This window comes from Oreochromis niloticus, linkage group LG7 (assembly GCF_001858045.2).
Source record: "Oreochromis niloticus isolate F11D_XX linkage group LG7, O_niloticus_UMD_NMBU, whole genome shotgun sequence".
Lineage (NCBI taxonomy): Eukaryota > Metazoa > Chordata > Actinopteri > Cichliformes > Cichlidae > Oreochromis > Oreochromis niloticus.
The window spans coordinates 23,326,684-23,462,782 of record NC_031972.2 but is presented as its reverse complement, the minus strand read 5'-3'; the positions used below and the strand labels follow the sequence as shown (position 1 = coordinate 23,462,782).

Below are 136,099 nucleotides of genomic sequence, written 5' to 3'. Positions count from 1 at the left end.
GCTGCGCTTCACTACCAGAAGGAGGCATTTGGCAGTCTTGTCCATCCAAGGTGGCTGAGAGCATTAGGCAGCTAAGCGCTGCAGATCTCTCCAGGAAAGCTACTCAGTTTAGTATTGCCCTTTAGAGAGTGGTAAGTGGGACTCTTGCGTTATCATAATGTGGCATGTAGTAGGGTGGACTTTGACAACTGTTTCCCTCTTTTGTTGCAGGTGTGCATTATACTGCTGCTGTCTTGTCATATGCTGTTTTGTTTGTTATGCAATGCTTTTATAACGAACAGTAATTTGGGGTGTATTTGTTTTATGTAGATCTTTTACTAATTTGTTTAATGTTTTATTCTTTCTTTTATTGCTTTAGTGGAGGTGCGGCCGCTTGTTGAGGGGCTAGGCACGTGAGGTGGAATCCCCTCCCCGATGCATGCGAGTGTACACACCGGGCATAGGTAGATTGCACCATTTAGAGTTTAGTGTGAGTGAGGTCTGCAGTGAAATCACACCGGTGAGTAATTGGTGGCACCCTTGGGCCACTCCTCCCTGTAGGTTGCCTCCTCCCTGTAGGTTGCCTCCTCAAGTGGCAGGTCTCCACCATTTTAGTTCTTTTAACATGTTGTGATTGTTTTTAGGGTAGCATCGTGGTAGGGAGTCTGGTCGTTTTGTTAATAAAGTGTTTTAATTATCTATTTTGCTGTCTCAACCCTGCCACCTTAGGTGTCTTTTTGATTTTATAATTCTATGTTTTTAGTAGTAGTTCTTAATAAACTTTGATTTGAGAAATTCATCTGTCTCACCTCTGCCGTTAATAACGAGTCTGTGGGCTTTGGTAGCCAGTGTAATACTTACTTTGGCTAGAGAAATCTTTCCTGGGGTGTAACTCCCTCCCCCAGGTGGCGTTGTCAACATCTTAGTTACCGTCCCCGGTTATTCCTCAATCGCGCCACCACACAGGCAACCAAGAACACAGAGCTTTATAATGCAGTATTTTAATGCAACAATCTTTTTGAAACCCAATCAATCAGCTGGTAGAAATGTAAGTACAGAAGTAATATGAGAGAAAATGCAAAGATAGTCAGCCTGCAGGGGATTTAAAGTAAAAGTCCTCACTAGTTAGTTGGTCTCGGTCCATAGTGACATGGCAACACATTCAAAGTTGCTGCTTGTTTTTAAGTTGCACATCCATGATCTGAATCTGTTCCACCACAACCAAATGTGCTCTATTGGATTCAAATCTCTTGACTCTCAGGGTCATTTGAGTACAGTGAACTCATCGTCAAGTTCAAACATTACCATGTTGGAAGCAGCCATCAGAAGATGGGTACACTGTGGTTATAATAGGATGGACATAGCTGTGGCATTTAAACAATGCTCAGTTGAACTAAGCGGCTTAAAGCATGCCAAGAATATATCCCCACACCATGCAGGATAGCCACCATCCAAACTTTCTTGGTGTTCATGCCAAATTCCATCCCAACCATCCAAATATCACAGCAGAAACTGAGACTCATCACAAAAGGCAAGAACTGGGCTTTTTAATTTTTCTGTTGTCTGATTTTGGTGAGCCCATGTGAATTTTAGCCTTTTTTTTTTTTTTTTTTTTTTTCCCCTGTTTTCAGCCGACATGACCAGCATCCAATACAGGTCTGCAGCTGTAGGCCATCTGCTCCAAAGTTCAAAGTGTTATGCATTCAGAGATGCTCTTCTGCATACCTTGGTTGTAAAGAGTTGTTGAGTTGCTGCTGCTCAGCTCAATGCAGTCTGGTTGTTTACTGCTGACCACTGGCATCAGCAAAATACAATACAACTTTTTTAGACCATTCTCTGTAATCCCTAGAGATATTAACCTGTTAACCCTCAAACCTACCGGTCTACCACAACCATGCCACATTCAAAGTTACTTCAGTCCCTTTCTGATGATGCACAGTTTGAACTTTAGCAAGTCAATTTGGGGGGTTTTCGGTGGGGGCGGGGTAGAGGATTTTCAAGCAGTGCCTCTAATCTGATTAAAACAAATCTACCTGCCTCTTTTGGTCATTTTCGCAAGATTTGTCAAACATGCATCGTTTAACTTCATCTCTCCTGTTATGATGTTTGAGCAACGTCCAGTGGCGGGTGATGGGTCTTCACTAAAATATTAATGCAGGGACAGGGAATGTTGGTTCTGGGTGAATAATGCAACAGGTGGATTAGTTCTGGTTTCAGAGAAAGCGAGTGGGGGGATAAATTAATAATTATAGATGCTTCCATCAAGGTTTTTAAAATTAAATTCATTAAATTAGATTATGATGGTAAAAAGGCTTTTTACTCGCCCCTTTAAGCATTTTAGTTGTAACTCTGAGGAAAGTAACTGGTTTTGTTATCCTGTTCCTAAATGTAAGCTATTCCTTTTAAACTTTAGGGATATGTCGTTTATTTGAAACAAGTTAACAGAGCACTTTTTATGTAACTGTAATGAAGTTTGACATTTACCATAAACTAGCACATCTGTCACAGTCCAGACACATATGTAGTTAAAGAGAAACGACAGGAAAGAGGCTTACAAGAGTGAGAAGGAGAGAAGGTTTAGGGACACTGGGAAGTGGAACGTGTAGAGTGGGGGGAGAGGGAGGTAATTGTCTTTGATGACTGATGATTCTCATGGCTTTTTGTTTATTTCACCAGCCAGGAAGTTCAAAACAGAGTAGCCCTGTGGCCAATCAGTGGTTACCATTAAAAGGCGTGATGAGTGCCAGAACCAATCAAATGCCACGTGAAGGAGAAACAAGTACAAGATAAAATCCAGTGTATCATTATTCATTACTGCTTAAAAGCTTGGGCTCCTTAAAAAATGTCATTCTTTCCAAGGAAACATATTTTTTTTTTTTTGGTACTGCAAAGGAAAGTAAAACAGAGACATTAGTAAGGTTTAAGAGAATTATTTTTCCTTGAAATAATTATTTTATTTCTTAAGCTTATTCATCACATCCCTGCAGACCACAAATGACAATACTGATATTGTTCACATATGGACACGACAGTCATGAAAATTACACTACACTACATTAGGGCAATTATTGTGACAGGTGGAATGTAGGTTTCCACCTAGAAACAATTTATAAGCAACAGCAGTTGAAAGGTCCTTGGTTACCACTTAAACATTTTGGAAGGGCAACCGTCTCTATAGGGAGGATTCTGGTGGTTCCATTTAAGAATAATGGATGCTAACGTGGTCCTGGTCATTGTTTGCCTAGACAAACCTTAGGCTACAGTCCCACACACCAACACGAATCTGAATCCTAATGAGGACACATTTACAGGATTTCTTCTAGTATTTATGTAGCAAAACAAGCAAAGATGAAAACCAGCTCAAAGAGACTTCACAGTGATCGCCAAGGTGATTTTAAGGTAGAAATGTTAACGTAAAAAGGAAAAGACTATCTCTGAAGTGCAGAGGGGGCCTAAGGGTACATCTTTCAGCATCAGCTGAGACTGAAGAAGAAGTCACATGTATGAGTGATGAAACAGCCAGATGAACAGAATCAACTTTTTGGGATTTCCTTATCTGGACGATTGAACATGCATCAAGACATACTTTATGTAACTTTTTCTTCTTTTTCTTTTTTTCCTGATGATCAAATAGTTCCAAGTGAATATTGAGTAATATGTTTGCTGGAAATGTCTGCCACTAAAACACACAGTCAAACACATCCAGTTCCACAATTGTTTTTTTCCTTCTTGGCCACCACCAAAGTTCACACGAGAAATCCTCTGTAGGGGACATCTGAGTAACTCCCATGACATGCAGGATTCTATCAGGCAGGAGGTAAAATGGAGGCCAGGTGTGTGTGTGTGTGTGCGTGCATGAGCAAGCACTCAGGGTTTATTTGGCCAAAATGCTCCCAGACCTTTCAAACATGAACACTCCTGCGTTTGACAGAACAGCACAACACCTTTTCTTCATTTTAAGGAACACCCTCTGTGTTCTCCTGACCTAGTTGCTTCCGCAAATGCACCCACCTACAAGCTTGCACACTTACTGACACATAAACACACACACGGAAACGGTATTATATACACAAACTTTTGTATAAAGGTCAGATGAGGGTGAGTCATCAAGGGAAAAAGTTCATCATCTCTTTCCTAATGTTACACTGGATTTTTGTAACCTCCGACACCACACAGTAACAAACACACACCAACACACTTGCCCATTACGTTGGTCATTTGGAAGAGGACACCTGTCTTGTTCCATGTACTAAGGTAGGATTTCAGGTGTCGGTTTCAAGTGAGCCATCAGCACCTCCACCCACCTGCACACACTCAGTCAGCACACGACCAGCATACAACTTTAGCTTTATCTTCTACGTATGTGAACGTATGGCAGGTGGAGACATCCCACCTCCCCCACAAAACACACTAGTGAGGGGAGAGAGAGGGTGACACCAGTTGAAAGGATGAAATTATGTCTGGTCTCAGATGAGAGAACAAACTGAGGCAGACAAAGCACTGTGATGTGGTGAAGCCATCCAGCTATCCCCGGGTACACAGGTAGACAAAAGAGAGTCAATTCAAAGCCCTGCAAAATGTATTCTGTCTAGACATGCGAACAAACCAAAGCAAAAAAAAAAAAGTCCATACAGAGCAGAGGACATTCCTTAGTAGGTAAGATGAGAACAAAAAACTATAAAGCTCAAAATGTTTTGAAAGCACTTTGAGCACTTGAATTAACCTGTTAAGTATTTGTCTCTGTAGTGGGCACTTTAAAGATCAAACATGTGGGATTTTTTTTACAGTTTTTTCTATGATTTGAGGTATTTAAACGTGTAGCTCCTGTTTTTCGAAGACATCTTAAAGGTTTTTTTTCTTTTCACTTAATTTGGCTAAGATATTGCATATGTGTAGGTCTTAAAAATTCTTTCATAGGTCCAAAGAATATATTAGGGTCTAATTTATAATTGTTCGTGCCAGAGATAGTGGTTGCTATCTGTCAAATTACAGTCACATATTGTTAGCTAGATTTACAAGTAAATCATGAACTGCTCCCTAGAATATGTTTTCAAGTATAATATAGTCATTTTCTTGCCTTTTTGTTATGTTAGTGTTGCTACTGTAAGCATTTTTTTCTTACAGTGAAATTTATTTTTTAAAGAATATGTAGACCAATATGTTTTAAAGCCGCTTGATTTGTCACACCCTTTTGTAACCCCAACATATCTTATCACAGCAGTGCAAGAGTTTTGGGGTGTTGTCTGGGCTCAGTTCCTGATTGACTGAACCTGAAAAGGTCTGCATTTAAGCACGTTTGATGTTTGCCTTTAATGAGAACTACTTCTTGCTTGACCTCATTATGCTCCCCTTGCTGTTGTTTTAGCTTAGGTTCAAGTGAGAAAGGTCCAGAGTCCAATCACTAACCCCCTGGCAACCAACAGTCACATTTCCCAGCCAGTTTGCAAGTGGTTGTTGGAGGTTGCTGGCATTTGCTAATCGGTCATGAAGAGGATGTTGCAGCAAAAAAAACCTCGCTTTGGCAACTAGCAGATGGCCATCATCGTCTGTATTTTGCATAGAAGATGCCACCTTGTCTGCAGACACTCACCAACTACTCACTGAGCTGTAGTAAAATTATGAAACGTGATGCAAACCAAGAAAAATTGGAAAATACACATTTTTCACTAGTGATCAGAGGTTGACAAGGGGTTGCCAAGTAATGTCTAGGCCAATGTAACTAAAGTTGCTCAGTAATTTTAAAAAAAGCCTAAAGTCTTGGCATAGGATAAATGGGGGTTTATCCGGGATCTTTTGGACTCTCTGGACTTTTTTGATAGGGTAAACGATAGTTGACCTAAGATGTTCGCTATTAATGAGAAAACACTCTTAGCATTTACTTAGAAGTGATCACCTGGCCTGTGCCTCTCTGATACTCACTATTTTCTGCAGATTTTCCCAGCAAATTTCAGCAAAATATAAGCAAATGTTTCACAGGGCTGATTTCAACCCTAGACTATAAGTCTAGTTTAAAACATAATCTGATCAGCATCACTGCACTGAATTTAAATTCATGTCTTCTATTCTTGATATAACTTGACGTTGTCAATGAACACCACAGTCTGCTTTGCGCCAATATAATGCTAACAAGTTTAGCCTTCCAAGTTTTTTCATGCAGTAATTTAAATGATAAAATACTTTAAGTTGTTTAGCAAGAAATTACATAAAAAGCACAACTTCAGAAATCAAAGATCCAATAGTCTGTCTGATTAAAACTTAAATTAAGATATTACATGTAAGCTTTAATTTTCACGTATATTAAATGTCACCTAATGAAAAGTTTTTACCTTGAAAATAATCTCTTATCTTCCTCTCTTGTCTTGTCTTTCTTTGTTCTCCATCACTATGTTGCACATTAATTTTCTTCCTCACCTCTCTGAAAAACAGTGACTGTATGTTTAGCTAACTAGACACACTGATACAAACTACAGGATGAAGATGAAGGAGTTTTTGTTTGTTGCACTGTTTGAAAAGTTGTATTTGAAATTACCTACCACTTTAAAAAGTGTTATTCCATTGATATTAACCCTTCTTGCAACTTTATTTACATCTGCAACATGAACACATCACAGAGATGAGGAGAAATAGCAGATGTTTAGAGGGTGCAAGCAAGTCTGCAGAGTATAATTATTTTCTTATTACTGAAAACTAATCTTCAGGCAGTCATTGGAAGCAACACCAGGCAATAGAGCACAAAAATGTAACTCATTCAGCAGTAATATGCATTAACCTGCCAATCAGATTTAATTCTCATTAAATAAAGGTGCCAGAATGCTATTCTGGATCAGTCCAATTCCCTTTAACCTTGTTTGTTTGTTATTTGTCTTTGTTTTTTTAGTTTATGGTGTTTCATAAACTAAAAATGAAACACCATACGGGCGATCGTGGCTCAAGAGTTGGGAGCTCGCCTTACAATCGGAAGATTGCCGGTTCGAGCCCTGGCTTGGACAGTCTCAGTCGTTGTGTCCTTGGGCAAGACACTTCACCCGTTGCCTACTGGTGGTGGTCAGAGGGCCCGGTGGCACCAGTGTCCGGCAGCCTCGCCTCTGTCAGTGCGCCCCAGGGTGGCTGTGGCTACAACGTAGCTTGCCATCACCAGTGTGTGAATGTGTGCGTGAATGGGTAGATGACTGGATGTGTAAAGCGCTTTGGGGTCCTTAGGGACTAGTAAAGCGCTATACAAATACAGGCCATTTACCATTTACCATTTCATTGTTATTCTGTATATTTCAAAGTTTGGCAATGGACTACATTTCTGGACTACTGCCTGCTCACATGTTTAGCCTTTAAAGCTGCCTTTGTGTTACAACTCGGCTTGTAAGTTGGAACATTAAGTGACGACTCACTCGAGAATTGTTGGACACAGGTTTTAATTTTTAAAAAAGAAAAACATCAAAAAACCAAGACTAACAAGAAGGCGTGTCCCTTGCAAGCCAAGCTCTGGTATGCTTTTATCCACACTTCGTCAGGTGCAGAAAATAAGCAGTTAAGACCAGACAACACCCTAAAACTAGCACTGCTATCCCAAGGCAACTAGGGCTTAGATGAATATGACAGCGGTCCATTGTTGATCTAATAGGTAATTGTTAACATAGTACTCACACATGCAAAAACTGGAAACCAGATCACGACAACATATAAACAAAAATAACTAAAATAACCATCACAGAACTACTAAATTAACTATTTGAATGATGAACATTTATATTCCAAGGAGTCTTTAATATTTGATCCCTTTCTTTGTGCTTACTGCTTTTTTTATCATAAAGGTATCACCATTCACACTGTTCAACAATCAGTTGAACAGTGTAATTGTAGCTATAATTGAAGCACTGCCAATAGCCACAGCTGCTACTAATAGGAAGTTGATAACATCAAATTAAGAGAATATTTTCACATAGAATTTTTTTTAAAATGTCAATCTAATAAACACACATTGTACGGTGAAGTTGCAGAGCCGTTTCTTTCCCGATCATATCATGAATCAAATCACAAAGTTAAAATACAGAGATTCGGGTGTCCTAGTAATCCTGTGTATTTTTATAGTGTCTTCGCCCCCTTTTTTCCTGCTTACCTGTATGTTCTATACTGTCACTATCAAATAAGGACTGAAATAGCTCAACATGCTTCAAAAAGTAGAGAAACTCCTTCCAGGGCTTCATATGTTGAGTGGATACTGAAGATTCGCAGGAGTGTATTAATTCCAGTATTATGTTCTCACATTTTGAAGTTTTACAGCATGTTATAAACTTACAAAGTTTGTAACACTGGTTACCAAACTGCTGTTGCAGTGTGCTTGTGGCAGTGTGCAAAATGTCTACAACAAGCTCTACACTTTTCTCTCTTTTGTCGAGAAATGATGTTTTGACATTTATATGCAAACATCATGCGGCATTCTCCTTCTAGTCCTAATTTGTTTGTGACGGTTGATTGATGATGTAAGTTGTCACTTTACAATAATAACAGACTTGCGAGCTTTTACAAGGCTAACACGAACACCTTTGATCATGTTCTGTGAGCCACTTTGATTCCATGCTGGGCCTCACAACAACAAATGCATCTGCAGCATCAGAAGAAGCGCTGCTACCAGAGATAGCACACACTTCCAGACGCACGGGAACCTGCGGCTTTCAAAACCACAACAAACACTTACTCCACAACTAATCCCATGTCTGTATGCAGTGTTTTCTCCTGTTTACACTCAGTAATGATAGGGCCATTAGACATGAGACTTGGTCTCACATAAAAGGAGTCATCACGCTTCATCATCACAGTGGTCTGTTGCGTGTAATGAACACAGTGAGGCTGGGCTTCCCCTCCTCTGCTAATATCTTGAGTCACGGATTCCCTCTACTGTTGCTCCTCACGTATCCTGGTTGCAGGTGAATCCACATATGTAGATGCTTCAGTCCTCAGTGGACCCCTGCAAAGAGGAAAATCATGAATTAAGTTTGCAAAACAGAAGAAACATGTTATGCAAACCATCAAGGATATGCAGGCAGTCTATACTGACAGATAGATAAAACAACATCAGTGCTGCCTGGTATTGATGATGATAGAGTTCATCTCCCAGAGCTACTCTATGTTGATTGGAGTGGGCAGGAAAAAGTGGAGTGTGGAAATCACAGGGCTAAGCATTTGACTTGATTTCAACATCCAAAGAGATGTTTTACTAAGTAGAAAGTGGAATGTTATTGCGCTGTTTGCCAGAGTGGATTACATCAGTGCCCCACTCGTCATAGCAACGTAATTGCACTTCAGTTTCAGTCTGTGTGCTGAAAAAGAAAAATAAGGAAACTCATCAGTCACAGAACACAACATATGCTTTGCAATCCATAGATGCTTGGCTAGAATTAGTTGCTTCTAACCCAGCCTGTCCCACAGGTAGGAAATGCCTGCTGGTTGGGGTATGCTGCAGACCTCCATCTGCAGTACAGAGACAGAAATTTAGAGGTATAGCTTATAAAGTTTAACCAATATGCTCAGCCTTTTAGCACTGTGGGGACTTTGCTACTGAGTGGGCATGCCCTTTTAGACTTAACACTACTCAAAGAGTAACATAACAGTACTATTCCCTCTTGTCAGGGGCCGAGAGGCCTGTACATAGGAGTGGATCCAAAAGCAGGCCCCAGGGACAGTTAGATTGTGAATTTAAGAAAGCTGATTGAACACAGTGACATGAATTGTAGGCGTGGGAATGTAGCGAGAGTCTCTGGTGTGAAGGCAACTGAAACAGAGGGAGAGGGTGGTTAGTTCCAGGTTGGTTTGGAGGATGAAATCTTACTTGCAGGTGGAAGATGAAAAGCTCTGGGGACAGTGACTAAGGGAGCGTCCAGCTGAATGGTGAGGTGAGTGAATTAGAGGTTCCGCCCTTGTATTTCCAGAGTTCCAGAGGAGAACAGTGGGAAGGAGGGCAAGCGGGTGAGAGTGGTGAGTAGTTGAGTTTCTAATGAAGGAGCTTACAGGCATACACACAGACTTTAGCACGGGTGACCAGCATCTAGGGGATTGCACTGCAGGTAAGTCCAATCGGAGTCTTGGAGAAAGGAAAATGGAGGCACAAAGAGACATAAATAAGTAATTCAATTCAATTTTATTTATATAGCACCAAATCACAACAACAGTCGCCTCAAGGCACTTTATATTGTAAGGTAGACCCTACAATAATACATTCAGAGAAAAAACCCAACAATCATATGACCCCCTATGAGCAAGCACTTTGGCGACAGTGGGAAGGAAAAACTCCCTTTTAACAGGGAGAAACCTCCAGCAGAACCAGGCTCAGAGAGGGGCGGCCATCTGCTGCGACCGGTTGGGATGAGAGAAGGAAGACAGGATGAAGTACATGCTCTGAAAGAGAGCCAGAGATTAATAACAAGTGTGATTCGATGCAGAGAGGTCTATTAACACATGTTGAATGAGAAAGGTGACTGAAAAGGAAATACTCAATGCATCATGGGAATCCCCCAGCAGTATACACCTATTGCAGCATAACTAAGGGAGGATTCAGGGTCACCTGATCCAGCCCTAACTATATGCTTTAGCAAAAAGGAAAGTTTTAAGCCTAATCTTAAAAGTAGAGATAGTGTCTGTCTCCCGAATCCAAACTGGAAGCTGGTTCCACAGAAGAGGGGCCTGAAAACTGAAGGCTCTCCCTCCCATTCTACTTTGAAATACTCTAGGAACAACAAGTAAGCCTGCAGTGCGAGAGCAAACTACTCTAATGTGGTTATATGGTACTACAAGGTCATTAAGATAAGATGGGGTCTGATTATTTAAGACCTTGTATGTGAGGAGCAGGATTTTGAATTCAACTCTGGATTTAACAGGAAGCCAATGAAGGGAAGCCAAAACAGGAGAAATATGCTCTCTCTTTCTAGTCCCTGTCAGGACTCTTGCTGCAGCATTTTGGATTAACTGAAGGCTTTTCAGGGAGTTTTTAGGACATCCTGATAATATTGAAATTCCGGTAGTCCAGCCTAGAAGTAATAAATGCATGAACTAGTTTTTCAGCGTCACTCTGAGACAGGATATTTCTAATTCTGGAGATGTTGCACAAATGGAAGAAAGCTGTTGTTTAATATGTGTGTTAAAGGACATATCCTGGTCAAAAATGACTCCAAGGTTCCTCACAGTGTTACTGGAGGCCAAGGTAATGCCATCCAGAGTAAGAATCTGGTTAGATACCATATTTCTAAGATTTTCAGGGCCGAATACAATAACCTCAGTTTTATCTGAATAAAGAAGCAGAAAGTTAGCGGCCATCCAGGTCTTTATGGCTTTTAGGCATTCCTGCAGTTTAACTAAATGGTGTGTGTTACCTGGCTTCATGGACAGATAGAGCTGGGTGTCATCTGCATAGGAGTGAAAATGTATACTATGTCTTCTAATGATACTGCCTATAGGAAGCATGTATAATGTAAAGAGAATTGGTCCTAGCACTGAACCCTGTGGATGCATAAGGCAAAACGTGAATAAAGAGAGACATGAAGGCTTAGTTAGCACCATGAGGTAGCTGATAAACTCGTGATGAATGGAAGGCTGAGCCTGTCTTAAATGTCATCCTCCTGATTGCTGTTGATGGATTACAGGTGGAAGAATCAGATGTGGAACCAGGGCTCCACCTCCATGGGGGGACACAGGAAAAACAGAACCCAAACAGAAAAACACCAGACACTCACTGGGATCATAGTTATGCTTGCAAGAGGTCTAGGCTGCTGGGAAATTCCCTTAAGTGTTTCTTCTTCAGTCACCTTTTTCACTCGCTGTGTGTTTATACACCTCTCTCCATTTAACTATTAGTTATTATTCATCTCTGGCTCTCTTCCACAGCATGTCTTTGTTCTGTCTTCCTCCCCTTACCGATATCCATTTTTGGCTGATGGACTCACCTCCCTGAGCCTGGTTCTGCTGGAGGTTTCTTCCTGTTAATAGGGAGTTTTTCCTTCCCACTGTCACCAAAGTGCTTGGCCATAGGGGGTCATATGATTGCTGGGGTTTCCCCTGTTTTCTTTGTGTTATTGTAGGGTCTTACAGTATAAAGCGCATTGTGGCAACTGTTGTTCTTGTATGCTGCTATATAAATAAAATTGAACTGAATATAACTATGAAAAATATTGTTTTTTCTGAGAGAATTTAGCATTAGCAAATTATCAATAGTAGATACAGTGACAGAGGCACCAAGTCCCCTCACTGACTGGATCAAGGCTTTTGGTTTTTGTTATCATTTTAATCACTGGTCTGTACAGTACTTTGCAAAAGTGGTTTATAGAAATGTGCAAACATACATGGACATCAGTTTTAAACACACTGGTTCAGATTTTCAAGATAACTTTTCACCCATGATAATGATAGTAGGCAACACCTACCTCCAGACATATGTTTTGTTTTTTGTTTTTTAATAATTTATGATCAACAGTGTCAAAGGCCTTTTTTAACTCTAACAATAGCCCCGTTGCTTATCCTATATTACTGTTGTTTTTTATCAGCAAACTCTATTAGTGCATATGTTGCAGTTCTGATGGGTCTAAACTCATATTGTTGTTAGTGTAGCACATTATTATTTGTGACAAATACATTATACAGTCTCCTGCAGAATATTTTTTAATTATCTAGGGGGTGATAAAATAGATCTCTAGCCTTATAAATTGGTACAATCTGTGTAGCTGTTTTAATGTTTTTAGGAAAAACACCACTATCTAAAAATGTGTTACAGATGTAAGTAAATTCAAACCAAATCCATATCATTGCCATCATAGTCCAATTATTTCTTGGCCTTAAATAAGTTTACTATATCGATGATTTCCTTTTCATCGGTATCCCTCATAAAAGCAACCCAATTACTTATTAGTGTTATTCCTTTTTTTTCTTTTTTGCTTCAGTGATCTTCCCCCTCAGTTTTTGCAACTTCTCTGGCCAAACCGGGACCAACACTGACAATGGAGTCATTAAAACGATTTATAATTGCATGTGTCATTGGTAGCTGTGTCTTTTATTAGGAAATTATTTTCACATTCTAGTTTTGTTTTTTGTTTTTTTGGTTCTGTTGTTAAAAGTGTCATTTAATACTTCCCATGTGTTCATATTATTTTGTTGTCTTTTAGTAGTAGTAAAATAAATTGATAGTAATCTAATTTATAATTTTTCACCAAGTTTTTCAATTTATTTTTTACTCACTGTCATTGGTCAGAAGTGAGTTTCTCTGACTCACTGACTTGTATCAGACTCTTTTCATAAAGTTTTACAGCCTCTTCCACAATAAGTAGACATGGATGGTTCTCACCGTGCATTGACAGCTGAGGTAAACAGTAAACTGACAGCCTTCAACAGATAGGGAAAAACTCTGGGACACATCCATTTATCTCTCATGGCTGACTAAAACATGTTTTTCCTACAGCAGTCACTGTAGAGGATCGTGCATTTAAATTTGGAGGTCTAAGAAAGCAGATCTCAGCTGACTGCAATCTGCAATCTACATCTAACAGTGAAAATTTTACACTGTGACTTTAAATATTAAAAACATATGCATTTGTTGAGTAAAAAGTTCATTGTTCCGTGTCACTTTGGTTCCAGTCCACATAAATGCACAGTGCTGCTGCTTTAAGTCTTACTAGAGTGACAGCTGTCAAAGTGTGGCCCACAGCTTTTTCATATCTACAGAACGGAAGGAAATGCATCTGCAAGACAACCATATTGTGTCATTTACTGCAAATAATGTTATTTTGGGTCCATGAGAAACTCTTATTATTATAGCAGATCACACTGCAGTAATCTATTAGTACTATAAGGGGAACTTTTGCTCTCCCTAAAGCAGATTTGGGTAATTAATTTTCCCAAGGGGCCACATGAAAAACTAGTACTGTTGTGGAGGACCTGCATATATTAATTTTATCACTTTATGGGCTTATTGGTGTGGCCCTTCACAACAGTCTCAGTTTCTTATGTGACACACTTGGGAAAATTAATTGGCCACCCCCACTCTAAAGGATACACGGCTTTAAAATGTTTAAACTCTTTCACTGGAGTACCAAATCAGCTGGGATTGTGCTGATTTGGTGTGTAATCTTTCTGTTGACTTTACTTTATGTAGGCTTAAAATGCAACTGACTATAGTTTATAGTTTTCTGCTTCACACTGTACAGCAGCTATAATCTATTCTGCACTATACAAGATAATGGTATAAAAAATATTTCTTGAAAAATACTATAAGTATGCCATAAGCTGTTTCATATCTGGATGCTCTTTTACAAATATGACAGTGACATACAGTATTTGGAGCTCTGACATATCTGTGTAAATATCAAAGGGGGCTCTTCATATGGCAGCCAGTGCAACTGGCAAGTTGACTTCTCAGTCCTCAACATCAGTATGTGTCAAGTTTGTCCAAGTCACTCATATGGAGGCAACAAAACATAAATGACGGCATGAGGTGGACTGCCAGTTTCTGTCCGTCTCTCATACACACTGAGTGAGTCGGCAATATCCTTTTGCAGCTTGTAAAAAAAAAGTGTCCAATGAAGCCAAATCCCTCATATGGAGGCAACGACACACAAGAGACAAGATCTTTGATGTCTTAGATGCAGACCCAACTGAGGCCACGTTTCCCAAAGAGATGATTAATGTCTAATAGAACCAAAGAAGGATTAACACAAATGACTGCAGTACTTGTCGTGAACTTTCTGCACAACAAACAAACATGTCGTGTGACATTTGTTTGCATAGTGGTTTATTTGTTGGTCTCGTCTGAGCTGCTGATGAGTGATGAGGTAACAGGAGCATGTACAGGGAGAAATGTTGTAGTGATTGTCTGTGGTTGTGTGTTACTGCAGAATTAGCTAAGTAATGCACTACCTCTAGTCTAAAATACATACAGAAATCCTTGTTTGGTAAAAACCAGAGAGGTTATATAATAAATAATCAGGTTCTGGTTGTTTCCTTGCCTGTTTTTTGGTGCACTACAGTGGTGCCATTACAGATAAAATATTTAAACTCCACCCATATTATTTTCTAGTTGCAGTTTTTACACCTAACAGTGAGTAAATATGACTTAATTTTACGCCAAGTCCATCGATGTTTGCAGATTTTGTCCATTTGTTTATAGCTTGCTATGCTCTCTTTAGCTTTGTATGTGAGCAGCAAAACACAAAGTACTTTCCAGACCTCACAAACGCAGATAGTTTCCTACATCAGCTCAACACATTCTCTAAAAACGTGGCATGATGATAATAAAACAACAAAAAGACTGGATGCTGTCAGCACTGTGTCTTTGATGTGATCTGTCAAGCATCTGTAGTAAGTAAGGCACATCATCAGCAGACCAATAAGCCAGCGTTAGCATTGTGTCTTTTTTAGCCCTGTGGGCTGAATGACTGAGACAGCTGAGTAAGCTACTAAGTTAAACCTCTCTTGTCATTAACCACCTGCTGCTCTTATGGGCTGGGCTTTTCTTCAGAAACAATCTCTGCAGAGGTTGTATCCTTCATTTCATGCTGTAAGTGTAAGCAATTTTCCCTCAGCTCAGTTGACTCACCGGGAACACATGCATTACTGCTGCCTGGAGACATTTTCACACTTACAGCAGGCCTCGAGGGAAACAAGTTTATCCTGCAAATGTACAGGCAAGCTGTAGACTGGTGGAAAATATTCATTGAGGGTAGAATGGTGTGTGCATTTTTTAACAGTTTACTGACAGTATAAAAATTAGAAAATGACTAGTTTTCCCTTGTATGTTGAATATGGATCTGCGAGGCAAGACCACAGAGATTATTTACAGATCTAGTGACAGAAGAGATATAGAGGGTTGGTGAGACAGAGTAAGCAAGGGATAGGGTAATGGGGTCCAAAAGAAGAAGGGGAAGATGTAATTGCCATTGTTAACTTTTAAATGATAGTTACATACAGAAGTTCAAACACTGATGTCAGCTGGAAAGATGTTATGTAATGTGTCATAACTGTACACTCAGATTTCTAAAAATAACTAGTGTTAAGACAGTGTGAGCTTGTGTACTTAAAGCAATGAATTTAATTGTCGGCAGCATTACTGGGAGAGTTAATTGACTCATCCAATGTCAAGTCAGCAATTTACATTGAATTAAGTAACACTGAAGACTTAATTTGGAGTAGATGACATATTATGAATATACAGTTAGCAGACACTTCATTAGTTGCATCTTCCTATGCCGAGTTGGACAGTTTTTTGCCTTCATGGCTGATTTAATTGTTCATGGCATAGATTCAACAAAGTGCTGGAAACATTCCTTTGAGATTTTGCTTCATATTGAGATAACATTGCAGCTGTTGTTGCAGCTTTGTGACATTGTGCATTCTCCTACTCAAAGCAACCAAAAGAAGATGGGTACACTGTGGTCATAAATGGTCACTAACAATACTCAGGTGTTCTCAGGTGTTCCCTGTTAGCTCGTAGCTGTCTGGCCATTCTCCTCTGACCTCTGACCAAGGCGTTACTGTGCAATTGAACGCGTCCTGATGAATTTGTGCCTCAAGTAATCTTAGGTTTTGTCCTTACATCAACCTAAAGGCATGAGCTTTCAAGCCATGGGCATTGCAGACAACTCCCATGCGCCAACACTACTTCAGGATAGTGGCTATCTGAAACAGTTGTGTTTTTACATATAGCACCTTGAACTGACAGCCTGACAACCACTCAGCCATTCTCCAATTGTCTATTCACATAAAGAGAGCACATCAGACACACTCGCCATATTTGTTTACACATCAGCAGTAAGTGACTTTAGCAACTTTGGATTTTTTTACATATTTGACATATACATGTGAGATTTGCTTGTTTAAAGGGCAACAGGGTAATCATAGAAAAAACATTATTGGAGTCCTTAGTCGCTCTCCCACTGAGCCTAAAACAAACACACGTGATTTGATGACTACTCAACCTTTCGGTGGTGGGGATTACAGTGCTCTGTCCCAGTGGGCTGCTGGTTTGAAACCTCATTATATCGTGTCTGGTTATGGATTTAATCTCAGACCTGACATTGACTGGTCCACTGCACCGAGACAAGACTTCCGCTGTCTCAACAGGAGGGGTATGAATATTAGTCTCACATTCAGACATTTTTTCCACCTCTTTCCACCAGATGATAGGCAGCTGTTCTTCTGATTTGTCAACGTAACACTTTTACCGAACAAGGACACGTAAAATTCTTTAATAGCATAGTTTTTAAAAAAATCTAATTTATTATAAAAACGATGCCCATGTCTGTTTAGAAAGTCAAATGCCAAGGAGGTTTGCAGTGAACCCAAGTGTGGCATAGGTAAATCAGGCATTCATGGAAGGAGGTTAAAGCAGAACAGTAGAGTCAGTGGAGGAGGAGAAAATGTTCTACAGCTTTTCTTCTGCGGAAAAAACATTCACGTAAACTCAAAAAAGTAACAAAATTGGGCGGTGCATCTAAAAGCCTTGATGGGCATCTCTTGGTGTCTTAAAGAATACAGCCATCCTGTGTTTTCTCCTGAGTCTAAGCTGTGTAATGCTCTTAAAGCAAGGATTGATACTGAAAGTTTGACTGCTAATCCTGAAAAGTCACCTGAGCTCTCAATGGCAGCATCAGTTGTGAATTTTTTGTTTCCACCCAAAGGACTCAGCCTACTAATGCCTGCATCACATGTCATACATCATCTCTCTACTGACTAAGTGCAAAAAAAGGAAAGACTGAGAAAATACTGTATTTTGCAAGAAAGATATGCAACACAATCAAAGTCATGGACAAATCATTTTGTCTTGCTGACATGAACATGAAGTCATATGGGTCCTCTTTGGTTAGCTAACGAACAGTGCAGGTGTTTTTTTGCTTGGATCGAATGCATACACACAATTTCACATAACCAAACTTGTATTCTGAGTCTAACCAGAATCTCATAGAAGTGAAACAGCAATCGAGAAATTTCACCATGACTTGTGACATTTTTTAGTTTTTATGACTGAGACCGACTGAGCTTTTTTTCATCTTACTGTCACTCTCCAGTTTTCCATCCTCCCTAAAAGGCTCAGTTTTTCCACTCTTAGGAAGTTTTTGCTTTCTTTGCTGGCAGTGAATTTTATCCATTTTTCTGTGTTACTCTAGCAGACAAATTGAAAAAGAGATGCTTGTCAGAGGCAAGTCATGAATTATGTTCCCCTCTGGTGAGTGGTTGAGGTAAATTTCTGTCTTTGTGCATGTGTTTACCAATCAGGATTGTTGTGGGTCTTCAGTGATTTGGTCACGTCTCTGCAACCTGCAGACAGAGGGAGCCCGGACCCTTTGATTTGTGGACATCTGTGGCACAGGGCTGGAAATGCTCATTTGGAAAAATGCAAAAGAAGTTAGATAACGCTCTTTGACTGAAATCAGACTTATCGCTCAGATGCATTGTTATACAGCTGCTCCCCATTTATTTTGATGCTAAAATGTAAAACAGCAAGTGCATATTTGAAATGAGCTTCAAAGTTATCTGGATTAATAATAGTGTAACAGCTTTGTTTGGCTGTGTGCAGCCTATTAAAGGCTTCTAAGAGCCGCTGTCACTTCAGCATGTGAGGACCAGCAGGTCATGCCAGTTAACTCGGTAGGAAAGAATGACCCAAACTCTTTTTACATTGCCTGGATTTCAGGCCCTCTACAGCCTTGTAGGTTGCTTTTGTCTCTTTTCTATATATACATATTTTTCATGTCCCTAAAAGGTTACAACAGCATTGTTTTGGAAGTGCTGTCATACTGCCAGCCTTAGTGAATTCAAAGCTACTGGCGTATACACCTGTTCCACTGTAAACCCAGCAGATGCGGTGGCCAGTGTGGGGGTAAATCTGTCAGTGCATCTGGCATCATATACGTCTGTCTGAAACTTCTAGCATATCCAGCCACTAGCGTGAAATCAAATGGTGTCTGCTCGATTTGGGGAGGTGGGAAAATGGTGCAGATGATAGAGAATTTGCAATCTTGTGAATTTTTTTTAATCTACAAAGTTACCATTAGTGAACTCAGATCCGAAAGTAGGAAGCAACTGTTTGATCTCAGGTGTAAGTGAATACAATGGTTTATTCATGCTGAAACATGGCATTATTATTATAATCATTATTATTATTTCTCATTTAATCACTTGATCGACACTGCAACTTTTATACAGTGTTTACAGATGCATTTATAAGCATATAAGGATCTACAGGCATTTTTTTATGGAGTTCCCCATTTTCAGAGGTTGAAATTGACAGTTGTCCGACAAACCAAATGCAGCCTGGTGAGGCTAGTTCCCCAATGACTGTGGGGAAATAATTGTTTGACCCATGTTGAATTTGTAAGTTTGCTGACTTACAAAAAAAATAAACTAGACTAAGTCTGTTATTCTTAGGGTAGTTTCATTTTAATGGCGAGAGACAGCAAAAAAAACATTACATAAAAGTTATAAATTGGTTCATTTCTTTGTAAGTGAGGAAACTTTGAAATTCAGTGGGAGATCAAATACTTTATCCGTCCACTGTATTCCATGACAAATTAAGAAGATAAAAAGATCTGGAGCCGAATCCAAGTACTGAACTTGCATTTGGTTTCTGTTCACTGGAAATCTCAGTATGAGGTCCACAGAGATGTTGATGCAAGTGAAGGAGGCCATCATTAGGCTGAAAAAATAAACGTATCTAAGAGATAACAAAAATGTTAAGAGTGGCCAAATCAACAATCTGGTACATTCTTAAAAAGAAGGAATGCACTGGCCAGCTCAACAGCACCAAAAAGATCTGCAAGTGCGATCACAGAGTGCAGTTTATAACAAGATGTGAAGACACTACTGAGAGCTGTACTCTCTGGTCAGATTTAGTCAAATGCTCCAAAACTGATCTCACAGTGAAAATGAGTAGCGAGCCAAAAGCAACCCAAGGGTTTCTCAAGTTAAGTCAGTCACAACTCAACAGAGCATGCTTTTGAGTTACTGAGGAAAAATGACCAGTCACAGTCACATTTACACCTATGGGTAATTTACCATCTCAAATTAATCTAACCCCACTAACTGCATGTCTCTGGAAGTCAGAGTACTCGCACTCAGAAGTACAGGGTCAAAACTATGAAAACTGCACATAACACATGTGCACATCTGGCTTGCCCTTTTCTGTGCCAGATCATTGTATTTGACACCACACACAGAGAATGTCATTTGAAAACAATTTCAGCACTTATTTGTGTAATAATACTGTAATTGTCTCTTTTCTTATTTGAAAGGTAGAGGCTGAATATTGTTTTGGCAATATGTGGCATTTGATGTTAGGCAGTGATGTCACATTTCACCACATACTGACCATAAATACAGGTGTATGGTCCCTTCCTTACCTGCTAGGAAGATGAAGTCACCCTACTGCTATTTTTCTTTCTTTCATCTTTTACTTTAGTCACTCAACAAGATACTTTTGTGCTCAGGTAGTTATTTGATGAGTGCTTTTTAGTTGTGACTGCGCACTTATTTAACAAGGATGAGAAGTGATGCTGGGCAATGAGCTGAAGCTTTGGGGATGTCAGCTCTCAGGGCTATTTGTGCTAAGAGGGGGAGTATCGAGATGAGTGGGTGGGCTGTGATATATGAAACAGCGAATGATGTCATGACAGCAATTTGTCTGGGAGATAAAGACAAGTGGTGAAGCTGTTACCAAAGAAAGATATGGGGGGGGAGAGAGAGAGGTTAAATGACAAATACATCACCACTGAGATACATTGTAAGATAACCTCACGTCAATACTTTATGGGCCGAGAGGGAAAAGCCATGTTTTAGAAAAGCCGATACAAAGAGGGTTTTAGCTTTCTGGTTTTATTTTTCTGCTTATAATCCGTGTGTTTGTTAATAACGTCATCACTATTAATAACTTTTAGCCTCCAGTGTTGTGTATCGAGACATGTCATCAGTGCTCTGCGGATAATGCCGCTGTCCAAGTGGTTTTCAAACTGTTGCAACACTGCAGCACGCTCCTGCATTTCTTTCGTTTGCAGAGCAGAGAGTTCTTGTAAAAGTCCAGCTGTGAAGACAAATTCCAAAGCTTCCAGGAAAAATGCTATCAGACAGCATAAGCCCAAATAACACTGCTGATTAATCATTTACTAACAGGCTCTGACGTCGCCTCATAAGAGAGACATCCAAAGGCTAAGGCATTACTCACACCGCCTGGTGTTTCTGGTAACACACACATACACGCACACATACATGCATGACATCCGTGAAGGAGCGCACAGAGCAACAATAACACCGCTTTCGAGCTTGTACGTGTGTGCGCGCCGCTCTCAGGCTCTTTTGGCCTGTTACTTATGTGCAGCTCGCACACCAAGTTTGGTTTGTAATTCAAGCCTAAGCAAATCTCCAGCAGGTGACAGAGACAGAGAGCGCAACGTGGACAAGACGCTGATTTGAGGTGGGCTTTTGTTTTTTTCCCCCGCTGAGAAATAAACTTCAGCCAGATAAACGGTGATTAATTTAACTGATCAGAAACACATGCTTAAGGTGCTGTAAGCCTCTGATGAGAAGCGAAACTAAGGGCCAGATACTCTAGATCTAATTGATTACTGTATGTAGATCTAAATTCATTCCCTCAATGACATGAGCAGATGAAAGCAGCGCCGTATCGGCAGATTGGATTACCTGACTTACATTAATGATGATTGTTTTTTACAGCAAGACAAAGGGAAAAAGGTAGGAGATAATAAACAGCAGAATTTGATATCTCTGCCTCGGTAATCCTTTGTCTGATGACATTATTTTCATGCTGGTGTTTCCCACATTACAGTAAACCAGAACATATGTACGTGGTGTCGTTTGTTTGTGCTTGTAATTAAAGACCTGTCATTTAGCGACTTATAGGCCAAGACACACACAAAGGGAGATGTCTGTTCTATAATAAAACTAAATGAATCATTGTAATTATTGTCAGACGGGGACTGGAAGGAAGCACCTCAGAGGCCAAGACTGTACTGTCATAAAGCCATTGGCACTGCTTTAGTATCAAAGCTCACTCCAGTAGAGGAGTGTGCATGTGTGTGTGGAGAAGTGCAGGTACCAAGCAAATACAATCGAGTTTTGAAATCCTTGTATAAAATAAAGACATAGTGCAAAAAACTCAATATTTAGGTTAATAAAAATAGTTTGGCATGAAAAGAAAATCTGAGACAAGATGAGGAAACAGATCAGCACACTCAGGAAAACAGCAGTGGAGACCATGGTGTGACCAAAAGTGTACAATGAGCATGTGATCTTGTTGCCTTTGCAATGGTTGCTTTGGAGATGGGGACAAGGTTTGCTACCACTCGCAGCCGTCTTCAAAGCAACTTTGGTATGCCATGACGGTAATAAAACAGCAATAAGAGGAAGTCATCTGCTCTCTGCTTGCAGTTGAATGGGGTCAGACTGGCAATTGCATCCAATCTATTTACAGTAATACAGTAATTAACGGATAAACCGGCAAAAACCGCAAATCTGTTTTCATGTAGATACACAGAAATTCACATTAACTACTTAAATCCAGAGTCCAGCCACAACTTCATAAATCTGAATTCCTCCGTGAACAGTAATGTAGTTACAACCTTGCTTTTATATCGAAAGATAACAGAATACAACCAGCTGAGTCGAGTCTTCTACCGCAAAGAGATGCCTCACAGATGAGTTTCACTCACCAGCACAAACTGACTCAGACTCATTCCCAGTCTGTGTTGATAATTCAGATGGCAGTTACTCGCAAACCTTCACCAGTCTGACTGACTCAGACAGGTTGCAGGTTGAAAAGTGGTTGAGTTTGTTGTGCACTTAACCTCTGTGTTGATAGTCTGGTCAGTGGAACTACTTGCTATTGGACCAAAAATAAAAAAAATTAAAATTCTGTCCAGTCACCCCGAAACCACCAGTTTTTCCTAGTAACACAGAGATTGCTGTCCTATTTTCACTCTGATGTGACTGAGCGATTAAGGAGTGTGTGGGCAAAACTGTAAACAGTTGGAGGTTTTGATTATCTACATGAAAACATAATCAACGATTACAGTCAGTAATAAAATAAACAATGGGAATGGCCTAAGCAAAAAGCCATGATTAAATGGCAGTGATCTTCAGTGCCTCGGGTTGCACTGCATAAAGCAGATTAAACTATCTAACTGTCTATCATGCAAATAAAAAACACAACAAGAAACCCGCTGCCCTATCTGGACCTGAGCTTTATTAAGGTTTGACTAAAGTGAAGCGGTGTGGTGTGTGAGCGCCTTATTGCACATGACATGGATAAATTACAAGTCTCTGAATACCTTATTAATGATCGATGATATACATATGCAGGTTCTAGACCAAGCTCCATTAGCTTTCATTTCAGCAAGACAATACCAAAGCACATTCTGCTCATATCCCAACAGCATGGCTTCATAGTGGTGAACTGGCCTACCTATAGTCCAGTTCTACTACCCATTAGAAATATTTTGAGCATTATGTAACAGGAAACAAGGAATGGGGGGGGTGATGCAACATGGTTGTAAAGATTTATGTCTATCCTCACATTTCTTGTGATTGTGGCACTTTCACTTAAAAGTAGTTTTTTTTTAAAATATCCTACATTCTTTATTTATTAACATTTTAAAATAATTCGCAAATCATTTGGAAAAGCGTTTTCAGCTGAATATTTTGAACTCCGTGCTCTGTGTTGTCTTCACATACCCTGCTAGCATATCATTACACAAGACAAATAGTTTAAAGAGCACTGAAATACTTTTTTAACTGTGGGGAAAAAGACACGCAAGTGCCGTGGGCCAAGTTGATTCAGCTACAAATTATATTTTCATTTTCATTTTCATTTTTTGGTGCTGCGGTTGGGTAAAATCCTCAGTGCAACTGCTGCAAAGCCATCTGTCCAACAGGAGTGTAATCAGTGTCAGGTGAAATAACATGGATGGACTATGAATCAGTGGAAAATTTCTAAAGCTGATTAAGAATCTGTTTGGGAAGTATAAGCAATGTTTTGGACTTTCTTCTTGGACGAGTGTTTTATTTTTTTCCAGGGTTCTAACATCGCTTTTCTGTGTGATCTGACTCCAGCTATCGTCCACCTGTCGCTGTGTGCAGCTTTCTGCATGTGGCTTAAACACCGGGAGTTATCTGAGGTCATGCTTTTGCCGTCACAAGGTTTTCCATTCACATACAGCACATTTATTCTTGGATATAAACTACACATTTACACTGTTATAGTTGACTTTAGGTAGTGCAAACGTCCAGTGCTTTATTACTGCCAGCAGCTTGATCTGTAACTAACACTGGAGACCAAAAAGGGTTTTTTACCCGAGAGCAGCAATATCAGAAAATGTGAATCTGTCTCCTCTGGGTCTGGAGTGTTTAGTCTGAGAGCTGCAATCTGCCATCTGCTTTACAGCTGCCTGTCAGAAGACCTAATTGCAACCATGATAATGTCCAATCGTCTATGTTATATTAAATTAACATCTAACACAACCAATCAGAAGGTCAGTCCAAAACTCACCAGAGAATCAATTACTGTCATGTTTTAAATGAACAGTTTTGGATACTGATATAAACTTCTGAAAACTTTTTCTTTCCTTTTAGTCATTTTATTGGCGACTAAGTATTATTTTTACTTTTGATAATGACTAGGGATTATGAATGTCACATTTCATGCCAGTCCACCTATTAGTTGTTGGGACAGTTCTCTAAACTGATGTTCATCCGTCAAATATTTATCAAATATTCATCAAATATTTTTTAGCAATCCCATTACCCAAAGAATAGACCAGGATCAGCTACAATGCGTTACCGCTTTTACGCAGCCATTGGAGCTGATAGCAGCTACCTACAACAATGCTGTACTACAATGCAGTTCCACCAAATGAGCTGCTATATGTCCGCATCACTCAAAAAAAGCACCGGGTCTACTTTTGAAAAAAGCCATGTTGGTCCAGGGCTCTGTTTGAATTACCCATCCATCCATTTTCTTCGCCACCTGTGACTCTGAACTGGAGAAGCTGTCACGATCCTGTCTTTGAAGGTTCTCAGTCATCCAGGTCATCGTAGTCTAAGGAGCTTGGAAAGAGAAGCGTCTGGACTTCTTTAAGTTGCTTGAAGACGTTTCACCTCTCATCCAAGAAGCTTCTTCAGTTCTAGGGTCAAATGGTGGACAGTCCCAGATTTAAGCCCTATGGGAGTATCCCCCCAAGAGGGACATGGACCCCCTGTTGATCCTCTACCTGATCACACGAGACAAGGTGTGAAAACGGGTGTGGGTCACAATCAGCCAAGGTTTCGGGTGAACCCGCTGTGAAACCTAGCCCCACCCTATCATGTGATTTCCTGAGGTCAGATGGCCCAGGATGTGAGTGGATGTTAAGGCGCCTGCGAAGGGATCTCAAAACTGGATTTTAGATGGCAGGTAGTTGGTGTTGTAAGCCACCGCCTCTGTTCAAAGATGGCGGTTCACAGTGGACATAAATGGCTTCTTTCACTCCTCTTTCAAACAATCTGTCTTCTCTGTCCAAAATGTGAACAATGGCATCCTCGAAAGAGTGACCTTTGTCCTTTAGATGCAGATGGACAGCCGAATCTTGACCCATCGAGGTGGCTCTTCTGTGTTGTGCCATGTGTTTATGAAGTGGCTGTTTGGTCTCTCCAATGTAGAGGTCTGAGCATTCCTAGCTACACTGTACAGCATATACTACATTGTTAAGTTTGTGTTTAGGAGTTCTGTCTTTGGGATGAACCAGTTTTTGTCTGAGTGTGTGGCTGGGTCTGAAGTACACTGGGATGTCGTGCTTGGAGAAGACTCTCCTGAAGAAGCTTCTCAGATGAGAGCTGAAATGTCTTCAAGCAACTTAAAGAAGTCCAGACACTTTTCTTTCCAAGCTCCTTAGACTGTCATGATCCTGGGTCATTTTACCCATGTCATGTCTGCGTCTCCTGTTTCCTGTTTCCTGTTTTATTTTGAAGAGGTCTGGTGTACCATGTTCATCGTTTTTAGTTTCAGTTCCCCTGTGGCGTCATTATGTTCATTCATATCAGCTGTTTCCCCATGTGTTTCCACTTCCCCAGATCACCTCCTGTGTGTATTTAGTCGGTGTGTTTTCATTCATTCCTCGTCCGATTGTCTGTTATCCTACCTTGTTTCCACGTCATGCCATGTCTCCAGGGGTATGAGTTCACGTCAGGTTTCTATGTCCATGTTCTTATTCTAGGGTTTTGTTATGTTTAGCTCACCCAGTTTAGGTTATGGTTTAGTTTTGCCTTTGCCTTTTGTTTTATACTGTTTCACCGGCCTTGAATAAACGGCTCCTTTTGTTACGCTCAGGTTTTGTCTATTTTATGTGTCTGCACTTGGGTTCACCTCCTCACTCCACACAGCCAGACTGTGACAGAAGAAGAACAACATGGATAGATGGATGAATTATACTTGAATTGTGACACACCAACGAGCAGTGTACAGAAGCTATAAACTACATCCATCAACAAAGCCCATCATGCATTACAGCCCGTCTTTCTGTCTTCTGTAGAATGGCAGCTAGATATGGAGCTAATGGGATTTTCTTACTGGTGAGCATCAGACTCCTCGGAAGTCTCAGTCGGACACTGGCTCATCTTTTAAAAAGAAAAAAAAATACAAATAATTAGTTGTTCAGTCAGATTTGACTGAACAACTAATTCAGTATTTGGTGTATTTAGTGTTAAGTCAAAGAAATTTCAGATACAGATCTTGGGCACTTTTAAGTTGCATATGGGAAACAAAAGTTGAACATAACACCTGAAAGACACTTAACTGGAGAAGATAACAAATGTGCAAATGTGCCAAATGTGCTTTAACCATTAATCTGACATGTTTTTTAAAACAAAAAACAAAAAAAACCCCATATAATCACTGTATGTGTGATGATGTTTTGTGCAAAGTTTTGCTCAGATTGGCCCACCCATTAAGGAGGAGGAGGTAGGGTACATACATAGTGACAGCTGCAGTCAGAATTAAAAATCAGTTCTGACATATAGTTTTACAAAAATGGCAAATATGGCCATAAATGTGTCACAGCCATCAGTTTTAGTGGCAGACACAGTTTCGAACAGCCAGAAATAACTGTGCAGGAGTGGCACATCCCAGTAGATGTATCAGTGGTTCGTACTTGTTTTGGACTTGCAGAAACTATTAGGTGAGTGAGGGAACAAGAAGACACAGCCCTAGTCTTCAACAAGTGATGAAAGCACTGCAAGCCCTCCATCTGAGCAGTGGGTCTCTACATTTTTCTAACATGCAAATTGATGATATAGATTCAAAAGAAAATCAGCATTTTGAACTTAAAAAGGTTAGCATAAATATTCAACTCTATGTTTTTACCTAAACATTCACACCCACCTGCAGTGGCTCTTTCCCCGAGTTTAAGAACCAGTAGACTTAAGAATTATATCTCAAAACTACTGTCAACCTTTTATTGACTGTATATAAATGACAGAAGTAGCAGCCATGATGTCACATTTTTGGTCAACTAGAATCCTGAAGTATGGCACTTTGGCTTTTCCATCTTGCTTTTTCGGTTTATTAATCAGAACGTATTTGAATGGGTGGGCAGCTAATGAGTTATCAGCTAAATGTAGATCTGGGTGTTAATCTGTGCTAATTTTTGCTAGTAAAAAAACAGCTTTAAATGAAACGTACTTACTAGAGAAACTGAGCAGCTGAGTGAGTTTCTATCATATCAAAATGCTGAAGAAGCCCTGCTGCACCTTGTCTTCAACCAAACAACAGGTTACTTCAAAGCATTGCTAATTTTTCTTCTCATTGCGTCTGTTTCTTGATGGAAACATCTCCTCTTGTGCATTCTTTCCTCTGATTTTCCAAAGAGCCTCTCCTTCTGAAAATTGTGTCTAAAAACATCTAAGAGAGGTAACACTGAGCAGAGACTGGGGGGGGGGTTCCGTTTTTTAATTAACTGTGACTTTAAGATTTTTTTTCTCCTCAGGGCATTTCAAAATGATTGTTATAACCTCTGTCCTACGAGTTCCCCTAAACCTCCAACATCAGTTACTCTTTTTCTTTTTCCTTCCTCCTCTTCATCTTCATCCTCTCTCACTCCTCTGCCCCTCAGCTCTGACACCAGCCTCGCTTTGAAGTCCTCTTTTAAGAGCACAATTAACCCCCTCCTCCAGACACCGAACTCACTTCTCACCTTCTTAATAAGGCACTCATAGACAAGTGTCGGACCTTTTTATTCTTCCTCGCTCTCTCAGACGCTGTCACACACACACACGTGCACATTTACAGCCACAGGTTCGTACAACGCGCCTGTAAATTCTTGGTCACTTGGCCGCAAACTCAGAGACCCCTTCCTGTGTGCATGCAGTGGTACTGTAAGTGTGTGAGTGTGTTTGTGAGAGAGTAGGCAAATGAAAGAGAGACAGAGGTGGTTCCTGGAGGTTTGACTCAGCGTTAATGTAGTTTCCGGTACTTTGATACAAAGTGAATCAGAAGTGACCGGGGGTGAAATAAGTCATTAAGGCAGTGGACCACCTAATTGTCTCTCAGCATGTGCCCTTTATTTTTGTGCATAATTTGTGTGGAGCTCTGTTCAAGACAGATCATTTGTCTGTTTATTGCACAAACATACACAAAAGTATGTGGATACCCAAACATTATTCCAAATCGAAATTAAGCTGCCCCCACTCTCCCAATTTGCCCCCCACACCACCACCACCACCATGATCTGTACTTGCTCAGTGTTTCCTGCTCTGGTGAGACACACAGCCTTGGGCTGCTCGAGTAATTTGGTGCAGGTGAATCTGGACTGTGTGACTCAGCTTGTAACAGAGGGATATTTCCTTTGTAATCCAAAATCAGGCCACTGAAGTGATGCACTGCATTTCAGCCACTTCTTCTCGATTGTGCAGAACTAACAGTGAAAAGTGTGACCATGTAGGTTTTTCAATTTTCTTTCAATTTACAGTTTTGCCTTATGTTTGAAAGCTTCCTCTGTTTATTTGTGGTTCCTCCATTTTTCCCACAGTAATATGCATCACCTGATAGTTTGAGACGTAGTCAAACAATATCAAAATGACCTATGCTTTATCCTCTTTTTGTTTTTTGGCTTTCATTGTTGTGTCTCCAGTTTGTTCAGGAAACTGAATGGACTCTGAAAGATAGGGATGCATCAAAAACCACCAGCACTGGGAAACAGCACTTTTGTTCCAGCACTTTTGTTCCTTGGGCATACAGTCCGGAGGCAGTTTCACAGAGATCCAAGCTAATCTCTGTGAAACTGCCCTTTAGCCACACAATGTTAATATTAATATTGTTCTTTAAATGTGTTTTTTTTTTCTTTTTTTTGTAAGGCTATAGTGGCTAAATGTGCTCACCTCAATAAACTAAACACCTGACTCCTTTAATGGCTCAGTCACAATTGAGGAAACCTCTTTGTGACTGAAAAATGTGCAGTTGCTCAGTGATTGCACTGATTTATTTTGCATTGCAGCTAGTTGTAGCAACAAAGTGGTGATCCGGAAGTCAAGCCAACAACACCGTCAACCTCTGTTTGACCATTCACCAGGTGACTGCAAGGTGATTTGCAGAGTTCCCCTGGTGGGAGGCAAACAATTGCTGTCTATCTTGGACTAATTGCAATCACTCTCAGACAGATTGGTGAATTTTTGCAAATAACTGTCATCTAATTTGTAAGTCTCCTTGCAATGAGGGACTCAACTAATTATTTTATAAAAGCAGGGTTGCTGAGCAAGGTCTGCAGTATAATTGCCATCCTGTAGCAACTACATCACTATTTATTGAGGAATTTTTTGAATTTCTGCTGCAAATCTATCAAACACTGGCTGTTAATGTGAATTTCTGTATATGTAAACAGCAAGAGATTAGAGATTTTCACCAGTTTGTCACTAGCAGATTGCATGTAATTGCCTACCCATTTAGACTCAAACTGATAGCAGCATGACTCCATCTTATTGTTGTTTTATTGCTGCCCTACCACATTGATTCACTTTGAAGACGGCTGCAAGCGGTTGCCGACTTGATTCCTGTCTTTGAAGCAACCATATCAGAGGCAACAAGACTGGGAAGTCATTATACTGCTGTCTCCATTTACCAAGTTCTCCAGTGCGACTGCAGAATGATTGCTTTTGAGTGCAACCAGAAGGCGAACAAGACAAAGGTTTGGCCACTTTCACTCAAAGTGGCCAAACCTCTAATTATGCATAAAATAACAAATTTTTGTTTTGTTTTGTTTTTGCTGTTTTGGTGTTTCTTCTTAAAATTTGGATATTGTAATACTGGAGTCTGAGAAATAGCCCTTTTTGGAGCCAAATTCAAGTGGCCAATCGAGGAACTGCAGGTTTTAAAAGTTTCTTGTCTTTGATTTGCAGCACAGAAAGTTGTCACTGATAGTCCTTTTATTGAATCCTTCCAAAGTCACTCTCTGAAGCATCAGCTAAAAGATGTCCATGTTACGGGCCAATAGAGCATGTGCATTAGCTGCCTCCTCTAGCTAAGCCATCTGACAGCATCCGTGTGCTCTGCTGGCCGTGTGTGCTCACTTTCTGTTGATTTCCTCTCCCACTTGAAAGAGATCAAATAAAGTGACCCTTTGAATTTACAAAGTGGAAACAAACAGAACGATTCATATTCAAGTGTCATTTCTCTCAGGCACACACGTAATTTCACTGAAAAATAGATGAGCTCTACAACAAGTTCAAAGAAGTCTACATATATTTGAAACACACACAGGGTCCATCCAGAGTTCAGCTGCTTTAAAATGAGTGACACGGGGCTAAGCCTGGTGAGCACTGAGTTAAATTGAGAAGATATTCCATATGAAAACACAGAGGTGCTCTTTTCCTATAATAACTTCCTCAGAAGCGTCAGCAGCTCCGCGTTGAGCTATTTAAGACCAGTAAGCCTTTGAGGAGGGTGGATTTTCCTTCTCCACTCCCCCCACCCCAAACACCACCCCACCCCACCTCTCTTCCTCTCTCTCTCTCTCTCTCTCTCTCTTTCTCTCGCTTTCTCTGTGTCATTAATAATATGATATTGTCCCATCTGTCGGGGGAGCCAGCGTGGAGCACGTGTTTCCAGTTAGACTCATCAGAACCTGATGTGTGGAGGCTGGAGTGAGCGAGAGGACCTGAAACTAGGAAGCCTGGTCTAGAGTGAGAATGGTGGGGCAGAGCATGACAATTAAATCACCAGGCATCCAGAATTTCAGTGCATAGGTGAACACTGAAGTGACACGTACAAGCTGACAGTCCCGTTGGATAAAAGCAGCCGATGGGCTTCAAAAGGTGATTCTCCTGCTTTCAATTAATAGTTGTTACAGAAATGTTGTAATTGTGTCCTCTTTTACAATTTGAAACAGGATGCTGCACTTTTTTTCCTTTTTTTTTTTAGCTGTTTTTGTGGCTCCTTACCAAAGTTTATTTGCACACATTTTTCATGACATACACACGATCATGTGATACTCTTGTAGGATTTGTTTGGTTTTAAAGTGTAGGTGCCCTGGGACACACTCACTATTAACATATTTGTAAGATGCTTTAATGTAAAACATAAACATGAAAATGATCTGATCAAAGGCCTTGTTCTGCCCGCTGCTATTACCCCACCTCCAGACTGTATTGCTGCAATCATTCTGTGCTAAATCAGATGCAGAAATAAATATCTCGAGGGGTTGCATCTGTAGCCAAAGCTTGCTCAGATCGGGGAACTCATCCAACTATCCCACATCTATTTCAGAGGAAAACAACATGTTTAATCTGTGATGCAGCACAACGATTATGGCTTAAATACTATCAATATTTGAATATTTACTGTGTATACACAAACTGGTAGCTGGCTTATGTTTTCCTGAAATATAGCGTAGTAAATGGTATCTTCTTCCTTCTCATGTAACTTCAGTGCTAAATCAGAACAGGCACCTTATCAGTGGCTCTTCTTGTGTTTGCAGTAACTTAACCATGGCTTCTATAACCACTCGCAATGCACTGCTTGCAGTGTTTCCGTGGCGGACCCTCCTGGTGAACTTCTCTGTCTGCTGTGTTGCGGTCTCCCATAGTGGTGAGTGTAATTGTACCTCAGTGACCTGGGTTGCCACCGCAGTGAGCGCTATGATGTCAGGGAACATCATCGACGTGCCCAGAGATGGTGTAGCATTGTCAAATCCCCTTTTAAGGGACCTAAATTGCTTTTCTCCGAAAGCAAGAAACCAGAGTCAAGGACGTAATTTGTGATGTCATTCTAGCGTGCGACCTGGAGCGACAATCGAGATGATGTTTTTCAAGTCTTCAAATGTACGTTTTTGTTTGGGGTTTTTTCTCCTGCTCATAGGAAATGTTCCAGTAAACAGCTTTGCCAACTTTCCCAATTGATTCTTTATGGAACTACATGCTGGTCACACATTCTTTATCATGTTTCATCAGCGTGGGACAGCACTAAATGTTCACATGCTGCACCGTATCACCTGTCCTGGAAATGTTATATTGTAATGGCTTAATTTAGAGGGGATCCCTGCGGTTTTTAAGACTGCTAAAGATCAAATCAGGCCTCTTTCCTGCCTCAATCCCCTCCCATACTGGTCATCGTTTCTACTCAGTAATGCTTTGTGGGCTTTTATCAAGAGCCAAAAGGAGACTACTCCAAAGAATCTTTGCATTAATATCATCTTTTATCTATTAAACATGGCTGTAAGGAAATGCAGGACGTAGATTTTGGATGCGTTTGGTTTGGTTTGGTTTCAGAGAGAAGTGCTTTTGAGTGTTCCCCATCAAAGGATGGCCTCTTGTTGAATTAAAACCTTGCTTTTCCACCAAAAAAAAAAAAAAAAAAATGCATGTGAACCCCCTCCTCCGTTGCCATGCTGTCACTTGGTAACACACTTAGACCAGTTTGTGTTTCCTTCAGTGTGTTTTCTACTTGCACACATGCTTGTGTGTTTGTGCTGGCTTTCACAAGCATAAATGTGTGCGAGTGTGTTTGTAGGCCGCGGGCTGCAGGCGAGGTTACATCTTGCAGCAATTAAGCTGCATGCGTCTCTTACGCCCCTCCATTCGTCTACTGCGGGGTCTTATTTCAAGGCCAGCCTGTGTTAGACAAACTGAGAACATTTGATGGCTTGGTGGCTGAACACAGCAAACATGTTCCACACATCACTTAATTATATGACAATAAAATGCGGTTGTATTAGATGGAATGCAAGTTGGCGCACAGCGGTGACAAACCGTGGAGATGTACAGTGGGGCTCAGGGGTGCAAATGTGAAAAATGAGGAGGTTAGAGATAAATGAGATAAATAATTAGGTGAAGGATGTAAAGTGAAGACAGAAAAATTGGGACAGGAACCAAAAAAGCAGATTGAAATGCATAAAAATGTCAGAGATGTTTTATTTCACTACCATCAGACCTCCCATTAAAATACACATGTAAACACCCCTGTGGTCTCCATGTTCTTCCAAAAAAAGAGAGAGAGAGAGAGAGAGAGAGAGAGAGAGAGAGAGAGAGAGAGAGAGAGCTACGGATCAGTGAGAATTACTCTGGGGTTTTTTTCACCGAGTCCGCTGATGACTTGAAAACATGCAAGTAGTTATCATGGCCAAAATTACTGACATACCGAAACCTTTAACTGTTGATAACAGGCCGGATGCCAAAAGCCAATTGTGCCTAGCATTTCTGAGAGGCACTTAACACAACTACATGTCACAATAGAATGGCTGGTCACTGAACTCAGCAGATGAACAACAGATAAACAATCTGTTGGAGGTGTAGAGTCACATAAGTTGTTTACGGAGACAGTGCATCCACCAAGAAGATAGCTCTATTTTTTCCCCCGGAAACTAGTATATTTAGCAAGCTCTGCAAGGCCTGTAGAAGATGGATGTAAGATATTCAGTCAGGAGATTCTAATAAAAGTAAATGTAGCGAATCGTAAACTACATCTTTATGTGGTTATTGAAATCTTCATTTAAAACACCAGTATTAATATGCTGATATAACAGCCTCTATCTGGTTGCAGGGATTAGCTCCATCCAGCCAACACACAGTCCAGGAATATTAAGTTACTATAACATATCCTTCAACTAATTTTCAACTTTTATTTTGGAAGTTCAGTTATTGTTAACCGGTCTACCATGGGTCTTCCTGTGTCTTTTTTCACCTCTGGCACCATAGCCAAATCAGTGTTGTGGTGGTCCTTGATGTCCAGCAGCTGCTTTCTCGAGACTTGCTCTGCAGTCTGACAGACTGCCACTTTAACTAGAACCTGGTATAGGTGGACAACAGTACCACATGTATATTCTGTGTTATGAGTAAAATAATCTGTCCATGGAGACTGCAGTCAATGAGAAATTGTAAGGGCTATTGGGGCCTGTTAACGGGCCAAATACAGTGAATATACAGTACTATACTATACAGTACATGCTGATAAATATGTACCAAGCTAAACATAAGAGCCTGGTTAATCCCATTTAATCACCCTTAATTGTTCACATTGTCTTAAATGTCCACAATATAGCAGCTGCCATGTTGTTTATATTTACCCTCACATCCATCTATTTTCCTCTGCTTTCAGGGTCACAGGAAGGCTGGAGCCTATCAAAGCTGCCATAGGGCAAGAGGCAGGATACACCCTGAACAGTTCTCCAGTCTGTCAAAGGGCTAACACAGAGCAACAGCGAACCATTCACATTCACACCTACGGGCAATTTAGAATCACCAGTTAACCTAACCCCACTAACTGCATGTCTTTGAACTGTGGGAGGAAGTCGGAGTACCGACAGAGAGCCCATGTAAACACGAGGAGAGCATGAAGACACAGAAAGGCCTCAGCCAGATGATGGATTCAAACCCAGACCTTCTTGCTGTGAGGCAACCGTGCTGCTTACATAGACATTACTGTCCAAAATATTTTGAGCCCTGTAAAATTACAGATATATAGAGAGAAATATGTTGCTCTGCACACACCTTTACATGTACAGATGACAAACTGTGTGCATTCTGTCTCTTTAACACTGCATTTTCACAAAGCAGAGAGGTTGATAGCAGACAGAAGAACCTCTAAGCACTCTTGGTATCAGATTTGATTAGGGCAGACTCTGTTTTGCACCTGGCGAGCAGACACAACAATGCCTGTAAATAAATCTTTCTGTAAACTCACAGCAGTTCAAAGACAGGCAAAAAGAGTCCCGGTCCAGATGTCATTATTACCAGCCGAAAATATTCGGAAATAATTAAGTAGGAGAACAACAGAAACAAATACACGACACTTACGCTGACATTACAGGCCAGCTCTCTTAGAGCAAGCACGCGGGTTATGACGCACGTTAGCAAAAAGCCATTCAACAATATTTACTAAGAACACAAATCCTGATTAGCCGGAAATACAGAGTTTAAACAAACAGCAAAAAAAAATCAACAAAAAAACAGAGAACATTTTAAAAAATGTGACAAGGTGGAAGATCAAAATACACGACTTTATTGCTGCCATTTTTAATCACTAGTAAGTTATGGTTGTCAAGAAAACTAACAAGAGGGCTGACCTCTTCATCAGCAGCTTCCTCTCCTTAGCCTGCTCCTCTCATGCCTTTGGCAGCTGAGTCAAGTTTGTACGCTACTTCAGAAGAGAGTCTCAGTGGTGGATTAGTCATCCTCCTGGTGATTCAACATATACACTTGTCCCCCTTGATCTGCTACTCTTGCTTCTCCTTGGGTTTTTTTGGTATTTTTTTGGCCACAAACTCGCCTCATTTCCTCCCTGAATGGGCTCCTTCAGCAACGGCCTTCCTCTCCTGGGCTTTGACCTTCTGGTATGCTTTCTTCCCTTTGGCTTAACTCTGTCTCCTCACTTCTGAACTCTTTTTCACAAAACAGAATTGTTATTTATTTGTTTGTTTTAGGAAATCTAGATAGTTAGGAACACTATGTTGTAAACACGTGCTCAAAATATATCCAGGCTGTGGTTTGGAGTTCCCCACGGTTCACCCCTGGGTCCCCAGAGATTTACTGTGTCATTGCTGAATCTTTTAACCTCTTAAATTTTAGTATGACAGTGGTGTGTTTTTATTATCAAAGAGTCGGTTTTAGGCATGGAAACATAACTGACAAAATTAACATCCATGATCACACTTTGATATCTTCTTTTTTCATAAAAATAAAGGTTCTGGTTTTAAATATTTTAATAAAGAGAGAATTGCATTTCCTAAATAAACCACCTGTCTATTAAAAAGGATGAAACTCAAAGTTCTTTTTAGTTTTAGCCAATGAGATAAGAAATAATAAAGCGGCAATTTTCACACTTCACCAGCTGCAACCAGGGAAATATTAGCAGCAATAACATTAGCAGGATTTCACATTTAGCAGTAAATGACCTGAAATATATCCAATTATTTCATGTTTTATTTCATGCTTTACCTACACTCGAGTCTTTAGAATAAGCAGATAAAGAAAAATCTACCTTTGTGGAGTCTTTATTCAAAGTTAAAGCTTCAGGAAAACTGTGAAAAATCTGTCGAACTTTAGTCAAGTAACCAAACACAAACTCCTAAAAGTTGGGCTCTACTCGTCATAAATCATAGCCCCGAACTTTTAGCCAAGTTCATCCTGCCACTCACAGACTCCAGACTTGGAGAGTTTTCTGCAGCCGGGATGCTTGACAAATATGGGTCCTAACTGGATTAGGGCCCACTAACACCCGAGGCCTGAGGGCAGAACGTGTGTGAATGCAAGATTGACAGGAAGTTGTCGTGTAAAGGCAGAGGGGTGTGTGTGTTTTTGCATGCTTATGTGGAAGTGTGTCTTTGCCTAGCGGGCAGAACACAGGGCCAGGGCAGGAAACGAAGTAGTTGTGCCACCGGTTAGAGGAAACAGAATGGCAGATACATTACTCAAGAGTCAGACTGGCAGGACTTCTGAGAGCCAAAGCTGAGTGGACATTGAAGGAGGACAGAGTGTTGACATGGAGGCTGGTGTGCCTAAACCAACAGAAAAACAAACAATATATCCTAGATTATTTTTTTTAATTCCCTTGATATATTAAACACTGAAGTGGAGATTTTTAAGAAAAAACAATCTAATGTTAAGTCAAAATGGCCTCATTGTATCACATACATACATTAGATGCTCTTTAAAACTCTACTGAAGTTATATAACACCAACAGATATTCCCTTGTTTTGTTTCTTGATGGTGCTGTTTGAAAGTCTTTTCCATGGAAAGCGGAAAGTTTGGTTGAGATCTCAGCCTGCTTTAGCAGGGATCATTGTAAATTTTATCTCAGTTGCTTGTCCCCTGTTAGATAAAGATATCTTTGTAAAAACCGCCAAGTGAGATATGAAAGATCTATTGTTAGTAATGGCTGCCATCTGGTGGTCATACATTACCAGTCCAGTATTTGTTGGCAGCTGATGTTTGCCAAGCACGTGTGTGAGTACATGTTTTAATGACTCTGAGATGAATGAAGAAACCTTGTGGCTGATTCTGTCAAAGTTGGATCCAAAACGTGTGTTAAATCTAATTTTTCTAGAATGACTTGGTGTTTGCGAAGCAGTATTTTGGCCTGCGAATTTTGAACTTGGTCAATACTGGTAAATACTTCTGAGGCCAGCACATTCTGTTAGTCGAGTCACATATACAGAGTTTTTTGTTGTTGTTGTTGTTGTTTTCTACCAGAGCTGCTGCTGACTAAAGTGCCAGATCCCTAAAGTGTTCTGGTGTACAAGTTCAATAGTTGGTTAGCGTAGAAGAAGTAGCATAAAAGGTACAGCTCAACAACCACTTCATTAGGTACACCTTGCTAATAGATCTAACAAGGTGCTGGAAACATATTCACATGATAGAATCACACAGTAGCAGTACTGTGGCGTGGTGGTTAGCATTGTTGTCTCACACTAAGAAGGCCCTGAGTTTGAGACCTTTCTGTGCAGAGCTTGCACGTTCTCCCCGTGCCTGCATGGGTTCTCGGAGTATGTAGTGGGGTTAGATAAACAGGTGATCCCCCACACCATTTAACCACCACCAGCACCCTGAATTATTGATACAAGCCAGAATTGATCCATCTTTTTGTGTTGTTTATGCCAAATTCTGACACTGCTTTGCAAATGTTATAGCAAAAATCAAGACTCCTCAGAGCAGGCAATGATTTTTTTTTTTAAATCTTCTGTTGTCCAGTGTTGGTAAGTCTGTGCAAATTGTAGCCTCAATTCCTCCTTCTTTTGGAGTCCATTTGAATCAAGGTTATTTTTGTTTTGTTTTCTCATTCAGAGATGCTTGTCTTCAGACTTTGGTTGTAACAGGTGGTTATTTGAGTTACTGTTGCCTTTCGATCAACTAGAAGCTGTCTGGTCATTTTCCTCTGACATCAACAGGGTATTTTGTCTGTTTCAGTTAAGTCTCTGTAAACCCTAGAGATGGTTGTGTTGGAAAATCCCATTAGATCAGCATCAGCGACCATACTACATTCAAAATCACTTGAATCACCTTTCTTCCTCATTTATGACTCTCTGAACTTCAGGGGGTTGTCTCGGCCATGTATACATGCCTGTTGAGCAGTTGAATGTGCGTAGCTAATAAATAAACCAATTATGTATTGCGTTATGTAGTGTTCTTCAATCATAAGATGTACTGTTGCCTTCCTATCAGCTATAAGCACTCAGTCATCACTCACTTTCTGATAAAATGCTACAAAACAGAAAACAGATAAATGTGCAGTATCTTCAAAATTTATTATGTGGATAAAATACAGTTGTCAAAGAAGTTTCTCTTTTTACTACAAAATTGTTAGTAAAGAAACAACCAACAGGACAAGCTGCTTCTTTGTTTCCCTTTCTTGATAAAAAAACGTTTCAGTCAAAGCTTAGAGAAAACGAGAAGAACTGAAGCACGCAGGCGATCAAACAATTCTCAGACGGGTGATAAAGAGCCTGTCAGTGAGAAACAAAGGTCAGTGAGAAACAAAGGTCAGTCACTCAGATACAATTTAATTCAGTATGACTCCAGTTAAACAGTGAACGTGCTGTGCATGTCGAGTAGAGTCTGCGGCTCTAAGGCAAAAAAAGGAGGGTGGTGTGAAAATAGTTTATAAGTCTCTAGAAGACGGTCAAAAAAATTCAAAAACACTGTACAGTGTTTTCCTGCACGCACAAAGGAGCACTGAGAGAAGAAGAGTTACAAACTGAGGGAAAGATAGGGATAAAAAAAATTTACCATTCCTGGTAAATATAAATAAATTAAAAGACGGTTCAAAGAATCCTGTTCAAGCTGCTGTAGAGCCAGAAAAAAATACTGTGTGATTACAGGCACATGATAGGAGAACTTGTGTTTTGTTTTTACACAATTCAACCATCTGATATCAAGAAATAAGTTTTACATGCTTTTCATATAAGACTGCAACTCTTAGAAGAGTAGAGGGACTATAAAAAGTAAAACTCTTATCCCCTCTGTGTCGGAAAGACAAACATATTCAGCCCACACTGCTGGACTTTTGTTACAATTCAGATATTTTTTTACTTTTTTACTACAGTAAACAGTTAACCCTTATATGTAAAAATAATAATAATATTAATATTAATATTAAGAGGAAAATTAATTCATTCAGGTGCCACTGGAACAAATAGTGCGTTGTTATACTCGAGGAAAAACACTGACACAAAACAGGGACATCAAAGATATCAACCGTTATCAAAGTACAGTTACTTAAAAAAACATGACAGGGTAAAACAGTTCAATAAAATATATAATTCTTTTACATATTTTTTTTTAACTGATAGGAAAATTATCAAGCAGCATTTTGCTTTTTCTTCATACAAGTCCAGCCATTTTTGGGGCTGCTGTAGAGCAAAGACTCATGCAACTGTTAACACAGCACAAATAATTTTAATTCTATCAGGAAAATGTGGACAGTTAACATTTAACAGCAAACTCAGATAATACTAACACTGCTGTATCATAAAATAGACACTAGAACAGAAACAGACTCACTGTTTTCATTGAGCTGATGGGTGCACGTGTGCAACTGCATGTGATTTAAGGTTACTGCACATCTTCAGTGTAGTGTTAACATGTACACACTTTAAATTTGGCTGGTACACACACGATAAACACCTGGCTCCTCTGTTTATCTGAATCATGAGTGAGCTCATGAGCACAACGCTGACCTGACAAACATCCTAACATTAACGCCCCAATTCCACCTGGTATGAACATACACGCTATATTTAGATCCTGACAGCCGGTCCATGAATGTTTGCATTTATCCTGGTATTAAAACAGCCTCTCATTGTCTTGATTGTGCCTGCGATGTGATTAACAAGAAGATGAGCTGGGAGGACACGGCCAACTTCAACTACATGTGTGTTCAGATTACAGTAAGCTACCTAGACATGTTGATACCAGGTGTACGTTAGGTAACTGGGTCAAAATGACATTAGGTAAAGGCAATGAACACCTGATTGTAAACCAGTTCCTTATAAACAAATCCTCAAGCTTCATCCAGAGGCACCGTGTGTCTGACAACATGCTTTTGGTAAATCACTCCCTGCGTGTCTCAGGAGGCTTCCTTGGCTTGGCTTGGCATCTTGCACATCATCAGGATCTGCTTCAAGGCTTTCTGGACGTCCTCATCCATCTGACCCTAAAAGTCCAAGACAGACAGTCAGTTAGTCAACTGACTAAAAATAAAGAAAACCATTGCTAAAGTGATTACTAGGGGGATAATATTAAGTGACATTCATTTAAAAAACCTTCCAATGAATCACAAACAAAAGTATCTGGATGCCTGACTTAAAGTTAGTTAGGGTGACCTGATCCCTTAAAAGTGAATATCATCAAACTGTAGTCCAAGAAGACATAAACAAATGGATGGACTTACCTGAACAGCATAGAGGAGGTGCATTCTGTAAACTGACACTACTTCACTGTGTTGCTTCTTTGACTCCTAAAATGATATGAGGTAAACCCAAACTTAACAACTGCACTTTATTTATATCAAAGCTAGCGCAAGTAATTTACAGAGCCTCCAGATGGGGGTGGGTGGGGTGGGGGTGGGGGGGGGTGGGGGGGGGGGGGGGGGGGGATGATGATTCTGTGACCTTTTGGGAGCTCCATAAACTGAATGTACAAGAAGTCTGCTTTTAATCTGATTGGCTAATTATTAATGAGAAATCTTACAGCAAGCTGGTACTGCAATTGTTTGATTTGCTGCTGCATCGTCTCAAGCTGCTGATTTTGCTGCTGTCGTTTGGAGGGGGAGCATGAGCTGTAGGAGAGCTGTGATAGGCTGTTTAAGGCATCCTTCAGCTTCACCACCTCTCGAGACAGGTCATCTATCTAATGGGGGGGAAATGATAATGACAAATATGAAACATTCGTTTGGCAACAGGACAAAAGTTCACTGTAAAATGAAAATACTTTTAGCTGGCGTTTTATTACTGACCCTCTTGTTCTTTTCTCTCTCTGATGCAACATGATTCTCCACCAGCTGTTTGAGCTGACACACAGCATCCTGGGACTCTCCCAGTTTGGATGTCAGCGTCTGGTTCTCCTTCTCCTTTGACATAACTAGCTCCTGCAGTGCTTCTCGCTCTGCACCATTATCCCGTGCCTGATAGATGGATGAGCGGTTAAGATAAGTAAGTGTTAAGAACAGATAGTACTAAATGTTATGGAGAAAGGAGCCTTCGGAAAGTGGATATGTTGTTTTTGCCTATCCTCCCACCTTCTGCCAGGCATCAGCAGCCTCCAGAGCCATCTCATCCTGCTTCCTGAGAGCCTCCTGGAGGAGATGTGTCAGATGGTTCACTTCACCTTCCAGCTGCTCCCGCACTGTGTTGTGCTCCACACGGGAGACTGAGTCATCTGGGGTGACATCCTTCTCAGCTGTCAGCCTGTTTGTGAAAGGGACACATGGTAGTAACTAGAACTAAAGTACATTTTATTCTAGCAGGGAGGAACATTTAATGGAATCTTTCTGTTCACTGTGCACAGTGAACAGAAAGGACAAAACCCAGTAATCCTGTAATTGATGTTAATATATTTTCAATGTATTTTATCTTTTCATCCTCATATTTTGATTTCCAACTAAAAAAATGAGACAAATGTTTTTCTCTATCAATCAAGATTAGTCAGCTTGTTTTTTCTTTCATTAACTTGTGTAATTACACTTGCAGGAAACTCAAAAATGAAGTGCGATCTACAGATATACATTGCTAAACAAGCTAATTAGTATTAGCTGATAACACTAATACTAGCACTCTATTACCTCATTATGATCACTTTTGGCATCATTATACTAAACTTGAGGCTGCTACACCACAAAGCCTATTGCTGATTTTGTGGTACACTATGTGCATCCTTCTTTTATATACAGTCTGTGCCTTAATTTTATACTCATTTACTGATAATCATTAGTGCAATATTAGCTCCTTTACTTGTTATTATTTCACATTATCCAGAAATTTTGTCTCTGTGTTACATCATTAAATATTGTATGAAAACGTTATTTATACTGTTGCATCAATGTGTAAGTAAGATTTTACTGTTGTAGCCAACCACGGTGGAGCTCAGTAACAAGTAGAAAACACATGTTCACCATCAAAATTTGACATATTTAGTTGTGCGTTTGTGTCCCCATTTTTCACTCACCTGTGTTGAAGAGCCTCCACCTGCATGGTCTTCTGACGTAGCTCCTCTCTCAGGGCTTCCACCTCATTTTCCAGCTCTTTGATGGCATTACCTAGAGACGACATCACCTGCATTTGATCGGCAAGAGCCACAGAGCTCTGTGCCTGAACCTCTGCCTCCTTCCTCAGTAGTGAAATCTCCTCTTGAGCAGATGAATATTTCTTCTCAGCCTCAGCCAGCAGCCTCTGCAGCTCCTCCACCTTACTGTTTAACACCTGCAGTTCCAAAGTTGGAGAGGGGGCCGTACTCTTCTCAGCTTGGGCTTCAGCCAGCTGTTTCTGAGTGGCATTGAGCTGATTTTTGGTTTCACTGTAGGAGCGTGAAAGTTCCCTGCAGCGGAGCTGCAGTCCAGTGATTTCCTCATCTCGCGCAGCCTTCATCTCTTCAAAGTCTTTGGCTGCAGATTCAACAGGCACTGTGCCCTTTAGAGCCTCCTAAACAACAGAAAGGGGATAAATTGCAGGTCGCACAGATGAATGATATGTAACGAATGGCATTTTAAAAAGCAGTTTAAAGAGAAAAACAAAAAACCTCTGCTCCTCTGATAACAGCTAAATCTTGAATTGTCAGCCTCAAGCAGAGATGAAAGAGACTACAAAAGTTGGACATAGAACTCTGCATTTACCTGGAGCACCCTGACTTCCTCCTGCGCCTCCTTGTACAGCTCCTCGAGTTGTGCTGCTCTCTGTTCTTTCTCTTTAGCACTCTCTTTATCCTCCTCTGTCTTCTTCAGTGCCTCTTCCAGATGTTTGATATGTTGTGTTGCTTTATCTACCTCTGACTCTGATTGGGCGAGCTGGGCCTTTAGCTGCGTTACTTCATGTTCAAGTGCGGTTGATGTAAGTCTCTGGCTCTCCTGGGCTTCTCTCGTTCCCACCTGTACTCTCAGATTCTCCACTTCCTCCACAGCTTGGTGGTATCTCTCCTGCGTGTCAGTCAGCTTGGCTTGCAGCTCTGCTAGACTCTCCATCAGCTCTCTCTCTCTTCCTCTCTCGCTTTCATGCTCCTCTCTTTCCCTGCTTCGTTCTGGCTTCAGCTGAGCCTGAAGCGACTGGTTTTCCTTCCTGGTTTCAAGCAGTTGTATCTGAACTTTCTCTAATGTCTGCCTCAACAGTCTGATCTCCTCTTCGCCTGCTCCTCGTAGTTTCTCCCTCTCTTCTTCCTCCAGTATCACAGAGTCAGCTCCTGGACCTTCCCCTTCCACTTGGGTGGTGGACGGGACTTGTGGCAATGACTCAAACTCATCCTGGGTAGAGTGGAAAGATGAGTTGGAGGCAATGCTGTTTGGACGACTCATCTCCTTCAGGTCCTCATTTCCTTGGAGGGAGGGATGTTTCTGTGGGATGAGGGAACAAGCAGAAGTAAATGAAAGTTAGTGAGTGAGGCTGGAAATACAAAAAGCTCAGTAATGAAACCGCAGCTATGTTTTTCTCTCACATTCGCTTTGATTGCTTAAATACAAAGCAAAAAACAGAAGTATGTATATAGCTGTGGGTGTTTTAAGAATAGAAGTCAAATTTTTCATAAAAAATATGAAAAGATGGAAAAATACACTATAAACTTTCACTTTTCTGTTCTTACCGAGCACTTAGGGCACTTCTTACTACAAGCCACAATCAACCAGCGGCCACGTTCTCTTTCTATCACACACAATCTGATGGATTCAATCTGGGTTCAATATCTCGGCCAAGGTTGCTTAGACATGTGGACTGTGGGAGCTGGGGATGAGTACTCTACTTCCTCAACCACATTTACACAATTTTAGGGCACAGTCACTTTATAAAAATACCACAAAGCTGGGTCAGCTGTTTAATTTAATCAGGATTGGCAGATTAATTAATAATACACACACACACTAAATTAACAAATAGATATAAGATATTACACAAATGCATTATTGCGCATTTACTCAACTGTACTGAGCAACACTTGGCAACATTAGGGGAGGACAGGAGGGATAATTAGAGTGTCAGCATTGTTTATTTAAACAGAAACCAGTGTTGAGTAATATTACTTTTAAAAGTAACATTAAATTAAAAATATGTAATATGTGGACTACCTTTTGGTTACCAGAAATAAACACGCCGTTGCTATGACACATAAGCCAGTGACGTCATTGCACTGATGCATATGCACACTATAGGTTCCCTGCTTTTAAGAATGTGCAGTTTGCTGGCAATATTATTGTTGTTGTTGTTGTTAGGCTGAGCTTTTCTGCAGTTTTCTTAGTGCTTCCTAGCATTCAGCTAACCGTAAAGAGTACACAAGTTATTACCTTTTTAATATGCTTTAAATAAGCTTTAGGACAAACCTTATAATGGAAACACAAAAGTGTAATTATTCTGTGTGTTTATTAATGTGAAAAGTGAAACAAAACAATAGTATATTTGATGACGTAAACTGAATCCTGTTGTTCTAAGTCTTAAACGTCTTCAAAAGCCACTGCAATTGTCTTAGTAAGCTTTTCAGGCTCCGGCTTAAACCACAAACAAATGTCACGTAATCTGTAGTTAAACTGACACATTCCTATTTCCTAAGTGTAACGAGCACGCTCAGTAAAGAGGCATTCATCATCTTCAGGATTTCCCGCCAGGCATAAAAGGATCAAACACTGAAACACTGTAAGCCTACTTCTTCTATGCTTCTGTTTTTCTCTACCTCTACTACTATTAACTACTACTACATTATTTGTGGATTAAAAACAGAAAACTTTAAACATCACTGTAAACAATCTGCAGTAGTAACTTGGCTTGAATTAGCAGTTTACTGTTGTTTCTTTGACTGTTTTTGGTTGTTCGTTTCATAGCTAAACTCCTGAGCGTGAATCGATGTGTTACATACCTTAAGTTTGCTTGCAAGTTGCTGGTTTTCCAGAGTGAGAGCCATAATCTTGGCTTGCAGAGCAGAAACCAGAGCAGCAGACGCTGTGAAACTTTGCTCAGCCTGCCAGGACATACACACACATACATTCACATGCCAGACTGAGGCATAAAGACAACGCTAAGGACCACCACCTGCCTACTGAAAAACAACACGAGTCGTGACACGTCTTAAGCTTAGGACAGACCTCCTTCAAGAATGCTGAAAAGCTGTTGTGTTTGTTAAGCACTAAACTTACAAAAGGCTTCTGGCTTCTTTGTAAACATATGACACACAGAAAACTGTTTAGATTAATCTAATGTTAAAATATTCAGTATAAAATATGCACAACACAAACATCTCTGATTCAAGTTTTTCCCAAATGTATGAAAGGAATCTAACTTTCCTACAAAATACATATAAATGCAGTATATTGACTCTATGTGGGGTACTCCACATGGTATGCTAATACTCATTATTAATTAATTTATTTTTCTCCAGATAATTTGGTCTAGTCAGTACACCTGGTTTAAAAACCTGCATATATGGAATTTAAATAAAGCACCTAAGTGTTGTCAACTATTAGTCACCTTTGTATCCACCTCAGCACCCGTCACCGTCTCCACCGTTTGTTTCAGGTCTTCGATTGTTTCCAGCAGCATGTTTCTCTCCTTCTCAACCTCCTCTTTCAGTGCTGTTCCTCTGATCTCATCTTCCTGTGAAAAAAAAAAGGGGAGGAGAAAAGAGTGACGAGTGGCAGAAAAAACTAGGGGAAAAAAAACATCATATGAAGGCTGATGGAAAGAATTTATCCAAGTTTTACTTAAAATGGCAGCCTGAAGGCTAATGCAGCTTTCAGTTTCATATTTCTTTTGTAATGCCTTGTGTTTTTCTGTTACCTTGTAGTTGAATCTTTTGGGAGTGTCACTTTTGTTGGACGCTGGAGTGCCAGTAGATGTAACAATTGAAGGGGAAGAGGGTCCAGAGCTCTAAAGGAGGATTGATGCATTAATTTTCCTGAAAAATTACTATCATTGATTTTTCCACTTTTAATGTCGCGACCATCTCTCAGAGATTTTACAACCTAAGGATGGCCTGTACTGCACTGACTGTTTATAGAAACAGTTTCCAAATACAAATTCTACACTTTCCACAGTTTTTACCTCCGGCCTCTAAAAAAAAAAAGAAAAAAAAAAGGGAAAAAAAAAAGAAAGAGGGGATTAAATGCTAAAAAGAGTTATAATCGCAAAACTTTTAATTGAATTTGGATACGAAAACCTTACAATTAAAGCTGATGCTATGCACTGCACAACTAAAATAACAAACTATGTCAGTGCATAAAGTACACACACTGGCCACGTTAATAGGTTACCCGTTAAAAACTGCTCAGTATAACCTAATACAAAATACCTAATCAGCCAATCACATGATATCTACTTAATACATTTAGGCATGTATACATGGTCAAGACGACCTGCTGAAGTTCAAACTGAACAACAGAATTACTTGTTATTAAAGAAACTGCTGATCTACTGGGATTTTCCTACAAAAAACATCTCTAGGGTTTAGAGAAAATGGTCAGAAAAGGATAAAATATCCAGTGAGCTGGATAGTGAGTTCTCTGGGTAAAAATTACTTGCTGATGCTAGATAACTGAGAAGCCAGACTGCGTTAAGCCAATAGGAAGACAGCAGTAACTTAAATAATCACTCGATACAATCAAGGCTTGCAAAAGATGAATATTGATGACTGCTGCAAGATTCAGATAACAGGGTCAAAACTGGGAATAAACACGATGAAAGCATATATCCATCCTGCCTTCTATCCAAAGTCCAGTCTGCATGTGTAATAAGTTCAAACTGAGCATGAGAATGGAGAATCTGATGCTTGGCATATATTCTTTTTTTTTTCCTTTCTTTTTTTTACTTTGCACCTATTACTAACAACTTAGCATCACTTAAATGCCACAGAATACCTGGGTATCGTTGCTAAACATGTCCACTAGCATAACATGCCACACCACAAAGCTGAAATCAGCTCAAACTGGTTTCTTGAACATGACAAGGAGTACAGTGTACTCAAATGACCTCCAATGTCACCAGCTCTTAACCCAATAGCGCAGCTTCAGGATGTGGTGAAATGGGAGACTTGCATTATGGACATGCTGCAAATCTGTAAAGCTACCATGCCAATATGGACCAAAATCTCTGAGGAATGTTTTCAGCCCCTAATTAAATCTATGCCATGAAGACTTCTGGCAGTTCTGACGGCAAAGGAGGCTCCAACCCAGTACTAGAAAGCTGTACCTAATAAAGTGGCCAGTGATCATACATGCTACATTGGAAAAATTTGGCTGATGTTTTCTCACCAGAAATCAGTTAATAGTTTGTCAAAAAGACCTTCACAGATAGTATGTAAATAAGCAATCACTGATTTTGTTCTCATATTACTTTTTGTATGAATACAGTACAAACATGCATTAATATTAATATGGAGAGTGGCACACTGGTACAAGCCGGCAGACAGAGAGACATGCATTTACCTGCGGTGGGCTAATGGGAGGTGGAGGTGCTTTTCGTTTTTTGGGAGTTATGATCCGTTCATCACTTATCTTAGCTACTTGATCATGCTGAAGAGCCAGCAAAAGAGGCAGAGAGGGAAGGTGACAAAAAAAGAGAAAGAAAAGTGGGATTCAGTGCTGGTTAGTAAAAGGAGTCAATCGGTGGGTGCTACAGTAAGAATTAAGATTTGTTTTTCAAAAACAGCAATTAAAGATTTTTTTTCAAAGCTCAGAATTATGACACTAACATATAAGAGAAACTGAACTATATTATTTGTAGCCATGAAACTGAAATTAGTCTGAAGTCGGTTTTTATTAATTATTTTACTTCTTAATTCTATAAATCAGTTGGCAGTGCTAAAATGTTTATTCACTGTCATCCGCTGTGGAATTTCACTCGTTTTAGTACTTTTGATGGTCGATGTCTTACCTGGGGACTTTTCGGAGACTTTGTATCTGCCAAAAGAGATGGAAAGGTATTGTTAGGTACAACACACCACATCTAAGAAAATTTCAACAGTAACAGGAAGCAAACTGCAGGTGGCAGTGTTGACTTTGTGTTGAACGTAGAGCAGTATGGATCTCTGTCTCACAGGGGCAGTATGTGTGTTTTTATTGGCACTGATCAGGTTTTGGGAGGGGAAAAAACTGAAAGCATTACGACTGGACCTCACATTGTTTTTGGTTAGGGTTAAGACTGTGGTTAGGTACAGAGTAAGTTTCCATGGAAATATACTGGTTCACTCCAATGCCCTTAAGGGGAAAAAAACCCCAAAACAAATATGCCCGGCTACCGCAGCCTGAGTGACACTGTCCACAAAATTTACATACAAACCTTTACTGAGTACTTCCTCAACACTTGCGTAAAGCCAGCTGCACTCACGTCCTATCTTTCCCTGAACTGTAGGTTTGTGTTAATGCTCAACTCTTACCTGAGACAGGATGCTTGTTTAGTGCAGCTGAAAGGGCAGTTTTGGCTTCAGAGCTGCCTGAGACCTTAGCGTAATGTAAAACATCATGGCCTTCTGTATCTACAGCTGACTGGTCTGCTCCTCTCTGAACCAACACTTCAACAACAGACACTGCGCTGGACTCTGTTGCGAGCATCAAGGCCGTCCTACAACACAGACAACACAGCATACAGATCACCACTTCAACATCAATCAAATATCCTACGATGAGCAACAATTTATTTGTGGTTTTTTTTCCTTGCGTCTTATTGTGTGTCGACTTTGTTAAGGGGTTTTTTTTGTTTGTTTTTTTGTTTTGTATACCTGCCACTGTTGTCAGAAATGTTGATTTCAGCGCCAAAGTCGAGCAAGGTGCTGCATACTTCTGCATGACTGTGTTTGGCTGCCAACAGCAAGGAAGTGAGACCATCCTTTAGGAGAAACAAATATAAAAACGAGAAAACAAAATGACTAAAATCATCCTATAGAGAAAAAAAAGACAAGCCAACATGACACAAATTTAAATGGACACACACTCACAGCAATATAACTAGTCACAGCGTGGGCCTTGACAGACTATGGTAACTGTGTGTAAGGTGAGAGAAATCTCAGGCCTGTGTGAAAAATGAGTGAACGTCTCCTGTTCTAAATGAATTCCCCAGCAGATAAACAGAAAACATTCAGTTCGTATGTTTAAGATCAAAGAAATAAGAGCATGGGAAAATCTCCCAAATCATATTATTGATTGAGGTCAGCAGGTTGCAGAGAGTCGGTGGATGACTGCAGTGTTTCATAAGACATAGCCTATCTCATTTTTCTCCAGGATTGCCAGGGTCTGACCCCAAGTCTAACCCTTCACTTAACCCCAGCCTTGTAATACTCCAGCATAAACATTTGACTGGCTAACATGGATAAGGGAAATTCCCAGTCTAGAAAGAGCTACTTCAAAGGCATAAGGGTATAGTTTCTAAAAACTATGATGAGTAACAGATAAACAACTCAGTGCTGAAGAGTATTAACAGACATTTCCTCAGTGAAACATGTTGGGGGGGGGGGGGGGATTCAAGTCTCGCCTGCAAAAGAAGTATGAAAACGAACTTCAAGAAACACTAACGTCTGTCAGCATAGTTTTGTGTGTGTTTTATATTACAAGGCTGCTGCTTTCACACACCACAGAGAACAAAACTATGTTCTGGGTTCCTCTGAGCTCTGCTAAACACTTCAACAGGCCTGTGTCTGTGTTTGCCCTCAGTGTTTTATATTTCTCCGGAATCTAAAAGACAGAAGTAATTTTGTTCTTCTCTGGGTAATAGGTTCAGTGTGTGTCTCTCTGTATAAAGGCATGTGGGCGCACAGGTGTATTACTGCTTGTTTGCTGGCAAGTGTACTCGCTGTGTTTCTAACTTGCTGTCATCGTCTCTGACGTTTAAAGCCATATTTCCCAAATATGGGCAACAGTGTGAACGCTGGGCAGAGTTGATGCATGACAAGTTAACTGTTAGAACAAGGTGTTACAGTCTCAGAAGCATGTCGATCAAGACAACTAAAATAAAAACACAGCTCTGCTTAAACCTGAATACACTCGCCATGCAACAGTATTCTCAACATTACCATTATATGTTCGTTTGCCAAGTGAAAACTGGTTTAAATCCAAATAGCGTCTTTGTTTGTATGAACTGGATCCTAAAACCGTCTGTCTGTTGGCTGTATGCACAATCAATGGCCACTCAATTAGTTACACCTTGTTAGCACTGGGTTAGACCCCCTTTTGCTTTCAGGCCCACCTACTTCATGGCACAGATTCAACAAGGTGCTGGAAACATTTCTTTAAAACAATTGGTCCATATTGACATGAAAGCATCACACAGTTCCTGGAGACTTGTCAGATGACACATCCATGATGACAATCTCCTGTTTCACCACGCCTCAAAGGTGCTCTGTTGGACTGAGATCTGGTGGCAATTCGAGTACAGTGAACTTATTGTCACGCTCAAGAAACCAGTTTGAAATGATATGAGTTTGGTGATATGGGGCTTTATCCTGCTGGAAGCAGTTAACAGAAGGTGTGTATACCACCTTCACAAAGGGATACACATGGTCAGTAACAAAGCTCAGGTAGGTTGTGGTGTTTAACAATGCTCAGTTGGTACTAAGGGACCAAAGTGTGCCAAAAAATATGCTCCAAATATTACACTGCCACCACAAGCCTGAACTGTTGATGCTAGGCAGGATAGATCAGTGCTTTCATGTTGTTTCCACTAAATTCTCACACAACCGTTTAAATATTGCAGCAGAAATTAAGACTTGTCAGATGAGGCAAACATTTTTCCAATCTTCCATTGTCCAATTTTAAACTGCAGTCTCAGTTTCCTGTTCTTAACTGACAGGACTCGCTTCCAGTGTGGTCTTCTTATGCTGTAGCAGCAGAAGACCAGGGTTGGTATGTTGTGTATTCAGAAATTTTCTTCTCTATACTTGGGTGTAATTTGAATTTTTATTCTAATTACTGTTGTTTTCCTATCAGGCTGAAGTAGTCTGGTCATTCTCCTCTGACCTCTGGCACTACTGAGGCATTTAATTCCAGGGATTTGCCACTGACTAGATATTCTCTCTATTTTGAACCATTCTATAGCAGGAGTGTCAAATGTAAGGTCCAGGGAACAGAAACAGCTCAGCAAAGACTCCAATCCAGCCTGCAGGAAGGCTTTGAAAAATGTGAAGGAAGGCATAAAAAGTTTTCTAAGCCTAATAATAAAACCTTCACCAGATTTGGAATTCATAGTGCAGCAAAAGAGTTAAGCAATAGATAAACAACAAATAGATAAACAATTAAATGACAGAACAATTCCTGCTTTCCAATATCTACTTTTTTAAAAAATTTTAATTCTGAATTGACATTTTATTAGTGTTTTATGCATACAGGACAGTCTGGGCAATGAGCGACCAGCACCTTTTTTGTCTTTTTATATTTATAATGTAATAAAACTGAGACACACTGTTGAAACTGTGCTTCTTTTTCCTGATATTAAAATAAAATAAAGGTTTAGTTAAATGTCTTTACACTGACTGAAAGGACAGTTTCACTGGTCCGGCCCACTTAAAATGCTGTATGTGACCCAGAATAAAAAATTATTTGGGAGTTTAACTGGATATGTGGTTGTTCGTGGTGGCTATGTAGGAAAATCCCAGCAAATCAGCAGTTTTTAATATACTGAGAGCAGCCCATCTAACATCAACAAACATGCCATATTCAGTCACTTAAAAACACCTTTCTTACTCCATGCTGTTTGAACGTCATCATAATTTTAATATGTTTGTCTGAAACAGGTTTCTCTTGTAAATGAGACATTGAATCTCAATGGGGCTACCTCTATAAATAAAGGTTAAATAAAAAATAGATTAATTTTAAAAAAAAAAAAAAATCAGGTAATCTACATCTTAAAGGCACTGAGTTTCTCGACAAGCAGCTGACCAGCTATACCTAATTAAGTTGTTGATTTTGGTCATTAAAGATAGAAGATAATGGACCAGACAGCTTGGAGCCTAACAAAACCAGATCATTTACAAATAGCTGCATACTTTCATTTTCTTGTTTCATGTACACACAGATACTGCGCATACATGCAGGCGTCTGCATGTGACTATTAAATGAAACAACACCTCTTACTCATGAAAAGAGGACGAAAAATGATTCAGTGGGAAGTGTCTTAGTTCTCAGGTAGTTGAGTGCCATTATAAACACCCATCATTTTACGTTGTAGAAATATTTATCTTTGTTTCCAATCCAGCACTCACCCAGCTACTTCCTTGTATACTGTATATGGATGTTATCCACTATATGAGCCAAAATTTGACTCATGCTTTAATTTTAGCCATGCTGCCAGGAATACACACGAATGCTGTAATTTTGCCATGTAGAAATGTTTGAGCTATGACTCGAAAGCAGAGTACATGTATTACCCCCACGCAGATCACAAACTGTGTTTAACATAAGGAAAACCAGCAGTTACACAGAGCCAGTCGTTATAAAGACAGGACAGCTGAGCAACATGTGATGTGAGCTTTCAAAAGGACAGTTCACTTCAAAATAAAATATACATTTTTTTCCTCAATTAGGATCCATTTCAATTATACCAAACAGCACTCGCCAACCAAATGAAGGACAGAGTTACTCAATTTCTACAATTTATGATTATGTCACAAGCAAGAATCTACAATTATCTGTAGATACATGCAGTGATAAAGTTGGCAGGTATATCACAGCTCAAAGGGCAACAGTTCCTACATGAAACGGTAAAAACTAGCAACCAGTTCATGATTTCTGTAAAGAGACACTGCCTTTTCTGACTTTTTCAATGCATTTTCTTGGCTTTCGCTTTAGCACCACAATGAGAACGCAATTTTGTTCCATAATATCCAGAAATCTGAATAAATAAATCTGTCTTCAGCAGGTAGCTCCAACATTTAGCAACTGAGTCCTAAGCAATCTAGATGAATAAACAGCACTACAGCTCAGAGAAACTTGTACATTTTTGGTATACTACAACCTCAGATGATGCTTAATTGTGTTTGCAGCATTTCTGCAATTTTAGACCATTTCAAACATAACTTACTTCAACACTGTATTGCAGTAGTTGCCTGTGTATGATCAAATTTATTTCCAGTTGCTCCATTTAGAGGGGCTCCTTCAGTTATGTAAAAGTAAGTAGTGCAGAAATATTACTTTTACATTTTACTTGTATTATATTACAAGTAAAATGTAAACATACTTCATTACTCATGTAAACGTAACATAGTTAAGACTAAGTTTCCACAGTGAGCATATTCTATGCATAAAAGCTGCCACCACAGTTGTGTTCTCACTGTGTGATAATTATACATCAATGTGTAAACAATTTATTGCATTACTTGCTCAGCCTAACTGTTTAATAGATAATTGGGCAGCTGAATGTGTAATACTGCATCATATTAGTATATGAGAACATCATATCAATGTCAAATCATAACAGGCAATAATAAAGTATCTAGAAATGCCAAGAAATGGAGAGTAAATAGTAGAGTAAAAAATCTCAACCCACTCAAATCCAAATGCACGAATGCTGAAGAATTATGAGGGCATAACAATGAATTGGGCCAAAGCTGAGGTTTAAATATTATGCTAATTTTCGGCTTCACAGTTTTATTCTTGGACTCTTCTACAGCTTTGCAGAGTTCAAAAATAATCCTTATTATATTTTAGTTATGTCTTAATCTTGAAATATTTTGGGAGAGAATATTAAAGGCACCTAAAGAGGTATTCCACCAAATGATCTGAAGATACCACTTCTTCAAATGGGTCAAATATTAGAGGATATTGGCAAAAGAGCTAGATGTAGGCACTAATCAAGTGTAGCACAGTCAGAGAGCTTAAACCTGACCCCTTCATAGTATACCAATTAGATCAAGAAATAAAGTAGATATCACGTGGAACCAACAACATGCTCCTTGAGACTTCAAAAAGATGTCAATCAAACGAAGGTGATTGACCATGGTGATCATGACTTGATTAGATCTGATTTCAAAACAATACAAGTATTGTTTAGTCCATCTTGCATATACACAAAAGTAGGGTTTTCATTTTTCTTCTTTCCCTCTCTTACTGTTACTTTTGTTTTTGCTGTTATTTATGTTTATTTATTTTAATTTACTTTGTCTATTTAATTATATCCCCCTGAGAACGGAGGACATGAGTATCTTTCAGTTTAAATTTTTTTGTGATGTTCTGCCTATTTGGAGATAATAGCGACCACCTAAACACACGATATATCATTGGAAAGGTCAGTATGTCCTCCTTTGAGCACAACAGGACTTATTAGGGTAGCTCCAATAAGTCAAAAGATATAGACCAAAAACAAATGTCCATTTAAGAGGATATCAATGAAGAGGCTGGTTCTCAGGAGGTTATACCCATTTCCACAATCTGTGTATTTACTTTAGCAGTTTTGTTAAGATTTCAAGCTATGGTACACATGGCTCCACACATGGCTTTCTTCTGATTGGCTGCTGCTCTGAAACACTTGTTTTTTTGTTTTTTGTTTTTTTACAGGACTGCTGCACTCACAGCCAGAACTGTGTGCCTGAGACGACCATACAAAGGACATCCACTGTCAATGACATCATAGAAGAATCAAGAGTAGGAAAAAACTTTGGCTCACAGAGATTACTTGTACATATCATGGCCTCTTTATCTGAAACCTTTAAATATAAATGACAGAAAACAAGCAAAGGTTTCACCTCCCAATTTTAGGTTTCATATTACAGTTTACATTTATCTACTCTTCTATACACATTCTCTAACACATGTCAAGCCTAGCAGATGTTCCTCTGTTTCTTTCTAGATATTCCTGTGTGTGCGCGCGCGCTTGTGTATATATATCTATATCTATCTATATATCTCTCTCTCGATATATATATCGATATATCTATATATATATCTATATATCTATATATCTATATCTCTATCGCTATCTCTATATCTCTATATCTATCTATATCTATCTCTATATCTATATCTATCTATATCTATATCTAGATATCTATCTATATCTATATATCTATATAGATAGATATCTATATATCTATATAGATAGATATCTATATATCTATATAGATAGATATCTATATATCTATATAGATAGATATCTATATATCTATATAGATAGATATCTATATATCTATATATCTATATCTATATCTATATATCTATATATCTATATATCTATATCTATATATCTATATATCTATATATCTATCTATATATCTATATCTATATCTATATATATATCTATATCTATATATATATATATCTATATCTATATCTATATATCTATATCTATATCTATATATATATATATCTATATCTATATCTATATCTATATATATATATATATATATATATATATATATATCTCTCTCTCTATATATATATATATATATATCTATGCGCATGCACGCACGCGCGCACACACACACCTGCTGTGGTGACCTCTTGTGAAAAAGAGAACAGCTGCAAGTAACTTATATAACCAGGTACAGATATATATATATTAGAGCGTATCCCCGAGGCTAACAAGCTGGCATGCATTCACAGTCTGCATGTCCACTAAACAAAGACAGAGCTTTCATATTTCCAGATTATGTTGGCTGGACCACTTTCATTCAACAAGAAAATATGACTATAAATAGAAATACCAAAATTAAAATTGCACCACTATTTACAGTTAGTTTCTCACCAGTCCATAAAACATCAAGAAAAATGTATTGTCTATCATTTATTGTCTTACTATTTTATGAAGAATATTTGTAAAAGTCACAAGAAATTGGCAGGGCCTGGATTTGAAACTACACTTAAACTACTCCAAAAAACTCCAAAAAGCATATGGTACAAAGTGGTCACAAGAACCAGTCTTAGAAGCTTGAACATACAAACTGCCACTGATTTAAACATGAGGCTAAAATTAATTTTAATTGGAAATAACAGGACATCTTTTCATGTAGGCTGACAGACCATCAGTTTCTGTTGTACACAAACGCACACACACAAAATTTCATGCTCACACAACCCCAGCTAGACAGAAACCACAGGCATGGTGCGTCACTGCAATGGAGACCACATGTCTGCGGCTTGCATTCCCACAGTACACTGATTTTTTTACCTCACGCACACACACACATACGCGCGCACACAAAACAATACAATATTAATCCACAAGCAGATGACAGACAAGAGGAAATGTCAGTTAATGAGGAGCCTTCATAATATGGATTAACAACTATTTGACATAAAACAATCAGAGTAAATAAACAGACAATGATTCCTCTAGCACATTCAATACATTCCTCCCTGGAAATGGACTCATTGGAGCATTTTTGTGGTCTTTTTTCTGTTTTAGAGCCCCCCAGTCTATTGGGCCAGGAAAAATAAGTCTGGGGAGTAGAAGAAAGAATGAAAGTACATACTGTGTCTTTAAGGTTGATGGGGCTTTTGAGTTCACACAGCAGTTGGACAATCTGGATGTTCCCGCTGGCAGCTGGAAGGGGGTGAAATAAAACAAGAGAAATTAAAACAAGAGAGAGAGGAAAAACAGGATTGTGTTTAACAGAAACTAACTGGGCTAAAATGCATTTTAGTAACTTACTACCAAATATGATGACTTTATTCTAGGGCTGCACGATTTTGCATAAAATGAGAATCACAATTTTTTTGCTTAGAATTGAGATCACGATTCTCTCACGATTTTCTTTTCCAATATAAATATTTATTGCACTTATTAACTGCACATCAACTTTGTAACAGTTGAGACTGAACATAAAAACAATAAATGCCTCACATTTTGTGGTTGCCGCAAAATGTTGTGCTGCTTGAAATTCCGTCTCCACCGTTGCTCGACACTGCATGTATAGAGCAGGTAGTGCAACAATAGAAAAATAGCAACAATAGAAAAATAGTTGCGGGACGGCACTGTGTAGCGTTTGTCTAGGATGTTGATCATTTTCCTAAATCCCTCGTTTTGCACAGTGTTGATGGGAGCCATATCTTTAGCCAGGTGATAAGTGATAGCCTCCGTAATTTCTTTGTGCCTGCGGGAGTTCGACATGTATAGGGAAGCGCTGTATAAGGTTCCCGTTATTGATGTTTGGGTGGTTGACCATGACGGATTTTCTCCTGTCACCTTCTCGTCATCCCTGACATGTTCTCCGTTGTTTTTTCCCCTGCCAATTTGAGCATCACACGGCACAGCTTCTGTATATCGTGGTATAAGGCTCCGCCCTTGTCATTTGTTGAGCAGGAAGAGTGAGCGCCTGTTTTCATGCAGATTACGTCCCGGATCAAAATGCGGTACAATCGTCGTCGTCTTTTTTTTTTCTTTTTAAAATCGTTGTCATTTGGAAATGAGATCGCACATAAGTATGAATTGAGATCGCGATTTTCTAACGATTAATCGTGCAGCCCTACTTTATTCAAATGAAATTAGAGCTTAAAACTAGTAGATATCATTCCACATCCTTTTCAAAGCACAGCAGCCTAATTTTTTATCAGTGACTCTCAAGATCCTGATACACTTACCAGCGTGATGCAAAGCAGTCTTTCCTGATCCGTCTACAGCATCGATAGGACATTTACTCTGGATAAAGTGGGAAAGTTATTAGTAACAATAGCATACAGTATACGCATACAGTATATGCCATGAGTACTGTTAATCAAGTGAACTCATGAAAGGCTCCAAACAACTAAAAATATATGTTTTAAATTTGGTTTAAGTATCTGTGTGTTGTGTTGTGTGTTGCTTGTTTCATTTCAATTTTTTTTAATAAACTGTGTTTACACACTTGAGCTTATTATCTGAGGAACTGGTGCCACAATCCCTTTGCCAGTGATGCTTCAGGCAAATGTAGTTTTATGTAATATTAGATGATACCATAAATACATACATCTGCAGTAAACAATATACAACTGAATGTTTTTGGTTCTTCTCTTTTGCACAGTTCTGCTTTGTACTGAATGACTATTTGATCAGGCAGGTGTGTGTTGCTGAGATGCTGCCGACTGTCACGAGGAAGTGAGGTCAGCAGATCAGAGCTGGGTGTGTGTGTGTGTGTGTGTGTGTGTGTGTGTGTGTGTGTGTGTGTGTGCGTGCGTGTGTGTGTGTGTGTCTGCTAAGATCTGCTGACCAAAACCCAAACACGCACACACACAAATCAGCAGATTGAAGAAATGAAGCAATAAAAATTTTTGGTTTCAGGCATCTTCACTGAACAGTAAGATGATTCAAGATGTGGGTTTCACACATTGTTATTCATAAACAAGAACAAGTGGTCCTGCTGGGTGACACTGACAGGCATAATCAAAACAATCTTAGGTTCATTTTTATATCAGTTCTTTGTTGTATAACACATCTTGAAATCATGTTGCCCAATCATTTACAACCAACATAATTTATAGCCCTTATATTAAGAACTATGTCACATCTTAACACTGAGAGACCAGGCTATATGTAAATATCTGGCTTGACTGACTGAATCAATTTCTTTTTAAATCAAAGGAATTTGGGGAGGGAAATTAAGTAGGTTTAACTTAATAAAACCTCACTTCACTTCATGATCCTTACCTGAATGAGTTTTCTGCAGCATTCGGTGTGGTTGTTTTTGGCAGCCAGGTGTAAAGGACTAAAACCTACACAAAAGAGAAGGAAAAGACAAAAAATGTGTGCGGCAAGAACACAGGTCATGAGGTGCTTGAGATAATGTATGTGAAATCTTATGTATCAGCCCAAACAGTACATTACACCTGTTCATGTTACAGTATTTATAAAGGGAAACTCTCAAATATATGCAGAAACTATTTTTTTAAGTTACACTGAACATAGCTATACATACCAGCAGCATCAGTGACTGACAGGTCAGCTCCATGAGCCAAGATGAAAGAGAGGCAGTCTGTCTGTCCACGAGCAGCAGCTACATGAAGACTACACACACAATTAAAAGAACTAATTACACATACAGTACTTTAATTGCCAGTAGTTAAATGTTTTACAGCAACACAGATGCTTTTAACAGTTTAACAAATATTATAAAACATGGTACAGCTCTGGTGAGGACCTTATGCTGGAGCAGTGAGTGCAAATAGAAGATTTAAAGAAATAAAACCATCACCTAGTTTTCTGACTGCTCGGCCACACTAGTCCTCCATCTACCACTCTGAATTACACTGAAGAATGATTTCTTACTCTCCAATTAAAAGTTTTCACATTTTAGGAGATAAACTTATTTGTCCACTCACCTAAGTTTAGATGAGAGGATTAAACTACTCCCATATCTGTTAAAAAATAAGCTCTGGTACTTATAGTGTAAATACACTTATACTTAGTTTCTTTAATCCCTCTCAGCAACTTAGCCGACTCAGCGTCTTCCTAGAGCCTCCTCTTGATTTTCGTTTCGTTTCTTTTTTTTTCTTCTTTTTTTAAAGCATGTGTGTTAATTAGAGGCTTTGTATTTAGAATTTATAAACTTTGGACAGACCCAGTCTAGCTGTTTCCTTCTGCCTCTGGTCTTTATGCTGAACCAATCGGCTAAAAGCTGTAACTTTATATTTAGCAGAATGGCATGGGAGCACCTCTTCTGCTCCAGCTCAACATGAAACAAAATACGTGCAATTCCCAAAGGGTCAAACTATTTTTTTAAACCGTGTAATGAGTATGAGATTTGATCTTGTTGATACAAAAGCCAGTATTAATTATGCTTACAGATTATATCTTTTATTGAAACTGAATTATGCATTTCTTAATTAATATTCACTATGGAGGAGAAAAAAGTAGGTCTACAGAGCTTTTCAAGCGTCAGTGTTTCAGGCAGTCTCACAGTAGAAGAAGGTATGCACGTGACCCAAGCATGCAAAAGCTCCACTGCCACTGTTTTGCAATATGCAACTGCCAGAAAAACATGTCAGCACTGATAAAAGCAATGGATAAGCTTGGAAATGATAGCATTTCAGAGAAGCTTTATGTATAGCAAAAATAAATAAGTAAAAGCAGTTATTGGGCACAGCTTCAGTTCTTGCAATATATACCCATCCACTGACCATTTCTAGGAAAACAGGTAAAGCGCTGCCTTGTGAGCAGGAATGCTGTAAGTCGATATGACTGCGTATGCAAAAAAATTGCCCTATGTGTGCACTGTGTGTGCAGGTTTGTGCATATGCATGCAGCAAACAATCAATACGACCTCTTTCCACCTCAGTAAGATGAACGGGGGGGGGCATTAAACAAGCCCAGCCTTCCTTCAGTGTGTGCGCAGGATACACATTCACACAAGTATGTCTACATGCCTTTCAGTCAGGTTTTATCACCATAGAGATACTGTAGACTCCCCCTTTGTGCGTCCTGAAAAGATTGGAGCATTGCGATTCCAAGCCCACACATTTGCCATGACTTACAAAGGCTTTGCATGCATTTGGATGTGTGTTTCTGTGTTCTAGCAGCACACAGAGAAAAAGGTCAAGGATGTGAACTACAGGTGAATGGGAAAAAAAATGAAAACCTACATATTTGTTTTTCATTGCATTTATTCCTGAGATTTAATTTTCCTGGCTCTGTGAGAGCTGCTCTACACATTGAGGTCAGCAGGTGTTGAGTTTCAGAAAAAAAGAAAAGGGTCAAATATTAACACAAGCCTCTGCGTTATCACTAATACTAAGCGGCGACGCAACAGTAAGCTCCACTGGCTCTGCGGAAGTGAACTTGCTTTCAAAACACAGAATCTCAGAGGCTGAATGAATGTCACCGTTTCAAGAACGAAGTAAAAGAGACATATTTTTAGATTGGCCATTCATTTTTAAAACAGTGCTGTGGAGCATGAAAGCAGTTACATAAGCCCATTACTTGAGAATCTGAGCATATTGTGTAGACATATGTCTAATCTTTGAATTGAAAGGAAATGAGAAGCTTGCCAGACATAAAACCATGTTGTGTGTCAACACTTTGTGCATTTCTCTGGTTTGCAGCCTCAAGTCAGTTTGCTTCCCCCATGTCATCCTCATTCTACAAAAGGCACTGCAGAGTGTGATCTCTATGTGTCAACAAATTAGTCTATATTTTAGGCAGAAGTTGTGCTTTGACTAATGGAATTCTTGCACTGGAAACATAAACATTTAAATACCACCAGAAATAAGTAAGTGAATAAGTCCAAGACCACTTACGCTGATTTGCCTTCGCTGTCCAGCTTTACAGGATTGGCACCTTTCTTGGCGAGAAGGGATGAGACTTTGTCAACCTCGCCATGCTCCACTGCAGCAAGCAAGCGTTCATCGTTTTTGTTCCACTCATTGGTCTAAAGAAAGAGGACAAAGAAGGAGAATGAAAGGTGGTGAAGAATATACAAAGACTACACAAAATCTAAATATACAAATATATAACCCCAATTCCAAATAAGGTGATACACTGTTAAATGTCAAGAATTTAATGTCAGCAACACATCTGTTTACCACTGTGGAGATGTAGTGTTGATGTTGCCTTTCCACAGGCAATGATGCACTCCTGTACCATCAGAGATGAGGCTTTTGAAATGACTGTAGATAAGCTGGATGGTCCCTCTCCTTTTTAGCCCAGAGGACATTCTGTCCAGGTTTTCCAAAAAGAATTTTACATTTTTGACGATAAAAGAGTTTTTCACGTTCCCTCGGGCCATTTTAAATGAGCTTTTGAGAGATCTTTTTTTTTTTCTTTTTCAAATCATGTTCACGCATGGCTTCTTATTTGCATGTCACAGCTTTAACCTGCATTGGTAGATGGCACAGTGAACTCTGTTCACAGACAATGTTTCTGGAAGTGAACCCAAACAGTGACTTCCATGAAAGAATCATGCCTGTTTTTAATGCAGGGCCACCTGAGAGCCTGAAGAATATGGACATCAGATACTGATTTTTGGCAATTTTGCACATTTTTCCACCATTTGTAAATGCAGCTTTTCAGACTGGTGAACCTCTGCCCATCTTTAATTCTAAAAAGCTCTGCCCAAAAATCTCTGCCACTATGATGTTCTTGTTATACCCAATGTTGCTAACCTGTTGACAATTAACCTGATTAGATGGAAACTATTCCGCCAGCTGTTTCCTCTTAGTACCGCTTACTTTCCAGCTTTTTGTTGCCCAATGTAAACTTTTGAGATGTGTTACTGCCACCATATTGAAAAATAATCTTTTTTTTTTTTTTTTTTTTTTATATAAATGCTACACTATTTCTTGTTTTGTTGTGAATAAACTATGGGTTTTATGAGATTTGGAAATCTCATAAAACCCATTGTGTACTGTTTTTATTTACATGTATTACATGTATTGCATACACTGTCCCAACTTTTTCATATTCTGGGTTTTATTATCAAAGACTTTTTACTAACTTTAGGACGTATCTACTATCTACTAACTTATCAAATAATATCAATAATAATGTGAACAAATGGCATGCTCCATTTGTTAACACTCATATTAGCATGTTTACTTTGCAGTCAAAGTAGCCGTGATGCCCAGAATGTGAGTAATGTTTCTCGGCTCTGCTGTGGCCCACACAAAACATTTGTTATCATATGTGTGCAAGAGCACACACTCACAGTATCCAGTCTAGACACACTCACTCACCAAAGAACACATACACAAACCAAATGGCCCTTTCTACCACTGATAGGCTGCTCACACAGAAAGAAGTCAGCAATTGGAAAGCTTCTAGCATGATCTCATTCAAAGACCATCTTGCTACAGAACAGTTTGATGGTACAAGATACAGCACAGCAAGCTTTAATTGCAGGATACAGCTATGAAATGGGCAAGATTTGGCATAGCTGAAACACTTCTATAATGACCTACTTTATTAACAGGAAATGTATTTAAGGAAACCTTTACTGGGGAATATTGGAAGACGTTCCATATACTAATAGCAGAATCAGGGAGAGAACTGAATCCATGACCCCAAACATGACAGTAAACAAGTTCATGCATCAGCTATTCCTACAAACACCTGTGCATATTAGGATGCAGTACAGTATTAGATCTTGACCTGATAGCCCACTGACCTACACGTGACAAGGAAGTGAACTCTCTGACTCCAGAAATACCTGTGGTGGTAGACTAGATGCTATTTTAGGAGTGCAATAAGCCGGCAAAGCAATACAGAGTGTAAATAACCTCTGTGGCAAACACCCAAATGCAACCACTGCAATACATTTTGCACAGCTGGTGGAAAAATGCTGTGCTATAAAAATCCTGTCACTCCTGTCACTGAAAGAGCAAAGATGACCACTGAGGTCTGCAGCCTAATAAGTCACGAGGTAATTAACAGATTATTGAGTATGAAAAAATGTGTTAGATGGCTGAGAACAGAGGAGTATTCCTGCCATTTTCAAAGGCTAACTCTGGAAAAGCAATTCTTATCCAGCTGTAAATCAATACCACCCCCACGCACACATGATATCCATGACTTGTGATCAAGGATTCAAGGCATTTCGACAAAAAAAATCTGAGATACTATTTAGGAGGTCGCGTAAGATGAGAAGGTCCTCTGACAGACTGGAAATAACAGATTGGTTAGAAAAACATTCAGCTGGACACTGAGAAGACAGAAAAAAAGGGGGTAAGATTTGAGGCATGCAAGTCGAAGATAGGCTCTATCAGGCACATGTAACACATCCAAGAACCATTACAGATTTGATTTAAAATAAAATAACAGAGAAAACACTCCCTTAACACACACATGGTGTTAAAATATAGCAATGCAACAAACAAAACCAAATAAGACAAGAAAACACCAGCACACGTGCTGTACACGTGACAAAACATTTAATAAACAGCTTTTAAACGTTTTATTAATCTCACCACACTGCATACAATTATTATTTCTTTCATATAACCAGGAAGCCCCACTGAGATCCAATTTCTTTTGAAAGGGAGAACTGGTTAAGCTGGGAGCCATGTAAACTCAAAATATGCACAAAAACAAAAAAGCACATTACATGTTAATGGAAAAAATACATGCAATATAACTTCTGTTTTTTTAACAAGAATACACAGGAACCTTTAAATTACCAGGTTTTATTTCCACCAGAGGACTAAGATTTACAATCTATAGCACATATGGGCAACCTCACCTAAACCACAAATTTTGGGAGGAAAAAGCAAGACAAGGCTATTTCACACATCAACTGCCATATATGTCACATGTTGGAAATTATCTGAGACGTAATATGAATTAATTATTAGTCAAGATTATTCAATACTTTTTCAGGTTACCACCTCAGCTAAAGAATTTCCAGAAAAGAAAAAAAAACTGAAGAATTCTTGTCTGTCACTGTGATTAGTGTGCAGAAAAGCATGACACAGGAGCTCATTCCTTATAAAGGTAGGAAGAATCTCATACACTGTAGTAGCTGGGATTTCTTCCTTTCACGGGTGAGCTGGCATTGCTTTTTACTTTTTCAAGTCTGATGATTTCATACATGCAGCCATGTACTGCAGTTATTCATACAACATAGTTGTGTTTGGGATTGGAACTGAAATGACAAAAATTACATTAGGAAATAGAAAATAAATACCAACTCTGTGCTTGTTTTCCCCAAACTTTGACCAATATAACCAAACAAAATATAAGAAGTTTATTTATACTATTCAAGACATTTAATTAAGCAGGGACAATACTTGTTTAACAGTGGCCAGCACTTTCATATCTTGTTTTGTGGAAACCAGGAAGGGCAGAACCTACTGTGGTAATTGAGTGCCTTTGTAATCCGGAAATAGTAGCAAAACAAACCTATCCCCTTGGATGACAGACTGAATATCAAAGCAGTCAGAGACACTTATTACTTAATTATAAATACTTGCAAAAACCCACCCTATTTGCTCTCTTGGCACTTTTTCAAATTCTTCATTTCACATCTAGTGGTGAGTTGAACAAATTCCAGCATGATTTGTATAATATTTGTATTGTATAATTCGAGTATACAAATCTTGGTGAGTGTTAAAGTTACATTTGGCTGACATACACTGAACATGTGACATGAAACAAATGCAAATGGAAAACGTAACAATGCATTTGCAGGGTTATGATGAAATGAACGTAATGTATAGGAAATTCACAAGAGTAGAATAAACCTAAAAACATATAGATGTACATAATTGCTATATGCATGGTGATGTTTGTGCAAAGTTTCATTCAGATTGGCCCACCCGTTAAGGAGGAGATAGACTAGGCTATTTAATACAAGCTGAAATTAAACTAATGCCTTTTCCTTGAAATGTAATCACGCCCAAGGAGAAATAAAGCTCCCCTTAAAGATGGTCAGTCATACAAGCCTAAGAATCGGTGAGCTGAAGTGATGTATTTTTTTTCAGTCAAGAGTTTTACTCTGCTATAATAAACACCACTAGTACAAGCGTAGCAGCACCCTGCATACTTGCTTCAGTGGTCATTTTTTCATGCTTTTGTTGGTTGTCAGTTACTTTGTTTCAAAGAACTTCAGAATATTTAGGTCAAAAGAACAGAGTAGAATGGCTCACTATCCCCATCTTTTAATTACGCCTACTTCACAACATCATTCACTTTAAGTACACTTTATCTAAAAGCCTATGATGTCTACAGTGTAGAGCAACACTTTAAATGATTTGCACCATTTTTCACTATTTTCAAGCAGGTCTTCCAACTTGTACAATAAAGTACTATGCTGGTTCTGAAATACCTTCACAACAGGTGATGATATAGTTTGGGATAGTGAATGCTCCTATTGTGGTCCCATTAACAAGAACTGCATGTTGGGATAAAAACTGCCACTAGCACTGATGTCAACTATAACGTGATTGCTCCTAATGGCCTATGTGACTTTGCAAAGGCGAAGAAGGAATGAAGGGCAGCCACATCAGAGCAGCATGACACCGATAGCGTTAGACTACATTGTATTGGACAGATTTAAGTGGAGCGGAATGCACTGCTCCACTTTCAGCCACATACACAACCAGTGTCATCAACGGGAGGCTGATGAAATAATCATGTAGTGGGAGAGGTGGTGCAATATCAGCAAAGATGTCAGCTCCAACAAAAAGATGACCAAGAAGTGTATTTTCAAGTTTTTCTACAACAAAAAAATATATAAAAATGTAAGACAGGAAAATGTATAAGCTAGCACACCGCCAAGGAAAGATGAATTATTATTTGTAATGCAGAATTTCACTGAAAACTGAAATTTACTTTTTAGAGTTTATTAAGGATTATTATTAAAAACATGTCTAATATTTACAGGTATAATAGTATGTCAGGTTATATTAGTATTTAAATATGTAGCTCCAGAAGGAAAGCATTTTTTTTTCCTTTCTGAAAAGGAAAGTCCATTTGAAGACAGTGCTGGGGTTAGAGTTTGAGAATCAATTCTTTAAAACACACAGAAATGTTCTGTTTAGGTGATGCACTGGGCATCCTGCCTCTACTCTCCCTCTGCATGCCCTTATATAATCGCTATTACATTAACTGTGAGTCTGATCTTTTCCTTTCTGTTCCCACCAGCCAGCCAAGTGTCTCTAATGTGGGTTGTTTGTAGGGCTGCACGATTTTGCATAAAATGAGAATCACGAGTTTTTTGCTTAGAATTGAGATCACGATTCTCTCACGATTTTCTTTTCCAGTATAAATATTTATTGCACTTATTAACTGCACATCAACTTCGTAACAGTTGAGACTGAACATAAAAACAATAAATGTCTCACATTTTGTTGTTGCCGCAAAATGTTGTACTGCTTGTAATTCCGTCTCCACCATGGCTCAACACTGCGTGTATAGAGCAGGTAGTGCAACATTTGAAAAATAGTTGCAGGACGGCACTGTGTAGCGTTTGTCTAGGGTGTTGATCATTTTCCTAAATCCCTCGTTTTGCACAGTGTTGATGGGAGCCATATCTTTAGCCAGGTGATAAGTGATAGCCTCCGTAATTTCTTTGTGCCTGCGGGAGTTCGACGGGTATGGGGAAGCGCTGTATAAGGTTCCCGTTATTGATGTGGTTGACCGGGACGGATTTTCTCCTGTCACTTTCTTGGCCTTTACAGCTTCGTCATCTCTCACGTGCTCTCCGTTGTTTTTTCCCTGCCAGCTGGCTTCTGTATCACGTGGTATAAGGCTCCGCCCTTGTCATTTGTTGAGCAGGAAGAGTGAGCGCTTGTTTTCATGCAGATTATGTCCCGGATCAAAATGCGGTACAATCGTCATCTTTTTTTTTTCTTTTTTTAAAAAAAAAATCGTTGTCATTTGGAAATGAGATCGCACATAAGTATGAATTGAGATCGCGATTTTCTAACGATTAATTGTGCAGCCCTAGTTGTTTGTTGTCTCTATGCTAATCTTTTTCTCTATGCTCTCCCCTCACCCTGCCCCAACCAGGCATGGCAGATTGCCAACCCCTCTCACAGCCGGGCTTAGGCCTATAATGCCTGAGGTCTTCCTGTTAAAATGGAGTTCTTTCTCACCACCACATCCAAGTGTTTGCTCACAGGGGGTCACCGGATCACAGGGGCTCTCTCTAATATTGTAGGACCTTGACCTTACACTATATGAATGTTTTTATGAATTGCCACTATCTGCACCAAAAAGCAGACCAGTCCAAGTTCTTCTCATTAACCTTGAAATGCTCATTAGAGCTGAAACAATTTATTAACAGATTAGTCATCAAATCTGATTATTTTACAGTGTTTTAACATAAAAAAATATTAATCTAATCAAAGTAAAACTTGGCAGATTAAATATTACTGAAAAACAATAGATTAGCTGAAGTTTTGTTCCTAGTTATTTGTAAGCTGGACACAATTAACCAAAAGCAAAACATAGATTTTCAAAATACTGACATAAGTGAGACCACAACACATGAACGCTGAATAACTCTGAACAATATACCTGTGCTTTGCCTAAGCAACATGTTACAGGTCACTTATTCTGAGATTATTAACTAGTAAAACCTCCGCCATACTGTTTCTACAATGGGTTGTTACTTCCTCTCTTGGTTTCAGTCAGTTTCCTCTGCCTTTGGCTGTTTGCCAGTGTTAGTTTTAAGATTCCCCCCCTCCTTTCTATTTCTAAGTCTGCATCAAGTGTTTACACTGCACTCAGGGTGTGTGTTCCCTCTCTGTCTTTGCCCTGACGCTCATTAAGACACACAAAGTCTGTGCTGATAACACTAAGCGATTCCTGTTTGTCCAAGCCTGAAGCAGGCAGAAAGGGCAAGAACGAGAGAACAAGAAGCCAGCATTTCAAAGTAATAAAGAGCCAAGGAAAAGGAACTACTGTGCTGGAAAAGATACTGAGAGACAGAAATAATAAATCTGACTTCTGGTTACTTGTACTCTTCAAAGACTCACTCTTTTTTCACATGTGTTTCACAGGTATCCATTTCTCTGTCAGCTCTGAAACTCCTCTGCCCTTCTAAAGTAAACAGCAAACAGATGCCTATCGGTTGTGTGTATGTGTGCCTGCCTGTTAACCTAAAGATCTGTGCATAAACAATTTGTGTTTTATCTTCTCTGTTCTCAGAAAAAAAATAAACTAAGATCAGGAAGTAGTAATTCCTACATCCGATTCTGTATGTTTGTAGAGTTGTACTGCTAAGAGCACATGGAGTTTAACACATAAACATTTACTTTTGGAAATCCAATAGTATTACCCTCAAATGACATTCATGTTGATCTAGGAATGAAAAGGTGTTTGTTGTACTTTCACTTCCATGTAGTTCTGTTTACTTTCAGTATGCTCTAAATCACTCAAAAAAAAAAAAAAAAAAACAGGACTTGAACTTCTGTGAGCCAGCTGGTTAAGACTGACCCAAGAATCAGGAGCACCAGAAGGCATCTAAGACCCTATTGTTCAACAGATCTGTGCAAAACCTTTCCCAGGAATTCTAATGTATATCCATGGCAAATTTCATTGAAATGCAACAATTGCTTTTCCAGATGCCCTGTCAAGGATTAGGGAGTGGTACAAGGAAAACTCATGAAAAGCGAAATCTGCGTCTGTATAAGTAGGTAACAGACAAGGTAAAAAAGTAGACATTAGAATTTTAAAAAAAGGTAAACTTATTTAGACAAGCGCACACACACACACACACACACACACACACACACACACACACACACTCCACTTCTCCAATTCAAACTCTAACCTACATTTATCTTTATTATGTACTGGAGAGAATCTTTTTAGCTTTACTCACATTAAAACTAGGTCAGACACAGATACAACAAGGTTTAAGTCCAGTGGGGAATAACACATCTATACAAGTTGAAAGGATATTTCAGATTGAGAACAGTTGAAAATCAGAAGAAGGCAGGACATACAGGAAGTGGTCAAGAGGATGCAAGAAAGAACAATGTACAAAATAAAAGGAAAAGAAGCAGAAGAAAATACAGAAATTGGTGCATCAACAATATCTCTGCCCTTTGATCAAGCTGTGTCTGTTAACTTCAAACCCCTTATCTGTAACAAAACAGATCCTCAAATGTCCTCAGACAATACATCCTTTCTCTCAGGCCACAGCTGAAACTGCTTACTGCCCTCTGTAGTACAAACACACACAAGCACGTCCACACATACACATACACATCACAATGGTTTAATAGACTCTGAAAACAAGAGTAGAAAGGGTTAGCATAGAACTGTCAAACAAAGACCAGATGGTTGCTTTTGTAAGGAAAGATGCTGCCACATATTTCACAACACTGCCGAATGTGGGCCGCACGTTTAGATAATCAGACAAATTTACATCATGAGAATATTTTCTAGTTTAACGCTCTTGTTTATAAATCTCCAGCAACTTTTAGCACCACCCTTTCTTCAAAAAAGATATTCCGCCCTAAAACTAGAGCAAGCTGTAGTGTCCAACGTAACATTTTTTTCTTCACTGGACCATCAGGAGAGAGATCAGCACAAAAAAGGCTTGTGTAATTTTACTTTTTGTACTACTATCTTAATCCATAATAAAGCAGCATAATTTATTAGACTTGTATTTTCTATTACCAATCCTAATATGCAAATCATGCTTAGTAACCTAGGCTTTAAAATGTTATATACATCCAGTTCTGCTGCAGGCATCACCAATAGAGAGACAGAGGTGTAAAACAAATCAGCAGTGGGCAGGAGCAAGTGAAAAGGTGTCTTTCATTCACATTTAAATGGTTCGATGAAGAAATTTTATTCAATTATATTCAATTTTTATTCATATAGTGCCAATTTACACCAACAGTTGCCTCAAGTTGCTTTATATTACCAAGTAGAGCCCATATAATATTAGAGAGAAAACTCAAACAATCAAATCCCCTATGAGCAAGCACTTGGTGATGGTGGGAAGGAGAAAACTCCCTTTTAACAGGAAGAAACCTCTAGCAGAACCAGGCTTAGGGTGGGGCAGCTGCCTGCCGTGCCCAGCTCAGGGTGAGGGGGTGGAAAAAGAGGAGGGGAAAAAAGAGCATATAGAGATGAGGACAAAATACAAACTGGTAAACACATTTTTGATATAAAACAAATAATCAAATAAGTACTTGTCAGTGAGCACTCAGCCAGCTTGCTTCACAGGTGATTCGTTTGGTGGAAATACTGTCTCAGATACTTTATTACGGACCGTTAGGCTACTGAAAAGAATGTACCCGATCTTGGCAGTGCAGTAACATTAGTCAGCTGTGTAGTTAAAAAGACTACAAGATTCACTATAATATATCTATAATACTGTCTAATTCCTGGTGGACAGTTTTGGAGAATTAGAACGCAAACTAAAGAAATAAACAGAAAACAAGAGGTCTTCTTTCTTGTCCAAACCTGGACCTCACATTACACCTCAACTGCTAATAGTTGCATCACAGATTTGGGTGTATTACACTAGTGGTGACTAAAGTGGCCACAAGCCAACAAAAACAATGACATTTTTTTAATATGTTGAACCTTAGTCCTAACCCATGCTGATTTAAGCGATTAACTACATCAATTTACCAGACCAGACCAGCTCCCTCTGACGTAACAAAAAGATTACACAACTGCCTTCCCCCATACATATACAATATTCACCATGAACTAGAAATAGACTCCATTGTGTTAAAATAGTCAACTTAGTTAAATGGTATTCTGTCTAGCCCTTATTAAAACCTGATGCCGGCCAATGAAGATGGTTTACTTAGCAATATGTGCCAACTTACCCAAAAACCAACACTGCCAATGCAGAATATTTCTCTTGGATTCAGTGACCAAACATACATTTCAAATACATTACATATGCATGACTATGTTGGCCTGCCTCACTGTTATACACAAATGCAATTTGATTGAATTAATTTCCAACAGTTTTGTACATTTATTTTACAGTGATAGAAGACATTACATTTCCACAGCAAGTAGTGAATGCTCCGTTCTTTGGTGGACTGATGGCTTTCTAGTAATGCATTGTTTTACTGCATAACGTTCTGTTAATCAAAGGGAAGTAGATAAAGTAGCTGACTTGTGTGAAACAACATTACAATGGTTGACATGTTTTCTTTTCTTTCCATCTTTCCCAGTTTTTTTTAAATCACTAGCCAACATTGCAGCACACATAAAGACAGGGAAAAAAAAAACAAATAACAAAACTGTGAGCACATCCATAAACTCCCTCCATTCTTTTCACCTCTTCACTAAGCGCTGCCTTATTAAAACACACACACAAATTAACAACACAAATTAGTTAACCTTCCTAATTGCGTCAGCTTTTATAGCTTTAATTGTGCTCCTGTCATAAACAACTTGTGCAGTTACAGGAACAATAAGACCAACTGTTGAGCAAAGCCCACTGTAACTATGTGCTCATTCACATCTGCTGTGAATACTAGGATCAGCTAATTGTGTACAGGCTAAAGCTTTAATGAACCAACTGTATTATAGACTGCAACCTCCTTAGACTATAAAGTGGCGGTAGATCACTTGAAACCCTTTTTTTTTTTTTTTTTCCTTCAATAAAATACACTACGTAGAATCAATTTTAAAGCCAAAGGACTGCATAGGATGTCCAGCTAGGGACCTTTGTGTGTGCAAGGGGACCTCCAGTTAAAAAATAGTTCTCGTACAACACTTCCTTCTGACACAAATAGCTCTTCCTGCCCTATAAATAAACACTGCTAGACTTGGAAAGCGACCAGCCTCATTACACTAGAGGGCTGCTCATAAAGTTGAGGGAGTATAAAAAAAATACACAGTTCCACTTCAGTCAAGATAGGAGCCAGTTTAAACACACTCAACTGTAGACTCACATGTGTATCAAGTTTGGGGGTTTTGGGTTTGTTTGTTTTTTAAAGACATTGTGTTGAGCTAAAAGCTGGAAATCTTTACACCAATCTTATCCATAAACCTGTCTGTTGCTTCACTTAATTTTAAACCATTACACAGAACAAGAAACACATCTCACAAACTGTTCTCAGAAGTACAACGCCAAAAGTCTCTTATAAAGAAAGTCGACGTTTTTCCAGGTGAACTGTGTCTAACCCTCCCTCCATCCATCTCCTAGTATGAACATTGTTCCAGTTGTTCAGAGAAGGCCAAACTAAACAACCCATCTGAACTGAACTGGGGGCAGGGAGCCTGAGTACCCTTCTCAGAGAAATAGGCTTTTTCTTACACACTTTCTTCCTTTCCACATCATTTAAAATCACCATTTCTTTGCTCTCTCTTTATCACATTTTGCTCCTGATGACTTCATGGCAGTCTTCATTCCCTACTCCCCATTCTTCCCATTCAACTGAACTCCTTTCACTCACCTTATCCGTTTCTGTCTGTTTTACTGGCGCCGCCATTTTTTATCAAGGATTTGTTGGGTCTTACTTCATTACTTCATCTACATGTAGTGCAGTAATGCTATGCTGGATGTAACACATGCTTTTTCCTAAACCCAGTCTGATAAATGTCCTTTCTCTCAGACATGATTACATCAATACTCACACAAGGCAGCCAACAGGCTAACCTTACATCACCACTGATGTCTTCACACCCACATGAGACAACAAACTAGCCCATGCACAAACATACACCCACACATAAATGAGCAAGCAAACACATGCAGACACCAGGATCGTCATACCCGGCTCTTCTTTACACGCTCTGCGTTTCATGTATTTGCTGACAAGCAGGTTTTCTAGCAGTGTGTCTGCAGTTCATGTGCACAGGCGATAAGAAATAAAGAGATCCCATGGGAAAGTCCTGTTTTAATTGGATCCATGTTTAAGCAGACCTTAAGCTATTTTCTTCTGCCTTTCCTTGGATTAAATCAAAGTACTTCAAGGCTGTATTTTTTAATATTCTTGTAGAGTAGTATGTGGAGTAAATCTGGAATAATGAGAGCATTGCGAGTACAGTCAGCAGTTAACTAACTCCAGCATAGAAAGAACCAATACTGGTAGACTAAATGCACCTCAAAGGCTCACTATCCAGCTAGATGACCAATTTTCAATCAATGAAATGGTTAAGTGATGAAACCTTTTAGCTCCATTTCATTGTTCATGCTGTTGAGTCTTACCAGGTTTCTAAAGCTCCTGTGACTATATGGCAAGTGTTTTGAACCTAAATCGCCATCACATGTGTGTTTTGACATTTTGGAATATTCTTTCAACTGGTTCTAAGATACAATCTGAAAATATTGTATGCAGCAAGTGTCATAATTATCCGTTAGATTCGTGTACTCCCTAATCTCCTGCTGACAATTGACACACACATAGACAAACGCAAACCCTTCCTCCTCCTCTCTCAGATTAATGCCCGGCTGTCCCTAAGGTTTTACTGTCACTCTCAGTACTAATACCCTTTTCACTACACCCAGCCAGAACAAACCATTAAATGCCAAACCAACTTAGACTGGGCCAAATCAAACACTGCCAAGAGCAGATACTTCAGTCTATGGCTTACTTATGAGGAATACTTCTTTAATTGAAGAACTAATATATTACAGTGATTCTTTTACTTTACAGAGTGAAAAAAAAAAAGAATGTAATGTTTTTCTAAGATTTTCCTTAATGTTCTGCACTTATAACCCAGTAAATTCTTTTGGTTCAATGTTTAACCACCCAGTGCAAAAGGCATTCTTTTATAAATGTTTTCAGATGATCAGCATGTGATTATGATTGCATTGTTGCACCAGTTAACACAGCAGACACATTTCATCACTCCTGATAAGGACTCCTCCATCCATTCCTCCTGTTTTTGCTCAACTACATACAGACGCTACACATTTTGAATATGGCAAAAATACAGCAAAAGCTACATGTACAGTTTAAACTCTAGCAGCTCCGTTAAATTTATGCTATGAAACAGCTGTGCTGAGTGAGAGGAGACAGCATAATCCGCACATCAATTAGACACAGAGAGGCTGGATGATAAGGCATGGGTATGTGTATGTCTGATAGTGGTCTTTGCGCATGACTGTGAATATATGCATGTGTTTTAATGTGTGTGAGTGTGTAAGCCTTGAGTAATCCTGCTTAGTCCAGCAGCTGGGGGAGCAGGTTTAAGCAGTCTGGCAGTTTGAAGGGCTGGAAGAGGATATAACACCAGGACCACTGTCAACAATAATTGAATACATAGACAATAACATGCAGTCAATCAATGTGTGTGTGTTTAAGTATGTGTCTGCATCTCAGTGCACAACTGTCCAGCTTGTGAAAATGTGCTTGGGGGAGGGTAGTAAGAGGCTGAGAGTCAGATAACAGCTAAAGCAAGGTAACTCATTTATAGAAGCTTTGCTCAAACCGCAGGGACCAAGCTGTTAATGCGACCTCAAAAGGTCGAAGCACACGAGAGTCAGTTAAGATTTCTCAGACTAATGACACAATCAAGAAAAAGTATGCTACAAATATGCTACATGACACTGTAAAAATTTGTTACGCTGTTTTGGTGAAAAGTTGAATAATTAAAAGAAGGAAACAATACTGAGGAAGAAACAGCACTGACAGCATGCTACTGTAACTTTTAAATGCTATATAATACAATAGTTTCTTTCTTTTCCAAGCTTTAAAACTGATGGGAACACTGTTCTTAGATACCATTTTGATGGTTTCTAAGAACAGTGTTAAGGTTTAGCTAGTAATAGGCAACCAGACTGGCCAGCAGTTGTCAGGATGTTTGTTAAAATGGCAGCATTATCATAACTGTGCAGTGCAGGAAATAGGGCAACTGGAACAAAGATGATTTCTTGCCTTAGATCAAAATTATTTCAGGGAACATGGGCAGTACACTAGCAAGCAGACTGTACTAAAACTGTTGTTTTAGATTACAGATTACAATAGACAGAGCGTAAAATGAAAGTGAAAAGTTAGCAAATCTAGCTACCTGTAATTTACAGGGAGATTGTGTAGATGACCTGGTACACAATAGACGTGATAGGCGCTTTTTATACAATAACCCAATGCTTCGTTCAATTATATTTCTGTTGTACATATGCCTAGTACATCGAGTATTTTTGTCCACGATGTTTTTTTGATATGTGGGGATATGTGGTTATGGTGGATACAATAGATAATAAGTGAGTTTTGGGGGGTTTTTTAAACAACACACACACACACACACACACACACACACACACACACACACACCGGTGTATCACAATTAACTGTCAAGTGTTTTTATAGCAGTGTCAAATGTAGACTGGGAGTATTGACTTTCTAGCACTAGCACTAGTGTGGAGTACCATCAACACTAATTGGTGTTAGCCACTGTGCACTATTAACTTCTTTACGGTGAAATCTCTCTGAGTGAGTGTTAACACTTGAAGTGTCGCATTAACACTCAGGAAAGTGACGACAAAAATTTACTTTCCTAATGCTGAATTTAACAGAAACAGTTTTGATCCAGCACTGCCAATTCCTACTGTGTTTACAGTAGCTTCCAAGTTTACAGTAGGAATACTGTAATTTTATTTTTACAACAGCAACAAAGCTGAGTATTACACTGTAAAATCTATATTCTAGAGCAAAGTACTACTTCTTTATAGTAAGAATCTGTTGCCATAGATTTGAATAGGTACGCTGTAAAATAACAGTTAAAACCTTGTAAATGTAACCGTGTGTACTGACAGTTTTTAACTGTGACATTAGGTAGAGTGTACACGTTTTTAGAATAGTGTTCATATCACATCACTATAAGTATGTATTATACTGTAGTAGCATTTGGGAGGCATTCTGAAATCTCAGTTATTTCTGTTATCAACCAAAAAGTGTTTGCACGACCAAGAACTGAAACAGCTACTCGGGGCTGGAATTAAATACTTGTTCTCTTCCAAATTGAAAGCCAAAAGGCTGCTTTCTGCACAAAATATTTAAATCCACAAACCAGCAGAAAGTTTAAGCTTTAAGTCAAAGAGAAAACAGGCTTGCACGAAACAATCACACACAGTAAGGAAAGCATAGTATTGGTGTGGGTAGAGAAATTAAGATGTGGTTTTGCTATACTGCAGTATTGAATACTTTCATATTCATCTCCACTAATACAGAACTAAGATAATACTTGCCAACACATTATTCCAACTAAATATATAACACATGTATTATATATAAAGACTGTATGTAACATATGATAGAAGTGTTACCACATATCGTTGTGTGCTTTGGCCTATATTCTACACTTAATTAATCTTTGATATTTCAACTTAGACTTAAATTAATTAAAAGTGCATTAATATTACATTGCAAAGCTGGTTATTAATAAACTGAAAGCCGTTTACATCCTTAGGGTACCTTACTTCAAAGAAGGTTTTGGGCTTACTTCAGTTTTTTTAACATGTTTAAATAAAGTAGCATTGACCTAACTGAATTTAAATTAAATTATGTTTTCATTTATTTTAACAAGACAGTTAAAATATTTCTTAATAACACTGCCAACGCACAGTTTTTGAAAGCTGACTGTTCAGACATGGCTGAAGCAGAATGCTTTAAGTCTCACTGTGGCTATTTGCCAAACTCATTCCCAGAAACCAGATTACACCGTCTGCTTTTCTTAAACACAAGTCTCTCGCCAACACACACACACACACACACACACACACACACACACACACACACACACACCCACACCCACACACACACACACACCAAAAAAACCCTCATTATACTGGTTGTTTGGGTAAATAGGCTTAGCTGAAATGATCCACAAATTCCAAAAATGTCAGTAGCGTAGTCCATAGAGATGCTCAGGCACAAGGACTACAAGGCAGACAGAAAGTCTAGCAGACAAGCTTACAGCTACAAACATAGTTTTTGTGGTATTTCTCCATTTAACAGTAAAGAGAAATTCTTCTGATTCACTGACCTTGCATAACTGCACACCTGCTCACAGATTCTGATAAAGCAAAATGGCCACTCCCTCCATATCAAGCATTGGTATGTACTGAATTGGTGGCAAAAGACAGAGCCATGATGATCCCAGTGCAGAAAACCCATGTTATTATCGCTGCTGTATAATCTGTGACATAATCACACATTTAGCTGTGTTCGCAGTTAATTCTTTGTACAGCATTAACGCTGTTTAATATTAAACTTGGAAATGCATGAGTACCTCAAGCGTAGGAGGCATTTTCACACTACTTAGCCTCACAGTGCATTCACAATGCAGTATTTGAGGAAGCTGATCTACTTAACCTGCCTGCATATTCTGCTGAGTGTGCCTGGCTGTACAGTTTTGAGCTGGTTTTCTACATTCATATCTATTATTTCATCAAACCTGTTGTTACATGCTGTAAAATAATTCAAGTAAATGATACTGGATTTGCTGAACATAATGGGGAAAGAAAGCCATGGTTTCTGTCATGGATAATAGAGATGATGATGAGAATTTAGTAAAGCCATAGTGGAAAATGAGCAAAAGTTGACTTATAATAGAGGTGACATTTCACTCAAACAGAGTTTTATATGCCAGCAAGATCAGATTTTAGCTGCATTAGTAACCAATTACAAAGTCTGGGCTCTACACCTACTGTTTCAGTAGTCTATATAGCACCAGAATGACCCCCCCAAAAATTTAAAAATTTAAAAATTTATTTAAAAAGTCACAGCACACAGGGACAATGGTTTTTTCCTGTGTGGTTAAAAACTGATCAATTAACCCCAATGGCTTCCTCCCATCTTCTCTTTCACAAATAATCACACTTAAGCCTGGAGGTGACACACCCTGCCACAGCAGCCTAAACATTTAAACGGCACACCACAAAGATCAAGGTGCTTTAACTATTCGTCCCAAGTTTGATGTTGTCAAAACTGTTAACTTTTTATCCAAACAAACACAAGGTCAAAGAAAGATCAAAAACCCTATAAAAACATCATATTTCAATGGAAAAGGGAAAAATGCTAACATTTAATATTCACGCAAAGTGTTTGTGTCCATGTCTTTATCGCAGATTAAGTCTTGCAGGGGCAATTGGCATAAAGGTTATGTAAAGGGTGATCAGGTGTTATGTCATATATACATATTAGCGTTACTGTATAGTGAGTTTAAATATTAAACTTTAAGATTACATTTATGGTTGTTCAATAAAAGCTTTCAATTTCAATACTTAGCTTTTTTAAATGAGGTTTAATTTGTTTATAAAATACAATTTTGTATATAAAATAGCCAGAAATAATAGGAAAATGCACAGCTTTCTGTAAAGTGAAAGCCTATTTTGAGCATTCAAATTCTCTCCTCTCTGTAGATACAGTTGATGGGAAAGAAACAAATAAGTTTATTGCCCAATCCAGATATCAGGTGAAACAACATGTGAAACAGCTTGAGAGCATAGCATTTGCCTGTATTCTTTTTTTTTTTCCACTTCTTTACTTGTTTGAGCAGTTATATAAAATTACCGTATTTTCCACAATATAAGGCGCACTTAAAATCCTTTAATATTCTCAAAAATCAACAGTGCGCCTTATAATCCGGTGCCCCTTATGTATGAATTCTGGTTGTGCTTACTGACCTCAAACCGATTTTATGTGCTACACGGCGCTCAAAAATCTGTCAAAAAAGTGTTTTAGTACGACTTTGGTAAGCTACAAAAGCACTCCGCTTGATGGCTTGTCGGAGCATTACTGCTACCGTAGTCAGGAGCTTTGCGGATTCTGAGTAATCTGGGTCCAAAACACTGTCTGCTTCAGGTCCCAAAGTCAAACAAACCCTGCAGCATCACTGAGAGTTAAAAACTGTCTAAATTCTTTCATCTTTAATAAAATGATCAGCATTGCTGCTTTACCAGGTGTAACAATTACGTTTAACATCCAGGCATCCATGAAAACAGAATGTATTAAAAGTAATGGAGTTAAAAGTTGGCAGGAAGTTAGTTCGCTAATTTCCACCTAAACATGATATACCATGTTCTGACTGAGAAATTTCTGAAAGAATTAAAACGTATAGCTCTGCTATCACTTCCAACATAAATGAAGACAGAAAACTAAAAAGCAGTGACGTTTGTAGAGTTACTGAAGTTAGACTAGCTAGTATATAATGATGTGCTACGTGATCGCTAGCAACATAGCTATGTTAGCATAACATAAACACAGTGAAGCTGGAAGATGAACACTAACTTTTTTTTCCCACTCGATAAAAGTTAATGCAAAATTCCCGATGATTATGGACAAATGCAATTGCGTGGCAGGATGCTGTAAACGGACCAAATTTCAGTCAGGAGAACAACTGAGATAATCGATCCACAATACAAGGTTAGTCATTAATATACTGCAACAACATGGGAGTAGAACAGCGGCGAGAGAATTCAACATTAATGAATCAATGGTACAGAAGTGGAGGAAGCAAGAAGAATGAGTTAAGTAAAGTTTGACTTATCTGATTGTTTTGTTTTGCTTAATGCGCCTTATAATCCAGTGCACCTTATGGTCTGAAAAATACGGTAATAGTAACAGTAGGCTCGTAAGATTAATTAGCTTAACAGCTGCTCTTATTACTAGTTGCAGCTTTTGTCTATGGTAGGCCACCAAGCTTGCATTACAACAGCAGAGGCCCAGTCATGTGCAGTTTAGTGGATATTCCAAATACATTTCCGTAATGTGTAAAAATGACACACGACAAAAAAGCAGAATACAATCCAGTATATTTTCAAAATAAATGAGTTTCTAGCAGTGCAATGTTTACAGCAAAACTGAGTGGGGAGATGCGGGATTGAAGACACGAACAAAGTGTTTTCCTGGGGTTAAATAGAAGTAAAGCAATCTGTAACATGTGTTTTTCCTTATGTGAATAAAATGTTTCATTACAAAGTTTACAGGTCATGTACAGATATGCTATGGCTTGAATAAATTTTCATCATGAACCCTTCTCAAACCAGAAAAAAAACATGTAATCAATGTGTTATCACTGACCTTCTATAGCTCATAAATCACACTGTAACATTAACACAGGCTGGTCTTTTCCCGTTAAGCCTCGTGTTGTAAGCTTGTTTGGCTGAGCTGGGGAAGGATCATTAAAGTGAAGCATTTATTTAAGATTTGACACTGAACCACAGTTTCCATTGCACATTGTCTTGAAATACCTTAACGTCATAAGAAAGCTATTTATAAACTTTCTGTTACTATTGGGGGTTTTTTGTAGTTTTTTTTTTTTAAAGGAGCCTCTGTTTTTCAGGGAGACATTCCTGAGCATCTGTCACTGCCAGACTGAAATAGTACTAATGGCTGTTAAGGGTTTCTGTAAAAAGCAATGGAATGACTATTGGCTAAGGTAAACACAGCAGCCTGTGAAACTTTTTTGTGCTGCATATCCTAATCACGACCAGTACGTTCTATCACTCTGTGTGGACTAAAGTCCTGGTACTGTTTCAACTAGTTTTCTACAGCACAAAAACAAGACTGTGCTTTACTGAAAGTTTCTTGCTTTTAAAATAAAAATTAAATAATCTTCTTTTAAGCATCTGTTCGTAATTAAATGGTGAAAAGAATCTAACATTTTAGAAAAAAAACATTGTCTTATTGGCTGCTTGAAAAGTACAGTAGCCAAACTGTTTTTTCCGAATATAGTAAAATCAATACAAGACACATTGAGGGTGTTATACTGACTGAGCGATGAGGAAGGTGTTCCATAAAGAAATAGACACTTTTGCAGGGAGATCAATGAGGTTATTAAATTATTTAAAAATATGGCCTTCTTTACAGCAAAACATTGCTTGGATATAGTGAGTTTCACATGGAATTTTACAAGAGAGACATCTATTATCAAAAGACTGTCTATGACTTATGCATGGCACAGAAGTGCAGGTCCAGACATCAAATTATAAATATGAAAATGGGGACCAATTACATAAAATAGGAGACAAACCAATGAATCGCCCAAGCAATCAAAAGTGCAATAGTGTACTGTATGTGGGTGGCAGGTCTGCAAAGGCATGCATGACAGCAAACGGCATCGGTTGTGTTTCTAAGCAACGCTCACATCCACGGCTCTCTCTTTCTTCTCTCATGCCACCTACGACTGGCTATTTTAGTGAGGACGGGCATTTCACTGTAGAAGCATTTCAAACAATTCACAACTGCTACTGATAAAACAGGGGTTTGGACAGGAAAACACCTGGCAAAGGTGACGCAGACACCATCCATTACACGCACTGTGAAGGAGCTGTTTGACCTTGGAGCCCAGTGCTAAACTCCACATTTTCAAGAACAATGGACACTATTGTACTCCTCCCACATAGCTGAATGAATTTGCAATAATTTACTGATATTAGGCAGTAGAGACATATAACACAGAAAACTGGGTCGTTATTGTGAGAAATCAGCCCGTGGTAGGACCAGCCCACATGGTGGTGTGGTACTTTAAAGTTTACCCAAAATGCATACTTAGGTGTTTTGAAGTTTTCTCCAGTTAATTATCAGAAAACAAAGCAAAAATCCAGGGTACTGATGCTTCTGTCTGTTACTTTCTATCACAGATGCTAAATTGCTACTGCTACTGAAACTATGATGTATGCTCAACGTCGCTTGCAGGAAAAAAAACTGAGCTGAGAATAACTGTGATTTAGGCTTGTGACATTTGGAGTAAGTGTAAAAATGATTTGATTTCTGTTCTGACAAAACTTTCAGCTGTGTACCTAAAACGTTATCAATGCTTAAAAAACTTAAAAAATAAATCAAATTAAAAAGCACCAGATTTCAGCCCACTTTGGGAGCCCATAAATCAGAAAATATTTATAATAACAACCATTTATTTTGAATGGTTTCATTAGATTTTCTAATGTTATTGTACAAAACAGAAAAATTATTCCAAGGGGGGGCCTTTTCTAAGACTTGATTGATTTTATATGCAATGACGCAACTTAAAAAAATAGAATCAAACATTATGAATAAATTGCTGATGCTGTTTTGTTGTTCTCAGAATAATTTTAAGTGTACATTTTATCATTTTCCTAGATGTTTTACATGTGGATCTAGAGGGGAGTTTCATTTTCTCCCCACTAGCACACATCTAGCCCTCTAAACAATAATCCAGAGTCGTGTTATGCCTTGCAGCTCATGTTGTGGGTATAATTGAATAAAAGGGTGTATGTACTCCACCTAATTCCTCTTCTGCAGATCAGTCTCTCTCCCTCTCTCTCAGCACAGCATGCCATTAAATCAGAGCTCACCATCCTGCCCCACCACACACTTGATCACATGGAAACTGTTTACATAAACCAAGAGTCTCATTTAGATACTATTCCTCACTACAGCTGCCAACGTCTCCACTTCTGACACACCCTCCATCGCCTTAAATCCAGTAAACTCTGCAGACCTTTCCTGTCTTGCCGTTTGGCTCTGTGTCATTAGGGTCACTGTGACAACAGATGAGTCAGACACTATGGAGACGCCTAACTTCCTGTGAGTGTGGAGCATCTCAGACTGTGACCGAATGAATGACTGAACTACCTTGGAGCAATTCCTCAGAAAAGAATGATTCATAGTCAGCAGGATAAAATTCTCATTCGGAGCAATCTACAGTCAGAGGTATCTGTGGTTTTTGTAGAATTCATTTAAAAAGTTTCCAAAGTGACTCAAAGAGAAACACGTATAGCTTCTACATTGTTAAGCTGGGTAAAAAAGCAAATAGCTACCACAATAAATAGTTCTGCATCCTTCTTTGGGCCCTTAAAATCCCCTGACATGCCAAGCGAAATCAAGCATGTTCATAAAGAGCTCCAAAATGGATTACGCGGGCATCATGATTTGTTTTTGTTCTCTAAACCCATTTATTTTTCCTACAGCAAATATCAAAATATCAACAAGCTACAGGCTTCTGCTGCAGAGCCCAAAAACTGAGGAATTCTGCCAAAAATCATTCCCGACTGCTCAAGACATACATGCACAGACAGTGACTCATCCATGCAGACATGCACATGTGCACACACGGTTGCATGTACACAACATACACAGCCAGAAACACATGTTACAGTACTTACATCAGTTTTTCTAAACTTGGCTTTGAGGCTCTTCATGTTCAGTCCGACCCATGCAGTCGCTCACTCAATCGCTCAGTCAAGACTGCAAAGAAGAAGGGAGGAAAAAAAAAAAAAAAAACCACACAGATGTTTAAACTTAGCCTCTGTGATGTTAGTTCCCATTTTAAATGTGACTCAGTGTTTCTGAAGACTTGATTTTTGGGCTTTGTGTAACATTATATTCGCATAGGTTAGCCTTGGTGAGCTGTAAACACTGAGCACAGAAGCAGACACAAACAGTAGTCTGTAAAAACTAAACAGCATTGTTTGCTAAAGCCTCATCAATGAGTGGTAGTGCAGCCCTAAGGGGCAAAAAGAGTCCTACATTTGTTATATGTCAGAAGCACTTTTTCATTTCATTTCTCCTCTTTTGTAGTACCACATGCAATTCTCTTTTAAACCTGTTGCTGATTACGATGCCTCGCTTTCTATCGTTTCCTACAAGGATGTTATAAATCACAGCAGAACCCTTGGGGATGTCTGGCGACTGTATTTTTGCAGCCTGACTGCCTCGAGTAATTTTCAGTTCCTCAAGCCTGAAATGACCTTGTCAGTGATTTAACCCCAAAATATCCTTTGGCACATTCTTGCTGAAATTGGGCAACTTACTTACTTCATTATTTCCAGGGTATTCTGTGTCTGCTTGTATTACAACTCAGAGCACAGTGCAAGCAATTTGAGACTCTTTGCCAACAATACTGGCAGTCTGGGGAGCAGGAATAAACATCTTTTAAATGTTTATAAGGCACAGAAGCATAAGTTAGAAAGAGTTAATCAGATTTTAAGTCTAATTAGAGAAGTGGGAGGGTGCATAATAACTCCTGTAATATCTAGCCAACATTCAAGCTATTTGCTAACCGCATTCATAAGGCAACCCTGATCCTGCTTTGCGTACAATGAAACTGGCGTGTGCTGTTATAATTTCTCTGCAGAAAGCACGGGAGTAGAATAGAAATGAATTGTCCAGGATGTCCCGCTGAAAAGCAAACTTCACTACTGACTCCTGCCAACAAGCATCTCTGACCCTAGCGTCTCAAGCAACAAACCTTTGCATATTTGCCTCACTGCACATCAAACAGTGACATTTCTTTCTTCTTTTTTTACATGGATATTACGAATACGCGGAGAGACACGGTTAAAGCCTGGATATCAGATTGGACTTACACGAGAGCCGTGCTCTGTTTAAATTAACCACCGGGACTCACAAACAGTTCAACTCTTAATCATCATTTCGACCTAAACTGCTTACATGACGTGAAATTACCGGACACACTTACCCCAGTCCTTGTGCCCAGAGTCGCGGGGAGCGCGAGACACATAAAAGGAGAGACAAGCGCTTTTTAAAAATAGCTAAAACCAGATTAGCCGCTGAACAAGTGGGAACACAGCGAGTCTTTGTGGAGCTATGTCGACCAGGAGGGAGCATAGGGAAGGAGAAACCGGCGCGAGTCTTCACGGCGGCTCTCCTCGGCCCGCATTCATTAAAAGTTGAGCTGTTGGTGGACTCCTGCTCGTCTCTGGTTTGGGACTCAACTCAACGGCCGCTGCCCGGTTTAGGAAAGTGACGTCACTCCCCTGGAGCTCTCGTGACCGCGGCGAGCGAGCCCTGTTCTGTTCTCTATTGTACCCCCCATTCATGTTGTGGTTAAAGGGGCATTTCCCACAAAACCCCACCGCAGGGGTGCACATTTGACCACATTTGGACCCTCGCCCACAGAACAGGCGGGCCACGAGTTTTCATGCATTAAACTTCTGCTTCAGCCATTAATTCAACTACATAATAATAACATTAATGCAGCTTTTACAGTGATATTACACTTGGAAAAACACTTTAGGGCTACAATTTATTTATTTGTTAAAATAAAATAAAATGTATTTTGAACAATTACAGCTTCCTTTGCCATCAATGCCACAGGCAAGTATAGTGCGTAAGAGCTGTGCTTTTATCCGTTCAAAAATATGTTTTTTAACATTTAAAATGGAGTAATTATATAAAACTATCAAATATTTTATAAACATGATATGGGATGTTTCTGCTTCAGCATTTATACAAAATGTCTAATTTCTTCCATTCACACACACTAACTCTTTTCTATATCTATGTGATTTCACATTCCAATGAATGCATCAGAGGCAACTCAAGGTTAGGTATCTTGCCCAAGGACACTTTGGCATGCAGATTGGAGCACCCAGGGACTGAACCTCCAACCTTCTAGCTACTAGATGGCCACCTCAATCTCCTGAGCCACAGCCACAAATGTTTTATGTATGTATGTAAGCTAAATATTGTAAAATATATAAAGAAAGTAATGGTAAGTCCAGTGTCTCTTTTCTTTTTCTCCTTTTTTTTGGAACATAGCTCAGGATATTTACTCAAATGCTTTAACGGGGATGTTCTTTATTTAAGTAATTATATAGTTTCACTATATTTTAGATGCAAATGTTGTACTTTGCACTGATACCAATTATTTTTAAGCTTTAACTACTAATAGTTTGCAAATGTTAAAGCATCCATTATTTTCATCCAATTGTCCGATTCAGGGTTGAACCCCAAAACAGATGAGCCTATCTCAGCTGTCTTGGATTGAGAGACGGGGTACACTCTTGACGGGTCTCCGGTCTGTCGCAGGACTAGATCTACTAAAGGCTAAAACGTTTTTTGGTCACTTACGTTGGACTACAACCTTTTTTGAGAGGGCTAAACACCCGATTTTCTAAACAGTTGCAAAACTGAATGAAAGTACTTTTGAAACTCATTTCAAAAGTACTTTCATTTTCACTTTACAAGGAAACTGGGCTGCGCACTATAGTCCAAAATCCATACCCAATGTTTTTTTAGACCAACTTTTTTTTATTGTACACTGATCAAATAGTCTAATTTCCTGTGGAAACCTGTCTGGTGTGCCACTCCTTGTAAAAAAAATAATGTCAACACACTTGAGTCTTACTCAGAAAGAAAAATGTTGATGTATGGATATATCCTGAGTAAAACACAAAGATGATTACCAGACAGAAAAGCAGCAGAAATAAAAGTTTGATTGTATTTGTTGTTGGATGGTGAAGATCAGCACAACAGGAGTTAACATATCACAACATTTCTACCCTAATATTATTCAACCCCCACAAACCTGGACTCTGCACTTCAGTGCCCCAAAGACTTCACCGTGCTAGACATGATTCACTGGGGAAAGTGAATGGGTGTTTGCTTAAGTTGTGCACAGGGTGTCACCTGGTCTCCAGGGTGTTAATTCAGTGTGCATCATCTCTAAAGTTGAGAAATGCTGCTAGCTGAACAAGTCATGTTGATGTTATGGGTCTATGTTGCAACAGGACTGCGGAGAAACTTAATAATACAGGTGTGAACCTGTCTGAGCTGTAAGGGTGTGACGTTTATGTCATTTGGTAAGATGTGATAATGTATGCTAGGATAGCTCACTGTGTCATATAGTAGCAATTCTTTCAAGTGATTTTTCCTAATTTTATATTTTTTGTGCTTGTAAACTACACATTTTTACTAAATTGTTGGTATTTTTTATAATTAAACTAATAAAGTTTGTTTTGATCTGCTTCTCAAAATGTTTACTTGATGAAAATGAGCAACATTTTTTAAACGATAAGGTCTTATTTGGGAATTTCTGATCAGAGAAGAAAAAAAAACAGAAAAGTGAGACAAAGACTGACACAGGTTGCTACTCATAGTTTAGTCTGGGTAGCCTAAGGTGACGACCCCGGTGTAAAGTCCGCTATAATTACAGTTTGGAGACAGCAAAGAGAAGCAGAATTCTTAGTGTATGACAAGACAGTGACATCTAGTGGAGAAGCTGTTTACTGCTATGCCACTTCCTAAAACCTAGAATATTTGAATTAAAGTTGTGAGATATATTAGATAAGTATATGAGATAAGATCATTTTTGAGTGGTAGCGTAGACCAAAGAAATCGCACATACATTTGTATTTGTTTAAAAAAAAAAAATAAGCCGCAATGCCAAGATTATAAATAAAATAATATCATAACCTACATTATTGACGTACATTGTTATTTCACACTACTCACAAGAATAACTATGTGTTTGTTGTTAAGTGTTGTTATTTGACTGTGATCAGTGTTAACTTTATAGTGTGACCACTGCAGCAAGGGAGCACCTGCGGGTGAAGCAGCCTGTTATTGAGGGAACTGATCACGTTAGCGTGGAATTCATGGGGTGAGAAGCGTTGTCCATCAGGAGAACATGCAAACTCCACATAGAAAACACGAATGCATATTTGTAAAACTTACATGTTTAAGATTGTTCAATTAATTTTAATATTAGACAAATGCACAAATTACAAAATGTGAGTTTTTAACTCACAGTTTTATTTAGTAAGGGGGAAAAACATTTTAATCTAACTGACCCTATTTAAACTCTGTCACCCTATGGCCAAAAAAATATCTTGATGATCTCAAAGGCTTTCAAAACCAGTATTCTGTGACTTGATGAGACGAATTTTGGTATTTTAATTCTGAATGTGTGGGCATTAACAACAGGCATAGAGAGGACAAATGCCTTTGTGGTATCTTGAGTAAGATGAAGCTATTTCTATATTCTCTCTCTTGGGGGAAATAGACTGGTATTTATGCTTTTCAATTCTAAGTGTGCACTCAAAGTCATTTTTACTTCAAGCCTCACACACAGAGTCATACAAGGACTTTTTCTAGACTTAACATTCATGCACACACTCAAATCAGGAGTGCAACTTACGGTTCAGTATCCTGCCCAAAGACAGCTTGACATGCAGATCAGAATTGATCCACTGACCTTCTGGTAGACACCCCGCTTTACCTCCTGAGCCACAACTGCTGAGATACAATCACACATTAAGTCAAATCATTGGAAAAAAGAGAGAGAAAGAAAAGGCCTAAATTTCAAGATATGATAACACGCGAAGTATTAGCTTGAAATTCACAACAGTCATGAAGAGGTGAAAAAATATATCAGTGTCTGGCCTCGCATTAAGTAAAATCACCATCTGAATCACATCATGTTTCTAGATTTATTGAAAATTCTGTTTCTTATTTCACTTTTAGGTAAACACACACACACACACACACGACAGACAGACAGACAGACAGACACACACACACACACACTATAGAGTAACTGTCGTTAGTGAAATTCTGGCTTGTATTATTCAGAGTATTCCTTCGTGTTTTCCTAGTGTTAATATCTTGTCTTTGTGTGTAGATTCAAGTCTTGGTTCTTTTGTCTTTTCCTCTTGTCTCTTTATTGCAGTTTGTTGTTGTTGTTGTTGTTTTTTTGTTTTGTTTTTTAAAAAAAAAGCTTAGTCCAAGTCGCACTGAAATGAATGCAGCCACACAATTTTATACTCATATTTAACAAGTATGTTTTAAAAAGTTTGTAAGAAAGGTCTAAACTGCTACTGCTAGATAATGAAACAAAGAGTGTTTGTCTTCAAGATAGATACTCGCTCTGCGGGGCCTTAATAACAACAAGCTATTGAGGAGGAGTTTAATTTATTATGTTTTTTATACATCACATTTCACCATTAAGCCCCATAACATACGTTAAACGGATTATTTAAAATCACTGCAGCTTCTTTTTTACGGCTGAATGCTCACTGACTCTATCGACTGTCTATGAAACCGGATGTGGTAAGAGTGAAGTGTTTTATTCCGGAAGTGAGTCTTTGCTCTACCGAGCAAGTTCCTGGCTTCTCAAAACAAAAACAGCAAACAGTGGGTATCTGTTGTCAGTGAAAGCTGAGAGAAGTGTTTAGCCTTCTGCTGCCTCGTCATGGTGCTAAAGTCATGTTGCGTTTACAGCGTCGGAGTTGTTTCTGTACTGATGCTGATTCTCGGCATTTCGTTGGTTTTGACCAGCGTCTTTCCACATTTAGTACAGTCGATGGTTAAAAAGGTAAGCATCTAATTTAGGCTAACGTTTGTAATAGGCGTTAACCTCAGATAAGCTAACACGAGACGTTGTCATAGTAGCTAAAGTTAGCTCATTTAGCGTTTAAGAATTACAGCGTGGATTTAATTATGGAAGTGTTTTGGTTTGTTTATTTGTTTTTTGTTTTTTTTAAATAATTTTAAGCGTTTGAGGTTTGAATGTTGAATGTTTTACAAATGGCTCGCGTTAGGATAAAATTTCAGACCTGTTCTGTCACCCACTTGTTTAAGGAGCAGTGTTTATTTCTATGGTTGAAAAGATGAGATAACATAAAGTGTACATTACGTATCCTAAACATGTGGAAACCTTTTGGTAACATAGCTAAAATTTTAAAATAAACACAGCTTGTAATAGCTTAAATAAGTAGAATAATATTTCAATAACAGCTTAGGAAAATTAAACATAATATGACAAAACCCAAATCTCAGTATGGTTCAAACCTAAAAAGCGAAATGGCGCAAATTCAACGAAGTGTTACAGAATGTAACACGCTTTACTAAATGTAATAAAAAGAGGATAGTAACTCCGATGATTTTAAGTGGTCGCAGACAGTGCTGTGCAGTAAGAGCTCTGAGTTTGTGTTAACTGTTTTGATTGTACAGGGTTTAAATATTTACATGAGAGAACAGCTGTATTGTAGACAGTTAAATTAAATTAAATTTTGTGTGGATCAGTTGAAAAAAAAGTTCTCGACTGCCTGTTTGACAATTGGTGTAGAGAGTATTGTACACTTTAATAACATTTATTGTTAAATATAGTTTAACGTGTGACATAGATGCCATCTCAGTATTTCACATTTGATTATTTTGCCTTTTATTTGTCCTTTGTGTTTCTCACCAACTATTGTGTATCATATGTGGCATAGACACTCACTGGACACTTTATTAGGTACACATTACTAGTATCAGATTGGCCATCCTTTTGCTTTCAGAATTGCCTTAATTCATCATGGCACTGGTTCAAAAAGGTGCTGGAAACATACCTCTAAAATTTTGGTCCATATTTACATGATAGCATCACACAGCTGCTGCAGATTTGTTGGCTGCACATCCATAGTGTGAATCTCATGTTTAACCACATCTCAAAGGTACTCTACTAGATTGAGTTCTGGTGACCGTGGAGGCCCTTTGAGTACAGCGAATTCATTATCATGCTCAAGAAACGATAATCAGATAGGCTGTGGTATTTACATGATGCTCAACTGGTACTAAGCAATGACTGTAGAAAACTGTTTTCTACAGTCAGTGGTACTATGAGGTCCAAGAACATATCCAAACACCATTACACCACCAGCTCCAGCCTAATCCTGACCCTGCCACCTGTATGCTGTAGTTGAAATCAAGACTTCTCAGACTAGGCAATAGTTTTCCAATATTCTTTTGTCCAATTATGGTGAGCCTGTGAGAATTGTAGTTTTATAGGTTGTGTTGATGTGTTATGGTTTTAGAGATGCTCTCTATCATAACTTGGTTGTAACAAGTAATTACTTTTACTGATGCCTTTCTATCATCTTGAAGTGATCTAGTTATTCTCCTCTAACCTTCACAATCAACGGGGCATTTTCACCAAGAGAACTGCCTTTCACTACATATTCTTTCTATTTTCACACAGTTCTCTGTGAAATCTAGAGATGGTTATGTGCAGAAAACCCCAGTAGAACAGCATTTCCTGAAATACTCAAACCAGCCCGTCTGGCACCAGCGGTCATCTTCAGAGTCACTTAAATCACTTCTCTTTCCCATTACAATACTCAGTTTGAATTTCAGCAGGTCATCTTGAGAATGGTCATATGACTAAATGCTTTGAGTTGATTATCTATTTGTGTCAAAATGCAGTAGTGTCCTGTGCGTGTGTGTTTGTGTGTGTCATGACACCAAATGATGATTTCATCTGTTTCAGCAGGTTCATACCCTCTGTTATGTGAAGTGAAACTGCATATCATCAGCACAGTAGTCATCTAAAGTCACATTTTTAACCGCACTGCCCTTTGTCCCCCATTAGCAAGTCGTTCTGAAAAACGGTACAGATGCGTTTGAGGCCTGGAAGGATCCACCGGCACATATCTACATGCAGTTTTACTTCTTCAATCTCACAAATCCCCAAGAGGTGTTGGATGGGGAAAGGCCAGCTGTGGTGGAGATTGGACCGTATACATACAGGTGAGAGAGGAAAAGAAGAAACGTTTAACATTTGTTTCTCCATTCATCTCTTGACGTAAAGAAAACAAAACAACAACAAAAACTAAGTGTCAAGTTGCTGGAACATTTTAAGAGGTGGCGGCAAAGCAAAGATTTATCAGCACCCAGATTAGGAGCTTTTAATATCCAGTGGTGCCAGTCTTAAGATGTATATTAAGAATAAATGTGATGCAAATTTCTTGAACAGTAAAGCAGTATTTAACCCTTTAATGTGTAATACAATCTTTTATTAATTTCTAACTTGTAAAGGGATATTGGCCATTGTCTGAAGGTGTTGAGTTAGATGAAAATGGTTTATAAAAGCACAATACATCTGATTTGGAAAACCAACAACCTGATAAAAGTAACAAAGCCGACACTGCTGCACACAAACTGGGGAGCAGTTAAAAAGATGGGATAAAGACGCTACAATAATAATTGAGTGGGTAAATAGCAGCCAGGTCCTGCTAATCAGATGGACTTGATTCAGTGATTCCCAGTATGTGTGAACACCTCTGTACAAACAAAATTTTTTGACAGTTTGCTGGTCTAGTGTGTCTACAATGGTACAATCTTCCAGAGAGTGGATGTCAAAGCAAATTCACCTTGAGGTCAGACTGTGCAACACTCAGAGAAATAACACAAACCTAAGAGCTACCTACATCTCAGACTCTTTCATGCCTCAGTTAGCATTTTAATATTAAACTTCATGACAGTTGGAAAAAGACTGAACAAGAGTGGCTTGTTTAGCAGGATTTCCAGGTGGAAGTCTCTTCTCTCTAAAATAAAAAGAACATGACAGTACAACTTAGGTTTGCAAAGTTGCATCTGAGCAAACCTCAAGATTTCTTGAACACTGTGCTTTTGTCAGATGAGACCAAAGAGATGACTGGCCACAATGCACAGCTACTTTTAGGAGAAAGCCAAACACAGCATATCAGCACAAACGTCTCATACAAATTTTCAGCCAGTTTTGGAGGAGTGATGATTTGTTCTTGTTTTGCAGTCATTGATTAGATCATGAACTGCTCTGTATACCAAAGAATTTAGAGCCAAATGTGAGGCCATCTGTCTCACAGTTAGCTTAGCTGAAACTGGGTCATGCAGCAGGACAATGATCTCAACCACAGCAGCAAATCTACAACAGAATGGCTGAAAACAGAAAAGAATCAAAGTGTTGCAATGACCCAGTCAAAGTCCAGACATCGAACTGACTGAAGTGCTGTTGCAGGACCTAAAGAGAGCTGTGCATAAACAAATGCCTGTAAACCTCAATGAATGGAAGCAATGGTGTGAAAAGAGCAGACAACATCAATGTGAGAGAGTGATAAAGTTAATACAGAAAATTGTTACATCAAGTTATTTCTGCTCCAGCTTCTGAATCACAGGGTGTGCTTAGATCTCACAGGACAACCTCGTCACACAAACACTCTCATTTTCTCACGACTGTCTAAAGCAGGGGTGGAGGAACTCCAGGCCGGTGTCCAGCAGGTTTTAGATGTGTCCTTGATCCAACACAGCTAATTTAACTATCTAAATTACCTCCTCAACATGTCTTGGAGTTCTCCAGAGGCCTGGTAACGAACTCATCATTTGATTCAGGTGTGTTGACCCAGGGTGATATCCAAAACCTGCAGGACACCGACCCCTGAGGCCTGGAGTTCCCCACCCCTGGTGTATAGTGTGTTTAAAAAATCATGTGAATGTTTTTTAGAGATAAATTAAGAGAGATGCAGAGCAATCCTGTGCTTGGATACCTGTAAGCACCTGAGAGAGAGTATTTTTGTACTAGGGTCAGTTTTTGCGCTGAGACTTAAGAACTGGGCCACTGAGATATTTATTTTTCAGAAACCACATTTTATTGTTTTTTTATTGTGTTCATTCAGTGTTATTGTGCCATGAAAGGTCAATGTGCAGTCCGTTTTCTACCCAGTCCACACCCACAGGATCTCGACGTTCATAAAACTGGCTTTTAATTACACATGCTTTACAGATAATATTTACTACTTTTTTACATTTTTAACTTAATGTTTTGTTTTAATCATTTGACAGTTTGGGTTTTCTGTTTAATGTAGCATTACTTTTTTAAAATTAATTTTTATTGGCCTTATTTATTCACTTGGTGTATTCATGTTCTAAAGTTTATTCTGTTTAATTGTCTTTTAATGTATGCCAATTTTAATCTGCCTTTTCATCTGTAAAGCACTTTGAACTAGACATACGTGTATGAAAGGTGAAAATAAAGTTTATTTGATTCATATTATCTTGTATACCCAGTGATAGTATAATATATCGCTGCAGACAGCTGATAACCATCTTATCTCTTTTGGCACTGACTTATTTTCAGTAGCACTGAAAGCTAACGCAAATACTTACAAATGATATCTGGGTCACCAAATCAGTTAAAATAAAGCAGTTTTGGGAAATTCGTATTGAGATATTAAGAAACAACTACTGTTAGCCACTTTCCTCACCGTTGACATGTTTTGTAGTTTTTTAAAAAAAAAGCTTCTTTTTTTCCCAATAATTGCACAGAGTCACATCACAAACTGCACAGATGTGCTTTTTTTGACAGTTAAGGGAAATTGAGCCAAAAAAGAAGAACAATCTTTAACCCACGTTCCATGTAGAGTAAATGTGACATTATCAGTCATGTAAAGAACTGCACCTTCTAATATCCGCACACTATTTCCATATATTGTGCTTTATATAACATTGCGTGTTAAAGAGTGCAGATGCAAAGTAGGGAGTTTAATGCTACGTCATAGTTTTTTGGGGTTTTTTTATCACAAAGTTAGTTATTATATTTGGCTCCAGCTTTGTAACAAAGAATCTTTTTTCTTGTCTAAAAATGTTTTGCCTTTCCTCCACAGAGAGTACCGGCCTATGGAGCAGATTGACTTTCAGGATAATGGCACTAAAGTAACAGCTGTCAACAGTAAAACCTACATTTTTCAGCATAACATGTCCCGAGGTCCAGAGAGTGACCTCATCAGGACAGTTAATATCCCTGCCATGGTGAGCAATAGAAATCTACAGCACCGATCTGATCTGCCACTCCTTTACATTAGTATAGTTTTCTCACATTAGGATGTATATTGAGGTTTCTCAGATTCAAATTCAAATTTTATTTGTCACACACACACAACCATACACAGTATGACATAGGGGTGAAATGCTTGTAGCTGTACAATACCCGACCATTAAATGACAGAAAAAAGTTTTACAGTATTTACAATTTACAGGTTACTACAAAATTTACAAATTAACTTAGAAATTTACAGTAAAAAATGTGCAAATAGCAGAAAGAGATTATAAAGATTATAAATTGTAGGAAATGTGTGGTGTTGCGTGTGTTAATGTGATGTGTGTGAGAGTCCAGTCTTATAGTGATGTGATGTGTGTGGGAGAGTCCAGTCCTACACCTGGTTCAGGGCCCGAATAGCCTGGGGGAAGAAGCTCCTCCTCATTCTCTCTGTTTTGGCCTTAAGGGAGCGGAAGCGCTTCCCAGACCTCAACAGTGAGAAAAGTCCATTGTTGGGATGGGAGAGGTCCATCATAATCTTCCTAGCTTTGGACTTGCACCGCTTGGTGTAGATGGACAGCAGGTCAGGGAGCTCTGATTGAATGATGCGTTCGGCCGAGCGCACCACTCTTTGCAGATCTCGTCTGTCCTGCTTGGTGCTGTTCCCAAACCAGGTGCAGATGTTTCCCGTCAGGATGCTCTCGATGGTGCAGGAGTAAAAGTTCTTGAGCACCTTCAGTGGCAGATGGAAGTCTCTAAGTCTTCTGAGGAAGAAGAGACGCTGATGGGCTTTCTTAACCAGGGTGTTGATGTGACAGGACCATGACAGGTCCTGAGTGATGTGGACACCCAGGTATCAGAAACTGTCCACTCTCTCCACTGGCGTGCCACTGATGATGAGGGGTTTGTAATTCCTCGCCTGCTTTGTAGTGAAGTCCACGATCAGCTCCTTAGTCTTGCTGATGTTTAGGAGGAGGTTATTCTCCTGGCACCAGGTCTCCAGGTTCCTAATCTCCTCCAGGTAGGCCGTCTCGATGTTGTCGGAGATCAGGCCTACAACAACAGTGTCGTCAGCAAACTTGACAATGGAGGTGGTGTCTGATGTGGCTACACAGTCATAAGTGTACAGTGAGTACAGCAGGGGGCTTAAAACACAGCCGTGAGGCACTCCAGTGCTGAGTGAGATGGAGGGGGAGACTTGTTTTCCCACCCTCACTGATTGGGGTCTGTCTGTGAGGAAGTTGAGGATCCACTGACACAGTGATGAGCTGAGTCCTAGATCCGTCAACTTGGTGAAAAGCTTAGAGGGAATTATTGTGTTGAATGCTGAACTGTAGTCCACGAACAGCATCCTAACATAATTCCCTCTGCCAGTGTCCAGGTGACTCAGGGATGTGTGGAGCAGATGAGATATGGCATCGTCTGTGGAACGATTAGTCCGGTAAGCAAACTGAAGTGAGTCGATGGTGGCAGGAAGTGAAGAAGTGATGTGATCTCTCATCAGTCTTTCAAAACACTTCATCACAATTGAAGTCAGTGCTACTGGACGGTAGTCATTGTGGCAAGCGGGCTGTTGTTTCTTTGGAACAGGAACAATAATGGACTGTTTGAAGCACATGGAAACCACTGCTTGGGCCAGGGAGAGGTTGAAGATCTCCGTGAACACCGGTGCTAGCTGGTCAGCACAGGCTCTCAGGACCCGGCCTGGGATTGCATCTGGTCCTGCTGCCTTCACATGTGCCTTTCACATGTGGAAATTGCTCATGTATATTCCTTAACTAGTTGGCGAGTGGTTCCCAGAAGGTTCTTGGTTGCAAAGAAAGTGCTGCACCAAAGACCTCGTAGTGGTCTTGCTTTGGTTGCTAGTAGATTGCCCAGTGCCTAGAGCACTTCCTGTGGAGCATTTCCTATATGGAGAAGGTTTGTCTTCAAAGTAAATGTTTTGCCTCAGCACTAGAGTCAACATGTTTCAAAGGGGGCAGATTTCTGGTTTGTGCTGCACTTTCTATGGTTTCACTACAGTTTGTAGAGTACTCAGGCAGTATTTGTTGACAAGTCTATCACTTCTATTCAGACTCTAAATGGAGGTTAAATGGTGATTCTAAATTGCCCACTAGTGTGAAAATGAGTGTGAATGGTTCTGTCTTTCTGTGTTAGTCCTGCAACAGATTGGCCACCCCTCGCCCTATGGCAGCAGGATAGGCTATATCCCCCTGGTGACCCTTAATTGGATAGCCAGAGGGTCAATATCCAGGTCTGTGTGACTGGGGACTTAGTCATTTGATCCTACACTGTCACCATGATTGTCAGTTGTCCAAAATTGTGAACAAGTTAACATTACATGGTTAATGGGCACATGGGCATGTGGTTTGTGGTCACATGTCTTCAAAACCTCAGTCAGTCAGTCAGCAAGATTAAATAAGGAAGTTGTTTATATATATATATATATATATATATATATATACCTCAATATTTACTTACTAAATATTGCTAGCACATGGCCTGCTGTAATGTTTTATGTTTATTTGAACTAATAATCTTTTAACAGCGTTCCCCCCCCCCTTTTTTTTTTGTCCTGGTAGACGGTGATGGAAAGATTCAAGGATAATTCTCTTGAAGCCAACTTGATCTCTGCCTACATGAGGGGCACCGGGGAAGGCCTTTTTACCACTCGTACAGTGGGAGAGCTGCTGTGGGGATATGAAGATGGACTTCTTAAAGCTTTGAAAGTCCTTAGACCTGACCTGGATGATGTTTTTGGACTTTTCTATAAGGTTTCTTTAATGCACATAAATGTGTAATTGTGTTCTTTGTGTAAACCAAATGTTTTCATGTTTTTAAAAAAACAACGACAACAGTTTGTCTTTTTCCCCATCTTACAGAACAATGCTTCAAACGATGGAGAATATGTGTTTTTCACTGGTCAGCAGAACAGCAGGGACTTTTCCAGAGTGGACACATGGAAAGGTGAAAGGTAATTGTCTCCTTTAACCTGTAGCAAATGTTGGATTTACTGTTTAATAGTAAAATTGTCAATCAGTGCGCTTCGATGGTCACATGAGGTTTAAATGGATGCATCAAGTGATTTGTGTCATGTGATCAAGGTGGGTTAAACTGTGTTCCTGTTGAGTTTTCGTTCTCTTTCCTATATCACAGCTGATAGGACACTGAAACTGAGTGCGTTTACAGACATGACCAAAAAAAAACCCCAAAACACTGGCTGCTAGTTTTGCAACTTTATAATTGTCATTAGTTTCATAGCCATTAAATGAGGAAGGTCAAACCATGTTAGCAAAATCGCCCCAACAGCAAAACAGAATCAATCACTGCAGGGATCAAACACTCTTGTTTCTCCCTTTAAAATTACATCCTTTTAAAAAAAAAAAAAAAAGGTAAAGCACCAAACTCACTTATCTTTGTCACAGAAAAGAACAGCCAGCCATCGGCTCTGCATCTGTACTCAATAAACCACAAAAATATGATCATCTTTCTTGCACTGCCATTTATCTCGGCCTGTCTTACAAACCCAATTGTTTTAGACTAGGCTGTTGTACCTTAAGCAGCAGTTTTGGGAAACACACTTATTTTATAATGTCCTTCCTACAAATATATCCAGTACTCTTTGCCCAGCAAATGGCTTTCCGTGGCTTTTAGCTGGGCATGCTAAATGTCTGAAACATTTTTAAACCTTCAAACTTTGTAACATTTTGAATATCTGTGCAGCTCCTTGAATTGGTGGACATCTGATGAGTGCAACATGATTAATGGAACCATTGGAACTTCTTTCCATCCTGTAATCACCAAGAATGATATGCTCTACATTTTCTCCTCTGATCTGTGCAGGTGAGTAGAGCATAAAAGCTGTACCAGTGAAAGATTCAATCTTTTCATTGCATATACAGTGCTGAGCAAAAGTGTTGAGCCACCTCTCATCACTTACTGTTGTGCTAGTAAATTGGGAAATAATTGCAGGAATTTAATGAAACACATTCATGGTTAAAAAAGAAAAAAGGTTTGCACAATTTTAAGAAGCTCGAAAGTCCATATTTGGTATGACCACCTTTATTCTTGAACACAGCCTGAAGTCTGTCAAGCTTTCTTGTAATTTCTTGAAGTAGTCTTTGGGAATAGTTCTCCACGCTTCTTGAAAGACACGCAAAGTTCTTCTTTGGATGTTGGCTGCCTTTTGTTACATTCTCTGTCAGTATGATCCCACACTGCTTCAGTAATGTTGAGGTCGGCTCTACGCAGGTCCACCTCCAAAACCTTCAAATTTGGATTTAAGCCATGTGATTCCAAATGTAATTATTCTTTTACTTGTCTCCAATCAAAATTATTAGCTTATTAGTTTGTTTTGAAAGACACATTTAATACGTCACTTTAACTTAAGAGGTTGTGTATTTTAAAAAAAACTTAAAAGTAAATGTAAAATATTTGAACTTAACTTTTTTAGTTTCATAGGAACTAAAAAACGTTTCATAGGAAGGTCATTTCAGTTCAGTTTCAGCCCATATTCTGCTGACTCATGTAGCATTTGCTGTATTTTCCCTCTTGGCTTGAGCTAGTGGGGTAGCTGTATTTTCCCCTTAGGAAGGCTGTGAGCAAGGCCCTCACAGCCTTCCTAAGCCTTTCCCTGGTCTGACTATTGGATTAAGGGTCCTAATTTAGTTTGGCTGGTTGCAAGGCTGGTCAGTGTTAGCCTCCTAAATGAGCTCACAGCCTATTTAATGTTGCTTAAAACAACAAATGTCAGTCCTCTGTGATTGTTGATGTATTAGAATCAGAAGGTGCACATGCATTTACAGGTCATTAAACAGCTCAGTTAATAAGAGGTGTCAACACAACCGTTGGAAGACTTCTGGTGTAACCAGTTTGTGCCATGTAGGTTTTCTGTAAATCAGCTTACCCCTGAGCTCATGAATTCAAACCATGTGTCATTGTCCAGTAATGCAGTGCATCCAGAGATTAACAAGCATGTAACTCTCTTTCTAAGGTCTCTGTATACAGTGTATGAGGAGGATGTGACAGTGAAGGGGATCACTGGGTATCGATTCGTTCCTCCCAGCTCAGTGTTCGCCAATCTGACTGTGAACCCAGACAACGCAGGCTTTTGTGTGCCTGCTGGTAATTGCCTGGGGTCTGGCCTGCTGAATGTGTCTGTATGTAAAGAAGGTAAGACAATGTTTTATTGTGTTAAACATAGCCAAATGATTTTGGATATGCTGCTTTTAAGTTACATTAATTCAGACTCATTTCTTTACCCCATGGTGTGATTTGTGTGGACAAGTGAGAAAAAAGAAATTGCTTTTGAGTGTAAAAACAAAATAACTGAACCAGTGAACTCTGGAAATGTTTATTTGTGGCAAAAACATGATCTGACCCAGTTTGTACCAAGTTTCAGCTAACAGCTCCTTTTGTCAGGTGTGTGTCTAAAAACAAAAAGGAGTAATGCCTGCTAGCCAGAGACTGTCTCCATTAGAAATACATCCACTAGTCCAAAGCACGAGAACTTGTTCCTGTATTTATTTCCTTGCTCCTCAGACACAGTAGATGAATAAGTGAAGTGAAAATTCTCGGGTGGTTTGTTGTGATGCACTCTGGTGCATCTGATTTAAAGCAAACAAACTATAGTTGTTAGTGCTGAGTAATAACTTGTATCATTTCCTCATTGCAATGTGAAGAATATCGAGTTAACACTTAGCAAAAGACTCCCTGAAATTACTTCAGTGTCTGTTTCTGGGACCTACATTAGCAGTGTCCCTGACAACTGTACGCTGTGTCTATTACAAGCCATAGCATTATTAGAATATTAAACAGTGATGTGTACACATGGCATATTTTCCTCATGTTGAGTGAGATGTTGTCTCTGCTCTGTTTAATACCTTCTGTAATGGTTTTTCTGCTGTTTAGGAGCTCCTATCATAATGTCTTCACCACACTTCTACCAGGCAGATGAGAAATTTGCTCAGGATATATTCGGAATGACGCCAAACAAGGAAGAGCACCAGACTGCCATTGATATCAATCCGGTAGGAATCACAGCTTAAATGTTTAATTCATTGTCATGTTGTAGTAAATCTCCTTCACTTTATAATATATATTTTGTCTAATACAATTATGATTTATATATTATTTTGAAAAACTGTAAAACTTCAACACTAGATGGAGTAGTGTCTCAGCTTTTTTTGTCACGACTAGTGAATAGTTGAGCTTCAAAGTTGAGCTTCTGTTTAAAATAGTGGTTAAAAATTAAATCAGAGGTACGTGGTACGGGACCGTCACGAAAGATAAGTTCTAACTGCACTAAATGCTCTTATCATGATAGTAATACTCTAATTACCTGGTTGAACTTGTAGTAAATTCTTGATAAAGAGAGCCAGACTGAAAAAACACCTCCAGCAGCACAACATGTAGCTGAACATACTGTGTAGTGCTTAACAAATTATTAGACCACCATCCAATGTAAGTTTTATACCACAGCAGCCAAAAATTAACAATTGCTATATAATATAATTTTCTCATTTTTGTTGTTGTTGTTGTTGTTGGGTTTTTTTTTATTACATAATACACTTTAAAAGAAAAGAGAAAAAACAGAATGAATGAATCATTCTGTAAGAGTCCAAAGTGCAATTCCCAAAAAGTTGGGACTCTTCTGTAAAACAGAATGCAATGATTTCCAAACTCAAAAAACGTATTTCATTCACAGTAAAAGACAGAAAGCCTCCTTCTTCTTCTTCTTCTCCTTCTTCTTCTTCTTCTGCTTCTTCTTCTTCTTCTTCTGCTTCTTCTTCTTCTGCTTCTTCTTCTTCTGCTTCTTCTTCTTCTGCTTCTTCATGTTTTCACTTGTTTTACAGCCGTTGTAGTAGATGCAGTATGGAGTTTAGCATTGTCTTGCAGAAATATGGAAGTCCTTCCCAGACAAAGACATCACTTGTGTATACCTATATATATGGCTTCCATAGGGACTGATGCACTCCCATACCATCAGAGATGCAGGCTTCTGAACTGAACACTAATTTACAAGCCAGATGGTCCCTCTTCACTTGAATCTGGAGGATGCAGCAACCACGTTTTCAAAATTTAAGAGAAGATACTTTTTGTTGTTTGTTAGACCACAGAGATTTCTCCAGATTCTGAGTCTTTTGATCATATAATTAGATGATGAGATACTCAGTCTTAGCATTTTTATGTTGTGGAATATTTTTCAGATTTTTTTTCACAATTTGCAGATGCAGTATTTTGCAGATTGGTGTACTGCTGCTCGTCTTTACTGCTACGCCTCTCTAAGATGCTCTTTGTACACCTAACCATGTTACTGATTTGCTGCTAATTAACCTGATTAGCTGCCAAATATCCTCCAGCTTTTTCTTTTTAGTACCACTTACTTTTCTAGACTCTTGTTGTCCCCATCAAGTTCAAAATGAGCGAATCGTTTTCATAATATTCTAAATTTTCTCAGTTTAAAACGCTAGATATATTTTCTATGTTCTATTGTGTTTAGAAATATGAATTTATGAGTTTTTACTTGTTTTACACAGTGTCCCAACTTTTTTGGAATTGGGATTAGATCAGTTCTAGTGGCTTTAAAAGGATGAGCTAATGAGGCACTACCTCAGTTACAAAATATTTACCACTTTGTGTGTTTTTACTATCAAAGCAGTCAAACTGCAACACTCAGTCAAAGTCTGACACAGAACCCTTTCTCACATTCGCTCTCATGCTTTCGTACAAAAGTACACATAATTATTTCACACACCCACATGTAAAGTGGTGGTTTCATGGTTACAAAAGTATTGAATCCAATAAACAAGCTACTGTTTTTCCTGTTTATTCTTCTTGATCACTCTGCCACAGCATGATATCATTAAGATTGATCAAAGTCCTGTGACTTTTATCATAACTGCTGGGTTGTGATGCCCTCAGCCATCTTCCCTGCCAGCTTCAGAGTTGTGAAGTTAATTTGGCTACAATGAAGATGTTATAACTGCAGGCAGTACTGTGCAAACAGTTTGAGGTAACATTAGAAAACATGATAAATCCTGAGATTTTTCTTTCTCTCTTTTAAGTTTATTCAAAATGCAGAAAACTGAAGAAAGAAATGACTAAACCCCCAATTAGGTTCGTTTGACAGCTGACATGTCTCACTCTCTTCTGTTTTTTCACATAATCTCAGATTAACTCAGTTTATTTCTTTTCTTTTCACTGAAGTTACTTTTTTTTATCACTCCAGCTGTATGTTTGAGGTCGTTCTCAAGCTGCATAAGAAATCTGGGGTAGAGCACATACCTCCCTGGTGGTATTACGTAATGGGTGAAAATCTACTGTACACAACTAAAAACCTTTGCATAGTGCTGTGTTTTCTATCCAGTGGTTTGTTGGTTTACAAATATTGTCAACATGTTACTATAAAAATGATTTCCATATTACACTGAGGGCAGAAAAAGATTATTTAGGTGTTTAGGTATATGTGTTCATACATCAGGAGTGACAGGTGAGTTTTTCCCACATTCTCTGTCTCCCTAACAAAATGAATTTGTTTTACAGCTAACAGGAGTGGTTCTCCAAGCAGCCAAGCGACTCCAGATTAACGTCTATGTAGAGCAAATTCCCAACTTCAGGTAATCAGCAGCTCTTTTCATCAGTTCAAACAGCTGAATAACCTGAATTTTCATAAATTTCACTTTCACTATATTAGTATAAAAAGTGAAGCTGTGATAGCTGCATGAGTACCCATGTCTGTGAAGGGCTGCCAGTAAGCTCATCATAAAGTAATAATGCCACCATCATCATTATGGGTGGACTTTTGCACAGACCTGGCTCACTTGTTACGTGTTTACCTGACATCAGAAGGAACTAGCAGCAAGATAATGATGAGTCCAGACTGTACGTGTTCAGATAGTTACACACTCAGCTTTAATGTGAATAGATTTACATCAATATTTTAAAATGTATAAGGTTAGAGCCATCAGGACAAGCATTAGTGGCCAGAATTTATTGTACCGAATAATGTTGACAATGTGGCTTAAACATACTGACATCAGTAGATACTTGGCTCTGGTTATGAGGTTCTCTTTTTATTATGTACAAGAAAACACATTGGCCTACATCCTGGAGAATATTTATAATTTGTTATAGAGTAATAAAGGGGCATTTCTTTCCCATGCAAATCATTTTGCTGTCATCCACAAGATTTGTGCTCTTCTGTCCACCAGGCCTTTTTGGGTCTGTCCTGTGCATGGCTGCTGCTTTTAGAATATACCTCTTTATTTTTGGGAAATTAACTTTTTTCCATCCATCCATCCATCCATCCATTTTGTTCCGCTTAGCCGGCGCCGGGTCGTGGGGGCAGCAGCCTAAGCAGAGAAGCGTAGACCTCCTTCTCCCCGGCTACCTCCTCCAGCTTATTTGGGGTGATAGGCGCGCCCAGGCCAACCGAGAGATCTAATCTCTCCAGTGTGTCCTGGGTCTCACCCAGTGGGACATGCCAGGAACACCTAGACCAAGGGGGCATCTTTGTCAGATGCCCAAACCACCTCAACTGCCTCCTTCCGATATGGAGGGGTAGCAGCTCTAGTCTGAGCCCCTCTTGGATGGTCGAACTCCTCACCCTATCTCTAAGGGAGAGGCCAGCCACCCTTTGGGGAAATCTAATTTCTGCTGCTTGTAGTCACTGTCTTGTTCTTTCAGTCGCTACCTAAAGCTTGTGACCATATTAAAAGGTGGGGGCGTAGATGGACCAGGAAATCGGGAGTTTCGCTTTTACGCTCCTCATCACTGCAGCTGCAGCACTAACTTTTGTATCTTTCTAATAGATTTTTGGTATCATTTTCATTTGCACGGTCACTTTATTTATGAGTCAGAATGACAGAAAACTCTTAACTTCAAGTAATCTAACTGTAGGTGTTGTAGTCTTGAATCGAAAACAACCACAGTGTTGTACATTACAAAGAAAATGATGTCAGTCATTGAAGCAAACCTATTTATACTCTCTTCCTTTACTGTAGGTAAATTTGGATAGTAAAAACATTTATGCTGTTGGAAAAACCTGTTCAAATCTACTTTTACTTTCCCCATGGAACAAATGCTCATTAAGCCCCCAGTAACAGAGGCAGTAACAGAGGTCTCTGGTCGCTAGGGAAAATGTGTTTTTCCTGCTCGAATGGCAAGCAGTTCCTGGCAGTTGGTGTGAAATAGATTGCAAAATCTTTAGACAAGTAAAAGTTGTGCCTTTCTCCAACACACCAGCATGTTTCAAAAGGTGCAGCTTTTACTTTAAAGACAAAGATTCTATATTTCCTGTTTGCATCGCACTGTTTCTAATTTCACTACCAAATAATTGGTGAGTGTTTTGCACACGAGTTGGTGCAAACTACAGGCAACTGCTGCTATCTGCTAGCATCCAAAGCACTCACAATGGTGAATACTTTAGTCAGAGAGAGGCTGCCCACCAATCTCTGAGGTCTAAGGGAGTAAATATAGAATCTAACTTATAAACAGAACTGATGTTGGGGCTGATATCAGTAAAATCTTATCAAATTCAATCCCTAGCCAAGCGTCGGCTCTTTTGTGCAATAATGAACTTTGAAAGTAAAGTTTGTGCAGTTCTTTTGATGCCAACAAGCCTAGATATGACACTTTTATGTTATATCTGTTATTCTGTTTCAAATGAAAGACGGAGCTTGAAGTCCAAAAAAAATTATGTAACTCTCCAGATATTTATGGTGTGAGATTAATACGCAATCAAGCTTTATACAGATAATATGTATTCACAGAACATGCCCAGGAAGATATTGTATAAGTATATTTATATTATATAAGTATATATTATATTATGTTTTCCAAATTGCTATTTTTCATTACATCATAGTTAAAGATTATCATGTCATTTTCTTTCAGTCAAACGGGAAATGTAAGGACAGTAGTCTTCCCTGTGGCTTATCTGAATGAGGTACAAACTCTCTCTCTCTCTGTGTCTCTCACACACACACACACACACACACACACACACACACACACACACACACACACACACACACACACCACAAAAGCTGTCTGAGCTCTGGTTTATATACATTTTCTGTTATAACTCTAAGTTAAATACAAATGATTCAAAGGGAAAAGACTCCCTTGAGTACCCTGTAGTTGAAGGAGGCACTTTTGTTTTCAGTACTTACCTCATGTTTTTCTCTTTTATGTATTAAGCATTGTGTAATCCTGCTCAGACAGGCTGCACATCAGTAAATATAACTTGTGTGGAGGCAAAAAAAAGACAGATGTAGATACTATGATTCCACAAAATCAAAGCTACAGAAGACTAATCTAATATAAATCAGTAAATTTAATATTAACTTGTTTATAACATTCTTATGGCATCAGTTTCTTCATAAACTTGAACACAAAGATGAACAGACGGTAAATGAAAGGACCATCAATTTACCATTTACTTTAGTAGGGGCTGTTTTTTGTGTTCTTATGTGCTATACATGATTTTTTGGTCTCTACGTGATTTTTTTTCGTCTTTTCAGAGCGCCACCATTGATGACGCAGCAGCCAAGAAGCTAAAGGGGATTGGTGTTCAGCAGAACGTTGTGGAGAACATTCCCTTCATGCTGATTGGCCTGGCCATCATTGTGGGAGGAATCTTCATGTTGTTGGTGTGTCAACAGAAAGTCCCCGAGGTGAGCTTGTGCAATAAGCAGCTGTGTGATGTCATTATGTTGGGACAGATGGCCTGAGCCTGGTTCTCCCAAGTGCTTGCTCATACAGGATGGCTCGATTTTTTTTCATTCAGATTTATGCTGGTGTGTGTAGTCAATTTAAAATATAATATAATTTATATTTTATATATATATATATATATATATATATATATATATATATATATATATATATATATATATATATATATATATATATATATATATATTAGATAGATAGATAATATAATTTACAAAATAATTTGATTTATTTTTCATTATGAAGCATCCTAGATTAGTCCACGAAATGCAAAAAAACCCTGTAAATGCTCAAGTAAAATAAACTTAGAAAATATAAAATTTGCAGCTTATGTATCATTCCTGTTTCATTAACCTCCTAAGACCTGAGCTCTTTCATGCTATTTGGGTTGATTGGGACCTGATGAATGTAAAAACAAAGAATTACCAGATTTTTTTTTTTCCTTTTTTTGTTTCTGAGAAAAATGAGATCCACATATGAGGACTTTCGTTTTAAATTTAGATAGTGGCAGTATAATGTCCTCGTAAGTGGATATCAGGCCCTTGTAGAGAAAAATTTAGTATTTTGGTCTAGACATCCCAAAATGTGATGTCCACATATGTGGATGCCAGGTCCTAAGAGGTTAATGTTATACTGCTCTCCACTCTAAAGAACTACATTTTTTTTTTTTTTTTAATGAATTAACTGAAATTAGTTAATGGGTGAGTCTATTCAAATATTGTGGTAGATATCGAGACTATTCAGAGCAGATACTGTGGCTTTTCCATGAGCTAGCAGCAGCCTGGCCGTTTTTTGGCCATCCTCTGGCATCAACAAGCCATGAGAACTGCTGCTTACTGGATATTTTTCTCTTTTTCTGATCGTTCTCTCTAAACCCCAGAGACAGTTATGTGGAAAAATCCCAGTAGATCAGTAGTTTCTGAAATACCCAGCCCAGCCCCACTAGCGCCAACAATCATGCAATGTTCAAAGTCATTTGAATCACCTTTCGTCCCCCTTTTGTTGCACAGTTTGAACTTCAGCAGCTAATCAATTGCTGTCATGTGATTTAACTGATTAGATATTTAGGTATCTGGATCATCTGCATCCAACTGACCATATCCCTAGCATCCTCTCCTGTCACACCAACCCTCTGCTTGTCCCTCCTACATTATATCCTTGTGTGCGGTTTTCCTCCTGCCTGGCAGCTCCATCTTCAACATCCTTTGTCCAATATCTCCACTATCCCTCTCCTTTAAATGCCCAAATCATCTCAGCCTTGCCTCTCTAACTTACTTTAAACTCATTCCCCTTAATTAGCTTTACTTTTTGCATCTTTATCGGTCTATATGCATCTGTCTCATTTATACACATGCATTTTGTCCTCTGTGAATTTAAATCCCTCCTCTCTCCATTGCATAGCTTCACCTCTCCAGGAATCTACTCTTTACATACACGACCCGAACCACCCTCACATACTTCACTGCCATTCCTGCAGCAGCACAGCTCTTCTCTTGGGACCTTAAATTGTAATATATTTGCATTTTATATATATTTTTACATTTTTCTTTTTCAGAGCACTACTGCTGAACGACAGCCCCTGCTCTCATCGTAACAGCAAACAGGACATGGAAGGAGGAAGATTGCCTTGGTTGCAATACAGTTCAAGGGGTTCAACCGTTAATTGTCAAATAACACTAATACAATGATTTTCATGTTTTATTCTATTTTCACATTCATGGTTTTAAGAAAATGGGAAAAACCAAGCGGGGAAAACCAAGTGGGAAAAAATAATTGGGAAAAACTGTCTTCTTGTTGCATTTGTTGCTAGGTTTGGAGGATAATGTCTTCATTTCAAGTTGTAATGATGCTGAAATCCACATTTTTCAGTCAGTCTTAAATTGAGCTTGTTTTTATTTTAACTCCTAACTATGGGATTTTTGAATTGGAATAACATGAGGTGAATTAAACCCCTTAAACAACCCAGCTCTGAATTAATCAAACATCCTGGAAGTGGGAAAAACACTGTGCTGCAAAGTGGCCATATATGTGTGAGCTGTTGCTGCATTTCTGAATGTAAAAGACGTTGTGTCAATCTGCAAGGCAACTGGCTAGAGCTTGAACAGTTACTAGATTCCCAGACTAGTTTGGGGATTCAGAGTTAGTTTTAAAAAGCAAGAAAAAATAGTATTAAGAAGCCAGGTTGGTTGTATGTTATAATGAAGTGGATGTAAAAGGTCAGGCTAGTAGTGCAGCCTGTTCGAAGTGCAGATTACTTTGGGCTTGTCATTCAGCCTTTTGGCTTCAGATGCTATGGCGATGTGGTCTTGTTCATTGTAAAATGATGTTCTGTGTTGTAGCCAAGCTCAGTAATCTACAGTATATATACATGTGTGTCTAGTGTGTCCTCCTTGTGATCCAATCAGTATTAATCCAACACTGGCAGGATAAAGCAAGGCCTTCTGCCTGTTGTGAATGTCAAATACGATATTATTTCAGTATTTGACATTCATTCATTTTAATTCCAGTACTGTCATAAATATATTAATATAATTTCTACTGATTATGTTACTGATTGCTGAAACCGGTGTATGAAGCTTTGTAGTAGTGACACTGACAAAAACACAAACTTTTGAAGCACTTAGACTGATTTTGTTTTCTCCCCAGGTTAACTTCTGTAGCATTTTATAACTTTATTGAAGCATTTTTTAAAATAAACACATTGTTTACCTATTGGCCTATGAATTTTTAGAGCACTTATGACTAAATGTTGTTTTTCTGTCCAACGTTGCACACAGTTCTGCTATAATATAGATGTTTTTGCCATTTCAGTGACTACTTTTCACTGACAAAATCTCATGTGTTGAATTTCTTTTTTTGAGTGTGTGTATGTTTGCTTTGTACCTAAAAGAGAACATTGTTTACACTACTACTATTACCTGGCAAAATCAGCACTTAACTATAATCACGATTTATACACAAATCTCTCATTAGGTCACACATCTGACAGTTTGCACGTTGTCATTTGCTATGACTCAACAATAAACTTTCTGTGCTATTCCCTGAAGGTGTGTTTGTAGTTCCTGTCTGACATTGCAAAAGTATTGAATCATTGCTCTGCAGATGACCAATAAAGCATGACTGGCTTTATAACAAACGTTAGACGAAGGTCTGACTAGTGCATTGTTTGCATTTCAGTGTTGAAACTTTATTATTCACAGCTACGTTTGATAGCTGACGCCCACATATCTGCTTAAAGTGAACAAAACCATTTCTTGTAACAATCTAAATGTCTGGGGCGCCTACACATTGCACCTATAGGAGGTGCTCTGTCACAGAAATCCATGTCTTTGAAGCTTTGTTATTTTAAGTTTGCCATTTTAACATGGACTAACCTACAGTGTTTTTTCGCTTCTTTAATATAGCGCTGTATGTAGGCAGATGACCAAAACGTCTTTTTTGGTTGTAACAGCAATATAAAGATATATTCAGTCATTGTCTTTGCAAGCTTTTGAGAAAACCTGTTTAGTTTTTAATGAGAAAAAAACTTAACCTGGAAACCTTGGGTTTTGATGTTTATGTGGAAAACCGTAATACCATAATGTTGGTGTGACCGGTAGTAATCATCAGAAAGAAAACAATTCACATCATGGCTGTTGATTTTAATTTGCCCACAGGCTAAACATTTAGATTAAAAGGCTGCCTTCACTGTCTTTCATCTATATTTTAAACAGGTATATTACTACATGCAGAACAGACGTGTAATATAGGAATGATTGACAACAATTAAAGGTCTACATAAAACTTAGCAATACTTGCCGTAGCATTCACGCAAGTCGTAATAGTCGTTATTCAATTCAAATTCTGGCGATGCTGAATATGTTTATATCTGTGATATTTAAAGACTTTATTTCTAATTCTTCATTCCGAGGTCGAACAAAATTCATCATGAATACAAATATTAGTGACCATTAGTGACAATAAATCTTTTTTTAAAAACATATAGATGTTAATAATCAATGTGTGGCGATGGTCATGGAGACTTTCGTTCATAATGGCACAACCATTAAGGAAGAAATAATAATAGTAACTTTATTTATAGTATTTATGTTGCATAAAGACATCTCTACATGCATACGTTACAATCATCATAGCAAGAAGATGTTTATCAAATCATTTTTATTTATTGCCCCATGTGGTCTGTCAGTGAACTGCAGTTTAACCCCTGATATTTATGTGTGCTTGTAAAGTTTTTTGACATATATGGTGTAATTAACTTCTTCTTTAACTAGAAATATTAGAAATGCTTGTTTATTTCTGTATTAGATGTTAGTTTCTTTTTTTTTTCCAGCTTCATGGAAACTTCAGTGCACAAAATCCTAAATTCTTGAATATTTTGCATAATTTAGGGGAATTGCATATTCATATCTGAATGATTTTTAAGTTATGTTATTAGTTATCTTAGCTTAAAGTCTAGAAGCGGTCTCTCTGCTCAAAGTTTTGTTTGGGCAGAAACTAAACTGATTGCAGGCAAAGGGGGAAATTCAGGGAAACTTCAGGAAGTCACTAAATAAGATCTTGGACATCTGATGAAGCAACTTCATTTAATTTTTAAGTTCCTTATGGCAAGACTCCACGGGTGGAGCAAATGGCTAAATGCATAGTCTCAAGTCACGTTAGGGTTTCACTTAGAAACCTCCGACGTGGAGTTGCCCTCATTTAGTAGGTTGAGGTCCAAAGTGTACTTTGGAGTCACGTAGATAAACTTTGTCTTCAGCTGTGTGATAAGTACCACTGTGCAACAGATTCCCATCGGTGACTTTGACTTGATCTGCTCAGTCTGCCAAACCTTACGCCTTAGTCAATAAAGTAACAAATTAATGAATTATTCAGAAGGTAACTCCTCCCCAGCCCAATTAAAGCCTTTAATACGGGCGTAGCTCACAAACCAAGCCTGCAGCAAAACAGCCCCTGTCTTGAGCGTCATCTGCAAGCAGCATGAGGACTCTCCAGGAAAAAATTATCATCCTTTCTGTTTTTCTGTCTTTGTTATGTGTCGTTCAGGTAAGTTATTTATTGTCTGTTGACCTTTCATGGAAATATTTTTTTTTCTAATCAGTGTTTTATATGCCAAAGGTAAAGGATCAAATATTTGCCTTTACAGGTGCATTCATTGCCTGTACCTGACGACTGGCATGGCTTAATTCAGCGGACCAAACGTTCACTGTTGTGGCGCTGGAACAGTCTGAAGCCTGTCGGTGCCAGCTGCAGGGATCACCTAGAGTGTGGCACAAAATACTGCAGGTACAGCTGAAGCTTAAATATTTCATGGCAATCCATCAGTTTACTCGTCTGAAGATTGTCTTCCTGATACTCCTGATAACTTTTTGAGTATTTTACATTAACTCTGTGTAGCTCTTGAATGTCGAACTCAGCATCATATTCTTTAAAAAAAACCCAAAAAACCCCCAGTTTTCACAGTGTGTTCATTACTGCGCTGTACATAGCAGCGTGAAGGTGTGTACACGTGTATTTTGCATGCATGGTCTGGACAAAGTCAAAGGGTAATAATGGTGCAATCATTCTTATCTTTACAGGAAAAATATCTGTTCTTTCTGGATCACCACCTGAAGAAGAGATGCACAAACACCACCAGAATCTACAAAACAGACATCTGCTTTATGGACCACAACTGCCTGTTTTTTTGTTTTTGTTTTTTAAAAACTGCCCGCTCCTTTATTCTGGCTCCAACACTCATTCTGAGTAATCAGATCTTCATTCACCGCGCTGCGTCAAAAACAAAGCTGTAAAATCCGGGCATGCATAACCAATCAAATGGCGCCACCTTAAGTGATTTGTCTAAAACACTGCTACAACATCACACAAGCTGTATAATCTGAATGTGTTTTATAAGAAAATATAAATATCCATGCAAAGTTTGAGCCGCTCTGGGTTTATTGGTTCAAGGTTGTTGCTGTTGTTTTTTTAAAGAGATTTTTTTATGTATTTATTTGTAAATATTGTAAATAATGTAAAAATTCAAATATACTATACATTTTTTTCAAGAGGTTGTACTGCCCACATCTTCATTTTCTTTTTTAGTAGTAAAATAAATCCAAAACACATTTATATATTCCTCACACTTCCTGCTACTCTTTCAGCCGAGGAGCTTGAAAAACAGCTTTCCACCCAGCCACAGTGCTGGGAATGTTGTTTTAGCTTTTCCAGCATTCATAGAAACTTCTTTTAAGGAAGAATAAAAAAAGATTATAAACGCATATTCGTAATCACTTCCTGTGTTAAAAGTGCCAGCAAAAAGCTTACAGTAACCCAGACAAAGGCCACTTTTATCATAAGAGGTGAAAATGGCTGATCTTAGGGCTCAGTGGATGAGAGAAACTCTCATCATTTTACATCTACCTAATCTAAGCTTTGTAGGAAGGATAAACAGTCATAAAACAAGCAGTCGCTGACACTGAGGTCATTGAACCTTTTCTAAAAATAAATTTGGGCTGCAACTCTGTGCCAAAATCTACTCTCATTACTCATACCTGCAGTAGTGCTCAGTACTTATATCTCTGCAGTTATTCTAACATGTTTGGCAGCTTTTTAAAAATGCCACAAATGCTTCCTGAGCCCATGACCTCACACCAGTGAGATTTGAAGATACCTGCCCTAAATGGTTTATATCTTGCGTTAATGAGGAGAACTGATATGACCTTTGAGGTGGCCTTAAAACTGTAGATTCAGAGCTGTGTCCTCACTCTTATTATGCTTTGATAGATGCCCAATCCTCTCCTTCACAATCTGGCTTACATAAGACAGCAGAGGTGGCCATATTTCCCACCAGTTGGGTTTACATGGGATCAGCCATCAGAGCGACAGCCAGTATAACAGAAGGTCTTGAACATATCACGTCTCTTACATGGACTGAAGCTGTTATTGATACCCTCACCTAAAAGGAACAGTACCACCGCTTGGGTTGTGGTTTTAGAGCTGTCAATCACATGAGAATGGGAAGTGAAACACATCAACTGAATCCTAAATCCTCCGTTTCACCGCTAGAGGGCGAGCTGGGGCTATTTGAGAAGTGAATATGGCCCCAGCACGTTTGAGACGTACAGGCCTGCTGTCCGCTAATTATTAGAGTATTTTATAATAATCACGGGAGCAAGGGCATATAGTTTTGAGACCTAATGGATCATACCTTCACTGTTTACTACACCCAACACTTATATTGTTTATTATGAGTGTGGATTACATTCATCATCATCATAATAATAATACTAATAATAACGCTTGAATAAGAAAATTATATGTCAGCAATCATATGAGGCACTGAACAGCCTGTTTATTTTTATAATCCCCCCCCTAAAAAACCAGAACAAAAAAATCGAAGTATTTATAGGTTTTACTTGATTCCCACCGGGTGTCTTGGATACTTGAGTAGCAGGAACTTCTCCCTCCTCATTGGCTAACCTGCTCGTGACGCAACAGCCCAGCTAGCCTGAGCGGTGGAAAAGCGGCGGCGTGGGGACCGCTGTGTCTGTCCGGGACTTCAATGCCGGAGCGGTTTCATATTACCTTAGTATTTATTAATAGTTATAAATAAGAGGTTTTAACCGGAGGTATCGAATAACATAGATGAAAACATTAGCTTTCATAATACGCCTTTGACGGCTGTAGTACGTCGAATAGTCTCGTCCATAATAATAAAAAAGTGCATGTTTTTGGACCAAACCGCATCCACATGAAGCACCTGCACGGATGGAGATCACCTTTAACTGATGGCTGTTTTCAAGTAGGTGCTGCTTTGAATGCGATTTGCGCTCCTGCTATGTTGCCTTTCATTCAGTGCTTGAGCTCCTGTCTTGTTCTCATATTTGGTCACTTCACATTTTCTTGTTTGTGGGTTTGCTATTTCTAGAAGCTGGCTACCTATGTGCCCTGCCTCTTGTTGTCTAACGTGTCCCACTTAAGCCACTTTGGATATTTCTTTGTCATTGTGTAAACGCACACAAACACCTGGCCGCCAGGTAAGATGCAGGTCAGACGTCATCTCTGATTCTCGAGATCCTCGTGAAACTTTCCCTTCACATTAACTGCAGACCACTATGAGCAGTCACTGATGTTGTCTCGTTACAGGGCATCATCGCTCTTAACAAGCACAAGCACAGTCTGGGCCTCTTTGCTTTCACGTAACCACAACTCCCATCCTTCAGGTTGATGGCTGACTTGACCTGACAGACATTTCCAGAGAAGCAGCTCAGTTAAACAGATCCATGTCCGTGCGCTCCAGTACGCAGAGGGCCGGTTTGTTTGGCATAGCTGTTTGTGATGCAATTTAGGTGCAAAGATGAGGAGTTGTATCTACTTTGCAGTGATTTTGTTGCAGACAAGTAGTCTGAAGTTCTGGCCTACATTCCTGTTATATTATAATACTGAAAATAAGGTGACTCCATGGAAACTAAACTAAAGGATATATGTATAGATATGACTCGTGATAATTCAGGGGTTCAGTTGGTTTCTGAGACCCTCCACCACACATACCTGTACTGAAATTCATAAATACCTTTGTTTTCAGTATAGCTGTTGATACTAATATCAAATTTAGCTATAATATCTTACATGTTCCAGGACCATCAGGGAATGATCGCCCATGGACAAGGCTGTTATGGAACTGGGAAGTGGCAAAGCTTTCATTTCTAAATTAATGATGTCCTCATATCTAAGGAGCCAGAAATTATCTGCAACAAATGAAATGAAGAAAACAAAATTAGAAAAACATATTCAGGTTCATAATTTGTTGGACAAAGACAAATATTGTTGAAATTTGCCTCTGTGCACCACCACAGTGGATTTCAAATCAGGCAATCAATATGTGACTTTAAGAGACTTTAAGCTTTAATTCAAAAGGTTTACTTTTTTAATACACTGTCCTCATCTCCAGAGGCTCAAAATTAACTGGACAAACTAACATAATTTTAAAAAATCAGCATTATTTTTAACAGTTTGAAAATCCTCTGCAGTCAGTGACTGCCTGAAGTCTAGAACCCACGGTCACCACAAAAAACACTGTTTCCTCCCATAAGATGCTCTGCCAGGCTTTTACAGCCACCACCTTCAGCTGCTGCTTGTCTGTGGATCTCTCTGCCCTCACTTTTGTATTTAATAACTGAAAAGCTGAGATCAGGTTACAGACTTGGCCACTGAAGAATATCTAATTTCTTTGCCTTGACAGACTCTTGGGTTGCTTTTGGAGCATGCTTTGGGTTTTTATCCATGTGCAAAATTAAGCTCTGTCTGATCAATTTTGCAGCATTTAGTTGAATCTGAGCAGAGAGTGCAGGCCTACGCACTTCACAATTCATGCTCCTACTTCTATCAGCATTCACATCATCAATAAACACCAGTGACCCAGTTCCACTGGGAGCCATATATGCCCATGCAATAACATTGTCTCCACAAAAATTAGACAGGTGATGTGGTACATTTCAGATAATGAGCTGTTTCTCTCCTTCTCCAGACTTTTCTCTTACTATTATCATTCTGCTAAAAATTCATCTTGGTCTGTCCAAAATGTTTTTTTCCACAATTGTGCAGGCGCTATCAGATGTTTTCTGGCCGTCTAATCTGGCCTTCTCATTCTTGAGTGTAGCCAGTGGTTTGTGCCTTGTTGTAACCTCTGAATTTATATTTATGCAGGCATTTCTTGATTGCACACTTTAACCAACTCCTAAAGTTGTTGCTGTGTCTCTCTCTCTCTCACACACACACACACACACACACACACACACCTTACTATCCATGACACCTCTTTTTATCAACATGGGGTAAAATATATAAAATACGAGTACAACACTTTGAATCAACTTTGTCATGATATAACAAGGGAGAAGGCCTCACCTGGCCATGAAACTGTCGGTCAGTTGAAACAATCAGTTTTGAAAACCAAGTTTATTACAAAGAGTTGAAGTGTGACTTGCACTAAAAACTAATAATTTAATATAGTCATACAAAAATATTTACCAGAAAAATGATTTTGTGTCATATGATGTGATATATGTCATATATGTTATGTGGAATAACCCATGTAAGCACTGAAATACACAGAATGTGCTTTAATCAAAGATAACTAGTCTATATATTGGTGATAACTGTATGCCTTTTACCTTATGGCCAGGTGTGACATGTATATTTGTATGTAAATTATGAGTTTTTGAATGTCTTAGTTCATCAGAGAGTACATATCATTGAAAGTAAAAAATATATATTTTGTATTACCTGAATTATAATTGTAAATTTCTGTTAATACTGTGTAATGTTGTTTTATGAGCACTGCTGTCCTGCAACTGTTATTTCAGTTCCCTAAGTGAATTTTAGCCATAATATAAAAAGTTAAACCTAAAAAAAATTAAAACTCCTACAGAAACAAAAAAGTTTATGATTGTTATTTTGTTCTGTAAATGTTGAATTATATTACGTTACGGTTACATTACAGTGTTTTAAAAAAGCGTCTGTGAAATCCAAATCTGTGTAATCTGTCCCAATGGACGGTTTTGGAAAATGTAAAAATTGTAATGAACTTATTAATTGCTTACATTTTTCAGTAATATGAACTCCTGTTCCTCCTGTAGTGATGATAGGATTATACAGGAGTGAAAACGGTTAGAAAATTGAAAGTATTTCTAGATATAGACAAGATGCTTGACTATAAAACATTAATGTGCAGTTACAAAATCTCCACATGTGGAGGATTTGTCCCTTCTTACTGGGATTCCACTGTGTGTGTGCATATGTGTGTGTGTGTGCATGTATGTGTGTGTGTGTGTGTTCATCTATCCCTGGTTGTTAATCAGGTTTTGTCAATAGATCACACATTAAATGACAAAAATATTTTAAGAAGGCTTCGCTACGGGACGTCTTTCACCCGTTCTTATGGTGTCAGCTATTTAAAAATATTGACTGTGGTAAATTGAGTTTGACACCTCTGATATATAAAGCCTGTATCTGAGCCAGTATCATAAAAATTGGTATTTTAAATATATTTCTCTGTGAACCTCTGCAATCAAATTTCAAATACAGAAAATAATAGATCTAAAAAAAACTTAATAGCTAATCAGTAACACATTACACATTTAAATGTGAAACAGCGCGCTCATATCTGTAAGTTCTTAACTCTTGAAAGTTTTCACTGTGCGTGTTATATGAGTCAGGATAGAAATATAAACTGAAGGCTTTATAGGTTAGTGAAGGCCTATAACTGCAAGATGGTATTCATAGCCACTCATCCATCAACATAATCTTCATTACTGACTGAGTTAATGTGGGTGAGGAACATCAGACACTCGTTTTGTCTTCAAGAAGCTACTTCAGTTGCCCCTAAACCGCAATTCTACTTTGTTCTTTATTTTTCCAATTTCAGTCTAGTTTAAAATCATGAAACAACACTACAGCTTTTCTTCTATGACTGAACATCATTAGTGCTCACCACTGGATGAATATTTTATATGTAGTTTGCACTTGTTTGAATTTATGTTTTTTTGTCCCCATTATTTTATTGCATAAAGGGGAGATGACCCTTATTGTTCTTTTTGTGGGTGTCTTTTTTTAAATGAGTGTGTGCAAAGTCAGCGGCACTGCACGTGAACATGATGGAACACTTTCAATTAACTAAAGTGATGTGAAAGTGTATTTACTCTTAGGAGTGCTAGCGGAGCAACTCTGCAGTGCAGCTGCCCTAGTTACAGAGCAGCCGGATGACTGTGAGTGACTGTGGTTGGCCCAGGCTGAGAGAGGAGGAGTTTGTTATGGTTGACTGAATTATGGAGTGTAGGCTGCTAGAAGCAGACTTGGATGGCAGGACCGGTGGGGTAAATTGAGGGAGAAGACTGTGGCAGCAGTAGCCTGCAGATGTGTTTTAAGTTTTTATCTTTTTCTTTTACTCCAGATTTGAAAATGCATTTTTTAAAATTAACCACTAAAATGTTTAAATAGGCCCCTGAGCTGCATATACAGTTGGAAAATCCACTTGATAAACATTTGCTGTTTTCTCTTTAATATGTTCATGTCTTAAAACATTGAGCTGCAGTGATCAATGAGGTAAAAAAAACAGACATAATGAGAAGCACGTATGCAGTATTAAACACATCCTCATGCAAATGGCAACAGCAAATATATTTTTTAAAAGATGTCATTGTGCTTTGCACCAAACTCTAAACTTTTTCTGTTATGATTAATGCTTGTCAGTGTTAGCTGATGGCTAAGCGTTCCATCAATGTAATGTACTTTATACTGATTTTATCTTCTCTTGTACAAGCTTCCTGTTGTATCATTCTGAATGAATTTCTGCAGAATCCCTAAAATTTAATCTATTCTGTGTTACTCTTCCAGGATTAAATTGTAGGAACATGGAGACAGGTTTCCTTGTCCAGCCTTATCCAGAAGTATGATCGGAGCATCCAGCCTCTCTGGGGACACCTTGATAGCCTGCCACTTCCCCGTGGTGCAGCTTTCCACTTGGCAGCTTCCTGTCCAGGCCCTGTGCAGCTCTGCCAAGAGGCCTGGCCGGCTGTGCTCAGCAGGCCTGACTCGGGCCGTGTCCCTCCCAGAGCAAGAGTCGATCAACCGTGAACATGCCTTCACCGGCGACCGGAGACATTTTTCCAGCAGCTACAGCAGCCTCAACGAGGACCGGACGGAGGAGGAGGGAGGCAGCGACGGAAGCTGGAAGTACGAATCCACCTCGTCACCCGAAGAGACGAGTTCCCACCAGAAGAAGGAAAGATCTACACCTAGAAGCAATCTGCGTTCACGCAACTCCTTCCTTCCCTGTACAGAGCTAAATGAGGATGAGGAGGATGAAGACAGTGATGGAGATAATCTGCACAGATACCATGAGGACTCTTCTTTTGTGCTGCATGGAAATTCCAATTGGCCGCTAAGTAATGTCGCCACAAATTACCCAATATACCCATTGCCTCACGGGAACCTGGACAGTGAATGGGGCAATGAGGGAACTATGCTGGTTAGTGAGAGTGATCAGGAGTGGCTCTCTAACCAGTCCAACCAGATGGACTCACTGCCACCTGAATGCCAGTGCTGTCACATGAGCAGATCTGGCATCACGATGTTGGCTTGTTTGGAGAAGTACTCAGACAGACTGGGGGATAACATGTCCTGCTGCCTCCACGGCCAACGCAAATGTTCCCCAGAGCTTCTTTCCAACAACCACACAGAGTATGTCAGTGACTCTTCCTGTAACAGTTCTGATGGCATCTTGGTTAATTTCTGCACTATGTACAACAGGAGCAACAATCCTGCCACACCTCATGATCTTAGCAGTCCTGCAGTTCACCCCTCTGGGTCATCAGAGGGATGTGTATTCCTCAACCTCCAACCTGTCCCCCAAAGTCAGAATGAGGAAGTCAAACTTGATAGCATGACGGTTTACTCTCCTCCGAAAGAGGAGGGTGACATGCCGCTTTCTGCTTCCCGCCTGTCCCCTCGGGGCCTTGACTCTAACTGCAATCTGTACTCACTAGAGGAGCTACCTGCAGGGCTCTCCTCTCTAGAGGTATCAGACCTGACTGCGTGTCTTCAAAGCCAGCCCACCCTGGCCATGGGGACCAACCAGAAGTACTACAAGCTTGTGACTTGTGACCTTTCTTCCCAGTCACCCAGCCCGGCCTGGTCCAGTGTCACCAGCTGCCCCGAAGGTCAGAGCAGAGGCAGCCCCTTCCTTCTCAGTTTTGATCAGAAGAAAGAAGGGCAGCAGAATGGAATTAAGAAGGTAAATACAAACTTTATAGTGTTTAGATGATTAAAAAAAAAAGATTTAGAAGTACTGTTTTTAGATCTCTGATTTTAATGTGATCTGCAAATAGAAGAAATGGCAAATGACTCAATTAAATTATGTACTAATGTTTTATATATCAGTTATACAGCTTTCATAACAGTAATGAACTTTGCTGTTGCACTCAATGTTCCCTTTTGACAATCTGACCACCTTTTGGGAACAGCATTTATAAACTTGATGGATTATTGTTATTAAAACTGAGCAGTTTTTCCTTGCTTTTTCTCTTCCTGTCAGGAGAAAGAGGACCAGCAAAAGGAGACGGGTGTTCAGTTTGACTGTTCTCACTTTCAGATCCAAGATTACCAGGTTGCAACCACCTCCACTGACAAAGCCCTCTGCCGAAAGAAACAGGCAGATAGCATCCAGAACCTCTCCCACACGCCTTGCTCGCTGTGCCCCAGCCAGTGTGGCCCACATAGCAGTAAATGCCAAGACGCAAGAGTGGCAACCACACAGCCATCTGTGATGCAGGACCAGGAGCACAACAATCCCTGTGATACTGAGAAGGGTAAGGCAGTGGCTAATAGAAAAATCCAGTTCTTTTGCTTTGTGTCTGTGATTTAGAGTGAAAAATCTTTATCTTACATGTCCTTCTCAGGACCAAGTCCAGATGTGGTGCGCTACAGTAAAGCCCAGAGGCCAACCTCGCTGCCCATCCAGCCCTTTGTTCTGGCTCCTGCAGGAAAGCTGCAGCCCCCGTCCCAGCCCCTCGGCTGCCTTCTAGAGCAGTATCTAAATAAAAAGAGCAGTAAGACTGATAACACGCAGCCGGCCTTCAGTTTCAAAGGCAAAAGCAGCCAAAGTTTTTCTGATTTTCACCCATCACCGACGGACAACCACTGCTCCATCTTCCTAGAGGCTCCGTCTAGCTCTGATACCTGCTCCACCTGCACACCAAGCCCAGAGTGCTTCATCCGCACACGTTCATGGAATCAGTTGGGCGAAAGCCAAGACTGTACCGGTCCATGCACATCAAACTGCAGCCTGGATTCACATCATACTAGTTGTCCCACAGAGGCTCAAGAGCAAGAAAAAGCAGGCCCACACTCAGGCAGAACTCAGGCTAACACTTTGCTCAGTCTTGTCTCAGCTCCAAATCGATCCAGTCTCGTTAGGATTCCCACCTACCAGGACTTGATCAGTCTCACCTCTGAGCAAAGCCAAGTGCGCGCCGAGCCTAAAAGTGCTAATCATTCCCTTAACACCACCTACCATTCAATATTCTCTCAAACACCACCCACTTTAACCATCACCACTGACACCCACCACCCAAACTCGCAGGTGTCTGTTTCTCCTCCCAAAACCTCGCTGCCACAGGTAAAGCTCCCACAGTGTGGAGCCGCACCTGCAGCTGACTCGGGCTTTTTTCACTCTAGTTTCACAGCTGCCCTCTCCTCAGTGGCTCCTCTCTCCTCTCTGAGTTCTCTCTTCTCCTTGGCCGCTTCAGGGCTGCAAATCCAGGACTCTGCTGGACACAGTTCGAAGCCAAATCAGAGTCATCACAGTGAGTCTCTGATCCTGAGCGACAGGCCGCCCACAGAGTTCAACCTCTCACCCGATACGTCTTATGAGTCCATGTCTATCAGCCATCTTCAGAGGAGAGGTGAGCCTCAGCTGATGGCTGATAAATGATATGAAATGCTGTCAATAAATTGTAATTGGAATGTAGTAAAAGTGACTGGATTGTCTAGCCGGTGATGAGCTGTTAAGAGCAGCAATAAAAACTCACAGTGCTGCAGCAGTGCTTTCAATACCCTGAAGGGGCTTCCTCTCAAACATGACCTATTTTTAACTCTCCCAGCACAGGATTGGCTGAGCCGTCCTCTCTGTAGCCTATGTGTGCGCGACTGCGGGACAAAAGAGAGAAGGATGCAGTAGAAACAGTGTTAATGATTTATATTGCAATCACTTTGTTTTAGTGCTATCATATAAGTCGCTTGGTGTAAATATAGTTATATAAATGTAAACCATTTCCAATAAGGTAAAGATTAGTAATAGAGGAGGCATTTGCACAACTGCAAAAAGTCTGTGTGGTGCAGCACTGCAGGCAGCATCAACATGCATAAAGAATTTACTGTGACATTTGCAGAGGCTAGCCAGTATGAGAGATGAAGAAGAGAGACAGGGTGAAGCAAGTCATTGAGGACCACTGCTGAAATGGAAAAAACGACTCTTTCATCTTTAGTTCCCTTCGACATTTGCATTCCTGAAATATGATAATGAACCCCGAAACCCGGCTCTCCTATGACTGTGTATTGACCCAGTTAGTGAACCCCTTTCTTGAAACACACGCTGATAGTCTAGTCATAATTTTAACCGGATAATACTCGGAAAATCCTAAAGCAAGCTGACTTATACCAAAACCTACCTAGAACTATCCATCACCAGAGTTTTAATTCATCAATTAAAAGAAGATAGGGCTTTTTGGAAAATAATCTACATAGAGAGACAGCAATGCGGCAAATCAGTTGCACTAGGGGGGAAACAGTTGGCCAGTGTAAAATCTGAAATTGAGGACTGAAATTTAAAAAAAAAAAAACTCCAGCCATCCATTTTTCTTTTCCTTATCCAATTCAGGATTGTGGAGGGGTTGGAGCCTGTTCCTGCTAAGAGGCAGAGGTAGCCCTGGACAAGTTGCCAGTCTCTCCAGGCCAGTCCCAGTCTTACAGGGCTAGTGGAGCTGTGTCTAGCTGTTAGAAAGCTTAAGCTTCCTGAATTAGTTTTTGAATTTCACTTTAACACATTTTGAACACTGTCAGAATCCTTAACTTTCCGTAAATACGCTCACTGGCCACCTTATTAGTTACAGCTTGCCTTTAATTCTTCGTCTCATGGATTCGACAAGGTGCGGGAAACATTCCTCTGAGATTTTGATCAATATTGATATAATAGCAACATGCTGCAGATTTGTTGGCTGCACATGATGTGAATCTCCAGTTCTACCACATGCCAAACATCTATTGGACTGAGATCAGGTGACTGTGGAGGCCATTTGAGTACAGTGAACTTACTGTCATGTTCAAGAAACCAGTCTGAGACGATTTGAGCTTCGTGACATGATGGCATCATGGTCAGCAACAGCGTGTGCCAAGAAAATACCTCCCATACGTTGCACAACCAGCAACAGCCTGAATTGTTGATACAAGGCAGGCCAAAGTTTTGGCCAGATACCCTACCTTCTGAATGTCGCAGCAAACCAGGCAACAGTTTTCCAGTTTTCTGTTGTCCAATTTTGGTGAGTTCTTGTGAATTGTAGGCTCCCTTTTACTGTTAGAAAGTGCTATTAAAGTTGCTATTTAAGTTACTGACATTGTCCATTTCCACATGTCTGAATGCATTGTTACTGCCATGCAACAGGCTGATTGGATGGCAGTCAAAAAGTTGCACCAAAGTGTCCAGTGAGTGTATATCAGCCTAAAACTGACAGTTTCTGGGTGTTACTCATGGGTTGGTCGTGCATCGCACCACACATCAGCTTTAACTAGCAATGAAATCGACAGAGACACCTTAACACCACACCAGTTAATGCTCTTGAACAAGTATAAAGTATAAAGTTGTCAGATTTGGCATCTGAATAAAATTCATCCTGTCCAACTTGCTTGTTTGATGTCTCCAGGGTTGCTGAGGTCTGTGAGCAGGGCGGTGGATCTGATTATGGCTCATTTTGGCAGCAGCAGAGATCCTGAAGAAAAGGTATTTTGCTGAACTTAGACATTGACTTGTCACGATATAAATGTGCCAGCAGGTATATTGTGTAAGCAGAAAATATAATGTTTAACATTTCCTCTGGCACAGATGCGCCTGGGGAACAGTTCTTACAGTCCTACAATCACTGGTCTGGTTCTGGAACACTTGTGTCCAGCGATCCAGGATATTCTAGAGGACGGTCTTAGGGATCACAAACTCGATTTTATAATCGGACAACGCCGCAACCACGCCTGGAGTGTGGTCGAAACCTCTACTAGGATTGGTAGGCTCAAGTGTCTCATCGGTTTGCCCAAGCAGGATTATGTGCTGTTCTGTGGCCTTTGATATAGCTTTTATAATCTCTGTTTAACACAGGTCCATCCACCAGAGTTCTTCACAGTCTGGTTTCCAAAATCAGACGCTGTCCCCAGCTCACCAGCCACTGCATGAAACTGAGAGCCTTCATCATGGGCCTGCTTAAGTAAATACCTTTGATGCTACTAATGAGGCAGATGTGTGAACAACATAACCTTTAATGTTCTCCTGGTTGTTTCTTCTCTTACAGCTTGAGAGCTTTGGAGTTCTGGCTCAGTCATCTTCAGAGTCAAAAAGGTGAGCGCACAGGCAATTTATAGTTCTTTATTTCTGCCTCCAGGGAGCCATAACTCAGCTTGTGCACCACTTTCGCTGACACTCAGTGAGCTTAACAACTAAATGGATTGCAATGAATCTTGAAATAACATAATCTCCCACCTGTATCCTGCTTTTTTTTACTCCTCAATACTTTCAGTCTGTTGTCTGTGTTCTTTGGATTTAGCACTAATTAGGGAACACTATCAGTCTAACGACCTAAAGTGAGGTTAACCAGCTAAACAGCTGTTAGCTTATCAAAAACTTGTCAGTAGTTATCTATAGTACAATAGCAAGCTTTCTGGATGCTGATTTGATGTTAAACATGTGCAAAAGGAAAAGTCAGACTCACCATTATTACCACTGCCTGTGTGACCATGTTTGCGTACCAATTTGAGCTCCTGTCGCTTTAAGGCTGTCTCCCTAGAAGTTCAGTTTTTCTGACTGGCTGCCCCTCGCCAGGAATGTCGGGTCAGTAGAAAAAATGTTGGAGAATTTGTGTTTGGAGTCTTTCTGAAGCATACCAGGACTAGATTTATCTTATTATTTGAAACTTTATGCATGACAAATATGAGCATCCAACTTTAAATAAGGTAACACATAATACAGCTTTTTAAATGCTCTAGTCCAAAGTACCCATGATAAAAACTGAACCCAAGCTATAAACATATTATTGTTTATGTGTGGATCTTTGTGTGATCACATCCTTTACTTTCTTCATAGATGTTGTGACAACCTACTACCATTCTTGGGGGTTCCTGTCTATGTCCCTGGGTCGCTGTCAGCCTTTGTTTCAGGAGCTGCTGCTTCTCCTGCAGCCACTCTCTGTGTTGCCCTTTGACCTCAACTTGCTTCTGGAGCCCCGACTGTTACGTCACAGACAACTGTGTTCAGAGGAGCAGGCTCTCTCCCCACCTCAACCATGCTCAGCGCTTTTAGCAACCAGCTGGCCAAGACTGCAAGGCGACAAAAAGGAAGGCTTCAGCTACCACAGTCAGATTTCACACCAGATTGATTTGCACCACCAAGAGTCTCTCAGCTCTCACAGTTCAAGTTGCTACGAGCAACAGTATGGTTGTATGCAGACCAGCAGGAGTCCAGTGTTGGCTCCTATTCCAGAGTGGTGCCCTAAGGAGCCTGACGTTGTAGATGGTGTGGCTGGAATAGAGGACTGTAGCCAAAATCATACAGATACTTGGTTTCAAATAAGTATGGACAGCAAGAAAGAAGAAACAAAGGTGGAAAAAGACTGTGGCATCCCAAATCCACCTACTACTGTACAGGCACAAAGTCCATGTCGGGGTGGGCTTCGCTGGGCTAAACTGTTTGGAGCAACTGGTACTTCATCCACACTGGGAGCAATTTCTGACAGTTACACAGGAGCACAAACCACAAAGTAAGAACCAATGAGTGAATGAGCGAGTAATCCTGAGTAGGTTTTTTTCTTTGTGAGGATACTATCCAGACAGCATGTTACTCTACTCATGAGTATTATCTCTTTATCATTTGTTTTGAAGGCACAGGCGACCATCACAGTGGCTACATTTGGACCGATCACAGCTTGGACTCTTGGCTCAATCCATCAGGTCCATGAAGCTAGGAGGAGCTCAAACAGACAAGGACTGCTGAAAACAAAACCCTCCATGGGGGAGAGCCAGACTGCAGATTATTTACTGTAAGAACAAAAGTCTTAACTGGATGAAAGTGCAGCTCTTAGCCATGCTGCAGAACTGATAAGAAAGCACAAAAACGCAAGATTAACAGCTTTGGCTCTTACTCAGCAAGCTTTGCATTACACCAACTGTTGTGAATCCAAGCAATGTTTTTGTGTTCTTGCTGAGTACCTGTTAAATATCAGCTTATCACCATGTTGTGCTTTTAAAACAAATTAGCGCTATGGACCGGGGAGGGTGTAGCATCACAAAGTGTAGCATAACAGCAAAAAAAGACTCTAGTTTAAGTGGCAGATCTTCACATCAGACTAATAATGTGTCAATGTATAAATTAGTTATTGATGTATGCAGAAACATGTGTTACATATAGCGTTTATGAAATTATAAATGAGAGGAAAAGACCTAGTGATGCTGATATAACAGCTCTCTAACTAGTTATTAAAATTCGAGTTAGATATGCACTCATGTCATAAGCTACACCTGTTCAACTGCTTGTTGATGCCCATCTAATCAGCCAATCACATGCAAGCAACCCAGTGCATTTAGGCATGTAGACATGGTCAGGATGACCTGCTGAAGTTCAAACTGAGCATGAGAATTGGTGCTAAAAAGGCTAGGCTGGGTAATCTAGAAACTGGTTTACTGTTTCTAAAATACAGAGAATGGTCAAACAAAGGCCAGGTGAGCATGGCTATACTGCTTTGAGGAAAGCAACAGTGACTCAAATAAGCATTTGTCACAATCAAGGTTTGCAGAAGAGCATGAATGCACAGCACATCAAACCTTGGACCTTGACACGCCTGTCAGCTAAGAACAAGAAATGGAGGCTACAGTTAACACAGACTTACCAAAATCAGACAACAGAACACATGACACATAACATTTGAAGCAGATGAGCTACAGCAGGGAAAATTACACCAGGTGTCACTCCTGTCAGCTAAGAAACAGGAAAGTGAAGCTACAATTCACATGGGCTCCGCAAAATTAGAAAACAGAAGATTTAAAAAAACATTGCCTTGTCTAAAGAGTGTCGATTTCTGTAGGGTCAGAACTTGGCATAAATAACATGAAAGCATGGATTCATCCTGTCTTGAATCAACAGTTCAGGTTATTGGTGGTGTGATGGCGTGGGGGATATTTTCTTAGCATACTTTGGGCTCCTCAGGAGTAACCGAGCATCATTTAAACACCACACCCACCTGAGTGTTGTTGCTGATGATGCCCATCCCTTTATGACCTCATTATGATTCACATCATGGATGTGCAGCTGAAAAATCTGCATCCGTAGTCATGTTGATACGAACTAAAATTTCCAAGCAATGTTTCCAGCAACTTGCTGAATCTATGCCATAAAGAATTAAGGATGTTCTGAAGTCAAAAGGGGGTCCAACCCAGTGTAGCAAGGTCTACCTAACTGCGTACTAAATGGTTTAGATTCGGTTTGAGCATGTGCAGTGACAAATCTTCTAAGAGCCAGTTAGTGTGTTTGCAACCTGCAGATTGTCGCTCAGTAGGTTGCTTGGTCTGAGGTTTCAAAAAGGGAGTACAGCAACTGGTTCTTTTCTTTCTGTGGAATTTTGTAATTTTTGCCATTAGTTGTCAGATACGACTTGATAAATATGATCAGGCAAACAAAATTACTTATCTATTTCTAAAAAGATGGGAAACTATGTAAAATCTTAAAACAACAACAACAACAACAACAACAAAAAAAGGAATAAAATTACCTGCAAACAGTTTAACCCTTCATTTACCCGAAAATAGAACAAGACAACATCAAATCCGCTGAAAAGCAAAAAAAAACAAAAAACCCCAAACTGCTCTGTTCCCAAATGCTTGGAAATGCTGTTAAAAGAAGATATAATGCAACAGAGTTTAACAAATCCCTGTGTGATCTTTAAAAAAAATTAAAAAGTGTAGCTGGCATTAAATCAAAATCCTCTGCAGCATTGCAATGTTTAATATGTTGGCTTTGTACCTAATACCAAATTTAAATGATGTGCATGTTATCGGATTCTGGTTTTTGTTTACATTTTACTCACTTTTTTCTCTTTTTTCTTATAAACAAGAGAAGTGTGTTTAAGCCAAAATCTTTTCCAGGAAATAGTTTGATGAGCAAGATAGATGAGCAAGGGCCACTGCCCCTATCTGGTTTGTGGACTAACCATGATTAGGTGATTATGTTTCTCCTGCAAGCTGATGTCATTCATAAAATGTGAATTTGCTGTAGACCGTTGGACATTCTTGTGGTTCAAAACTTCCCGTTTCTCACATTACTTTCCGTCGCTGCTTGGCCTTGTCATTTTATTGATGGAAAAAAAAAAGAAAAGAAATAGATGCTTATCAGTGCCAGATACACCACACACGCACCAGCCTCCTGTAGTAGATTGTCATTGATGGTTTTATTCCCAGTAACTTGCCTTTCTTCTCCATATTCACAGCATGGATTTACTGTAAATGCATGTCGAGTCAGCAAAAGTACAGAAGGTCGTCCTGTCTTTATTGGATCTCTCAACTTCCTTTCGCTGCTTTTCTCCCCTTTGATGTTTTTACAGGTGCAGATTTTATTATGGACATTTTCTGGCATGGAACTTTTAAATGTGTAGAGCTGTTTGGGTAATACTGTAGCATGCCTTCAGGTCTTCCAGTGATGTTAAACACATAAGCCACCTTGTGGCCGTTTCAGGTATTTATCTCTGTGTCGGGTATACTTTGATTGACTGGTAGTGAGATAAGATGGAAGAACATGGAGGAAAATGTGACTTTCATTAAATAGTATGAGGTCTGTTAAGGTTTTCCTTCTTTCTATAGTTTTTCTTTCCCGCTGAATGCTTCCTCTAATGCCCAGTGACAATCAACCTGTTAATAAAGACTTGACATCTTCACATGTATTCACCCTTGTCTTTTTTGTGTCTTTACATTTAACTACTTGTGATTTGAAAGGACTTGACTAATTTTACAACTTCATCATGCTGGTTATGATCATTTTATTGGGATTTGTGGTATTTTTTTGACTTGCTGCTCTTTTCCAGTGCAATCTGGGTATGTCCACACAGGAAAAGGTACCCTGTAGGATGGTGTGGGGTTAGACATATCCCGCGTGGCCAATTACCTACAAATTCGTAGACTCCACCAAATGCGGCCCACAAATGCGCCCTCCTATTCCCCAGATTTGAAGGATGGGTTGGGTGTATCCTTCGTGATATCCCAGAATTCATAGCGCGGCCCAGCCAATTCCAGTTTCCAACAATGGCAGCAGCTACTTAGTTTTAATATTACTCTTATTACTCTTTCTTTTACGCAAATCTGAAGGCTAGACTGTCTCATTTCACAGCCTTGCACTTCGGCCTTCTCGGTCTTTGAAGAACCTGGCCCACGTAGACCATGAAGGCTGGGTCCTCCGAAGGATGCGGCCTATGAATTGGGACATAGCTAGAGTCTGCGCAGCAGTGACTTGGGGTGGTTTATTTGCTGATGGGTTTACCGCAACTGACGACTCATTACTGTGTTGGAGGCTTGTTGCTAGCTAGTTAGCGATGCTACATACCTGTTACTCTAACAGTCTGTATTTTTGAATGATTCCTGTAAGACATGGCACCCACTATCAAATCAGTTTATCAAGATAAAGAGAAATATTTTGTATTTATTTGTACCGTATTTTTGGCACTATAAGGCGCACTTAAAATCCTTTAATTTTCTCAAAAATCGACAGTGCCCCTTATAATCCAGTGCGCCTTATGTATGAATTCTGGTTGTGGTTACTGACCTCGAACCGATTTTATGTGCTACACGGTGCTCAAAAATCTGTCAAAAAATGTTTTAGTACGACTTTGGTAAGCCACACCGCTTGATGGATTTTCGGAGCATTAAGGCTACCGTAGTCAGGAGCCTCGCGGAGTAATCTGGGTCCAAAACTCAGTCCACTCAGTGTTGCCAATTTAGCAACTTTGTTGCTATATTTAGCGAGTTTTCAGACCCTTTTAGCGACTTTTTTTCTAAAAAGCGACTAGGGACAAATCTGGCGACTATTTCTGGTGTTATTAATTCAATTCAATTCAATTCAATTTTATTTATATAGCGCCAAATCACAACAAAAGTCGCCTCAAGGCGCTTTATATTGTACAGTAGATAGCACAATAATAAATACAGAGAAAAACCCAACAATCATATGACCCCCTATGAGCAAGCACTTTGGCGACAGTGGGAAGGAAAAACTCCCTTTTAACAGGAAGAAACCTCCGGCAGAACCAGGCTCAGGGAGGGGCGGCCATCTGCTGCGACCGGTTGGGGTGAAAGAAGGAAAACAGGATGAAAGACATGCTGTGGAAGAGAGACAGAGATTAATAACAGATATGATTCGATGCAGAGAGGTCTATTAACACATAGTGAGTGAGAAAGGTGACTGGAAGGGAAAAACTCAATGCATCATGGGAATCCCCGGCAGCCTACGTCTATTGCAGCATAACTAAGGGAGGACTCAGGGTCACCTGGTCCAGCCCTAACTATATGCTTTAGCAAAAAGGAAAGTTTTAAGCCTAATCTTGAAAGTAGAGATAGTGTCTGTCTCCCGAATCCAAACTGGAAGTTGGTTCCACAGAAGAGGGGCCTGAAAACTAAAGGCTCTGCCTCCCATTCTACTTTTAAATACTCTAGGAACAACAAGTAGGCCTGCAGTGCAAGAGCGAAGTGCTCTAATAGGGTGATATGGTACTACAAGGTCATTAAGATAAGATGGGGCCTGATTATTTAAGACCTTGTATGTGAGGAGCAGGATTTTGAATTCAATTCTGGATTTAACAGGAAGCCAATGAAGGGAAGCCAAAACAGGAGAAATATGCTCTCTCTTTGTAGTCCCTGTCAGGACTCTTGCTGCAGCATTTTGGATTAGCTGAAGGCTTTTCAGCGAGTTTTTAGGACATCCTGATAATAAAGAATTACAGTAGTCCAGCCTGGAAGTAATAAATGCATGAACTAGTTTTTCAGCATCACTCTGAGACAGGATATTTCTAATTTTAGAGATGTTGCGCAAATGGAAGAAAGCAGTCTTACATATTTGTTTAATATGTGCGTTGAAGGACATGTCCTGGTCAAAAATGACTCCAAGGTTTCTCACAGTGTTACTGGAGGCCAAGGTAATGCCATCCAGAGTAAGAATCTGCTTAGATACCATATTTCTAAGATTTTCAGGGCCGAGTACAATAACCTCAGTTTTATCTGAATTAAGAAGCAGAAAGTTAGCGGCCATCCAGGTCTTTATGTCTTTAAGACATTCCTGCAGTTTAACTAATTGGTCTGTGATACCTGGCTTCATGGATAGATAGAGCTGCGTGTCATCTGCATAGCAGTGAAAATTTATGCTATGTCTTCTAATGATGCTGCCTAAGGGAAGCATGTATAATGTAAATAGAATTGGTCCTAGCACTGAACCCTGTGGAACACCATAATTGACCTTAGTGTCTGAAGAGGACTCTCCATTTACATGTACAAATTGGAGTCTATTAGATAGATATGATACAAACCACTGCAGTGCAGTACCTGTAATACCTACAGCATGTTCTAATCGCTCTAATAGGATATTATGGTCGACAGTATCGAACGCTGCACTAAGGTCTAGCAGGACAAGCACAGAGATGAGTCCACTGTCAGAGGCCATAAGAAGATCATTTGTAACCTTCACTAAAGCTGTTTCTGTGCTGTGCTGAGCTCTGAAACCTGACTGAAACGCTTCAAATAAGCCATTCCTCTGCAGATGATCAGTTAGCTGTTTGACAACTACTCTTTCAAGGATTTTTGATATGAAAGGAAGGTTGGAGATTGGCCTATAATTAGCTAAGACAGCTGGGTCTAGAGATGGCTTTTTAAGTAAAGGTTTAACTACAGCCAGCTTGAAGGCCTGTGGTACATAGCCGATTATTAGAGATAGGTTGATCATATTTAAGATTGAAGCATTAATTAATGGCAGGACTTCTTTGAGCAGTTTTGTAGGAATGGGGTCTAAAAGACACGTTGATGGTTTGGAGGAATTAATTATTGAAGTTAACTCAGAAAGATCAATTGGAGAAAAAGAGTCTAACTTAACATCGATGGTACTAAAAGTAGCTGTAGATAATATTACATCTGTGGGATGATTATTGGTAATTTTTTCTCTAATGATAAAAATTTTATTTGTGAAGAAGTTCATGAAGTCATTACTAGTTAACGTTAAAGGGATTGTTGGCTCAGTAGAGCTCTGACTTTTTGTCAGCCTGGCTACAGTGCTGAAGAGAAACCTGGGGTTGTTCTTATTTTCTTCAATCAGTGACGAATAGTAAGATGTTCTGGCTTTGCGGAGGGCTTTCTTATAAAGCAGCAAACTATTTCTCCAGGCTAAATGATGATCCTCTAAATTTGTGACACGCCATTTCCTCTCCAGCTTACGAGTTATCTGCTTTAGGCTACGTGTTTGAGAATTATACCACGGAGTCAGGGACTTTGGATTTGAGGCCTTAGTTTTCACAGGAGCTACAGTATCCAGAGTCGTACGTAGTGAGAAGGTAAAATTATTAACAAGATAATCAACCTCTGTTGGAGTAGCGTTCAGATAGCTGCTCTGCTCTATGTTGGTACAGGGCATTGAAGATGATAACAGTGGGTGGATTATATTCTTAAACTTAGTTACAGCACTTTCAGAAAGACATCTACTTTGATAAAGTCTACTCTCCGCTGCTGTGTAATCAATTATTGTAAATGTAAATGTTATCAGGAAATGATCAGACAGCAGAGGGTTTTCAGGAAACACTGTTAAATGTTCAGTTTCTATGCCATACGTTAAAACAAGATCTAGAGTGTGATTAAAGTGGTGGGTGGGTTCTTTTACATTTTGAGAGAAGCCAATTGAGTCTAATAACAGATTAAATGCGATGTTGAGGCTGTCATTTTTAGCATCTACATGGATGTTAAAATCACCCACAATAATTATTTTATCTGAGCTGAGCACTAAATCAGATAAAAAGTCTGAGAAATCAGAGAGAAACTCTGTGTAAGGCCCAGGTGGACGATAGATGATAACAAGTAAGACTGGTTTCTGAGTTTTACAGCTGGGGTGGACGAGGCTAAGCATCAGGCTTTCAAATGAATTAAAAGTCTGTCTTGGTCTTTCGTTAATTAATAGGTTGGTGTGAAAAATTGCTGCCACACCGCCCCCTCGGCCTGTGCTTCGAGATTTCTGGTAGTTAGAATGACTCGGGGTGTTGATTCATTTAAACTAACATACTCATCCTGCTGCAACCAGGTTTCTGTAAGGCAGAGTAAATCGATTTGTTGATCAATTATTAAGTCATGTACTAACAGAGACTTGGAGGAGAGAGACCTAATATTTAATAATCCACATTTCACTGTTTTACTCTTTGGTTCAGATGTGGATACTGTATTGTTCTTTCTTTGTGATTTTTATGTTTAAGTTGTTTATTGCTGGTTTTTGGTTTGTTTTTTGTCTTTTTGGGAGCTGACACAGTCTCAATGGAGATGGGTTTTTGGGGGGGTAGCAGGAGGAGAGAAGCTGCAGAGAGGCGTGTAAGACTGCAACTCTGCTTCCTGGTCCCAACTCTGGATAGTCATATTTTGGGGGGTTTAATAAATTTGTCCATATTTCTAGAAATGAGAGCTGCTCCATCCAAAGTGGGATGGATGCCGTCTCTCCTAACAAGACCAGGTTTCCTCCAGAAGGTTTGCCAATTATCTATGAAGCCCACATCGTTTCTTATTAGTGACTTATATGAGGACTTTTTGACTTAAGAGAACGTATTGCTCTTACGTCCAACAAGCAGTGGGTGTTGCCGTTGTTCTGGGAATCTATCCTACCTCACAAACCATCCTACACGCTGCCGTTCCCGTGCCAAAGCACTTACAGATGGGGGATAGTCCTCACGCAGCAGTCCCCCCCAGCTGCTTTCAGAGCAGTTCACCCCTACGCGTCCAAACTGCAAATGAATCGCGCATTAGCGAAGCCGCTGCTCCCGCCCTGATTATAAGCAGGGTGGGAGCAGCGGGAAATGTACATTTTTCTTTGTCTAAAATAAATCAATGCACTAAAATACATCATTCCAATCATTGCAAACTTAGAAATCAGATGTCTTTGCAAAGCCTTAACTCCATCTTGTACATCCGATCTTGACTGAAGCTGTCTGGTGAGGTTTGCTATGTCCATTTTGATTGTTTTTTTGTTTTTTTTACCAAATGGACCATCCCAGCCTTGCCGTAATGGTCCATTTGATTCACCTTTTATTGTTTATTTTATTTTCACTTGCTGAATACGGGACAGACTTGACTGGTGGAAAGAAAGGGGAGAAAGAAAGAGGGAAAAAAAAAAAAAAAAAAAAAACCTGAGAAGAGGGACGGGGAAAAAGGGCAAAAAACAAAACCAACAGAATAAGCAGACAAAAAATACATATATCGATCACCTGGATCACCTGTTGAGAAAGAAAAAAGAAAGCAAGCAGAAGAAAACGAGAGTAATAAACAAGATCACAATGATATATGGGAATATGACAGTAAATACTAAATATTAAACATTATTGTGCAGCACGTGAGATCGACAGCGCAGTGTGTGCTTTGAGGTAGGAGCCAAAAAGGGTGTAGTTTGTGTGTGTGATCACCCGTGTGTGCACCTGTGAGCATGAACGCGCTTGTTTTTAAAAGGTTCCTTCATGTAATGATCTGCTAGAGGGTGTGGGGGGCCACTGCCCCGACCTCCAGGGCATGAAGCAGGTATGGAGGAGATCAAAACTCCAGACATCCAGAGGCCCCCAGAACACAAGAGACCAAGGAAGACCAACAGAGGGGCAGCCGCGCCACTATCCCAGAAAGAGCTGAGGAGAGTCCCAGATGAGGGGTCACTCAGCAGCCGCGGAGCAGAAGCCGGGGGGGCTGCAGTGACGTGCCCGTGAGCTCCGCCGGCAGCCAGCTGTGCCTGAGTGACCGAGCCCCGGGCCGAGAGGCCAAGGGCACCACACCCCCGAAGTGGCCCGAGCGAGCCCCAGGCTCCATGCCCCGATAAGCAGCCGCCAAGGAGTGAGCCGGTGGGTACCTGAGCGCCCACCCCCGGACACAAAGAACCACCAACGCACCGATGTCTGAGGGCGTCTGCCACCGGCAAGGGAAGTGGTGGGGGGAGATGGGCCTCCAAACCTTGGAGGGCCTGAGATGTCCCCAGAGAGGTGGCGTCTGATACCCAACCTGACATATAGACACAGACAAACAGGCACACACAGATACAAACATCTATTCCCACCCTCATGCTCTCATATACAATTACTCAACACTCACCCAACGTGGAGACAGACATAGAGAGACACTGTACACACAATCACACTCCCCA

The 136,099-nt window shown here is 39.4% G+C and overlaps 4 protein-coding genes across 5 annotated transcripts; 3 read left to right on the top strand and 1 right to left on the bottom strand.

Annotated features, from left to right (window-relative positions):
• Positions 1-38,693: 38,693 nt before the first annotated feature.
• On the bottom strand, positions 38,694-85,637 carry rai14 (retinoic acid induced 14). 2 transcript variants are annotated; one of them, XM_005451318.4, is made up of 21 exons: positions 85,306-85,636; positions 83,990-84,071; positions 61,770-61,900; positions 59,453-59,541; positions 59,185-59,249; positions 58,143-58,200; positions 57,035-57,105; positions 49,361-49,467; positions 49,019-49,203; positions 48,517-48,542; positions 48,069-48,155; positions 46,426-46,515; positions 46,117-46,242; positions 45,509-45,610; positions 43,293-44,003; positions 42,629-43,101; positions 41,703-41,871; positions 41,421-41,588; positions 41,156-41,314; positions 40,857-40,922; positions 38,694-40,619 (listed from the first exon to the last, which is right to left on the bottom strand). In XM_005451318.4, the coding sequence occupies exons 2-21, from the start codon at positions 84,023-84,025 to the stop codon at positions 40,533-40,535; spliced, it is 3,006 nt and encodes a 1,001-aa protein (XP_005451375.1). In that variant the 5' UTR covers positions 84,026-84,071; positions 85,306-85,636; the 3' UTR covers positions 38,694-40,532. The 2 variants fall into 2 exon arrangements, with proteins under 2 accessions (XP_005451375.1, XP_005451376.1); XM_005451319.4 differs by lacking the exon at positions 48,069-48,155 and having other exon boundaries at positions 85,306-85,637.
• A 4,088-nt stretch (positions 85,638-89,725) lies between these two features.
• On the top strand, positions 89,726-109,963 carry scarb2c (scavenger receptor class B, member 2c). The gene is made up of 12 exons (XM_003444325.5): positions 89,726-89,943; positions 91,981-92,138; positions 95,030-95,174; positions 97,764-97,955; positions 98,064-98,155; positions 98,905-99,024; positions 100,175-100,353; positions 101,092-101,210; positions 103,726-103,799; positions 106,078-106,129; positions 106,707-106,859; positions 108,473-109,963. Exons 1-12 carry the CDS (start codon positions 89,821-89,823, stop codon positions 108,509-108,511), a joined length of 1,446 nt encoding a protein of 481 aa, XP_003444373.1. The 5' UTR covers positions 89,726-89,820; the 3' UTR covers positions 108,512-109,963.
• A 1,743-nt stretch (positions 109,964-111,706) lies between these two features.
• On the top strand, positions 111,707-112,838 carry LOC100705584 (liver-expressed antimicrobial peptide 2). The gene is made up of 3 exons (XM_013270789.3): positions 111,707-111,960; positions 112,061-112,200; positions 112,494-112,838. Exons 1-3 carry the CDS (start codon positions 111,895-111,897, stop codon positions 112,525-112,527), a joined length of 240 nt encoding a protein of 79 aa, XP_013126243.1. The 5' UTR covers positions 111,707-111,894; the 3' UTR covers positions 112,528-112,838.
• Positions 112,839-114,403: 1,565 nt separating this feature from the next.
• Positions 114,404-129,635, top strand: LOC102082974 (iporin). The gene is made up of 10 exons (XM_005451429.4): positions 114,404-114,697; positions 119,290-120,688; positions 120,989-121,262; positions 121,353-122,357; positions 124,371-124,447; positions 124,550-124,724; positions 124,817-124,922; positions 125,007-125,053; positions 125,795-126,467; positions 126,589-129,635. The coding sequence occupies exons 2-10, from the start codon at positions 119,345-119,347 to the stop codon at positions 126,698-126,700; spliced, it is 3,813 nt and encodes a 1,270-aa protein (XP_005451486.2). The 5' UTR covers positions 114,404-114,697; positions 119,290-119,344; the 3' UTR covers positions 126,701-129,635.
• Positions 129,636-136,099: the final 6,464 nt, after the last annotated feature.

Coding starts and splice junctions, on each gene's coding strand:
- rai14 (XM_005451318.4), bottom strand. CDS start 84,025: ATGAAGAGCCTCAAAGCCAAGTTTAGAAAAACTGAT. Junction 43,102..43,292: donor AGGAAGTCAGGGTGCTCCAG/GTAAATGCAGAG, acceptor TCTGTTGTTTAG/GAGGCTCTAAAGGGCACAGT. Junction 41,872..42,628: donor GTGGAGGCTCTTCAACACAG/GTGAGTGAAAAA, acceptor TTTCACAAACAG/GCTGACAGCTGAGAAGGATG.
- scarb2c (XM_003444325.5), top strand. CDS start 89,821: ATGGTGCTAAAGTCATGTTGCGTTTACAGCGTCGGAGTTGTTTCTGTA. Junction 100,354..101,091: donor TGTGTCTGTATGTAAAGAAG/GTAAGACAATGT, acceptor TCTGCTGTTTAG/GAGCTCCTATCATAATGTCT. Junction 103,800..106,077: donor GAGCAAATTCCCAACTTCAG/GTAATCAGCAGC, acceptor ATTTTCTTTCAG/TCAAACGGGAAATGTAAGGA.
- LOC100705584 (XM_013270789.3), top strand. CDS start 111,895: ATGAGGACTCTCCAGGAAAAAATTATCATCCTTTCTGTTTTTCTGTCT. Junction 111,961..112,060: donor CTTTGTTATGTGTCGTTCAG/GTAAGTTATTTA, acceptor TTGCCTTTACAG/GTGCATTCATTGCCTGTACC. Junction 112,201..112,493: donor TGTGGCACAAAATACTGCAG/GTACAGCTGAAG, acceptor TTATCTTTACAG/GAAAAATATCTGTTCTTTCT.
- LOC102082974 (XM_005451429.4), top strand. CDS start 119,345: ATGATCGGAGCATCCAGCCTCTCTGGGGACACCTTGATAGCCTGCCAC. Junction 120,689..120,988: donor AGCAGAATGGAATTAAGAAG/GTAAATACAAAC, acceptor TCTTCCTGTCAG/GAGAAAGAGGACCAGCAAAA. Junction 124,448..124,549: donor GCAGAGATCCTGAAGAAAAG/GTATTTTGCTGA, acceptor CCTCTGGCACAG/ATGCGCCTGGGGAACAGTTC.